The sequence below is a fragment of the Mya arenaria genome, chromosome 14 (genome assembly GCF_026914265.1).
Source record: "Mya arenaria isolate MELC-2E11 chromosome 14, ASM2691426v1".
Classification (NCBI taxonomy): domain Eukaryota; kingdom Metazoa; phylum Mollusca; class Bivalvia; order Myida; family Myidae; genus Mya; species Mya arenaria.
This window is the reverse complement of record NC_069135.1, coordinates 24,166,776-24,310,954: the sequence shown is the minus strand read 5'-3', so window position 1 is coordinate 24,310,954 and position 144,179 is coordinate 24,166,776. Positions and strand designations below refer to the sequence as shown.

General features: G+C 34.1%; 6 protein-coding genes, 1 long non-coding RNA gene and 1 pseudogene across 8 annotated transcripts; 4 read left to right on the top strand and 4 right to left on the bottom strand.

The window, feature by feature from the left end:
- The window catches only part of LOC128218295 (uncharacterized), a 4,882-nt pseudogene extending 701 nt beyond the window's left edge, over positions 1-4,181 (top strand).
- A 4,085-nt stretch (positions 4,182-8,266) lies between these two features.
- LOC128218294 (protein rolling stone-like) lies at positions 8,267-17,463 on the bottom strand. Its single transcript, XM_052925940.1, has 4 exons — positions 16,734-17,463; positions 11,717-11,930; positions 9,967-10,077; positions 8,267-9,784 (listed from the first exon to the last, which is right to left on the bottom strand). The coding sequence occupies exons 1-4, from the start codon at positions 16,827-16,829 to the stop codon at positions 9,372-9,374; spliced, it is 834 nt and encodes a 277-aa protein (XP_052781900.1). The 5' UTR covers positions 16,830-17,463; the 3' UTR covers positions 8,267-9,371.
- Positions 17,464-27,574: 10,111 nt separating this feature from the next.
- LOC128217525 (gelsolin-like protein 2) lies at positions 27,575-41,773 on the top strand. Its single transcript, XM_052924705.1, has 12 exons — positions 27,575-27,647; positions 29,464-29,506; positions 30,172-30,252; positions 31,209-31,282; positions 31,641-31,715; positions 34,696-34,767; positions 35,429-35,556; positions 35,947-36,166; positions 36,659-36,745; positions 38,067-38,231; positions 38,539-38,634; positions 39,241-41,773. The coding sequence occupies exons 1-12, from the start codon at positions 27,618-27,620 to the stop codon at positions 39,337-39,339; spliced, it is 1,170 nt and encodes a 389-aa protein (XP_052780665.1). The 5' UTR covers positions 27,575-27,617; the 3' UTR covers positions 39,340-41,773.
- A 6,387-nt stretch (positions 41,774-48,160) lies between these two features.
- On the bottom strand, positions 48,161-58,661 carry LOC128217579 (ADP-ribosylation factor-like protein 8B). The gene is made up of 6 exons (XM_052924807.1): positions 58,484-58,661; positions 57,637-57,717; positions 57,018-57,091; positions 54,403-54,564; positions 53,517-53,587; positions 48,161-51,917 (listed from the first exon to the last, which is right to left on the bottom strand). Exons 1-6 carry the CDS (start codon positions 58,604-58,606, stop codon positions 51,874-51,876), a joined length of 555 nt encoding a protein of 184 aa, XP_052780767.1. The 5' UTR covers positions 58,607-58,661; the 3' UTR covers positions 48,161-51,873.
- A 3,417-nt stretch (positions 58,662-62,078) lies between these two features.
- LOC128218105 (A disintegrin and metalloproteinase with thrombospondin motifs adt-1-like) lies at positions 62,079-85,906 on the top strand. Of its 2 annotated transcripts, XM_052925653.1 has the most exons (18): positions 62,084-62,218; positions 63,687-63,777; positions 67,531-67,627; positions 68,830-68,907; positions 69,078-69,232; positions 71,411-71,451; positions 72,199-72,301; positions 73,474-73,620; positions 75,920-76,064; positions 76,454-76,576; positions 77,127-77,178; positions 77,655-77,863; positions 78,161-78,292; positions 79,093-79,144; positions 79,697-79,861; positions 82,803-82,946; positions 85,206-85,349; positions 85,694-85,906. In XM_052925653.1, exons 1-18 carry the CDS (start codon positions 62,170-62,172, stop codon positions 85,813-85,815), a joined length of 2,049 nt encoding a protein of 682 aa, XP_052781613.1. In that variant the 5' UTR covers positions 62,084-62,169; the 3' UTR covers positions 85,816-85,906. The 2 variants fall into 2 exon arrangements, with proteins under 2 accessions (XP_052781614.1, XP_052781613.1); XM_052925654.1 differs by lacking the exon at positions 82,803-82,946 and having other exon boundaries at positions 62,079-62,218.
- A 9,539-nt stretch (positions 85,907-95,445) lies between these two features.
- On the bottom strand, positions 95,446-107,293 carry LOC128216627 (uncharacterized). Its single transcript, XM_052923243.1, has 4 exons — positions 106,986-107,293; positions 100,030-100,159; positions 98,081-98,233; positions 95,446-96,997 (listed from the first exon to the last, which is right to left on the bottom strand). The coding sequence occupies exons 2-4, from the start codon at positions 100,104-100,106 to the stop codon at positions 96,841-96,843; spliced, it is 387 nt and encodes a 128-aa protein (XP_052779203.1). The 5' UTR covers positions 100,107-100,159; positions 106,986-107,293; the 3' UTR covers positions 95,446-96,840.
- A 939-nt stretch (positions 107,294-108,232) lies between these two features.
- Positions 108,233-110,166, top strand: LOC128218342 (uncharacterized). Its single transcript, XR_008258357.1, has 3 exons — positions 108,233-108,581; positions 108,923-109,329; positions 109,573-110,166. It is a non-coding gene; the product is annotated as an uncharacterized LOC128218342 (long non-coding RNA).
- A 16,713-nt stretch (positions 110,167-126,879) lies between these two features.
- LOC128215935 (MAM and LDL-receptor class A domain-containing protein 1-like) lies at positions 126,880-140,901 on the bottom strand. The gene is made up of 10 exons (XM_052922535.1): positions 140,853-140,901; positions 140,458-140,628; positions 138,363-138,575; positions 131,023-131,184; positions 130,518-130,777; positions 129,958-130,156; positions 128,596-128,742; positions 127,701-127,847; positions 127,311-127,481; positions 126,880-127,109 (listed from the first exon to the last, which is right to left on the bottom strand). The coding sequence occupies exons 1-10, from the start codon at positions 140,899-140,901 to the stop codon at positions 126,964-126,966; spliced, it is 1,665 nt and encodes a 554-aa protein (XP_052778495.1). The 3' UTR covers positions 126,880-126,963.
- Between the last annotated feature and the right edge of the window lie 3,278 nt (positions 140,902-144,179).

Genomic DNA, 144,179 nt, shown 5'->3' with positions numbered 1-144,179 from the left:
CCTTGTTTCCCCAGGCCCCTGAGGTAGATTATGATACCTTGTTACCGCAGACCCCTAATGTAGATTTTGATGCCTTGTTACCCCAGGCCCCTAAGGTAGATTATGATGCCTTGTTACCCCAGGCCCATAATGTAGATTATGATGCCTTGTTTCCCCAGTTCCCTAATGTAGATTATGATGCCTTGTTACCCCAGGCCCCTACGATAGATTATGATGCCTTGTTACCCCAGACCCCTTATGTAGATTATGATGCCTTGTTTCCCCAGATCCCTAATGTAGATTATGATGCCTTGTTACCCCAGGCCCCTAATGTAGATTATGATGCCTTATTACCCCAGGCTCCTCAGATACATTATGATGCCTTATTACCCCAGGCTCCTCAGATACATTATGATGCCTTATTACCCCAGGCTCCTCAGGTACATTATGATGCCTTATTACCCCAGGCTCCTCAGGTACATTATGATGCCTTATTACCCCAGGCTCCTCAGATACATTATGATGCCTTATTACCCCAGGCTCCTCAGATACATTATGATGCCTTATTACCCCAGGCTCCTCAGGTACATTATAATGCCTTATTACCCCAGGCTCCTCAGATACATTATGATGCCTTATTACCCCAGGCCCCTAAGGTACATTATGATGCTTTATTACCCCAGGCTCCTCGGGTACATTATGATGCCTTATTACCCCAGGCTCCTCAGATACATTATGATGCCTTATTACCCCAGGCTCCTCAGGTACATTATGATGCCTTATTACCCCAGGCTCCTCAGGTACATTATGATGCCTTATTACCCCAGGCTCCTCAGGTACATTATGATGCCTTATTACCCCAGGCTCCTCAGGTACATTATGATGCCTTATTACCCCAGGCTCCTCAGGTACATTATGATGCCTTATTACCCCAGGCTCCTCAGATACATTATGATACATTGTTACTGCAGGTCCCTTAGGTACATTATAATGCCTTATTACCCCAGGTCCCCATGCCTTATTATCCCAGGCCCCTAATGTACATTATAATGCCTTATTACCCAAGGCCCCTAATGTGCATTATGATACATTGTTACTCCAGACCGTTAATGTACATTACACTGCCGAGTTACCCAATAAATGTTTGGTATAAAAATTAGATATGGTATTGCTTGCTGATAACGAAAATGCAACTAAGGATTGAAAATGCATTGCATTTTAAAGCGGCACTCTCACTAATGGAAAGTTTTTACGTGTTGTCTTTTTATATTTGTCTCAAGATAAGTTGATTTTTGTCATCAATGCCTCAATTGAGTCAATATGAAAATCTGTGATCTGATTTTTTGTCAGCAGTCTCATATCACTGGTTTCCAGAAATTTGCTCAGCAATTCGCTCATTCATAGATAAAAAATAAGAAAGTTTTCAATACGGTCAAAATGTGAGAGTGCAATGAGCTTTAAAGTAAAATTTCATTTTATATTAAAAAATCTTCAACTAAAATCCGAAATAGCCTATTTTTCAATCGTTCGAGGGCAAACAATCGTGTTTGTAATTATCTTTTCGGTATATTGTGAAGATATTATTTCTCTAAACATATACTCTTTCCAAGTAATAACACAAAATATGGCTGTCACCAGGCATCAAAATCCACATAATTGTTCATCCAATTTCTCGAAACATCTTAAGTCCCTCATAACAGGATCAAGCACAGCACGCTATTTTTGATTTGGTATAAATTGTGTTATATTACGATTTTAAAATTTGTTGACTCTTTAAAGTAGATAATATTTGAGATAAATAGGATAAACTTCGTGGTGTTTCATAAAATCATATTTATATGAGTAATATTGCTGAATGCAGTAAGATACTTAAGTTGTAAGTTACGGTTAAGAATTTTCGAGAAATTGTAGCTGGATACCTTAATAAACCGAAGATGTGAAACGTCATTTAATAAATAGTCAGCCGACGTTGTTTTTTTCAAAGGTATTGTAATTGTTTATAGCGCTTTGCTGTTAATATAGAAATTACCTGCGAAATGTGTATATACAAGACTCAATCATTGTTTTGTACCATTGGGATGTTGGGCGGGGCATATAGGGGATATCATAAGACAGTGGGTGGTTCGCGACAGGCGGGATATTAAAGACGGAAAACTGACGTGGCCGGTTGGTTTATCATCAAATGATTTTTGGAAGCCTTGGACCTTTGACACATCCCCCGGTGTAACAAAACAGAGCATACGGTTGAAAACGATGCAATGATATTGTATGAATATTTATTCTTAATGTCAGCTGTGCAAACGTAATTATAAATTGAAAGTCGAAAGGAAGAAAGATATAGCCATGTTTATAATAATAGTTCATAATTAGCAATACACATGTACATTGTTTATTGCAGGAAATGTTCCAAGGTGCAGCACATTCCAGATCTTGCAAAGGGAATCTACAAGGACGCCGACTTTAAAAGCCTGCCTGGCAAAGTTTCAGAACTTAGAAAACAACTTCATGACATGGAAGAAGCACGAAAGAAAAATACAGCATCATTAAAAAGCACAAGGGCAGCCATCCTAAATGAAATTAAGGCTATTCGGAAAAAGATAAATGAAATCATTGATAAAATAGAAAGGACATCCATTAAAGAATTGAACTGCTTGGTAGATAAGCTCGAAGATAGGATAAAAGAAGATGTAGTAAATTGTGCTCGAATGGACAACGAATTAAAGGATTTCGTGAACTTCATTGAGGCCTCAAATAGAAGAAATAATGCACCCTCATGATATATCAGATACAGGAAATGCAAAGCTAAAATAAGGGAAGTGAATAGGCTCATTCCACGTAGCTATGAAGTTGATACATACGCTGTATCATTTAGGGCTAATAGCGTACTGGAGGAAATGCTGTCGTCGGTTAGTATTTTTGTAGAAATTGAAGAATTAACCGTGGAGACCAAATTAGCACCAAGTCAATATCTCGACCCAAACCATGTCTTTAAGGAAACTGGATATAAAGTATACAACGTGGCGTTGAGTATTGACACTAAACACTGTTTTATCTGGGGTATATGTGAGCTACCAAGTGGAGAAATTGTCATTGCAGACTACAATAACCTTAAAGTGAAACTCCTGGATCAGGAGTACAAGGTGGTCAACCACTGGGATGTACCCAGTAATCCATTAGGCGTGTGCCACATTGGAGGGAATGAAGTTGTCGTTTGTATTGGCCGTGAGTTGCAGTTTATCAATATCACGAAAGGAAAGATATTGAAAACAAAAACGATAACTTGTACACACCCCTGTTTTGATGTAGCTTATCATGAGGACATGCTTTACGTCTGCTCGGCCAATACTCTGTACGTCTACATGAAATCTGGACAGATGATGCAAACGTTCTACGAGGACGAATCGGGTGGTTTGACCGTTGAGAGATGTTCGTTCAGAGGAGACGGCAACGTTGTGTACATCACCGATCGTGAGAACGCCCGAATCATTTGCATTGACCCTGACATGAGACAACCTAGCAGAATATATGTGACGCCTGCTGGACACGTGTTTGTCTGCAGCTGGACCTCTAATTTAATCATGCAAATCGAGAAGGACGGAAAGAGGAAGTTGGCCACATTGTACGGAAATAAAGGACATTTAAAAGCACCGATGGCTTTGTTTTTCAGCAATAGAACGTCCGGTATAATCGTGGGAGGACATATGAATTCTCTTATGCACATTTCTTTGCAGTAAAGTCAGTATTGAGTGAACAGTTTGGGGTACGACATTGTGTAGTGACTTACATAACACATATACGCAAAAAAGTGTTAGTTAATAAATTTACGCTAACTGTACATTGTAAACAATATGAATAAGAACTTATATGTTCGCTAGCGTCATTATACTGCGTTTTATATCTTTTAACATGAGTAAGAGATACTATGTCCACAGTTTTATCTTCATGTCTGGTTATCATTTTTTTTAATGGCGGCAATCATTTATCTATTACGTTACCGTGATTGTATGCTGTACAGACTATGTATTGTGGAGCACATGCCGGATTTATATCTCTCATACCGAGAACGAAATCATTTGTCTTTTTTCTTTTAATACGTGATTGCTTTCCATTTATCATAATAACTCTTACGTGTATACAAGTAATATGCAGTTAATATAAATTCATGTTTTCTTTATATATACAAAATACATTTCATTTCAAGATATTGACTTGCTGTGTTTTTCAAAATCTGCAGAAATGATTTATTATTGATCACTTCGAAGCGACAGCATACAGAATAGAGTACAACATGTGTTATATATAGACTTTGGCTTTCGGTCCAGCAAAACCCGGGTAAAACCCACGCCCTGCGGGGACGAACTGCTGGTACTTCAGAGGTTTCTATGTGCTAAATGCAAGCAACTCCGATTTGTCGGTCTTGATTGTACACACAACAGAAACGATTTTTAAAGTCGTTAATATGATAACAAAAAGAACATTACCCTAATAAGCTGATTTCTGACATAAATAATAAACAAGCATACACTACATAGCATTACGTTACAATGAATTGTTGATATTTAAATAAACGCAATGTTACGCATGGAAAACATAATAACAGAGGCCTTTACAAGTCTTGCAGACAATTTTTATTCAAAACAAATGGATTTAAGCGCTTTATACAATTAACACATCCACTAGCTTTCCCGCAAGAAAGCGCAAAATATCCGTTTTTCGTTTTTCATTCTTTAAGAAACATAAAGGTGATGTAAAGAGCCAAATATATATATAGGCAACGAAACAATTTCTACATGTGGTCTATTGTTTTTCATTCAGAGATGCATACGTCGGATATTTAAAAGAACTGGTTAATATGTTGTGTTGAATGTAATACTTCTGAACAAAAAAAAATCTGCTCGCCTAGAACAAACACAACTCGCTAAAGTTCGATATTGACAAAGTCCAAATAAAGAGTTATCGTTCTTTATATTTAAGCGTTTACCTTTACAATATGTTTTTGTAAATGACATCAGGAAGTCTCTTTACAAAATGTCGGTCCTTTTTTGTATATTTTGTGCCCTCGATCTTGTGAACGTTCAAATTGCATGGCCGTTTTGGTTCTCATTCTTTGTAACTTTGAAGCAAACGTAATGTGTCTGCGCTAATGTGTTTCCGTAACTACTCAAACGCGTATCAAAACTGCATATTCGGTGTAAACCCTTCCAATCAGCGGATGTCGATTTCCCTCTATTGCATATATATTCTGACGAGTAATGTACAAGTACAACAATAATAAAACGTTCAACATTCTAAAACCCTTTAAAAACAATGACGTATCATCATCTCAATTCACGATACAAGGTAATTCTTATCCGATGTGTTTTTATGGAAAATGGCCGAGATGTTCCGAATGCATTTCCTCAAGCAGATTTCAGTACGGTCTTTATCTTCACAACCATATGCAATCACATGTTAACTGTTTGTTTGAGAGTATTATGCGGTCTGGGGCGTTGGAGGTGGACGCTGTGTGGCAATATATAAGAACGAAATGAACAATCATATTTTAGAGTAGATTGGTAAAAAGCTAACCATATTCTCAAAACCAAAATATAAAAAAAAATCTCTGAAGACATTATTAAACTTTAAACCAAAAGACACTAATTTTTAACAATTTAATCAACATTTCCCGAGTTAGATTTGTAAAAATTACACACTTATTTTTATCAATTGTATATACGCGTCAGTTTACTCACACTCTAAGGATTTACCGTGGTAATAGTACGTAAAACATATACAAGTTATATATGCACAAAACAAAATCACGACGACAGAATTGAGAAGCAAGTTTAGCAGAATGTACAAAGAGCAATAACTCACAAAATACTGCGCCCAGAGTAATGGATCGTGTACACTGTGCTTCTCCCCAACGTGATAGATTTGTATATGAAGTTTAAAGTCAATACCTTAAAGACATGTCAAGGTATGCCCAGGACAAATAATATGTACGAAAATTTAAAAAGGGTTATAACTACAAAATACTGCACCCGGAGTCATGGTCCTTATGCACTGCACTTCTCCCTGATGACATCCATTTGTGTATGGTGTATGAAGACAATACCTCAAAGACTTTTTAAGTTATACTCCGGGCAAACAATGTATGAATATTAAAAAAGGGGGAAAAACTGCAGCCAGAGTTATGGATCATGTGCAATGCACTTCTCCTTAGTGAGATATTTGTCTTTAATTTTTGAAGTCAATACCTTGAAGACTTTTCCAGTAGTGTTCCGGGCAAAAATAAGTATGGGACATCACATTATTCTGATTTAGGATTTTCACATTACATTTGTTTCTATCTACATTCAAATTCTCTCCAACCTGGCAATTCACAAACTCCCCAGATAACACATAAGCTAGAGCCCCATGTTGTATTCTTTGCAGCCTGTCATCTGTCGACACGTTGGCTTTGGCTTGGTACTATTTTGGTCGCTATGGATGATTCCGTTAACATCCAAGTGTAGATCATTTCTTCCAGTGAACTATTATGCTGTATACATGTTATTAGTGTGATGCAGTAACAAATGAAATTGTTCTGCATAGTGCGTTCTTTTGTCCATATTTTGACACGGCTATGGTACAAACTTATAAATCTCTTAGGTGAAGAACTCTAGACGCTTGATTTTATTAAATCTGCACCATGAACTTATTGAGATGTTTAGAAGATTCACTGATCTCGAGTTTTGCGAGAAAAATAAATTGACAATGTATGCCATTGTAACCAGAACACAATGATAAACTAACTATAATACAAACAGACGATAAGCGCCTGTTCCTGTCAGAATGTCAGAGTTAATGTGGTGTCCATAACCTGGTGCTTTATATGTGTCCATAATGTTTGTGTGTTTATGTTGTTATTTTTCTATGTCTATACTTCGTATTGTATATATTTGCAAAGCTATACTTCTCTTCATTTATGGAGGATAAACAGAAAAAATCTAAACTAAACTATATGACTCCGACCAATGCAACCTTAGGTAGTACACGTGACGCCTGCTGAACACGTCTTTGGATGCTTGACAAGGGCGAAGGGAGAAATTTGCTATATTTGGAGGTAATTTACCCACTTTGTAATGACCGAATGCCTTCCTTTTCACCAGTCGGGCCCGTATTCACTGATTTAAGACTCGTACTTAGAGATGCAAAGTTTTTACTGTTAAAACAGTATTTGCTTTTCAAATAATAGAACTGGTTTTCTGTAACATTTACACCAATGGTATCATTGGTTTAGAATAATTTTTAAGCAAGTTAAGAGTTACGCGTCTGAAACTCAAACTGAAAACGTTGGTGAATACTAGACCCTGAACTTCCAAATTTGCCTGCCGTTTGAATCAGTGACATCTAACAGGACATTTCTTTGTATTGAAGAAAAAAAAATACTTTCCGGTACAAGGTCGGGTCATTGCGCTTTTAATGGGACATGGATTGGTATATGACGTGACTCAACAGTTATTGTTTGTAGAACACTACATACTTGTGAGACCCATGACGAATATATGTTAGGATGTTTATTAATACTTTTACCATGTTTGAGTGTGTTTTTTTATATTTTCGTTTATGCATTAACTCCAATATCAGAACGGTAACAAGGTAGGCGCAATATCGGAACGGTAACAAGGTAGGCGTAGCTTAACCGTGCTATAACTATCGTGTGGATAAATAACAACCCTATATACTTATGCCCCGGGCTGTTAATTGAACGTAGTCCTTGGCAATAGTATCCAAAACTGTTAGAACACTCACAACACTCGTGATAGGAAGTATATTACGCGCTCGTGAATAATTTTATTAACTTGGATTGTGGGTGCAGCAATATTATATTCTTTCATAATGAGTAAAACATATTTCTCTGAGTTCTTATTTCTTTGTTGCAAATAGAGTTACTGTCCAAAATAGTTTTTATAAGTATCTTTAACAGTCTGATTCGCATATTGCTTGATCCTATTATAGTTCCGGTTATCTCGGAGAAGCATTTCATGTACATGCGTTAATTAGTTTCTGGAATAAATTATTTATTACATTTTTAAGCTTGGCGCGTTGCCATTGCCGTGTTATAATAGTGGTGGTTGTACACAGACATGATAATATGGATGCAAGGGCCATATCAATATTTAAAGGGTAAGTTTTCATTCATTATAACGTCATAATATATAAAAAACATACATTTTATTTGACAGTGCGATATGTTCAACAGTAAACAAAGATGGTCCAGATAGAAATAAAATCTGAAAAGCATCAACACAAGTATGTAGGTTTTTATTTCAACTGATATAGAACGTGCAAGTATATACTTTACAATGTTTCAAAGCGAAAAGACTTGTTTCAAGATTTTCTGTAAATTTGTTACTTTTTCGTTTTCTGTACATAAAAGCCTCTCAAATGATACTATGGGATCGCCATTCATCCACTTTTATATAAGTTAATAGTATATGTACACTGTACAGGAACACTGGACACACTATGATATTAATATTACATTGCGTAACCTAACAAGCATCAGCATTCTACAAAATATAAAATGGTAAAAAGACATGCGTGTATTTAACGTCGGTTGTAGTACAAATGTTTTTAATGCAACAACTACATCTAGTAAACAAAAATCAGATTCAAAGGCAGAGTAAACCCGCCAAAATCGTAAGGTTCAAAAGTTAGGAAACTGTCATCAAATGCACAAATGGGACAAAACAAACATCACACATGTAATATAAGCTGTTTATCTAGCCTAACACATATTGACGTTCAAGTGGCATATGATGCATAGTGCTTCGCCGTGTATGATTGTTTTTCTATAAATGAATAAATAAATATATATAAAGGGGTTTTCGCACAAAAATAACGGTGAACTTATGAACTTATTTTTCTCTTCTGGCCCCAATTTCTCTAGCTATTCCAAAGTCCCTTAATAGGCCACCTTTGTTGTATTGATATAAGTTGTAAATAGTGCTGGGACTTTAACATGTTATAACTTTAAAGACAATAACAACACAATGCATTTTGATTGGGAAAGTCAAATATGAGCAAGCAGTTTGGCAAAATGAAATAAGGCACTTTCAAACCTGACCCCGATTGGTCAAAAGTACCTAAGCAATAACTCAATTACTTATACTTTACAACTAAGCATGGTTTGAAATGGTTGTGTAAGAGTCATATAATCTTATACTAATATATTATATTGATGTTGTAAACTGTTTTTTACATATTCAACAACCTTATAAAGGATAATTATATTTACCCATTTCCTTTCTGTTAACAATATTTTCAGGATTTATGCATAAGATTTCAACACATTTTTAGATAAGTACATTGGATTTCCGTTGTCAAATGGTATCTTGCGTGTGATAAAACAGAACAGTTTGTTTCTATTGATTGGTTGCAGCAATCTCCAGATTGACTTCACGTGACGTGACTTCCCTTCTGATGGCTTCTTCGTCCTTTTCAGCAGCAGTTACTTTGGAAAAGCAATTTATCTTCGTGCAAACGAAAAGTCTTAAAGTGTATAATGAAAATATCACCATATGCATTACCGGCACCCCTACTAACACTATCAACAGAGCAGTTATTGATGTAGATCCAGGTTTACTCCAGTCTAAAACTGGGTAAACTGGGTCATTTCCGGTCACGTGATATATGATTGAGAAGAGGACGTATATGACGCTGTAGATGATTGGTTGATACACGTGGAGTATGAACACAGGTTTGGCACAAAATAACAAGGTAAGTATTGTGTAGACAGAGTTCAGTAGATGTGTATAGATGCTCCCATAGCCGAATTCTACAAATGGCAAATAATATATTTTGAAAAACAAGAAATAAGAAAACTCATTGTTTGTTGACAATTAAAAAAAATACTCAAATATTTAAAACAATTATATTACCATATTATGTATATATTTAAAAACATGTTGAATTAAACACTTCATAAATTAAACTATTAAATATCAGAGACTACGTTACCTGGCTCTAGAAGTGCGTAGTAAGACACCGTAACGACGAGAGAACATGCGTTACTCACGTTGAACAAGAGCCACAATGTACGTACATACCACGGTGTTGTCTTTACGTCACCTGAAAATATACGTTACACTTCGTCAGAGAATCAGTATCATTATATAATGGCAATTTTTATCGTTTTCAAGAAAAAATTGTAATAAAATGAATAGAACATTTTAATAGTTTTCATTAATTCAGTATTTTATATCGGAAGGAGTTTGGGGGAAATGTTCTAGCATGTACAGCAAATATTTTGTCCCCCACCATGTGCATAACTAATATGTCACGTATGGTTACTTATATTTGAACATATCATTACTCCATTTCATTGATCATATGAAAATTAAACGTTCAATGTTGGCGATAAACAGGCCGAGGGAGATTTCTTTTATTTTGTAGATCGTCGAAATTGGTGTTTTAGTGCATTCTGACATTCAATCTACGTTAAATAAATGTACAGAACATTTGAAAAGTCCACGACTGTAACTGGCCCAGAAAATAATTGCAAACACCCAATGTGCGAGTTCTTTATTTCTGACACATATAAACCAGAATCCATCCTTAAATATGGCATGTAGTTACGGAAATAAGTGATGGTTGAGGAAGTGGCGGGCCAGGAATTCAAAACTAGAGGGCGGAGCAACCGTAAAACTCCGCGTATTAATTGTCAATATGTCAATTTAAGGTTAAAATTATGTGTTTTAGGGTTAATATACCGGTCAACTTGGAGATGGGCATGGACCCTTGTGCACCCCTCTGGGACCGCCACTGGGCTGAGGTAAGAGAACCGTTCAAATATCTACAACAATCTTTACCGCACCCATCGTATTGTAGATCACCCACATTGAACAGTACCATAATCTTGTTGTTTTGTATTTAGTACTTACGTTGTTTAAAAAATCAAATTATTAATGCATGTATTATCTACACAAAGGCCAAAATAAAATAAAAAGAAATGCTGAATTAAACATAACGAACTTATGTTATAACCGTTGTATATGTGAACTAATGGCACTGTCAAAGCACAAGTTTAATTATTCAAAAAGCAGACCACAGACTGAACGGCTCAAATAGCTGGTTCCAAATCGTGTTTAGGCTCCGTGAGAAGGGAACGTTTCGTAAATTGAATTCATTCAAAAGGTTTTATTGGATTTGGCCTTAATGCCGCGTCAATTTAGGAGTGACTTTTGACAAGCGGCGTATAAAACACTTTGAACAATGGTACTACTTTATAACCATTTAATGTTATATCATGTAATAGGGTATACACTCGTATTATTAGGTATAAGACTTAAGTTACAAATAGGATCAGAACGAGTAAGGAAATTCGGTGCAAAAGAACTAGCAGTCCTCGTTTTTCACTCAAGAAGATTTCACATATTAATTCAGTGCACACTAATATTTATTCAGTTTATTGACATAATACTTAATGCGTTCGCCAAGATGCCCACTTGTTATACATGGCTGTATTGATCTTTTATTTGAATAAAGGATTTTTTTGCTTTTTAAAAAAATCATGCATGCATCCCACGCAATTTTGATATGATAGGCCACAATTAATAAATATATGCTTGGCGTTTCCCGTCCGCCTGACAAAACTTCCCACAACGCGAAACTTGTTTTATCTCTCTAAGGTGATATTATTATAAAGATATTTATTTCTTTGTAAACGGAAACGCCAATCACGCGTTTGATTTATTGTGGTCTTACTTACCATCTAGTATATCCTTCCGTTTCCATTGGACGAAAATTGTGACGACACAATCCAAAAATACGACCATACTCTGAAGAAAGTAGGACCAATTTGTCAGGTATATGAAATACTCTGCACCAGCATCGCTGTTGTAGTACACCTGTAGTGCCTGTGTGCTGATGTAGTAGACGGCCCATAAAACTGTCCATAGGATGTATATTCGAGGACCTAAACACTGAAAAACAAAATCAATTTACATTATTTAATAGCAGAAAGTTATAATTAAAGCATCTCTTAACAAACTTGGCTTGGTAGTCTAGAGAGTTGTAAGTTATTGTGGCTTCCATTTCCATGTTGGTCGTATATCAACCCACTGTAAGATATTGGTATACAGTCACTATACACATACCCAAATTGTAAACTGTTGGTGCATGTATAATAAGAACATACAATGTAGGTGCCTGCACCGTCACTCAGTTAAATAATTACGCCTGCATTGCATCGACCTTCCCACACAATACATTTTCTTAACGTTTGCATCCCATGACTGTAAAATGTTTGTTTTTGCATCACCACACTGTAATATATCTGAGCATGCAAAGCCTAACAGTAAGATGTGAAAGCTTTAAGCGCCTCACTTTTCATTGTTGGCGCATGCATTGCTACAAGGTATATATGCTATTGACGCATGCAAGGTCTAACAGTAAAATGTTCACGCATGCATTACTTCACCGTAGATATTATGTTGGCGCATGCAAGGTCTAACAGTAAATTGTTCACGCATGCATTACTTCACCGTAGATATTATGTTGGCACATGCAAGGTCTAACAGTAAATTGTTCACTTATGCCATTCTACATCGTAGATATTATGTTGGTGCATGCAAAGTCTAGCAGTAAATTGTTTGCGCATGCATTGTCGCACTGTAAAATGTTGCATCTCCACACAGCATAATATTGACGCAAACTTTTAAAGTAAGGCGCAAGCATAGCCCCAATCCAAATGTCGACATAAGTATCAACATACTGTAGCATGTGACGCATACATCGCCAAACTATAATTTAATGACGCAAGAATCGTCACACTGTAAAATGTCGACGTACGATGCTATGCCACACTGTAAAGCGTTATACCCATGCATCGTCAAAATGTAGCATGTTGCATAATCACACAGTGAAATGTTGGATATGCATCACAATACTTTTAAATGTTGGCGCATACCTCGCCTCTCAATTTAAATATTAGTGTTGGTATCGCCACAAAGTAAAATTCTTGATGCAAGCATTGCTGCACTCTAAAATAAAATGAGGAAGCAAGAATCGACCCCCCCCCCCCCCCAACTGAATAATGTTGCATACTTTATAGCCACACTATAAAATGTTGACGCATGCATAGCTTCACTGTAAAGTGTACCTCATGCATAGACATACATGTAAGTATTGACGCATGCCATTGTTAAATGTAGAAGCATGCTTCTCAACACCGTGGAATTTTGACGCCTGTAAAATGTGGACGCATGCATCACAATACAGTAAAAGGTATATCTTAACTATTTAAAGATGCGCTCTCACAGATTAACCTTTTAGCGACTCTGTTTTTAATGTTTGTCTTAGAATAAGCCAATATTGGCGTAAATGTCTGGCAACCAGTGATATAAGACTGCTGACAAAAGATCAGATAGCAGATTTCATATCAACTTTAAAAAAATGATGTTTTATGCATAAACAAGCATTTGTAAGGCGTTAGTATTGCTTTTAGCCATACACATTGCTTTTAAAACGTAAATATGAAAACTGCGATCTAATCTGGCTGGTTGACACCTTTACCATGACCTTGATGTAGAGTGAGTTCTACTTGCTTGTTTGCTTGATAACAGGTAATATTTCTTATGAGTAAATTCGGTCGCACAAAAAAGAGTGATTTATTGTTGCATTTCATATTTGTTTGATAGCTTTGCTTTCTGATAACGCTTCGGTTTTACTGTTCGATGTGTTTTTACCGAAGGTTTAAGTAGTTCTACCTACATACAAACCTGTATTAAACGGCCAATTTTTGTTGGAGAACCGCGGCATTCTGTACCAAACCGACCTATATAAGGTTTTATCGCTATTGTATAAAATGGTAGTTATAAAATGGTCAAATTTAACATTTTTCACTCAAAAAACATTTTACGCCTTTTGTGTGGGCAGACAGAGAAGTATTACTAGTTGAATCCTGGAGGTGGTTGTGTGATTTCGATGAATGGTATCTTTACTCTGTTAACTATTACGTAGTTACCAGAAAAATTAAGCCCTTGGTTTCGACGATACCTGAAAGATTGTTGAGAGCCCGGATAATGAACGATGCATGCGTGGTCAGGTTTTCTCGCCACCTGTGCAGGCCTAATTTGGAACTATTATAAAATAAGTATGAGAAAAGGCGAAAATAAGCGATAAATCAAGGAGAAACTCGCAACCATAAATCACTTTAAGACAACCAAGAGCAAATGTTTTTTTCTTTGATTATCACAATCAACTGATTTTTTTTAAAGTAAATTTTAAGATTAAGTAAAACATTTGACAAACTGAAATAAACTTCTTCGACAAATTGGAGACTCAAACTCAGAAAAGCAAGATCTTGATTTTATTGTAAAAAAAAAATATTACAGGAGCAAAGATGATATATAATACAATTAAAATCATACATATTTTGTCAAAATTATTAACATTATAGATATTTTTAAACATTTAAGAACTCGCTTTTTCTGAATCTCAAAATCGGACTCAAGACGTTCAGTGAATATCGACCCTGGACATTGTTAATCTATGCGCAATACAATTAGACGATTAAAGCTCACATGGCTCCACTGTACTTGCTGCCATGTTGCTGTTTTCTCATAGCTCTCTTATTACATGATCAAAATGTTATCTAAACAAAAAAGAAACAAGTGCTTCAATATCTGATCAAAATTTTATTCAAATAGCTTATTAAAGCATAAAAAAACTTTAGCGATATGCCGTCTAAAAGAAGGAAATAGTTATAAATACTGTGTAACTAGACAATAGTTCATTCCAAGACGCATTGACAGCTTTCATGCCAAACAGCAAAAGTAACAGATTTGTATTTTATATAACGAATAAGGTAATAATTTGGTTCAATGCATGGCATTTGTTTAACTTTATGATATATACATTTCACTATATCCATTTTTATACAACATATATTAAACTCATGTGAATATTTAGTGGTATGTCTACACATAGTGTAGATTTCCATTGCGATTGTTTTGCAGAAGCATTTTATGATGGCATAATTCTGCCGTAAGAGAACTTAATAGCGTTCGCAAATTGTTTCGTGTTAACCACTTAATATTCCCGATAATTATCTAGCTATCTAGTTAATATTCGCGATATTTTTTGGTAAGGTAAATATCATAAGACTAAAAACAGGCTTGAAAGTGCCCAGAACTGCCATTGTTTACCCTTTTAGCTATACAACACTAACAGGTTAACTAGTTATGGTTTGAGAATTTCACTTTATAAGTAACAAAATAATTGGTTAACGTAATAAGATGCGTGTTACCACTTATCTATAAATGCACTTTTGGCTTCTAGCAGTAACTGGTTATTTAGTTATGGTTTGAGAATTCCACTTAATAATTAACATACTAACTGGTTAACGTAATAAGATTCGTGTTATATCCAGTTAACCAGTTAGTATGTTTCTGACTAAGTGCAATTTGCAAACCATAACTAGATAGCCTGACTTTCTTTGAGATTCATATACTATCAAAATGGAGTGCTTAAATGTAAAATACATTAAATAATAAAAGCTATCACACTCCTATTTCAGCTAATACTTTCAATCAAAAATCACCCGAGGTTAAAATTTGTACACGTGGCCTTAAAACGCAGCATATCGTTATGAATATATGATATAATGGGGAGAAAACGTGAATGCGTGCAGCTTAAATGGTTTCTGACAGGATAACATATATCTCTTAAGATTCTACAAAATAATATCGCTAAGTGAATAAGTTGTATCAAATATAGATATCGTTAACTTCGTGAAAATATTAGCTTCATCATTATGTCTAATGATCTTTTCAACACAACCTAGTGGCATTTTATTACAAAAGCAATGTTGTCAAATACCATATAAACAAGTCCAAAAATTACCCGAGGTGAAAATTTGCACACGTGGCCTTAAAACGCAACATATCGTAATAAATATATGATATAACTGTTTCATAATGTAATTTCATACTGACATACATGTACACAACACTTATTTTAATAACCCATTTCAAAATCATTGTCAAAATGATTTGAATGTCAAAATGACCAAATATGGCCAACAACGACAGAACTATTACTTATATCTTCGTTGTATTTGAAAAAGACATAATATAATTAAAATTACAAAACAGTTTTAATCATAGTTTAACTCTTTTCCCATATTAAAAGTCAAGTCAACCATACAATGGCCCTACTTTAGCACACCCAGTGGTAAACAAGCTACATATAAAAAAGATGTGAGTGAAAACTTAGGGTTCTTGAAATCGATAAAAAAAATATATTTTCAGGAAAATTATGGTTGCCAGGGTAACACAACACATCTTGTTAATAATAATAGGTCACATTCAACATTATATAAACATTTATATGGTAATGGCGGCCATCTTGAATTTTGGCAGCCATATTGGATTAATCCAGAGTGGGTCCTGAGCTTTTTTCAATCATAATTATATTTCCTGCAAGTGTACAAAGTCTCAAAATTTTAACCAGATACGTGGCCACGTATAGCTATTTATCAAGAGTCAAATGAGTCAAACATGACAATGCATTAAAATTTAAAAAAAAACATGGCATCGACTTTATTGTGCGCTTTTGATTGAATGATTTGTGACGTCAGAATAAAACAGATAAAGAAACAGCAAATTTTGAGAAAATTGTTAACTATCAGTTTGAAATGCTTCTGTGATATAGTTCTTGCCGACCCTTTACAATCTGAACATGTTCCTTAAACATATTTGACCTCAATTATTAAAATAACTGACCTGCGGTATGACAAAATCCCGAGGGTTCTCGTGATGAAGCCCAAGACGGGCGACACGAAATTCCTCCCGAAGCTCCTTGCATCCGCCTCCACGCATGGTGGTCCCGAATCGATCGTCTCACTTCCGGTAGCCGACCCTTAAGCCTGGTGTCTGTTTGCAGCTTCTTTCGTCTACCTTCCGGTTACCGCCACTCCCGTCGTTATTGTCGCCACACTTCTGATAAACGCTTCCGTCGTATACCTTCCGATGGCCGTTTCTTGTTTGCGCGTTTCTACCGCCTTACATCCGGTGATCGTTCTAGCAACCTCAATACCTATTTCATTGACTGCATCATCGATTTAACTTCACTGCAATCTCATTTCCGGTGGCAGACATCTACCGCAGCTTCAATTTTGAGTTTTCTAAAACTGCCGATGTTTTAAACTTTCGAGTGAAGATATTTCCTTGGTTCTCTTTGTTGAGCCTATCGTAACATCCTTAGCCTAAGCCTATATGATATATTTGGCTTCCTCGCTTTTTATTTATATTTTAAAGCGTCTTTATGTCATTAACTTCGACTGTCTTAATTTGTCCGTGTTTTTGTGTTTATATGATTTTGTGTTTACACTAAAACCTTTTGAAATTATGCATATCGCATTTTGTTCTTAGAGACAGACTGTAGTTTGCCTCAATGTATATGTAAACATTATTTGTTCTCAAGATGTTTTCGGTTTTAAACAAATATATGATATGCACCGTACGCGAAATTGATCAAATACAATTTACTGATTATTTCCACTGCAGTATGGACGTTAACTTTAAAAAACCCACACAAATTATTCAAACAATATATAGATATGTTTCACAAATGTAGAATTCAATGTGTTTATTCAACTTCTGTCAATGGAATGGTTTAAGCGTTTAAAGAACGTTTGTATATGGGTGTTATCAACAATGATATTTATAATCTTAAGCCATTAAATATTTAACAAAAACACTTGCTGACCTTTGAATTGACCTATTGTTATTTTCATTGCACTTGTACAATAATCCTATATAATATGCTTTTGTCCGCATTTATATAAGTGCCAAAGGGCTCGTTTCGAAATAAGTTACATAATGTTATTTTTAGCGTTAGGTCGTCCGGTTACCGCATTTGTTATCCCACTCGCTTCTCACCAAGGCGACACGGGTTCTATTCCCAGCCTGGGTGCATGCGAGTTTGGTTTGTGATTACCAAGCCGGACAAGTGGGTTTTCTCCGGTATTCCGGTTTCCCCGACAACACAAGGCCCTCTAGGCTTATTAATTGTTTTGGGTCACTTTTAGCACTTTTACCATTGTCATTAGGTGACAGAAAATCCCTAAAGGTGACCCAAAACAATTGATAAATTCACAGTTTGACAAACTGAGTAAGGGTATTATAATAACAAACTTTTATCAGTTTGGTAAAAAAACTTGCTAAATGGCTTAATTTTTCAGTGAGTGTGTTTTTAACAATCATATTAATTTTGGACTTGTGACAACCCAGGGTGGGTATTTTGAATACCCTGAAAATTCTACTGTGGGTATTTTGAATACCCTGAAAATTCTGCTGTGGGTATTTTGACTGCCATTTTTGAGGTGTGGGTATTTTGACCGTGGGTATTTTGACCGTGGGTATTTTGAGTGGTACCCGCTGAAACTAATGTTGTAATAACTTGTAGCCTAACCCATTTGTACTTTTTGTTTGATTGTAAGTGTACGTGTAAATTGTATGCAAAATAATTCTGTTTAAAAAAGAGCAATAAAATATGATTAAAAAACTCTAGCGCAACATCGTGCCAACGAGAGTGACTTAGAATAAGTTATCATGTCTTTCTTCACAATCGTTGTAAAATAAATACTGTTTAAACTAATATTGGTGTCAAATGCTACGGTAACCGAACGGTGGTTTAAAACAGACAATAGTATCGAAATCAGTAATATAATTACATTCTATGATACACATAGCCACCTTTATGTTGTATTCATTCCAAAAGCGTTATATTTTCATTTTACTTCGGACGCAAGACATACGACAGCGCCATCACTACTTGCAACACCATCACTAGAGCAATAGCGCCACCACTACTCGCAACGCCATCAATAGACCAACAGCGCCACCACTACTCGCAACGCCATCACTAAACCAACGGCGCCACCACTACTCGCAACGCCATCAATAGACCAAGAGCGCCACCACTACTCGCAACCTCATAAATAGACCAACAGCGCCACCACTACTCGCAACGCCATCACTAAACCAACGGCACCACCACTACTCGCAACGCCATCAATAGACCAACAGCGCCACCACTACTCGCAACGCCATCACTAGACCAACGGCGCTACCACTACTCGCAACGCCATCAATAGACCAACAGCGCCACCACTACTCGCAACGCCATCACTAAACCAACGGCGCCACCACTACTCCCAACATCATCACTAAACCCACAGCGCCACCACTACTCTCAACGCCATCACTAGACTAACAGAGCCCACACTGATCGCAACGCCATCACAGCGCCACCATCACTAGACCAACAGCGCCACCACTACTCGCAACGCCATCACTAGACCAACAGCGCCACCACTACTCGCAACGCCATCACTAGACCAACAGCGCCACCACTACTCGCAACGCAATCACTAGAGCAACAGCGCCACCACTACTCGCAACGCCATCTCTAGAGTAACGGCGCCACCACTTATCGCAACGCCATCACTAGAGCAACTACGCCCCCACCACTCGCAACGCCATCACTAGACCAACAGCGCCACCACTACTCGCAACGCCATCACTAAACTAACAGCGCCACCACTACTCGCAACGCCATCACTAGACCAACAGCGCCACCACTACTCGCAACGCCATCACTATTCACCAACTAGTCACAATGATTCAAAGCAAAAATATAATTATTTGTATTTTCGTTATAGTTGATAAAAGGGAAGTAAATGCTATTTACATACCAAAAATTAAATGCTCACGGTTCCGGCCCTTTACATTATTAAACTATAACTGGATTGTTGATTTCTTGAACTATTTCAATTTTGCCCGTTTAGCATCCAAATATTTGTGTATTTTTTGTGTATGTTGTTGTTTTTTGTTGTTGTTTTATGGGAGAGGGGTATTGGGGGAGGGGAAGATATACATAACAAGTATATAAACAACATTTTTATTTTATCGAAAAGTGTCTTTTTTCAGTTAATCTATTATGTCTGATTATATAGCTAGCAGCACAAGCACATTTTTCCACAACAGCAACAGTAATCTTGCGACCACCGTTGGCACGATGTTATGATATGAAACTGAGGCAAGTTAATATCAATCTGCTCACATTCTCATAAACTATTATTTAAATTAGGGAACATACAACCATTTTTTTACACACACAGAACATAAACGGTTTGGGAATTCGTTTCGTACTTTCATCCTGAAGAAGAAACCCCATACCTTTGTGGTTGTTAAAGCTGCATTTCAAATTGGGTGGGGGTTGGGAAGACGGGGGGTGGGGGCACATTATGAGAAGTAATATTCATGATATTAAAAAAAAATCATTAAGGGCGGGCGTCTTGGATTTTCGAAATGCAACACACCTACGTCATGAATTGAAATGCACGTAGTTCGAAAAAGTTTAATATTTAATATTTCATAATACTCTTTGGCAAATTTAAAAAACAATAGCAAAAACTCTCGTTTGGATTATTCATTTCTTCAATTTAAACAATGGCTGGTTTATTATATGATCTTACAATAAATACTTTCAGATTCGGTGCTAAATACATAACATAAGATAATACAATCAAATGGAAATTATAAAGTTGATGACTATTTGCAAATCGTTGGTAAACGGTTCCTTAAAGGGGCTGTCTCACGTATGATAAAATAGCGGGAAAAAAAGAAAATTGCCGAAAACTGACATAAACTTGGCATCGATGTGTACAATGCATTGACACTAACTTACTGAAGTACCACATAGTTTACAATTTATTTAAGTTTAGCAGTAATTTCGTATTTTTCCATTAAAAAAGATTACTGGGTATGTCTACCAGGTAGAATTCATTCCTGATACGTGATTGGCTAGTCGGTGTTATCACGTGATATTACCTAGGTAGGTGTATAGATTAATTATGTCACCCGATTAGAATGAGCTTTTGTAGCTCAATGAGTAAGACGCTATACTTCAATTTTGGCGACGCGGGTTCGAACCCGGTCTCCGACACATTTTTTTTTACATTTTGGTACTTTTTTTACAATTATGATATCAAAGCGTAATACATTCTATTAGATAATTGTCCTGAGATTCGTTACAGAAAAAAAACTTTTTTGGTGCCAATCTGTGACACAGTCCCTTTAAGTCTGTAAAGTGACAGAACTAACATCATATGTTTAATTTAACTAAAAAAGATATGGAGGTAATTTGTGTTTGAAATCAAAAGTAATTGTCTCAACTTTGAGAACGTTTTAAAGAAAGATTCCCATTGCGCTTAAAAATTGTTATCAAAGAATTTACATAAATTTTATTCTCGAATATTAGAATAATATGTTTTTGAAGCATATTGCGAATTATTCATAAGCTGTTTACCATCCATTTATTGTATTGCGTGTTTCTCCATCCCCAAAAAAGGCAATTACATAAATGATCACATTATGTAACAGACTTTCCAAAATGAGTTATCGATATTTTTAAGTTTGCTGCAGGTAAATTACTTAAAACAAAACAAATCAGCTCAAATTGTACCTCCCCCGTGCATGGTTGGTGCCACAGGAAGCGGTACAGCTGTGCCACCAGTGGGTCGTAGCTGAGCTGCCTTAAAACTACTGGCCGCGGGTCGGTGACGGAGAGAGAATATACCATTGTGATCAGAAGCGCATCAGGTCGCGGTATGGTGGAATTCAGCATTGTATTGTTACTGTTGAGTTTTTTTCAATACTTCTTTTAATTTAAACTTATTATAACGGTATTCCGAATCTGCAACGGTTTAAGTGAGGTTTTGGAGTCTGATATGCAAGATGCAGCAAAAACAATGAAAAAATAGGAATTGTGAAGGGGATAAATTAATTATGCAAAGTCAATCTCGTTGGCACGGTTTTGCACTAGAGTGTGGTCTTTAGTTGTAGGGGAAACCAACATCTTCGGCCCGGCGACCACCAACCATACTCGTGTGCTCACAGACTCCAAATACTTTTGTTGTTCCATGTGGTTATTGACAGTAGGTCAAAAGTTTTATTTTGTTGTTCACGTTAACTATTTTGTTTAAGAATTTGAAACCATGCAGGGGCGGTTACAGAATTTGGCGTGATAGGGGGCGTAACTTAGGGGCGTAAGCTTTTCAAGTGTTGTCAGGAGGGCGTGGGGGTATTCTCCGTATTCCCGTAGACAATTTTAACAATTTCTAAACCGAAATGACGTTAAGTTTTCGCATACATTTTTTCAAGTGTGTTCATAAAACCGTTGCTCGCAAATTCCGTTGCTTGCATATCATCAACATTGTCAATGTGTCCTTGTTATCGGTTGTAAATAAACAGTGTATAGTGGCTCTAACCACCCTCTCTTGTCCTGGGCCGGTATTTATAAAACATCTTAAGCCATTTTTCTTAAGTTTAGTATTAGCTTAACTCAATACAATTTGGAATACTGCATTATCATTGTTTTAATTGAAAAAAACATACCTTTACGCTAAAATCACGTATTCTTTACTTTTAATTCGATTATGAAAAACTTGCGGAAATTAACTTAGGCTATAAAATGGCTCAAGATGTTTTATGAAGATCGGCCCTGTTCTTTATTCCGTTAATACGCACGTACAAGAACCGGCAGTTTTATTCCGATGACGAAATGTTTGCAGCGGCGGCGGTCGAAGCCCGTATGGCATTTCAATTCGTGCTTTTAGGGGGCATAGTATAGTTTACACTTGATTGATTCAAACAAAATGCCATTTGTTAACTTATTTACTTTTAAGGATAAAACAGGCTTATGATTTACTTGGTTCTATCTGGTTCTTGCGTGAAAATGTTTGGCCCCTAAGGCCTGTCCTTCCCCTCGATGTTTAGTTTTGGGTTGTCTTCAGTCCGGTTTGGCAAGTTTTGTATAATGCACCAGTCAATTGTAACCACGCCCCCGCCCCCGGTCCGGGTGTGTACCGGGGATAGCCGGGGAAACGGGCCGTGTTTTTGACTTCGCGCCAAATATAGTGGGGAATGGGCCTTACCTAGAGCTGTTCGTCCCCGCAGGGCGGGGATTTTGCCCGGGTTTGGCTGGACCGAGAGTCAAAGTCCCCGCTATTCCCCGGACCCGGGGGGCCGTGGTTACAATTGACTGGTGCATCATCAGTATACATTTTCAAGAGTTAACCTCTTCGCTTGCCACAGCTTATCTAGTTTTGACATGAATATTATCACATATTTTTTATTTACAATATCTACTGGTAAAGCATTTCAATTGTGTATGACTCTATTGGCGAACGAGTATAGATGTGTGTTCTTATTAGCGTATGGTTTCTGCATCTTGTAATTATGTTCACGGTTCGATGTGTTGGTGGATAAGGTAAACAAAGTGGTAAAGTCTATGTCATCGATGTGATGTATCATTATGAATACTTGTACGACTTCACCTCTCAACCTTCTGTATTCTTGAGGTGGCAAGTTCACTTTAATCAAATGCTGCTTATATGGTAGATGAGACATTTCCGGAACTAATTTTCACAATGTTCAATAGTCTGTTTATGTTTCTCAAGGCAAGGGTTATATATCAGATCTCCATAGTCAATATATGAGGTCGAATGAGGGTTTTGTACATCATCAGAAAGTGTTTTTTGTCCATAATCACAAACTTTCTCTTAACAAGATCTATCCAGCTGTTTGCGTTGCTTACTGTTTTGTTTATGTGTGAGTCAAAACTGAAGCTATTTCAGAAATGTATACCGAAGCTCTTTTCAGAGACGTCTTCTTCGATTTCAGAATATATGATTTTAGAGTCAAACATGACGTAATCCGTGTTAAAATGAATTTAGCCAAAATGGATAACCTTACCATTTTAATATTGAATTTCAATACCCAAGTACGTATTGCTCCATTCTGGCATTCACACATGCGCTAGACATCATCTTGAAGAATATCTTCATCAGCGTTGTTTTTAATAACTCTATACAATTTGGTGACGTCTTTTTTAACCACACAAACCAAATTTTGTGTTTGTGTTTTGTGTTCATGAATGTCAAATGAGCTAAATATGATAACATTTTTTTACTAAATATGATAATGCATTTCAAGTGTAAACCTTGTTTTGGTTTGCATATCATCATAAACATAAAACAATATGATCTTTTTCTTTCTTTTTTATTTATTTCGACAAGTGCTGAGTCTGGCGCTCGTAGCCCAGGCTGATCGGGAGTCTTGCCCATGACCCCTCTGATCCGTCTTGTCCAGATCCCTCCAACCCGTCGTCCGAATCCTTCTGTACTGACATACTTACTGGTTATGTTGTGTTCCAGCGTAAATACTTTACATCATAGTTATATTTGCATGGGCCAGGATGTTCTTACGGTGCGTGTAAGCAATGGAGTGTACTTTAAATGCTAGCAGTTCTAAAAAATATGCACAAGTCCGATTCGGGAGAAAAGCTCCCTAAGCATCACAGCTCGCACAATATTGAAACGAAATCGTCACCAACCTTCAGTGCAAGTGTTCTTACACGATACCACATTCTCCGATTTTCGAAATGTGTCCGTTTGATAAAATTATCAAATACAATATAATTCACATTCACGTGTGTAGAAGTAAACACAAGGCACAGCTGCACCACGGAAGTGTCGACAGCGCATTTTCTTTGCACCACCGCTTAGTGATGGAGCTGCCGTCTATGTGGTTTCCTGTGCCCCGTATATCCCATATCTGGTCACATGCTAACCCCATAACGTATATATCACGTCGAAAACCTGCTTACATTGATCAATTTTTCGGAAATTTTCTTTCATTCATCGGAATATATATGTCATTTTGGTACCATATAAATTTGGTGACCCAATATGGAAAATATGGGGTCACTACGGGACCAGTCCTGGACCAATATGGCGTCGCGTCACTCATGTTGGATGCGTGAAACATGTATAAAGAAGTTTATCCACAAAACCATATGAGACCACTTAGTATGTTAAACATTTTCCTACAAAAATGTTTTGTTGGTAAGATGGTAATTAACCATTGTGGAGAGTTATTTGGTGCCAGGTGAATCGGTCAATCGGAGCACCTCGGCAAAACAGAAAACAACCTCGGGCCGATATCTCGAAACTACTTAAGTCGGTTATTACACAATCAAGCTACGCATAATATTTTTGTTCTTCTAAATTGTGAAATATTTACTTATTTTTAAGTTTCTTGACAGCTTTTTGAAGTCAATAATCTGATAATCACGAAATACTTAGTTTTATTTATCAGAATCAGGTTTATCAAGTAAAAACAAAATGGTGACCAAATAAGCTACTTAAGTTTTCTTCGAGAACTGGAGAACTCGATGTATATGGACGGTTCACAATGACAGAATTCTTTACAGGGAATAAACCTGCAAGAAGATCGCGTAGTTATTTCAATTTAGCAGCTAATATTAAGGACTTCAGTCTTTGGAATCTTCATGATTTATATAATAAGACACTTCACTGAGAATCAATTTGAACTTAGTTATTAATATGACTCTTTGACACCAGGAAGCGGCGGTGTGGGGTTTAGGGGGCTGTATGTTGCAGGTAATAAGTTGCACGAATTGTATTAGGGTAAAACATTGTTTATAAAACGATGTATGTATACACGTTTAAAACATGCAACCATTGAACATGATCGCAGAATATTGCAGCAGATGAAAAATCTTACAACGCCAATATATCATAGTTTAAGTATATGAATATTAAGAAAAAGATGTTACCAGCATCTTCGCATTTTTCTTGATGCTTCTACGCTTTTCTGATGTTTTTTCGTAGTGTCTTCGAGGCTTCTTTACGCCGCCGTTGATGCTTTTCCGAAATGTCTTTGATGCTTCTCCACATTGTCGTTGATGCCCATTCGCACTGGTTTTGATGCTCCTACGCATTGTCTTTGACGATTCTTCGCACTGTGTTTTGATGCTCCTACGCATTGTCTTTGACGATTCTTCGCACTGTGTTTTGATGCTCCTACGCATTGTCTTTGACGATTCTTCGCACTGTGTGTTGATGCTCCTACGCATTGTCTTTGACGATACTTCACACTGTATTTGATGCTCCTACGCATTGTCTTTGACGATTCTTCGCACTGTATTTGATGCTCCTACGCATTGTCTTTGACGATTCTTCGCACTGTGTTTCGATGCTCCTACGCATTGTCTTTGACGATTCTTCGCACTGTGTTTTGATGCTCCTACGCATTGTCTTTGACGATTCTTCGCACTGTGTTTCGATGCTCCTACGCATTGTCTTTGACGATTCTTCGCACTGTGTTTCGATGCTCCTACGCATTGTCTTTGACGATTCTTCGCACTGTGTTTCGATGCTCCTACGCATTGTCTTTGACGATTCTTCGCACTGTGTTTTGATGCTCCTACGCATTGTCTTTGATGCACCGCATTGCCTTTGACGCTCCTCCGCATTGTCTTTGACGCTCCTCCGCATTGTCTTTGACGCTCCTCCGCATTGTCTTTGACGCTTCTTCGCACTGTTTTTGATGCTCCTACGCATTGTCTTTGACGCTTCTTCGCACTGTTTTTGATGCTCCTAGGCATTGTCTTTGACGCGTCTTCGCACTGTTTTTGATGTTCCTAGGCATTGTCTTTGACGCGTCTTCGCACTGTTTTTGATGCTCCTAGGCATTGTCTTTGACGCTTCTTCGCACTGTTTTGATGCTCCTACGTATTGTCTGTGTCGCGAATGAAAATGGTTCGTCTCTCAGGGCGACTGCAATTATCCAAATACACTTTTATGAAGAAATAAAACAATAAAGTTTCAAAATTTATCAAACGATGTTTACGTCTCCATCAACAAAATATGAGTGCGCTGTGCACGAGGAAAATACCACCACCAGCTGCGCACGAGGCGAACTACTTTAGTAAATATAGAAAGTGAAAGCGAAAATGAAAGTGGAATTAGTATATGAATAAGTGGATGATAGGAATGACTGAAATGCCTGAAAGGAAAGACAGAATAGGAAAATGGATTATTACAAGAAAGATGACCTTGGAAGATATGTGTACTGGATACACATGCATGTAGACATATGACACAAACGCAAACATATAGAGCAGGGCAAATTGACCCCGCGACATCTGTGACGCTTCTGCGCATTGTCTTTGACGCTTCTTTCTTCGCACTGTTTTTGATGCTCATTCACATTGTCTTTGATGCTTCTCCGCATTGTCTTTGATGCTTCTCCGCATTGTCTTTGATGCTTCTCCGCATTGTCTTTGACGCTTCTTCGCATTGTCTTTGATGCTTCTTCGCACTGTCTTTGATGCTTCTCCGCATTGTCTTTTAATGGGCTTCTTCTCCTTATCTGTCTTTGGCGCTTCTTCGCCTTATCTGTCTTTGATGCTCATCACATTGTTTTTGATGCTTTCTCGAATGTCTGTAACTAAATTATATTCTTTTTGTTTTGATCATTAAAGTCCACGGTTGCATAGATGGAGGTAGCATATACGTGTATTTTTGTCTCATTGTCTGGTCACTCGTTTGATCACAAAGTTTATTTAAGCCATATCCCTAAATAATTTTATTTAGGACACCTTTTTAGTTATTAGAATATGCAAATTTCAATATACTGTCAGATGTCCCGACTGTTAGTCGAGTGAGATCTTATTTCTATCGGACTGGTACGGAATTGATACGGGTAATAGCTTCGCATATGGCAATGTAATATATGCGTGGGCGTGTCCACTCTGCAATACCGGTAAGCTCTGCATGCATTTCAATGTTTACAAATATTAGTGTTTGTCAGCACCAAGTTATTATTTCAGTTAATAGTCGGAACTTTCTTTTAATGGAAAATGATTGCATAGTATACTGGTAAATTCTTTAAAAATGGTATAAAAAAAGATTTAGATTAATTAGTTTGAAATCCTCAAATTAAATTACAATGCATTTATAAAGTCATAATATTGCATTCTTAACTTATAATATCAGTTCTAATATAAACCCTGGATATTCTTTAAACACTTCCATTACTTAACTCTAATGCGGCATGCCTTTTATAAGTCATTTTCAGAATAAGAAATTGAATCTGAGGACCTGAAATTTAATTTGGTTATAAAAATTCCATTTACCATTTACATTTCCAAACACATCATACAGGATTTTAATAATGTTGCAAATGAAAAAGAGTCAAATATCTGACACATGAGATGCAAGAAAAGGCCAGCCCATTATAATTCTGGCAATAATTTGTTTACTGCAAAACTAGCTTTGATCATGAGTACTGTGTAAAAAAAACCTCAGTGGTTACTGAGTCTGTACAAATAAGGGGGATCATATAAGCCCCCCCCCCCCTCCTCCTCTTCTAATCGTCCAATGTTACTTGTTATGTCAAAGAGAAAAAGTAACAAAATATGTTCAAAATGTAGCATTTCAGACTATAAATTGTTTAAAAAAAATCATTGGGGAGTACACCCAAACCCCCATACCAACATCGTAAACCATTTAGAGTTTAGTTCTGAGGGAGGGGCATAAGGTTGTGCCCCTAAGTTAAATCAATTCCCTTTAACATCAATTCCTGGATCCACCCCTGTACATGTTTAAGGCTGATGCCATTGATTTCACTGACTTCACTTGATTTTAATCTTTATACACCTGGCATGGTTTCGTTTGACCTCGTTCAATTTACTCAAGGGTTATATCCCATGTAGCCAGGTTTTGTTAACCAGCCCAGATAACACATATAACACATAACCCTTTCCCTGCTAATTTGAATTTTCGGACTCCACACACTTTGACCAGCCCAATTGCGTTCATACCCCGATAATGACATCAAGCCCGCAATTTATTCCTTAAATGAATGATTCAAACCTGTAAAGAGCTTTTAAAATCACAACAATTTAATGAAAGAGTACTATGCTTATGAATTATTATAAATATGACAAATAAAGTAACCAAGTGTTTGTTAAAAGAGTAATGGTAAAGAAATATTTAAAGTCATTCTTAATGTATTGCTCTTGAAGCTTATTATCACCCGGGGGCCGTTATTCATAAAACATCTTAAGTCATTTTCTTTGTATCTTATTCGTCATTTGATTTAATAACTTAATAATTTGATATCTCAATTTTTTTATTGAATATAAATATTCTTTTATATTTAGAACAACTTGTACCTTTGTTTAAATTCGAATAGGAAAACTTTAAGAAATCAACTAAAATAACTTGATATGCTTTTTGAATACCTGAGCCCAGTCTTATACTGATAATTAATAAAATTTGTAAAATTTAACCAATTTCAAAAAGTTGGTTCTCAAGACCAGTGACAAATTCGACTCGCTGAATTCTTGTTTTTCTGTCCAAAACCTGCCAGACATAGCTTTTTTAGGCGAGACCTAAATGAACAAGTCATAAATAAAATGTTTACATCCTTAAACCTTGCTTAAAGTATCTGAAAACAGCATAAAACTCCGATGTATTTATGTATTCAGTGGTAATGTAGTATTTATTGGCTAGTACAATCATTCAAGGCTGCATTCCATTCATGATTTAAGGTGGTTGTGGGTTTTCGTTTTCAGATATTATATCAGAAGTTAGAATCAAGGATAGAAAGAATGTCAGGTACATAGTTATTATTATTATTATTATTTTCATTATTATTGTTATTATTATTATTATTATTATTATTATTATTATTATTATTATTATTATTATTATTGTTATTATTATTTTTTTTTGTAACTCTTTTATTATTATTATCATTATTATTATTAATATTACAGTATAATTGTTGTAATTGATTATTATAATTAATATAAAAAATACATTTTATTTTAAAGTCATCTGACAAAATTGTCATCTGACACAACAGCTAGTTTTTTTCCTTTTACATGATGAATTATGTGAATGCGTGTGAATGAATGCATGATAGTATGGCTGTATACAAGAAAATTTTGAATCCTATGAATTAGAGTTACAGTTAAAATGTTTTAATGTTTTAGTTTATATTACACTAACAACTCACAGAAAGAAAAGACATCAAGAAATGACACCTATGATTTATTTTCAGTTACCTTAATGCAAACTTTATTCTAATAAAAAAAACATTAATACGGAACTTATAATTAGTAAAAAAAAATAATTCTATAATATGGAATAAAAATTATTTACTAATTATGAAACAAGTCACAACCTATTTTAGAATGTACCATTTTAATTTAATATGTTCATAATTTCATTAAAAATCTCAAAATAAATATTTATTTCTAAAATAATCTTATTTTTAGGTCTCCGTAAAGCTAAGAAGTATGATTGGAAGGACTCCAATCTTGCTTTGTTCGGTTCTGACACAGAGAAAAGTGTCAAAAGTAAGTTGAAAAAGTGATGATGCATAACTGTGTTAATGTGGTTTAAAAACAGCCTCTCACCTTAAAGGTCAAAAGTTTGAGGGTCAGCGATTTTTTTATATATAATGTATGTTCCCGATGCTGAAAGTTATGTTATTTTAACGAAAAAAATCCTAGTCAGGAAAAAAATATTCAAAAAATCAATTGAAGAAATTCTGTCTGAAAAACTTAATTTTAATGTTGTTTAAGTTATACAAGCCCACAAATAATTGGTTAAAATAAGTAAAGTCAACATAATAAATTTTAAAAAATCCCCCTGCGGCAAATTTTGTGAAAAAGCAACATAAAAGAGTAAAGTGTAAAGCTCTTTTCCCCAGAATACCAGAGCAGCACCTGCATGTCCAACCAGTGACACTTTGTTTTTGCCCACCAAATAGCCTCTCATCCAGGAGGCTATTAGCTCACGCCTCACTTGAGGCACTTAAATCATTCTTATGGCCACTTGAATTGGACACCAGAGTCCAGTGTACTTATTCATATACAGGAAAACAGACTTGAGAGTGATTCACATCTGAGGTAACAGCTGAGCTCTTTTAACAATAATCATTATTGTGCTAAAAATATTTTTAAGGTTATATTATTTGTTCAGTCTGCTGTCACAGTTGATCCATGTAAAAACATGAAAGGACAGTCATAAATAAGAGCTAGCAATTTTATCTTAGACTCAGATGAAATTTTCTACATAAATTATGTCTTAAAAAAACCTTGATTTTCTCATTAAGCCAGTTTCTTATAAAATTTAAGTTTACTATTTTTGCAAACTTCTTTTAATATTTTGAAAAAAAAATGTATCTATTTTTTAACCACTACTATTATCTATTAATATTAACAATAAGTTTCTTAAACCAACAACAATGTTTAAGTTCTGTTTTGTCGAAAATATCACATTTCACTTTAATTTGTTACCATGGTTACAGAGGAATCCGCCCAGACAGAACCAGCCTGGCAGAAGGCAGGAAAGTCCGTAGGAATTCAGATCTGGAGAGTAGTGGTAATTTATATATATATATATATTTATACATAGCCTTACTTTTTACTTTTTAATTAAATGTGCATACCCGGAAGCGTTAAGTATGGCTGTAATTGAATGTTACAGAAGATTATTGTTTGGCTACATTGTATTGTGCATAATTGCATAATTAGATCTTGTCTTTTTTTAGAACAACACTGTCTTCTTTTATTTGGTCATCTTTCATCATAGTTTACAAGTATGTTGGTTATTTTTTGTGCCTTGTGTAAAAGAAAGATATGTTGGTTAAAAAACAACAAGTGAACTTGCAGCATCTAGGGAGCTGTATTTGGTATCAAGCTCATTTTTAATAAAAATATTACTGGCTTTCTATTCTCAGAGCTTCAAGATCACTGATTGGCCAAAGGAAGACTATGGAAAATTCTACAATGGTGATTCATACATCATTCTCAATGTAAGTGATCTAACATGATTACAATACATTCTGTCTTAAAGAAATTTTACAACCAGATTTGCAGCTACTATTGGTAGAGTGTTGAGCAATGATAAGTCTACATGCCAATATAGGCGCAGCAGATGATAAATATTTCTGAGCTTATTTGGAAATGTGAGAAAATAGTTTAGAAAAATCTCAAAACATTCATTGACTTCACTGTAGTGTATGTCATTAATCCCTAGATTTGATCAGCTTCTCCTTTTTTGTGAGAAAAATGGTGAGGTTCTGTCATAGCCTTGCCATTGCATTATTGTTGTCATGACATTCAAATGAAACTTGATCCACATGTTACCAGAGACATGTTCAGTAAGGCTCATAATTCTGGCTTTAGTAATTGCAGAGTTGTGCCCCTTTTGACTGCAATAAACACATTTGTCATTGTTTGCAAGGGGTTTGCTCTGAAGTGATCTTGTTTTCATTTACTTTCCCTACAGAATTTAACTTCACAACATTTTCAAGTAAGGGGCCCTTTCTTCAAGAATCCTAGCCTTCTAGGGAATAACTTTTAAAACAGTCTACTTTTCATATGTAGGAAATCGCTCTAAATGATTCATACTGGGATCAGCCCTAGGGGTTCAATAATTGATAGCCATTGCTTAAAATTGTTGCATAAGATGTGATTTTAGCTAGAGTTGTTTATTATATAATAATTATATCAACCTATGTTTTTCATTTTGTCCAAAACTATGAGTCTTATTTTCTTCCTGATAATTATGCAGAAGCACAAATACTTCATGGCATTGTTCTTGTTACTTGCATACCTGAACTTTTGAATATGTTGAATGTAACTGAATAATTCATTACCTGCTTTCATTGTAGGGAGTAAAAAGGAGTTAGTTATTTTTCACAAAACAGGAAGATTTCATTTGTGAATTGTTAAGCCACTGAAGTGTTAAGACCTGCTTAAACATTTGTAAAAAAGTTTCCTCCTAACAACATGCTTCTGTTTGAAAGATTACGGAAGTGATCTCTTAACTCTTTTCAATCTTCAAACCAGTCATCTTTTTGATTCATTGTTCATCAAGGAAATGGTTCAGATCCTGTCTGTTTCATATTAATACTAATTATGACTTTAAAGCTGCACTCTCACAGATTGACAGTTTTGACTTCTTTTGTCTCAGATTTAGTTGATTTTGTTATCAATGCCTTCAATTCAGTCATATAAGATGACTCACAATAGAACAGATCTCAATTTCATAATTTTAAAGTGTAAGTAACGCTTTTAGCCATAAATATCAATTTTCGAAAGTAAATATAAAAACTTGCTAGATATATAATCTTTTGTCAGCAGTCTTGTTTCACTGGTTTTCAGACATTTACGCAAAAAATGGCTCATTCCAAGACAAAAAATAAAAAAGTTGTCAAAACAGTCAATCTGTGAGAGTGCAGCTTTAAGTATTTTTGTGTCAATGAACTTTATGCTCACTTATTTATACTTATTATAATAAGTGACTTTTCCTGTTTATATTATAGAACTGATTACAAAAGAATTTTATATTAAGTATTTTTGTGTCAATGAACATTACCTAGTTATACTAAATAAAATTACTATATTAAGTGTTTTTTCCTGGTTCTGTTATAAATGGAAAACAGAACTTTTTATAGTTGACATTTTTCTTCAACATTCAGCCGGCAGTGATGCTGTTTGGTAAAGATTAGATTCTATTGCTTACTATACAGAAAGCCCTAACAAGCACATGTATTTTATTCACCTGTTCAATACAAAGACAAGCCCAGTTGTTGAAAAATTAAATGTAAATGCTGTATAGAGGCTGAGGGCAAGGACATTTTAATTTAGTGGTATATATTTCACTTGCATTGTCTTTTCAATAAAATCAAAATTGTATCTTTTTATTTATTTTTGAATATTATTGCATTTTCATGTCATAGCAGTACACTGCAAAGCGAAATGCTGTTAAAGTATGGATTTTATATAACAGGCGTTGTTAAACATAATCAATCCTATATCATAATGGAAGAATTCAGGCATGTTCATCCAAAAGTGTAATTTCAATGCCTGTCAAACTGAAGCCTTCTTGTTTTTTCGATATTGTTGCATTTTAATGTCGTAGTCATATGACATAGTTTTTCTACTCAGGCTACATCTATAGTGAATGTACTTCAGGCATTAACCAGTCGTTGACCTTACAACTGTCTCCTTGCTAAAATACTTGTGTACTTAAAAAGATTGATGAATAGATACAGTGTTATAATACATTCATTGTTGTAAGACTTATGGTAACATTCTCCATGTTTGTATCATAGACTTTCTTAAAATATGAACAACACCCACCGTGTCAATAAGATATGTTACTCATAAATCTAATACCCTGCTTAAGCCTCAGTGCTCAGCTTCACCCATAATTTTAGTTACGGGCCGAATCTATGCAATTAATGTTCCTACGATATTTTTATTAAACCGCAGTTAATTGGCCAAATACAAGTTACGCCTCAAAACGTACAATCTTCAGCTTATTTAATCTTTATTGAATTATGGCCCAATATTTTTCTGCTGTCCAATTAAAATGCTCATAATAATTATGTTGTCCATAGGTTATCTTTTTCTGACAGTCTGTCAGGTTTTAAATTATTTGATTTGTTAATTAAAGTAACTATTAGATAGATATCAACCAATAAATAATACCGTAATCTTCAATAACAACGACCAACCAAATATTGAACCAATCAGTTGGCTACTGAATTTTTTCATATGATGATATTTTGTAGTATGTTCGTTACAATAGTAGGGCCCCAATCTACAAACATGTAGTATTGCTGTATTGAAGATTAACCTGCTCAAATTATGTCTCTTTTCCCCAAAACTAAAATGTTATGTAGATATCCAACCCTGCTTTTCTTTAATTCACCCCCTGTATTACCATTTGACAAAATATTACAATGTTTTTTTGAAGTAAAAAATGCAAACTATGTGTTTCAGACGTACAAGGAGGAAGGGGAAGATGAGCTCCAGTATGATGTTCATTTCTGGATTGGCGCAGAGAGCACGCAGGTACTAGAGGCTTTTAGTTTTATATTATTTTTTTACAATGAACCAGATAAAAGCAAATTAAAACATAATTATTAAAGAGGTTATTGAAATTTCAAGAACCATAGTAGTTTATCAAGTTTTGGAAGATAAGTGCACTTGGATATGGTGGGGGTATTTATTAAACTTAGTGATATTAAAGGGTTAAACTATCCCTTGCTTTTTGCACAGGATGAGTAGGGAACTGCAGTTTACAAGATGATTGAGCTCAACATATTTCTTGATGGAAAGCCCTTTGAACAATGGTATAAAACCACAATCATAAGGGATATTGATCACCTTCAGTGATATAACTGTGTTTTTTGGAGCATATTGTCAGGGATTCGTTACTTCACAGGAGAAAAATGGAGCTCAAGCATATAAGACTTTTGAGCTGGACACATTTCTTGATGATATGCCTGTCCAACATTTCAAAGTACCAGTTCACAGGTCATAAGGGGTATCAATCACCATCAGTGATATCACTTCTATTATTGCAGGATGAGTATGGCACTGCTGCATACAAGACAGTTGAGCTGGACACATTTCTTAATGATAAGCCTGTCCAATATTTCTAAGTACCAGTTCACAGGTCATAAGGGGTATCAATCACCATCAGTGATCAATATCACTTCTATTATTGCAGGATGAGTATGGCACTGCTGCATACAAGACAGTTGAGCTGGACACATTTCTTAATGATAAGCCTGTCCAACACCGTGAAGTTCAGGGCCATGAATCTCAGCTCTTCAAATCTTACTTCAAAACTATCACGTATGTGCTTATTTTGGTGTTTTATCATTTGGAACATTACGCCATAAAATGCTTGCATGAATATGTACATTCATTCTTAGTTAACTCATTACTTAATTGGTCAATTTAGGTTAGTGAACTCATATTCTAATTTGATAAATTTAAGATTAGCCTTAGTTAGAATTCCACGTCATTCGTTAGTCCATAATGAATTAAGTTTTTAAAAAGAGCTAAAAAAATTTTTTTAGTTTAGCACACAGTCGAAACCCCTTTGAGGCTTTTACTTAACTAACTTGCTTGTATTAAGTGAATTTGTGGAAATTATATTACAATATACTTAAAGCTTCATGTGTCTTAACCTGTTTCAATAATAACATCAAATGTTTTTAATAATTTTCTGTTTTCTTACAGTGTTATGAAGGGAGGTGCCCAGACTGGTTTCAGGCACGTGAAGCCCGAGGAATACACGCCCAGACTGCTTCACTTCTCTGGCACGCGTAAGCATGTCGAGGTTCGAGAGGTGGCAAGGAACGAGGCGAGTCTGAAATCTGGGGACGTGTTTATTCTCGATATGGGTAACACCATCTACCAGTGGAGCGGCAGCGGAAGCAATAAGGATGAAAGGATGAAGGTGAAATGAATAATTATTAAGCAATCTTCGGCCACTTGTTCAGAACTTTGTTAAAATTAACAACATTGATTACTTCATCGTTTTTAACTTTAAAATCGTTACTGCTCTGGAAGTTTAATGGATACACTTGTGATCTGCTGTATTTCTAACAAAAAATGAGACAACTGTTTTAGCTGTCAATGTTTATATTAAACAAATATGTCGGCGCATCTTCAGATATTTCATGTTAAAGAGTTAACAGCGATGTTGTTAATCTCTTTGTTAACTTTAACAAAATTCTGAACAAATGGCCCCTAAAGTGTTTTCCATCTCAAATATTTGTAATATGTATTGAAGGAAGTCAAACATATTGTTATTACTAGGTATTCTATTTTTCCAAGATAAAAGGTTAGTATGTCAAAGTGGTGGTGTTGATGATAATGTTGTTGTTGTTGGGAAATCATGAATAAACATCAACTGGGCTACTATTAACCACAATCTGTACTGTTCTAGGCCATGCTGTACCTACAGGGGTTGCGTAGTGAGAGGAATGGCCGACCCAAAACTGAAGTGCTGGAGGAAGCTGATACAGGGAAGTCTGTAAGTATAACTGTGTTAGACTATGATATCTGGAGCCCTATTCATAAAGCTTTTAAATGAAAAAAATCAACTATAAATTCATTTTTTTTTAAATATTTAACATAGAATATTTTAAATGTCATCTTTTTTTATCAGATTTATCTTTTGCCTTTGTTATAAAAAAGCCCTTCCATATTTCCATCCTTTTGTTGTAAACCTTTGTAAGTCTTTATTAAACTAAAGTTAGAAAAATACACATTTTTTACTTCAATAGTCGAAAATGTTCATTAAGATGCTTTATGAATACAGTCACTGGGGTCAGATTAAATTAAATGTTTTTGATTTTGTATGCATTCTAGTGTATTTTTGTTCCCAAGAAGGGGCTGACTTTGAATAATTATGGTGTGGCGTACTTCAGGATATGAAGGAAGCAAAATAATTATGTAATGCACATGTGGCTTAAATAATATGTGTATATATATATATTAAACATTAAAAAGGTTGAGGAACATTAAAGACATTGTTAAGAAACAGGAGGAATAGTAATAAAAGTTTTAACGTCAATGCTAGCTTATGAAAGAAGGAAGTTTGTCTCATTATTTAGAGTTTTACAATCTTGTGGGCGGGTTAAAATACTCTTTATAATTGAAACAAATTAATGCCTTCCTTAATATTTGTATACTTGTGATTGTCTTTGTGATTTGGTAGGCCAGGTAGTTATATGTTTATGACTTCATATTAGAAAGAGTAAACAACATGTTTCATAGAAAATACTTCCATGATCAAATATATTTGAGTTGGGATGGTTGGGCCACAATTAAACTGTTTAAAGCAATGGCTATAGGGACATTAACGGACCTTTATTATATGCTTTCCAGTGATTTATTTGCAAGTTTAACCTGCTCTCACTTTCAAATTGTCAGAGTGCACAGATCTGGAATGCAATAAGGAAAAACTAGCATGAGCTGTCATTAAGTTTTATGTTTAGGTGAAAACCCCAACCCTAAACCTTTTTATTGCCTCGAGAAATATTTCAATAATTTGTATGTTTATCTTAATGAAAATAATAAGAGTTTTCGACCCACCTATCAAACCCTTTTTTTTTTTTTTTGGGAGGGGGGGGGGGGTATGAAACTAGTAAATATATTATATCTGTTTATACCTTTATTGTTTCATTGTAAAAATTGCAATAAATTTCACCTAGTCAACACCAAATTAAATATTTCACTTGCTGCTGAATTGCCACTTGTGAACTAGGTTTTGGTGGTCACATGTTGAAATAAAATGCGATCTTACACTGACACAAACTATTTTACTCTATTAATTACTAAATTATTTTCAGCACGAGTTCTACAAGAGCATGACAGAGGAGGCTGAAGACGAAGATGAGCAGACGGAAGGTGGAGACGAGACGAAGGAACTCTACCGACTGTCAGATGCGAGTGGAAAACTCTCGTTCAGTAAGGAGAAAGAAGGAGACGTCTCAATGTCAGACTTGGATACTAAGGTGAGTTTTTTGGGTGACAGTAGGATTTTTTTTATTTTGATTATCAAACATGTTTGAATACAATCAGGGTTTATTACATGTTACTTGTTTTGTATATGAGATTCATAGAATTTTAGAAATTTTCATTAAATATATGAAGAATTATGTTTTCATTTATGCTTTTAAATGAGTTTGGGCCTCATCACATTATGGGATATTACTACTACTTACTAAATCTCAATATCTTAACTGACTTCACACTAGAGTATATTTTCATTTTTGCCAGTGATCATATTTCATTTGCATTATGGTACTTGACTCATTGCAGGATGTGTTTATCCTTGACACTAAGTCCGCACTGTTTGTCTGGGTCGGTAAGGAAACCAGTACCGCCGAGAGACGTAACGCTATGAGCTATGCACATGTAAGTGGATTATTAATATTGCCTTGTCTTTCTATGATAGGGTGATTCATAATTTGCATGAACTGCTTGAAAATTCTGTTTTTGCTTCAAGAATACATTGGGAGTCAAAGGGAGATAATTATGTTACCTATAACATCAGATATTAAAATTACTTACCTTGTTATATTTAAGCACCCTTTATTAATAATATTCTTACAAAAAATATGTGGATTGTGTTTGACTGGGATAATCAATATTATCTGATTCATATGAAATAAAGACAATGGACTAGTGCGAAAGCATTTCCCAAAATTAAATGCTTATTGATTTGGAATTCATCAGCCTGTCATTTTAGATGATTAAAGTGAAAATAATTTTCTTTTTTTAAGCTCACCTTAAAATGGTGTTTTGTATTGCACTGTTGAATATGATAAAAGGAAATTGATCAGCATTTAATTAAAGGATTTATCACAATTTTCCTGTGTAAATCCATGCAAAAGTAGGAATATCATGTTAATCTGTTACATGTATGTTTACTTGATTGAAAAAAAGTTGATAGTTTTTATGGATTTGTTTTTTGATATACATAATGTAAGCATGTTATAAATATTTAGTATCATATTTCAGACGTTTCTGAGCAAGACAAACCACCCTCTTATTCCCGTATCGTGTGTTGCCGAGGGACATCGCATGTCCAAGGACTTCCAGACGGCTATTGCTGCTTAAAAAAGCTCGAGATTAACACAGTTGTATATGACTTAACATAGAAAAATCTTGGCTTTGTTTGTTGCGTAGGAATCGTGGTGAAGGGTTTAATACTTTGCTTTAAAAAACTTTGGATTCACATACCTGATTTTCACAAGTCTTGGAACACTAAGAATAAACCCAATTGTTCATTAACTTTGCTTGGAAAACTAAGAATAAACCCAATTGTTAATGAACTTTGCTTAGATAACTAAGAAAAACACAATTGTAAATGAACTTTGCGGGGAAAACTAAGAATAAACCCAATTGTTAATGAACTTTGCTTAGATAACTAAGAAAAACACAATTGTAAATGAACTTTGCGGGGAAGACTTAGAATAAACACAATTGTAAATGAACTTTGCGGGGAAGACTTAGAATAAACACAATTGTAAATGAACTTTGCGGGGAAGACTTAGAATAAACACAATTGTAAATGAACTTTGCGGGGAAGACTTAGAATAAACACAATTGTAAATGAACTTTGCGGGGAAGACTTAGAATAAACACAATTGTAAATGAACTTTGCGGGGAAGACTTAGAATGAACACAATTGTTAATGATCTTTGCTTGTAAGACATATGTTAAACACAATTGTTAATAAACTTTGCTTGGAAGACATAGGTTAAACTCAATTGTAAAAGAATTTTCCCAGACAACATAGGCTGCAAACCATAGTTTATGACTTGAAAAATGTAACTTAAAAACTTTTGTTGTAGAGTCAGCATACATATGTTCATGTATTTTATCTTCATTTATTTCATTGCTGTCTAGTTGAACTTTAGTATTTCTTTTTATAATCATGACTTGGAAAGATTTATTAACTTGAGTAAACTGTGTTTAATTTTGTACTTTGATTTTATCATGATTTTAGGGTTCACGAAATATTATTATTAAAAATGGTGGTTATAATGTCCACTATTTGTGACTTGAAATAAAGGTTTAGTGTATTGAATTTATCAAATCATGATCAGAAGTGTCAACTATCAGAAAAGAAATATTATTATACCAAACTCTGCAGCAAACATACCTTAAGCAATTTTTTGTTTACTATTTTTTGAAAAATGCTAGGCAATATTTTACACCTGCTTGTAGATGCAATAATTAAAATGCAATATTGATTTATGTTAGTTTGTTTAGCTTTATGTGTTGTGTTGTTTATTAACTGACTAACTGTCTCCACTTGTGCCTCTGCCGTTGGGATCACCAGAAGGATTCACATTCAATCATTTGGAACTCCTCTGACAAAAATGGCTGTCAAATTGCCATCTATTAGTTTATTAGTTTTATTAAGTCAGTTATTTAGAAGCATGAACATACATGCTGGCTCGAATATAGCCATTTTGTGTTCATCATTACTGCAGATAGCATATATTATTGGTCTCCTAACCAATAAAGTCAACGGAGAGATAGCCTGGAGAGACGGCTGACTTAATTGTTAGGAAGACCAAAAAAAACACTTACTATTAATTTTTGGATTATTTATTTATACATAAAAAGGGACCACTGTATTGAACAAAATCATTCCTCTTATGTTTCTTTTTTCTTTTTTTTCAAACTGCTCTCTTTTAATGATGCCATGTTTGTCAATATGAAATTGTAGGTTTTTGAAAACAAGAAAAGGAAAATCAATCCGCCACACTCCTTAAAGTTCTCTCGATTAACCTCAATGTTAAATTTTGATGTCTGATGCTGTATTAATTTTGTATTACATTTTGGATTACATGAATTTAAAGGCATTTTCTTGCTAATTATAAAACAATGTTAAATAAGTAACCAAAATGAGATTATACATATTATGTTAGAAAATTCCAGAAACAGTTTTACATGTTTTATAAAATAATTTGGGGTCAACATGCATCCAAAATTCACATGTATGTGGGTCAGATTCTTTAAAAATATATTATTAATTATGCATCACATATTATCTACACTATCACAATGGACATCCAATTTATAGAGTGAAATGTACTATTTTAATATACATAGCACTACCTCTGGTATTGTCATATCCCTATTTTGCTCCACATGTAATATAATTACATTTTTTATTTAAAACATAACAATGTTTTACTTGTACTGCCCTTTGGTGTTTTTTTTTCAAATTTCATCTATTTCTGTTATGACTTTTGCTGCCAATTTACAGCATTTATTTGTATTTCATAAGGCGTTTTAATTGGTTACTAGTTTGTTGAGGTGTTGATGTACAGATTATGCAATATTTTTTTTAATGTTACAAGTTTTTATTACTTGTTAAAAAAAACCTGGCAATATTAGTGCTGTCAAATATGTTGTATTGTAATGACAATTATATACATGTAGTAATGCATTGTTATGTATACCTGACCATTTCTTTTTTCTGCATAGCATTTATTATTAATAACGTTTTTTTTCTGAATAAACAGTTAAAATGAAATTGACATTGTTTTCTTAAGACGTGGCTGATCTGTATGCGCAGTGTTTCAACAACTGTAAAACCCAGGGGTCGCAGGTTCGATTCCCTGCGCAGGTTCGATTCCCCGCCTCACCTCTAAAAATACTAACCGTCTTCCAGGAGGAACGTTCAACATTGATCCCGTGTGATAGTGCTATGCAGAGAAGTTCGAACTTATAGGTAGGTTACATAACGTCTGTTCATCCAAACCCAAAAATATACCAATTAGCATAAGGACAGTCTGGTGGCGTCTAAAAATAAATGGACACCCCTTCCCTCCACCGAACAGCTCATTCTTAAGATCAATAAACATACATTAACAATCACTGAATCAGTGCCACCATGACCTGATGATACCAAAGCATGCATTTTTGAAGGGTCTCTGCTGTGTTGAAGGGCAATAACTCTGTCTGATTAGATGGCTTTTGATTAATGTCACAACAGTTCGAGGAGTGAATACGAAAAGGTTCTAAGTGACATAATATAAAGAAGCAGATATAACCTCTTCGCTTTCATCCCTCGAGTTGCTACTTGTTTGTTTTGATTAGTATGATTCAAACAAAGTGCTACTCACATTCGGATTATAAAGTTTAATATTTCTTGAAAGCTATTTGTCAGTATAGTACTAGCGTGATATTTACTGAATCCAGCTTGTTTTGTGAAAATTAAAAGCGCCATGTACAACAAACATAGCTCTGAAAGCCTCAGAAGTCTTTTAACGGTTCAGGCATAACATATATAAATCGTTTACGGACAGCAATTTAAGGATAGCCAGAGTTATCAGTAAATTAAAACAGCGTCGTCACACGATAGGTACTGATTTTAGGGAGCGTCTTAGTACCCCAATACACCCCAGGAAAAGCCCACAATACATCCCAGGACATCACAAGATTCCCCTTGACACCCAACAGTACACCCCTGGACACCTACAATAAACCACTGGACACCACAACATCCCGTGGACAACCACATTACACCCCTGGACACCAACAAAACACCCCATGGACGCATACAATCTACTCCTAGACGCCCACAATAAACAACTGGAGACTACAACATGCCCCTGGACACCCACAATACGCCTCTGGTCATCATTAGATACCCCTTGACACTCCCATTCCAATACACTCCAGGGCACCTCAGGCTGACCCCCATTATTAACCCCTGATATATTTTATATTAACCCCTGATATATTTTATAGAAAAAATGTACACACAAAGACACCTGACGTCGTGAACTTCATTAAAAAATATTATGTTGGAAATCAACTAGAAAAATCCTAATAGGTTCGTTTCTCACTTTTCAGCACCATTACATGTATACGAAATATAGGTTAATGCCATTCAATTGAAATAAATCGTGAATTGTCTATATTGTACTGAGGGGAGCGTTTCGTTACATGAGTTCTAAAATTATACCATGATATTGCATAATTATTGCACAAATGCATCCAGGCCACACCGCGAGGATACGCTCCAAATCATGGCCCATGTTTATCTTATTTCATACACGTGTAAAGCAACGTTAATTTGCTTGAAATTTACCATAGAAAATGACGATTTTTATATAGGAGAACCAAAACGTGTCAATGTTTCTTTGATAAGTATAATGCAAATGTCCATATTTCTTAGATGGTCATTGTACAAAGATCCAAATTTCCCAATCTACATATTTCTTAAATAATCATTGTGCTAAGATTTTAACATTGTGCAAAGATCCATTAAAACACTGGTCTCAAATTCATCATCATTTTATTGAATCGGAGTAAAAATGTTTTCAATGATAAATCGTTTATACTCTTTATCAAATACGATGATTTACATAAAAACAACATATTATGATAAGCAATACATTCCTTGTCATTTGCTTCTAAAATTGTTAGTTTAATCGAAATACAGAACCAAAATATTTATTGTATAAGGCACTTCCGGTGTTATAAGACCAAAAAATATAAAGTCCTGTGAAATTTTCGGATTAATATCCAGTGCATCTTGTGCACTTTTGGATTATATTTCTGTGAATTTGTGGAGGATGTATCCTTCAATCGTTATCAATCAGCAGGCATAGATAGTTCGTGTTCTTCTTGGTAAAATATAAGACTTCTGAAAATGTTGCAGAGGAAGCGTTCCCCACCCACCAAGAATACATTAGAAAGCACGTGCGAAAAAAAGAATTCTTAAAACGGCAGTGTCTCATCAAGTATGGTGAAATGGAGGAAGATGACAAATCATCACCATGGAAAAGTTGCAAAAAGAACTTGACCAAAAAGAAAAGTGGAATTTGTTGTAACTTTTATTGAAACTGGTTCTTGCAATCTTGTGCTAATTTGACAAAAGCCTGTTTACCCGACATTACGTAATTCAACAGACGGTGTAAATTGGATTGCCGTCATTGCCTTACAGTTTTACCCAGGAGTTAAGAATGTCCTTGTGAAATTGGGTTCTATGGACGACAAAATTGACCAAATCGAGACGAAAATTGAAAAATTAGAGTACGCTCTAGCGTCATCGGTGAAAATGCAAAACAACCCCATCAAAGTGGAAATCCAAGAACAAAAAGACATGGAGAAAAGAAGACTCATGTTTGCTTTGGTCTGGTGGTAAGAGTTTAAGAGACGGTCCCTAAAAATAATAGAAGAGGACACAAAAAGGTTAAGACGTTGATTAACAATGTTATGAAATTGGAATACATGTTGTATTTAGAGATTACAATTACAAAACCTCTACGCCTTGGAAAGAAAACACATGGAAAAAAATAAAAAAGGCCACTTCGGATAGTCGTTAAATGTCATGATCACAAAAGGTAATCATGATCTGCATCTCCAAGCTCGTGGGGATAAAAAGACCATATTTATCACGCCAGATGTAACCTTTAAGCAAAGAGAAAATGGTCAACTCCGGGAAGAGCTACGTCACAGGAAACTTGACCTTAATGAGAAAACTTAAGAATCAGTAGGGGGCGCATTGTAAAGGTGCCATAAGGTACAAGTGTGACCCCTGGTAGAAATGCACGCATCATTTCCTATGTGGGCAATACAAATCACAAACTTTACCTGTAAATAGGTTAAATCGTTCAAACGTTCAACAGTTAATTGTTAAAAGTTCACAGTCAAATATCAATAGTGTACCAGTTTTACACTCTATGACTCGTTTTAATTCAAGTGTATCTTTAAAAGAATATGAAAGTGAAGAAGTGTCAGATACAACAGAAGGGAATTCATCAGACAGGAACTTGTCAATAGACGGCAGCATATTTACCAATTTTAGGAGGTGAGCATCCACCAGCAGAGGAGTCGAGTTTCGCTTCACATGGTAGTAAAACTGACTATGTGACCACCATACGGGGAGATATAAAAATGTTTTACAAAGGAACATATTTCTGTGCAAAGGTCCACATTTCTTAGATTATGATTGACCAGGCAATGGTCCATATTTCTCATATTATCACTTTTTAAAACTATAAACTAAATAACATCATCAATATATGTATTACTTAATCAAGACTTAAATACATATAAGGATAGGAACATTTGAAATGCATTCAGTCCAGTAAAGACGGAAAGATTCAATCTAATACTACAGTTATAATGTAATTCTCAACATTTTAGTAACCAGCTGTTGTAGAATTGAGAGATCTTTACAGTAAAGTTTAATGATTGGCGAATCCAAGTGTTATAGAATCTAAGAGTTGTTACAGTTGAGTGTAATGGGCGACAAATCCAGCTGCTATAGAATCTAAGAGTTGTTAGAGTTAAGTGAAATGGCCGACAAATCCAGCTGCTATAGAATCTGAGTGTTGTTACAGTTAAGTGAAAAGGGCGACGAATCCAACTGCTATAGAATCTAAGAGTTGTTAGAGTTAAGTGAAATGGCCGACAAATCCAGCTTCTATAGAATCTGAGTGTTGCTACAGTTAAGTGAAATGGCCGACGAATCCAGCTGCTATAGAATCTGAGTGTTGTTACAGTTAAGTGAAATTTCCGACAAATCCAGCTGCTATAGAATCTGAGTGTTGCTACAGTTAAGTGAAATGGCCGACAAATCCAGCTGCTATAGAATCTGAGTGTTGCTACAGTTAAGTGAAATGGCCGACGAATCCAACTGCTATAGAATCTAAGAGTTGTTAGAGTTAAGTGAAATGGCCGACAAATCCAGCTGCTATAGAATCTGAGTGTTGTTACAGTTAAGTGAAATGGGCGACACATCCAGCTGTTGTAGGATCAAAGTGTTGTTACTATTAAGTGTAATGGACGTCGAATCCAGCTGTTATAGAATCAATTGTTGTTACTGTTAAGTGAAATGGGCGACCACTCCCGCTGTTGTAGAATCAAAGTGGTGTTTCAGTTAAGTGTATAATGGGAGACGAATCCAATTGTTATATAATTTAAGTGTTGTTACAGTTATGCGTAATGAGTGACGAATGCAGCTGTTGTATAATCTAAGTGCTGTTTCAGTTAAGTTTAATGGACGATAAATCCAGATATTACAGAATCTAAATAGTGTTACATTAGTCCATATAAACAGCCGCTTCAGAGTACTGTACGATTTTTGAAAGGGAACAAAATAAATATCCAAAAATTAAAAAAGTTCCCTAAACGCGCATTATTGTGGCTAGTGTAAACGTTAATGGGCAACGATTCAAGCTGTTTTAGAATCTAAGTGATGTTACAGTTGCGTTTAAAGTGGAACGAATACAGCTGTCATATAACCTTTATGTTGCTATATTAATAAGTTATGTGTATTGAACACGAAGAATTGTATGTAAACAAAAACAGTTTTCCTAAATAGTACAATTTTTTATTATTATTATTATATTTCAAGTTGCATATGCATATATTTAATTGTTATTTGCAATGGTTTGTAAACTCGACAAATGCATATTTCAAACAAGGTATGAGATATTCAATATAAGCACAATTTCTTCTTCCTTAGTATTCAGATGATATTTCACTTGATACAGTGTGCGTTGTTCCGCCAGGCTTTTTGGTGACATAACACGTGCCTTGGTATTGATGGTGACACATATATATCTCTCCGCGGTCAATTCAATTACCATGATTTTATTGTAAATTGCTGGCTCAATTGGAGGCCATAAATTTGCCCTCGTTAAAATGTTCTGCATTCCTTAATACACTATTATTTGCCAAATGTTCATGACTTTCCTAAAGTAGATCTGAAAGTGTGATGGATACGCTTATGATATGCAGTATTCCTAACAAGATTTGAGACAACTGTTTTGGTGTGAAGTTTCTTGTGATACAGAATATTTCACCGATTTATATTTCTTTGTTATACATATATTTTTTATATTTAAATATATTTCGAAAGACTTGTCATGGTCCTAACAGTCAAGTCTGTGCAATTAATCAATTGATAAAGCACAATTCCTTTCAAAAGCCATTAATATGTTACCTAATTTCAATAACAGTGACCTTGCCTCCATCACCCAAAATACAATTCAAAGATAAAATCTTCACATGAACTTGCTACTTTTTATGTGGTATAGTAGTAATATGCCTAAGTTATTAATTAAAATCCCTTGCTCGATTGTTATAAAGTTTCCTTCACCTCAACCCCACTTAGTATGTTTTCACATGAGCCTCCTTTAAATGGATTCACCACATGTCATTCTAAACTGATATTACTGCGTTAAACTTGTTTTTATGTATAGAAAATGACTTGACCCGATCTGATTGTACATCTTTACATAAACCTGCCTTGTACCAAGTTTCAGTCATGTAACATATTGGAATGTAGCTTTTTGTTAACTACACCTCTATTGCTTTTGAGAGATAATCGTTTTCTATTTTTAATCATCGAGGCCTTGACCCTACTGACTTTAACAACTGATCTGATATGTCTCTTAAGTTTTAAAGCTACATGTTTTTATTAGTTCTAACTTTGATTATTGAGCAGAAACCAAATTTCTACTTTTATTAAAAAAAACCATGACCAAACCATCCCACAAAGTAATCATAAAATATGTCTTCATACAAGCATACCGCAGAAGAACTGTCATTTATAGTATATTATTATTTGAATATTCGAACAAAAAATATCATTCTGTTTTCTATTTATAGTAACAGCATCCTTGATCCCACTGACTCAAGTTCTTGAGTGGAAAACCATCCGCGGCATGCCTCTCCACCACCCAACTACAACCCCCGACGAATGATGTACAAATTTCCCAATCTTATAGCCAGGCTTTTCTTCGAAAAGGAAGTTTTCACCCCGGGGATCAAGTGAAGATATGCCTGTTTCCCGATATGCCTGTTTCCCAATCTTATAGCCAGGCTTTTTCTTCGAAAACCAAATTTTCACTCCGGGACCAAGTGCTGATATGCCTGTTATAAGAAACACCAAATGCAGTAAAATTTGTTCATTATTTATTTAAATATCACAAATTATACTTAGCTTGACATAAATAATAATTGTACAATAGAAATGAAATAAAATGTAACAATAATTCATAACTGAAACATTCACATGACAACAAAAATATTTGGTAGTTCTCACATACAATTCCTAGTTAATGGAATGCGAATTTTGGGAAATAGGAAAGAGGACAACTTAATAGAGTAAAGTATTGCACTGCAAAAGATGACAACAGTTACTATTTCTTCAGAAACGAAAGCTTACGTTTTATTTTCATTGAGTGACTTAACAATTCCAAAAAAAACATTTGAAAACAATTTTTGAAACACCCATTCACTGTCCGTTCAATTGCATTGATAGTTTAAATATTAGCCTTCAATGTTTACTCGTACGAACGAACAAACATTCTGGAAAGAACAATGAGTATTATGAACAGTTACATTAGCAGTTACTGTCAGAGGATTATATATTGTATATATGGCTGTTTGAATAGTCATATATTACTACCCTTGAAACACTCTGAATTCATTGAATTGTTAATTCAGGATCCATGAATTTAAACAAGTATTGTTTGCACTACCGTCTAATATAGATTGCACATACATGCAGGATGAGAACACTAGCATTGCTTTTATTACAACAAGATTTGAAATGCACCAAGACTGCTTCAAGACACCATCCATAATTCACACCATGTAAATGAGGACTTTCCTTATTTCCCTTCTATCTTAATAACATGTTAACTTGTACATCAATTTAGGTGTCATATTATCGGGCCATCGACCATCATATTATTTTTATGCCTGTTTAACCATTATAATTTGTCATCATATGGACGATAATTGATTGCCGAAATAAATGACCAAAAATACATTATCAATTAAGTTATGACAATTTGTATTTTTTGTTCTATATCGAACTGCAAGCAGATGTGAAATGGCCTATTTTGCAATTTGTCAACAAATCTTGTTTGTAATGATTGTTGTCAGTATAATTTTGACATCTCGCTGGATGCGTCCTATACATAGTCGTTTACGGCACTCATTCTCTACATGTCAAACCCTTTCAAAATAATATATGCACCAAAAATTAGCATAATTGTACACATGATACCTTACAGCCAATGAGGATACTCTTAAAATAAACACTGCTGTAGTTGTCATTTTTACACTTTCACACTTTAAAGATTGGGTTTAAATATACCTTAAAAAAGTAGGGTGAAGAACTATTTACATAGGTCAATATACAATTGCGAGAAATTGTAATAAAAAAGCAAATATATTAAGAAATAAGAATGAGTGCATCGTCTACTGTGTTTAAATATAATTTTATATAAGAAAAGATAAATTTACATGCAGATAAACTAATCTATCCAAGCATTATTTTTATACAGTAAAGCTATAGAACAGCCATCATTGTTTAGTTTGATTTGCCACTTTATAGAAAATTATTTGACAGGGTCAGTATTCATAAAACATCTTAAGTCATTTACTAACTGAAATCAAAATTAACTTGAGTCATTTTTAAGTTAAGTAGCTCACTGGTTATTTTCTAAAAAAAAACAAACATTTATTCTATTGAATTCAATAGCTTATGTTAAAAACAATTCTGTTTTCTTTTAATATGACTTCAAAATCCAACTTAATTAAAGAAATGACTTAAGAAGTTTTATGAATATGGCCCAAGAACTAGTTCAATTAACATTATATCCAGATACTTCAGAAAATAAAATAATTGAATCATTTCGTAAGTAGAACGATAAATTAAAATTAACTTCTAGAAAAAATGAGCAAATATAAAGGTCAGTAATGACTAGTAAATATTTTCATTTCATCATTGTTAATATGGCCATTATTTTCATACAATTTTTAAAAATTAATTAAACAGGCTGTCCAGCAGCACCCGACTATAAATTATGAAATTAGTAAATTAATCACAATTCTGAATTTATTTTCTGGCTAAAATAAGTGTTTTCAGAGTTCCTTTCCACAAAAAGAGAGCTCTTTTGCCCACCATGTCAAATTGATTTGGGATGTTTTGTCCACCTGGTCAAAATGATTTTTTTTACTTAGTCAGAAATGACATGGGATGTGTTGACAATGGGATGTTTTGTCCTACAACAAACAAAAAGGCGCCGATAAAGGATATTTTATAATAAGTGCATTTAATTTAGGAATGTAAACAAAGCTTCAAAATATAAGGATATTGTTAGGATTTTAGGGCCGCTGGAAAGCCTGCTTAAATATGAATGTTATTATTTTAATACACCTGGCTCACAAAAAAGTCTAAGAAAAAAACAAGGACAAAAAAACACAACATTGATATGGAATAGTTACACTCCAAATTATCAAGCTATCCATAGAATAGCCACCGCCTATCTTATACATACATGTACATGAATGTATAACCGGTATGTTATTTATATATTTTCATACAATTGTGTTTTCACCAAACGTTACTAAATATTCAATCATCAAATATTAAAATATGACGTTGTGCAACCCTATTTCACAAACATACATATAATGTCAATCATAGCTCTTCAAATGCCCATTTCATTGCTGATCATTTGAGAGGAACTCGTACACATCAATAAATAAAGAATAATGCTAATACTAATAATTCTTCTGTTTAAGGGGAAAAATGACAATAATAATCATTCAATTAAATGTTTCAAACTTATACTACTCCAAAAACACATACAGTATAAAGCGTTCTAACATGTACCTAAAAAGACAGACATTGAACACAATTTTGAATATAAATTAATGCGGAAAAAATATAACCCTGGATTAAAACTTATTGTTATTATTGAACAATTAAAATAACAACAAAATTTTAATATCTTTCAAGAGGTCAAATAATTGTTTTCATAAATTCCAATGAATCTTGGCAGCTTGATCTTTCACTTATTTTTTTAACAATTTCTTTGTTCTGTACAACCTTGCATATCCATAACAAATTGTCAATGCTTCCACTTTTGTTTCAACTTGATCAGGTGACAGTATCTTTGAAAATGAAAAAAATATTATAATTTCAAACTAAGCTAAGCTCAGACTGGTCAAAACTTGAAAAATCTCTCTCACTCAACATGACAAAAACGAAATGACAGAGTGTCTGAAGATTGCACCAAACAAACACTCATACATGGGTTTTCTTTAAGGGGCACCCTATCTATTTAGCAACTGACTACCATCCTTCTTTACATGTTCAATAGACAAAGACATTGTAAGAAATGCATTTCAGGGCTGTTTTTATAAGGTTGCCAGTACTTCTTTTGAAAAAACCCTCTTTAATTTGATCCTTTGGACTATAAAAAACATGCTTACAAAGTGACAGCCACAGTGATACCAAGTATCAAACAATATATCACTGCTTAATACATGATATAAATAAATTAACAATAATAAAACACAACAGGTGTCTTTAAAATTTAACACAAATGCATGAATTATGGAAAATTCTGTATCTGATTATCAGAAAATTTCAGTAATACAGTATGCCTGTACCAATAACTGCCAAAATAATTAACTATTTTTGAAATGTTGAGGAATTTCTTCTTATACTTTCATCTATTAACAAACTGACAAAGTGCCCCCTTGAAGCATCTATACACGGTGTCCATAGGTCAGTGAAAGTCGTATGAGGTGAAGAATGAGCCTATTGCTGACAAATGATGCAATGAAGCGTGACCCCGCTTTTGACCTCTAGTGACCCTTCGAATGCTGTATCAACCACTGTAATGTGATATCTGAAGTAAAGAACAAGAAACTTATTTTTATAAGAACAATAGAAACTTATTTCTATAAGAACAATAGAAACACAGGGATGTGACTGATCTGGCAGCTGAAGGGCCAAAACCATTTAAAAGGCCCCCAATGGGGGGGGGGGGAGGGGGTTCAAAGGGGGTGAAGAGCACCCTGCAGCATGAAGCAATACTGACTTTTTAGAAGCCCTTTTGAAGGCTCCCTTACTTCAAAATTGAAGCAAACTGGTGGGTCAACACTAACACCAAATACAGTAACAACCAAAGGCAACCAGATAACTTTATTTATATCACTTTTTGGTCCCTGGAGCCAAAAGATTTGCAGAAATCCGCGTACAAATACATCCCTTGACTAATGTCTTTTGTTAAGATTATAGAAACACAGTTTTATTAGAATAAAAACAACAACGATGCCACTAAAGCAGGACAATACTCTTAATTATTTGTATGAAAACAGATACTGGTTCCGTAGCATAAATTCCATTATGTTTTAACAATCTCAAGACATGATCAGAGTACATACATACATGTTAAGAAATATTTTATTTATAATGATCCACAAACTTTCAATTCTTGGATCAAAATGATTATCAATTCAGATATTAACCCAGAACCAGTTTATTGTTTACGGCATGATTAAATAAATCGTTATCTCGGCTCAAAAATGATTTATTTGGTCATTTATTAAAACTGATTATCATCTTACTAGGCCAATGCCAACCAACAGCAGCCAAATATCGGGCTACTGATGTGCTAATGTTTACTTTACTCTTTGTTCTTCAGGATTAATCAATACAAGATCCACCGGGAGTTCCATTGAATAATTGAATTAATGTCTGGTTACTTCAGCTGATGTCAATATTTGAATTGCGACAAAGGGGGTAAATATTCTTTAAGCCTTTTAATACTGAGATTTTCGTAAAATCCAACTATAGAAAATCCACATTATATTGGATTGTGAGAATGAAAATAATAGATTTTAACTTTTTATTTTTTTGTCTTGGAATGAGCCAAGTTTTGCGTAAATTTCTGGTAAAATAAGACTGCTGATAAAAGATAAGGTTGCAGTTCTTTTATATTTATGCTCTTACATTACACTTCAGCTAAAACGCTAAAGAGGTTGTTTTTTTAATTAAATTGTAGTACAATTGTTGTTACTTGAAAGTCTAATATTTAAATGTTTAAGCTGCACTCTCACAGATTGACAGATTTGACTGTTCTTTCTTTTTTTGTCGCAGAATAAGCTGATTTCGAATTCAGTGCCTTCCATTCAGTCATATTCGACAACACACAATAGAAAATGTCTCAAATGTATGAGATACTGCGGAAAAAAAAACTTTTCATTATAAAACATTAATTTTCTAACATAAATATTAAAAACTGTGATCTCATCTTTTGTCTTATATTACTGGTTTCTGGACATTTACGCACAAATTGGCTCATTCCAACACAAAAAATATTAAAGATGTTAAAACGTTCAATCAGTGAGAGTGCAGCTTAAACACTATGGCAGACAATCTAAGAAGTAGAAACATTAAATAGTTTACGCCCAGCTCAGAAATCCACTTAAGATCAATTTCTTACCTATATTTTCTTTTTCTTTACATGATATAGAATAACAACAAATCTCTCTATCTTGTATGGCAGACAAGTTCCTGTAAGAAAAAAAAGAAACAGATTTTAAAGATGTGAATTATCACAATGGACAATTACTGTAATATCTTTGTGTCTCATACATGTAGATATTTCAAAAACAATACATGTTCATTTACATTCAATGATTACACCTACATAAGTATGGCATATCATTGAATTTTTTTCACGACTCATTGGAGGTCAGTAAGCAATACGGTACATTCAGGGTTCTCAATTAGAATTGGACACTTCTTTTTGTAACGGTTCAGCCCAAAGTTATTGAAATAGTTCAAAACTGCAAGAGATTGAAGTAAAATGATGTTAAGTATAGAAACAGGTACAGATAGATTGCAGCTGGACTTATGAATAAATGCGTTAAGAAAAGATCATTCTTGTTCTAACATTTAAAATTGTTTAAAACCAGTATACAAAAAACCCTCATATCATGATACATTGGGCCAATTGTTCAGAACTATGTTAATGTTTTTACGTCATCATTGTCAAATTTCAAATCACTGCTCTGGAAGCTTATTGGAGACACTTGTGATCTGCTGTATTTCATAATAATAATGTATTAACACAAGATTTGAGACAAAACATTATTTAAAAGTTAACAACGATGTTGTTAATCATGTTGTTAACTTTATTAAAGTTCTTAACTAAATCTTGTATATTCTTACTGTGGGAATTAAAGTCCTGTACATAAGGTAATATATTATTTCAGCCCAATGCTGTATTTTGATAATTAGTATATGACTTGCATACATGTACTTTGTATGTTCTTTCAGAAATATAATTTGTCTAAACAAAAACAAAAGCTGATTATCACTCTTACATTTGGTCAATGAGCTGTTTTTCATCAAGCGCCCCAGGGAGGTCTCTCTTATTTCCCAACACCAGGACAGGAATGCCCTGTAACTGAGGCTTGTCTAGTAGGTTATGGAGCTCGTTGCGAGAAGCCTCTATCTTATCATTGTCAGCAGCATCCACCATGTAACTGAAAACAAGAATTGAAGTTCACTAATTTGCTTTGTATAAAGGTAAGCCATCCACCATTAGGATGCAAAGATGTTTTCGTGCCTTTTTGATATGAACATCTAGATTTTTTCTATGTCTAATTTTTGATGATTAACTATTATATTATTTTTGCTAGAATTACTAGATAACACCATAATGACGCTACTATTATGATAAATCATATATCATATGATACATAAAAATGAGGCAATGAATTGTACAGTATGACTTGAGTGTGATAAGCCACATACTGTCATGAAATGCCAGCATTATACTATTAATTCAACACAAATGCAAGTCATATATAGTCTTCCTGAAATGTGTGGGTCTGCGGTGCATGTCCGGCAAATTTTGTACAGGTCACACAGCTCTTTCGTAAATGACAGTCCGTATGGCTGACATATTTCGAAACGACTAAATAGCGAAAAGGTACATAAAAGCGAAATGTCTGTTAAACTGTTTATGACTGGTGATTTTTCGGCCATTTCCAATATGGAATCCAGGTGTTGATTACTGGAGATAAAGAAGTAAATAAAATGCATACATAAACGCATTTTATTACAACTATTTTGATTGGTTCTCGGTTTGCAACATGGCACAATAAAAATTGTCAGCACTTAATAAGCTTCTGCTTTTACAATTTCAGAAAAGACTATTAATAATTAACAAGAGCACCGCGAAATGGAGCATTATACGCCCGAAGAAAATTCGGCTTGAGGTCTTTAATAAACATTTAGGTTATGCTAGTATTCTGCTTACTAGGTGTGAAGTGTTTACAACAAAGGCTTAAACTTCCAATATTGAAACTTTAATGATACTTTGTTCAACAGTATTTTTTTACAACATAGAATAATTGTAAAACAACATACATACTGGTAAGTAGTGCAATGAAGGATGTACTAATATGGAATCAGATTTTATGAAATGAAATATTTTTATAAAAAAAAATAGAATATCTGAAACTTCCTTAGAAAATCTGAGAATACAAGTTTAAAAGTAGCAGGACTTGGAAAGTGCTCACAACACATCCTTTTAATGTAGCAATAATTTGTATAAAATTATCTAAAAATTGCTTTATTGGTTACAAAGTTGTGGCTAGGACACGTTTTCTAAAAATTCCTTATTAGTAGTAACACAAAGTTGTGGCCTGGACTCGGAATTGCTAACGCCCCCAGTGAAATTAGCCTTGGGCAGTGAAATTAGCCTTTGAGGTATGGACCTGGAAAGCATGCTTGACAAATCCTTTTAATGTAGAGATGATTTGTATAAGTTATTTGAAAATTGCTTTAGTAGTAACCTAGTTATGGCCTGGACATGGAATTGCTAACGTCCCCCCAATGGTGATTCTAGTGTTTGAGGTATGGACCTGGAAATTGCGCGCGACACATCCTTTTAATGTAATGATGCTTTGTATGAAGTTATTTGAAAATGACTTTATTAGTGACCAAGTTGTGGCCCGGACACGGATTTGCTAACGCACCCCCATGGTGATTCTAGTATTTGAGGTATGGACCTGGAAATTGCGCGCGACACATCCTTTTAATGTAGTGATGATTTGTATAAAGTTATTTGAAAATCGCTTTATTAGTTACCAAGTTATGGCCCGGACACGGAATTGCTAACGCTCCCCAGTGAAATTAGCCTTTGAGGTACGGACCTGGAAAGCATGCTTGACAAATCCTTTTAATGTAGAGATGATTTGTATAAAGTTATTTGAAAATTGCTTTAGTAGTAACCCAGTTATGGCCTGGACATGGAATTGCTAACGTCCCCCCCATGGTGATTCTAGTGTTTGAGGTATGGACCTGGAAATTGCGCGCGACACATCCTTTTAATGTAATGATGCTTTGTATAAAGTTATTTGAAAATGACTTTATTAGTGACCAAGTTGTGGCCCGGACACGGATTTGCTAACGCACCCCCATGGTGATTCTAGTATTTGAGGTATGGAAATTGCGCGCGACACATCCTTTTAATGTAGTGATGATTTGTATAAAGTTATTTGAAAATCGCTTTATTAGTTACCAAGTTATGGCTCGGACACGGAATTGCTAACGGACGGACAGACGATGGAGGCAATAACATAATACGACCCTTCTGGCGTATAAAAAGCGGTTCTTATACATCTTTAAATGACATCTTATGGAACTTCGAAGTCTGTTTCTTGTTGCTTGTAGCTGTATGCATAGTTTATCATGACCATTTTATATTTAATGCTGACATTTATCTGAGATATTCATTCATTGAAAAGATATGCATATTATATCTTTAACTGCTTTTTACACATAAAAAAATATACAAAAAATCATATTATCCTTTAGGTACAGTATTTCTCCATAAAAGGCTTTTCATGGCATTTTGTGGCTTTTTACACTTTAGTCATACCCATTGTTGTATATAAAGCATGTCCGCAGTATGCAATAAAATACTCACACTATAGCATTAACTCCTCGGCAATATCGCTCCCACATACTTCTGAATCTAGGCTGACCTCCAATATCCCATAACTGTAAAATATATAACATGATGCATGGAACGGCTAATATGCTTGGCCACACCAGCATCTATACGAATATAATTCGTCAAACTCCAATGCAGTGATCTCCCTTGACAAGCAAATAAGATCTTTGCCACTAAGTACATATTTTCTACAAGTATATCCTTTAAGAAGACAAGAATGGCAACTGATTATATTTAAAAAGATACAGTATATATTTTAAAATTTGTTAAAAAGATAATGAGTGTTAAATCACTTTTTTGTGATAATATATATTATACTGACTGTTCATGGTGAGGAACGTTACTACATGTAGCAATAGAAGGAGTTTAGAATGGTGTTTCTTGGTGTAAATACCCTGTTGTGATTGAAAAGACCACTGGGCCCCAAACCCTGCACTAATCAAATGTTTCCTAGCTTGCTCAAACTCTACACTTTACATAGCAGACCTACATGTAGTTAAATAGTTTGATTCCAAGCACTTAAGTGTCTTAGTCGCAGGTCTTGTTCGTCCAAGTCTAATTTTAATGACAGTTGGATGGAATGTTATTTTACCTTTATCGTGACGTTTCCTTTGCTGATTTTTCTCATATTGAAGCCAACAGTTGGGATCATGTCTTCACTAAACTGGCCGGACTGCAAAAAATGACAATTGCTTGATAAAACTGTATGTTTATTTAATATAAACTTACTTATAATGATTGGTATAAAAAAATATTAAGATAAATGATACTCTGCCAATTAACCATATTTTAGGCTTCTTAGGCAATCCGTCTTCTAGTTGATTGGAAATGAATTTAGCCCATGTACCTTGTGCCAAAAAAACAAAACTTCAGAAGTTTTGATTCAGTATTAAAGTCACTTCACAATACATGTTTACATATTCTAATACATCTTCCAGACTTGCCAGTCTTTTACAGACCAATTGCGGTATATTTAGTCGGTACATAATTGGTCTGGCCAGTCTTTTATACCTTACCATAATGAATTGTCAGTCTTTACTGTTTCTGTAGTTTGAGTACACAATGTGATAAATATGACTTTCAAATATTTCAACAGCTGTTACTGAATCTTTTAAGAAATTAGTAGGTCAGTTTGTAAGCTTTTAATTTGAAACAGTGTTTCATTTTTCGAGAAGAAAAAAATTCTTTCTTTTGCATACACCTGTTTTAAATCATTAAATGATCTTTACATAATGACTAATATTCATGACTAATGTTTCTTAGTAATGTTCATGTAAATGGTTCAATAAATAAATGGGACAATTGCTGACCAACTGCCAATGTGTTAACATACGGATCCGGACACGTATAATGTATTAAGACAGTTTGACAGATGGCAAAGTGGGTGGGGACCAAAAAGGAAAACAAAGACCGTCGAAATTTTGCGCCTGGATAATTACCGCTATAACATTAACAAATGTCGTTTTCCCTGAGTACTGCAACCCAACTAAGGTCAATTCCATCTCCTCCTTCCAGAATAGACTCTTGAACCAGTCAAGAATTCGTTGAAAGAACTGAAACATCTTGAATTCTGCTTTCACTTCCTTGCGAAAATGGAGGCGAAAACACACAAATCACATGACTGATAATCATAGGTCATGGTCACACCACGCCGTATAGGACAAAATTTAGTAAAATCGGCCCTGAATAAAACAAGTCCGATATTATATAATTTTAATACCAAAGCATCGTCGGATGCCCCCGATATACACTACGCCATGCTTCGTTGTGTATGAAGTATAACAGAAGAAAGTACCGTGGTTCCCGACGATGATACCAACGATGATTGTTGAAAACCTTTTATATATGAAGATAAACAAAACAAGTGGAAGATTCTTTACGCGATTTGTATCAATTAATCGATAAGTGTGTTTTCGTTTTTTTTGCGAAAAAACTCCCACACGTATACAAACTTTTCATACAAAAATTAAAGCATTAGTTTCAGAAGTACAACTAAGTATAAGGTTCCACGGACATATTAACCATAAAACGTCAAGATGTTAATAAATGATTATGTGGACTGTACTGTACCTTAATCTAGAAGAAGAAGAAGAAGAAGAAGAAGAAGAAGAAGAAGAAGAAGAAGAAGAAGAAGAAGAAGAAGAAGAAGAACGGAAGAAGAAGAACGGAAGAAGAAGAAGAAGAAGAGCGCTTCATCGATGAAATTCATAATTAAAATCTTGAATAAAGCTGTTCCTGTTTATTATAGGAATAATTGTGTTTTTTCTATCAACTTTTTGATGCGAGCACTAGGGTAGGTCACGTTACTTAAAGACTCATTTTATCGTCCATGGGTTCCTTCCACAGTATGACTTTACCTCTATTCTATACAGCTCACTGACCTCTTTAGATTCTAGTAAACCACACAATTGGGGTTCCATATGAAAGTGCTATACACTGGTGCTCTTAAATGAACCAGTCGTATCGGAGCATTTGCCGAATATTAATTTAGATAAACGCAAACACCACCACATTTGCATTAAGAAAGTAACGTGATATGCGAATTCGCAGTGAAGATGCTTGCGAGTTCAGACTATACTTTCGGCTATTGCGATAAATTCATTTTGAGGGTTAAAAATGGAAATTGGACATACATTCATTTCAATAATTTTACATTACTTTAAAAGATACGGTGACTGGGACTTTAAACAAAATTATATGATATTTGTCGTAAAATCTGGATGAATTAATAAATATTACTATTATTTCTATGCTAAAGCAGTTAAAACATCTTGAAATTCTAATATGATTTTGGAAATTGATCATTTTTTACTTCTTTATAATTAATTAATAATATTTAAAAAAATACTTTAGATGCTGTTTATAAGCATTATTGCTTCTGTAATACGGGCCCTTTTGTACTTTTAACATTCTCCTCAATGCAGTACAGTTTGTTTAGAGCATTGTATTCAAATGTTCAGAATCCAATGATATGAATTTTATTTTAAACACCGCTAATCTTTGATAATGATTTCATTAAACTAATTATTTTTACTTTTATTTAAGGACTAAATTGCGGGCATGATGACATTATCGGGATATGAACGCATTTGGGCTGGTCAGAGTGTGTGGTCAAAGCAATTCATTAATTATATTTACACCAATATTTCATTATTTCATTCAAGAATTGTTTATAAAAATTCTTCATTTCATTTAAGAAAACCAGTTATGCTTTCTTACCTATTCTGTAAATTGAACGACCCGACTGTAACCGGAAACATTTTATCAAATAACGTCACACTAACTCGGGGAAAGATCAACCACTTGAAGTCACTTTTAAGCGTAAAATTGAAACACTTATGGCAACAATACATTTAACATATCATAAATTTACACTTTCTAAAATGTTTATTTATATTTTACGGGACCTGCTGGCACAATACAAACACTAACAAGATCAACAATTTTCATGTACATGTATATTGTTATGCGATGAATTGCGATCCGAACATATCCGAAGATGTTGCGTTCATCGGATGATAACTGCATTTGCAGGCAGGCAGTTCCTTTAAGGAATGGAAGTTGAGGTGTAAATATTTTCGCATATATGCTCCTGTTTCTGTTATCATACCCCTTTTAAACTGGAAGCTAATAGACTTTCCCTTATTCACCCAAAGCTTATGTCACACTTAACGCATATATAAAAACATTGAACCTTAAGTCTATAATTGTTAGTATTACAGTACCAGTGATTTCTATGCACCAAAGGGTAGCATATAGTTATCTGATCGTCCGTCCGTCCGTCTATCCGTCCATCCCAACTGTTTCCGATCATTAAGAACGCTTAGGCCCTGGGTTCTTAAACTTTGTAGTCAGGTTGATCATGACCAGCAGATAAAGCCTTTTGATTTTGATGTAAGTGGCCAAAGATTACCATCAGCTGAATATATGTTTCCGATCAATATATGAAGAACGCTGAGGCTCAGGGACCTTAAACTTTCTTGGTTAGTTGGTCATGACCATGGCATAAACTCTATTGATTTTGAGGTCAGTGGGTCAAAGGTTTTAGGTGGTGGTGACCTTCAGTTGAACATCGGGTTACATTCAATATCTGCTGAACGCTTTGGCTCAGGGACCTCAAACTCGGTAGTATGATTGGTCATGACCAGCAGACCAGCCATACTAATTTTGAGGGCAGTTGATCAAATGGAAAATTTGGTGGTGACCTTAAGCTGTAAATCGGTTTCCGATCAAATCTGAAGAACGCTATGGCTCTGAGACTTCAAACTTTGTTGACAGGTTTGTCATGAACAGCAAATAAACCCCATTGCGTTTGTGGTCAGTGGGTCAAAGGTCAAGGTCGTTGTGACCGTAAGCTAAAAATACGTAGTTTCCTATCATGACTGAAAAATGCCTAGGCATAGAGAACTCGAACTTGGTAGAGGTCCATCAAACATGACCAACACCCTAATTTTGTTGACATCAGTTGATCAAAGGTCAAGGTCGTGGGGACCTTGACCTTAAAATCCGATTTCGATTAATAACTGAAGAATGTTTGTATCTAGGTACCTCAAACTTGGTATGCTGGTAAATTGCATCTCCTTCCTTTTAGTAATGGTTCAAAAACATTCGCGATGTCTTTGAAGCTTTGCATAAAAACAGGTCTTGTTTCCATCTGCAATGTTCCTACAGATTTCACATTTTTGTAGTGGAGACTAAAATCCTTTATTAAAACGGGCGCATGAAGTTTAAAGCAATAGGTACAGGCTAATTAAATAAGCCAACTTAATCTGTACAATGAAAATATAATAAACTCTCAGATACTGTTGAAACTGATGGTCGAATGGTTTTCACCTTTGTGTTCTTTTCTAAACTTAATCTTATTTAACCAAATAAGCTATAGCTTGCATTAGCAGTGTACTTATGTAAGCATGTTACATCATAACTCTGATCAACATTTGTTAACTTGAACGAATTTCAAGTTCATATGTACGGACTAATTGTAAATTTATTGTAGCACTTATTAATACATATACAAATGTAGACGAGAATGCTTGACCTCCGTTAAATTAAACACTCTTATCAAATAGCATACGAAGCATCAACCTGACTTATCAGACCAACACTCGCTTCCAACGGGGACACTATGGGACGTGGTCTAGTTGCCATCAGCTCATTGCTTTGCGCAATATGTGGTAGGAATGATACATGTTCATGACTGTGTGTCCGTTTGTGTTGTTTTGTGATATATCTTTATATATATTTGTGCCTTGAACGGTGTATTCGTTAAACTGGGCTTGTCCCAGCAGTTTTCATTGTAAGTGTCTATTTGATGGGTAAACGGCTGTGATGTCTATGTGTGGTGTTATGTCCTGTACATATTTATTTTTTGGTATGTGTCCTTACTTCTGGACATACAATTTTAGTCATATACCAGTCAAAACTAATCCGTGCTTTCTAAAATGAGTACATTGATTCGATTTTGAGTTAAAGGGATTTGCTCATGTTTTTGGACCAATTTTTGTCCCGGTTATGCATCTGAAAACACATATTTTATAATTATTTTACTATTTGCATTGCAGAAAAAATACAATTAAAGTAAAAAAAAATCTTGTTGAAGACGGGATCCTACACTGGTACGGTGAAGAAAAATATTAAACCGATAGCTTATCCACTAAGCTACAGGGACTCATATATATCATGCTGGTGGTGGTGTGTAAGCTTTTACATACTCACACTCGGGCCTTGCCCATTCGGCGAGTGCTCCGATAAGATTGTCAGCCATTTTATGTTTGATTGGAACAAAGTACACAGACAAAATGTTGCACTGGTTAGAGCTAGCCTAGTTCTATAACGTGTACACATCATGCTGGATATTTTAAGTTTGATTAAATACATTTAGAGCATCACGTGATAATGTCAATCACGCTACAGCCTTTTGCTGAACTGCGTTAGCAACGATTTGGAAATCGTTGACCTCAAAGCCAATATTTGAGCATAATATCAACATTTGTTGAAGGGTTTCAGCTGTAAGTACTTTTAGTTCCCATGATGATTTGACACAGTTTATTTCGTATAATTAAGTTTAATCCGTAAAAAGTGCATTTTACAAACCATGAGCTGGTCCACTTAAAAAAAGGCGTGTGTTTTTTATATTAGAAAAAAACACACCAATAGTTCAATGATTGGATCATATTATCATTCATTTACGATGAATGCTATAAGAATAAACTATTAAAAATATATTAATAAAGCTTATATTATTTAGTCTCATGCACTATTTACAGTGGCCATGTACATTCATTCATATGCCATGTTTAATTTGTCTTGTTTGTATGTATTATAGCTATCGTTCATATTTTGAATTGTACAGCATACATCACAAACGAACCTAGCGAAATGGACCTGTTTTCACGTTCGCAAATTCAGATTGATCATGTAAACCCCATAAAAATAATACTGATTACTAGTAATTGTATCCATATCAAGGAGCCTAGCCAGTTTATGACAAATAATTAGACTTTCAAACGCAAGCCAGTGATTTCAGTAGCGAACAAAGAAGGGGAAGCTGTACGCATACAATGTGGTTTAAAAAAATGAGACTCGAGTGGAATACCCTTTGTGTCTGGTACACTTAATAAAGCCATTTTCCGTATTTTGAAGTTTTTCAGGCGCTGCTGGCTGTACATGGCGCACACAAACAAACTTTTGTGGCCGAGTTCCTCATGATTGTTGATCACAGTACTTACACAAGGTGGATATCGCTATAGTCTCTCAATTTTGTGGATCTATTTTTTTTAAATATTAAAACATTGCTTCCATATAGTGGTTTTGATATATTAGCTCCACAAGGTTGAATTAGTTTTCTAAAAATATTTTAGTAACTACGTGGACGTTGATTTGTTACCTCTACAAGGTGGATTTCGCTTCTTAAAACTTCATTACCTCTATTAATTGGCGCCAGTTGGGATGCGCCACCTATCTTTACCTCTTTTAATGTTTTATGTCATTAAAAGAGTGAAATCCTTTCAAGAACGTTTTGGTCTTAAAGTTTTTTTTCCATTAAATACAATACATGTAAGCAATACAAGAACTTTTAAAACAACACTCATAGTCGCTAGTTGCTTCGCACGGTTTATTTAGGTGCTGAACAAGGGTAATGAAGGTGTTGAGAAATGTTAATATAGTTGCTAAACAAGGTTGATTTATTTGCTGAAGAAGTTTGATTCAGTTGTTGAACAAGGATGATATAGTTGCTGAAAATGGTTGATTCAATTGCTGAACCAGGTTTATAAGAATGCCGAACAAGGCTGATTTATTTGTTGCACCATATTGTGTCAGTTGCTTAACGAGTCTGATCTAGTTGCTGAACAAGGTTGATTCAGCTGCAGAACAAGCCGGAACAAGGCTGATTTAGTTGCTGCACAAGGCTGAATTAGTTGCTGCACAAGGCTGATTAAGTTGCGGAACAAGGCTGATTTAGTGGCTGAACAAGGCTGATTTAGTTGCTGAACAAGGCTGATTTAGTTGCTGAAAAAGGCTGATTTAGTTGCTGAACAAGGCTGATTCATTTGCTGAAGAAGTTTGATTCAGTTGCGGAACAAGGTTGATATAATTTCTGAAAATGGTTGATTTAGTTGCTGAAGAAGGGTGTATCAGTTGCTGAACCAGGTTAATATAAATAATGAACAAGGTTGATTAAGTTGTTGCACAAGATTGTGTCAGTTGCTTTACAAGGCTGATTTAGTTGCTTAACGAGGCTGATTTAGTTACTTAACAAGGCTGATTTAATTGCGGAAAAAGGCTTATTTACTTTCGGAACAAGGCTGATTTAGTTGCGGAACAAGGCTAATTTAGTTGCGGAACCAGGCGGCAACAAGGCTGATTTAGTTGTGGAACATGGCTGATTTAGTTGTGGAACAAGGCTGATTTAGTTGCGGAACAAGGCTAATCTAGTTACGGAATCAGGCCGCAATTAGGCTGATTTAGTTGTGGAACAAGGCTGATTTAGTTTCGGAACAAGGCTGATTTAGTTCCTGCACAGGGCTGATTTAGTTGCTGCACAAGGCTAATTTAGTTGCTGCACAAGGCTGATTTAGTTGCTGCACAAGGCTGAATTGGTTGCTGCACAAGGCTGATTAAGTTGCTGCACAAGGCTGATTTAGTTTCGGAACAATGCTGATTTAGTTGCGGAACAAGGCTGATTTAGTTGCTGAACAAGGCTGATTTAGTTTCGGAACAATGCTGATTTAGTTGCGGAACAATGCTGATTTAGTTGCGGAACAAGGCTGATTAAGTTGCTGCACAAGGCTGATTTAGTTTCGGAACGATGCTGATTTAGTTTCGGAACAATGCTGATTTAGTTGCGGAACAATGCTGATTTAGTTGCGGAACAAGGCTGATTTAGTTGCGGAACAAGGCTGATTTAGTTGCTGCACAAGATTGCATCAGTTGCTGCACAAGGATTTAATAGTTGGTGAATAATGTGGTTATAGTTGCTTAACAAGGCTGATTTAGCTCCTTAACAAGGCTGATATAATTGCGGAACAAGGCTTATATAGTTTTGGAACAAGGCTGATTTAGTTGTGGAATAAGGCCGATTTAGTTGCTGCACAAGATTGCATTAGTTGTTGCACAAGGATATAATAGTGGGTGAATAAAGTGGTTATAGTTGCTTAACAAGTTTGATTCATTTGTATGAAAATGTTTATTTTAGTTGCTGAAAAAGGATAATATAGTTGCTGAACAAAGTAGATTAGTTGTTGCACAAGCTGGATTAAGTTGCTTATCATTATGTTGATTAAGTCGTTAGACAAGGTTCATTTGGTTATTTAAGTTGCTATACAATGATGATTTAGTTAGGACATATTTTTTTTCACAATTTTCACAAGGTTGATTTAGTTGCTTCGAATTGGCGACTGAGATGCTATTCAAGGTGTATTCAAGGTGATTTAGTTGTTGCACACGATTGATTAAGTTGCTACACGTGGTCTTCTTAGTCTTTGCAATATATACATATTTTGTTTTACCTTCGGAAAAAATGATTGTATCAAAGGTGTAAAATTGTTAAATATCAGCTAGACTTAATGGACTGGGTCCTCTTGTCCGATTTCTACAAATTAATTAGGACAAAGATAAAGTCATGGGATGTGTGCCAGTGTAGTGAAGGCCATTTCCTAAATAAGACCATAATGTTGAAAACTGGTGCATTTTATAAAGAGAGCTTTTAATTCGTCGTTATAAAGCTAGCCCCACAGGGGGTTTTACAACATATTTTTCTTGTTTCTTAAAACAATAATCTTTATACCCCTGTACAACTTTCACGAAATTTTGCTACGAGTTTCGAAAAGGTTATAACTCATTTCTTGTTGAAAAATTGACGAAGTATTGATATAAAATCAAATTCTTATATTTCTATTGCCGAGAGGTGCCTTTCAAACAATAGTGGATTCATTATTTATATTTGGCGGCAATAAAGTCATGCTCGATTAAACATCGATATTTCAAAATAATTTATTTATCAGTGATAAGTTGTATACATGTTTTGAATAAGGTAGGTGATATGGGTAGTGGTCTGGCATCAAAGCATTTGCGTTTTTGTAATATAAAAACATCAAAGCCAAAATACAAATAATACCATGTGTGTGAAATTATTTGGAGATTGCATTTTACATGACATATATTTGATCTTTTAAATATTAAAACCGAACCGCCATTTCTGAAATACGACGTCAGTTATTTGTGTGTTTAATGCAACGTTTTTCTGTGGTTGTGCGATGCAAGAAACATAATAAGATTATTCAATCGAGCCCTGATAGCTCGGTTTAAAAATAAATTAAGTACACAGTTTTGTTTATAATGTTTTAAGAAGACAACTGCCGTTGAGAGCAAGCAGTCCTGCCCTTTTTATTGTATACAAAAAATCAGAGATTGTGAGATGGAGCCATAGCCACAGGCTCTTTTCATTCAGGATTCAAACAATTGACTGAACGTCAACTAATCTAGCGTCGACATCATTAATGTTCGGACGCATTTTGCACATGGTTACCAACCAACGAATATTGTCGTTAAATAACAGTTAATGAGCTGAACAACCGTATTTTTGTCAAGCTAGGTGTCTCAAAGTTCAAAGAAAAATGGACGTTGAGGGACGTTGACGTCAAATTCATATCTTATTATACACAACCTAAGTGAAGTCGTTCAAACCTGCAGAAACTAAAACCATATTGTACAGAAGCCCTATAATTATTCTCTCGAAATTTCGTTTTAATGTAGTAGAAGTAGTTTTATATTACTGACGAACAAATTCGTAACCATTCCGCATCTACATTCTTAAACTTAATCCAGAGATGTCATAAAACAACGGTACAGACAATTTGACCAAACTTTCCTCAAACAACTCGTGCCATCTGTTTCACTTTCTGCGAGTTTATCGCTGCATACCTGAAACAATATTGTGACAGTTTGACATGTGATTTGGTAGATAATTCTGTTCTTTTTTTATCAGGTTTTACGAAGATACTGATAGCAGTTGGCCAGCGAACAGACGGGAGAATGAAACGGAAACGTTTCTTCGGAAGTATGTGGCATCCATTATACATACGGTGAGCGTATTAATGCATTATGAAAAGTGTTCAAATTGCTAAAAAATCGAACTTAACTGTTGAAGTTCTTTGTAATTCATGTACCGATTTAACAATTTCTTAATTTAAAATAATATCAGTTTATAAAGACATATTGACGTCTATTTTGTACGTTCTCATCCAACATGCGTTTGTACATTTTAATATATGAGAACCAAACTTTAATTAATGAATAGGAGATTCTTGTATTTAAACTATTTTCATTGAAATTTGGCTTCAAACGTGATTAAAGGTTTTAAACAGGTGAAGCTATACCACTTGTAAACTCGTGTACTGTTTGAATATTAACTTTGTTAGCGTATAACAATCCTGCGTTTTTATATCACCAAGACGACACCATCAACTGAAAATTGAAAAAAGCAACATCAAATAATAGCGCGTTTTGCATTATATGAATATTTATGTGAACAACTACAGAAACAAGCTCAGTAGCCATACGTTTAAACATAAACCACGTTTAATGGCACAGGTTAAACGCCAAAGACATAGAACACAAAAACAAAATTTCACTAACAAGAAACATGTAACAACAGCACAAAACTCCACAAACAACTCAGTGTACAAATACTATATAAAAAAACAACAAGGTATGTGTATCAAGGATGGTTATGTACCGCCTTGGAACGGTCAGTAAAATGTAAATTTTCAGCGGGTTTAAACCAGTTTACGTGCACAAACATCACTCTTATCCCATAAAACATGCTGCTTTTAAAATATTGGAACTGTAAAACTTAGCAAGGGTGATATTGCTGGAACATATATTTAATTGAAGTGACTATATTAGAAAAAAAGACTGACAACAACAGTGTTCATTTTATTGCTCCGCCTTGCTCTATATGACCTTTTTTAAATATTACTTCACCAAGCAAAACCTATGTAACCTAGTAAACTAAAGCACTTTTGAGATATGAATACAGATAAATATGGTCTAAATTGAATGTTTCATGTACAAAGTGCACGTTTGTTTTGGTCGGCCTTCTTTCCTACTGGTAATGATAATGTTAATGATGGTGACCTTGCTGTTACTGCTGCTTCTTCTCCTGCTTCTGATAATGATATACAGATGGCATATAAACGACGCAAACGCATGAACAACATAATTGATATGTCATATAATTTATCAGTTGCACTTTCTAAACGATCAGATTACCATATATTTCCAGACGAACACAATATTCGAGACGTTAGAACCATACAATGTCTCTCTGCGGGTGAAGCTTGTCGACGTCGTTATAAAAAAGGCAAGCGAATTAAAATATAATCTCCGCTTGTGAGTTATTAGTATCGATTGATTTAATTGATAATTACCATTACAGTATCCAAAGCTACACTACCAGTGAGTACAAATACTTCCAGAACGAAATCATTAATAAATTAATTCGAATTTAAATTGATTTTTCTTGCTGCGTAGACTGTTCAAGAGTCAGCCTTTACGGAGGACCATAAAAACGGAACGGAAAACGGATCAGTGGTCATCAACAGAAGTGATGCCATTGCACATGTCGCGAACGTCTCCCAAGAATTACAGAGGAGCATTCCACATGACCACGCTATGGTCATGACAGAGTACGTAAACGTTACACACCACTGACTAAAATTGTATGGTTTGCTTACGGGTCATATTAACATCACACGTATTGTATTTTTTTCGAATCGATATTTTTTTAGTATGATGTGTGTTTAACACAAGTATTCTGGGTTTTAGTCAATATTTTTAGTATGATGTGTGTTTAACGTAGGCGCATGATAGAGCTCATCTGATTAACACAAGTATCCTAGGTTTTAGTCGATAATTTTAGTATGATGTGTGTTTAACATAGGCGCTTGATAGGGTTCATCTGATCAACACAAGTATCCTGGGTTTTAGTCAATATTTTTAGTATGATGTGTGTTTAACATAGGCGCATGATAGGGTTCATCTGATCAACACAAGTATCCTAGGATTTAGTCAATATTTTTAGTATGATGTGTGTTTAACATAGGCGCATGATAGGGTTCATCTGATCAACACAAGTATCCTAGGTTTAATTCAATATTTTTAGTATGATGTGTGTTTAACATAGGCGCATGATAGGGGTCATCTGATCAACACAAGTATCCTAGGTTTTAGTCAATATTTTTAGTATGATGTGTGTTTAACATAGGCGCATGATAGGGGTCATCTTATCAACACAAGTATCCTTATGTTTAGTCGATATTTTTAGTATGATGTGTGCTTAACATAGGCCCATAATAGGGGTCATCTGATCAACACAAGTATCCTAGGTTTTTAGTCGATATTTTTAGTATGATGTGTGTTTAACATAGGCGCATGATAGGGGTCATCTGATCAACACAAGTATCCTAGGTTTTAGTCGATATTTTTAGTATGATGTGTGTTTAACATAGGCGCATGATAGGGGTCATCTGATCAACACAAGTATCCTAGGTTTTAGTCAATATTTTGAGTCTGATGTGTGTTTAACATAGGCGCATGATAGGGTTCATCTGATCAACACAAGTATCCTAGGTTTTAGTCAATATTTTAAGTATGATGTGTGCTTAACATAGGCCCATAATAGGGGTCATCTGATCAACACAAGTATCCTAGTTTTTAGTCAATATTTTTAGTATGATGTGTGTTTAACATAGGCGCATGATATGGGTCAACTAAATAACACACGTATCCTAGTTTTTAGTCGATCATTTTAGTATAATGTGAGTTTAACATAGGCCTATGATATGGTGCATATTAATAACGCAAACTGTATCTTAGTTTCTTTGGTCGATATTTTTTAAGGAGTATTTCAAGTAAACCTATGGCAAACCAGTTTGTTAGATTAATGAACCGGCTGTAGAAATTTCATTTTGATATGAATTTTAAATGTAAGGTCAACATTGTCTAAAACAACAACATAAATAATGTAATAAAAAAATCTCCAAAAATGACTGATCAAGTGTTTCAAAACCATCAGGTAAGTGGAAGGACATTTATAATGACAAGTAGCAGTTGCTTTTGTACTGATACGGTTTTTTATTTGAGGGTCTGAGCTTGTCCTTGTAGTTTATATCTTTTAGTCCAAACATGTTGATTTGGTATTAACCTTTTGTTAATAAATATGAATTTCAAAATTATATAAACTATTCGTGTAGTGTCAGTTGCTGGATGAAATGATACATAGTTCTTGCAGATTTTATATTAAACTATTCTAAATAGAAATAAGAATACAATTGTTGACGTACTGGCATTGGGTATAAATACATGTCTTTCAGTCTGGGCATTTTTGACGGTAGTACCGGTATGTAATATAATCGATTTCTAATCTGATATATACTTAGAAGTTTGGCTTTTTTATGATACACTGTATTTGGTAATGCTATATTCTATGAAAAATACTTCTTTTTCATCTAGCTAGCTCACCTAACTGTAATTATCAGGCCTTTTCACTACATTTTACTTGCGATCTGTAATGCAGATGTATTTCACTATTTGTTTTAAAGATTTGGGACCTACTGGTCAAGGCCGAAGTCACTTTCGTTAGATTCTGGTTTTCTTCTCGCACAAACTTCTCTAAAACAAGGAATTTATAATCCTTGTCAGCTAACACATCTATTGAGCGTTTATTCCCTCTGTTTTCAGTTTACGTAGTAGTTTACGTAGTGAGTCTTCTAAATGTTTATTTATACATTGACGACATTTTCCAAATTAGGAGTGCGCATGCGCGGAATCTTTCTCTCTATCGCTTGTACCCACTATATTTGCAGGTACAGACTTTCTAGACACACAAACGGAACGCTTGTAGTGGGTATGTATTGTTGCATACTTGGTATGGGTTTTCCATGATTCAAGGTTGAATCTATAACTTGTTTTATTTGTTTATTGTTCTTTGTTTCAGTTATTAAGTAGTAAGTGACGTAGCTGCATATATGATTTGTAAGAAGCATTCCTTACAAACTGAACCTCTCTAAGGATTACATACGACGCTTCTAAATAATATTATATTTACTATTTGTAATCTAATAGAAGACGAATATCACTTTCTTCTAGAATACGCATTGTATAATGAGCTAAGAGTTAGATATATACATCTTAGTTTGTATAAATTAATTGTGTTGCTGAATGGAGAAAATGAAGTTCATTTAAAATACATCTTAGTGTGTTTAAAAAACAAGGCTTTCGAACTTTTAATATAACATTATATAAAAAAAAAAACACACAAAACAAACAAACTTGAATTTGAAGTGTTAAATCACTCTGTTAGCAGGGTTTGTGTACGTTAGAAGGCGATTGTCTTACTGTGGTGTGATATATATTAACATATAAACTCTCTTATAATGTCATTCATATGTAGTGTTATAATGTTAATTATTGAGTATTAAACGCATTCGGTGTTAATACAAATTAGGTGTAATTATACCGACACATCATACACTAATGAACATAGAAAAAAAGTTCAATTCTTAACACTAAATTAGATTATTTATTGAACATGCTTCTTTAAAAGAGTCAAATTAGGAAAATTTTAATAAAATTATTAAACTGTGTCTTTAAGGATATGCGTATGTTGGATATGCCTGCACCAGGAAAAGCGTCTCTTTGGTATCAAACGAAGGATTCGAATCAGCCACAACCATTGCTCACGAGTTTGGTCATAAGTAAGGATTCATACAATATCAGTATCCGCATGTTCTGTACGACCTTACTTATTTATTTCTGGTCATTCAGAAGTATTTAATGCATCTTAATGTATTTTAAAAATAGAGTACCCTTTAATCTGATGCTGGTGTGTGGGGTGTGTTGTTAATTCAATAAATCGTGTCAGCAATACCTCGACTGAGTTCTTAATACGTTGAATTAACCCCCTATCTCCCTTGATTAGCATAGAAGATCTCTACCACTACGAACGAACTAGCTTGATTACAGCTTTATAAGTTTATTGAAAACATTTCATCCTTATAAACCACCTTTGATAACGCTGTTTTTAAAGTTAAGAAAGTAATAATTTTAGTTTTAAAGGGGCTGTCTCACAGATGATAAAATAGCGAAAAAAATGACATAAACTTGGCATCGATGTGTACAATGCATTGAAACTAACTTACTGGAGTACCATACAATTTATTAAAGTTCAGCAGTTATTTCGTATTTTTCCATTAAAAAAAGTTACTGGGTATGTTTAGCAGGTAGAATTCATTCCTTATGCGTGATTGGCTAGTCGGTGTTATCACGTGATATTACCGAGGTAGGTTTATAGCTTAATTATGTCACCCTATCGGAGTAAGCCTTAATAGCTCAGTAGGTAAGACACTGGACTTCAATTTTGGCGACGCGGGTTCGAACCCGGTCTCCGACACAATTGTTTTACATTTTGGTACTTTTTTACAATTATGATATCAAAGCGTAACACATTCTATTAGATAATTTTCGTGAGATTCGTTAAAAAAAAATCTGTGACACAGTCCCTTTAATGATTGAAAACTATCTGATTTGAATGACATTACGTGATGTTGATAATCACCACGCGCGACGGCAGTGATTACTGTACAGCAAAGGGAAGTAACCGTTGTCAGGAGTTTGACATTGAATGTATTGTGTGACTCCAAAGGGTTCTATTTTGGAGCAGGTGAATATACGTGGAATGGAAATATAATTGACATGCAAATGAAATGAAAACTTTACATGTGACTAATTTTAATGTATATACTAATTATGCAAATTATAGATGAGAGCGAAACTGTTTTAAGTAACGTTGAATGAACAAGCGCTAAATGTTCTGTGTAACAATTCGTCGTTTTTAGAATGCTTTAATTATATTCATGTATACTTACAGTATTGGAATGGAACATGACAGTGACGGTAACAATTGCACAGGGGGTTATATTATGGACGCCGTGAATAGCAAAGATCCAATAAAAAAGTGGAAGTTTTCCCGGTGTTCGGCGGACTATGCCCGGAACTACTTTCAATCACTCATCGCGTGAGTAACTATGTACAAAAACGGGGCTTGTCCCAATAGTCTATGAAGTGATCTACTTTGATAAGATTATTCGGAAATAGCTGGATTTCTGCTATACAGTCGAACACCGTTGGCTTGAACTTTAAGGGACCGGCAAAAATACCTCCAGCCTCGAAATATTTGACCCAAGCGGGAAAAATCAGTCCTTTACATCCAGTTCGAGCAAACAAGGAAATAGAACCAACGAGGTTCGACTGTAGAAGTTTTAAATGTTGCACAAATTTATGAAATTATTTATTTAAGTTCCATTACATAACATCGTTTTTAAAGTTTAAAATTTAATGGTTGTTTCAAATGAAATATATTTTTTCTCTTTGGATGGCGTCACATGATGTCAGTCATCATCACGTGAAAGGCATGATGCTTTGATTTATGTACAGCAAAGGGAAGTAACCTCTGTTTGGAGTTTAAGAAGACGTGATTATCCGACAGTGTCACTGTATTGAAAGGCAATGATAACGAACTGACTGATCTAAAAGTGATTCCACAACACCCTTTTATAATTCTATTAATTATCATTTAATTAGTATTCAAATTACTATAACGTATGGTACGATATATTGGTAAAATAATTCTAAAAACCTACCTTAACTTAACTAATTAATGAGTTTATTATTTATTAAGTTTTAAGTATGATAGGACAGCTTGGTTTAATCATTCTAATAACTTACCTTAGTTTATACTGACGCTTTGTATCTCTTATTCATTCATGGTGCCTACATTTCTAGACTTGACTTGCTGAATTTGACATGCATCGTTTTAGTGACATTGCTCATACTTATAATAAAGCACTGTACAGTCTAAGGAAACATGTCTTTTCCCCTTGACTTCGTAAATCGTTTGCCAAAAGTTCAAAAAGTTTAACTTTCTTCGGCCATCTTGTCGGTTTAAAAAAAGCTTTTTATCGTAAAATCCACCAACATGTTAAATACAACTGTAATGACAAAGCGCACAAAGTGGTAAAAATATCAAAAATTATAATAGGGTAGTAATTTCAAATACATTTAAACGAGGCACATAATTTTTAAAACAGTCGGTAGCACGATCAACGAAATGGCAGCCCTTTAAAATAATTTCCAGCATATTTCTCATATAGACCAGGGCGAGTTTCGACAGTCAATGAACATGTTCCATTTCTGTTATCTTTTATTTGCGAGTTTGTAACCAAATAAAAAGGCGAAAAGTCATAATGGCCGACTTTGGTCGATACTGGGCGAATTTGGCATAATATCCTTATTTGTCTAGTATTAGTTTATCGTCTGTCCCTGTATCAGGGCAAATGCGTATAAGTTAATTAATTATTTAATAATATCAAGTTGTGAAACTACGAAGAGACTCATATTTTTCGGTAAAGTGATTTTCATCACGGACCAATGAAAGTGTTGTCATACGGTTTTAATATTTTGCCAAGAAGATCATTTTCGAGCTAGCATGATAAAATTGGACATACGTCAGTTATCAGTCAGAATATAGTCAAAAAACGATATCTGGCCAACATCAAATTGATTTAAACATATTTTATTCAACATATACAAACATAATACACAGAATTTGCACAAACAAGTCAAGTTTCCTTAATTTCACTCATTCCAATACAAACATGGATAAATTAGGTAATATCACAAGTTGTCTATAATATGAAATTGACGGTCGACAATGGCTTTTTCAGAAGTATCACTGTCTCGTTTGCAAATTTCCTATTGAATTGTCAAGAATGCATTTCTCTCGGTTATATTACAAAATTATGGACATTATTCGTGAAAAAAACATTGTCTTCAATTCAACATAAAACATCAAAGACATGTATCACCAGCATATGAGTCATATATCGTTGTTCATTTGTTCGACAAATAATAAAAACATAAAAGAACGTGAAACATGTCTATTTGATATTGTTAAGCATTTTTCAAAATCAAAGCAGGCTGATAACAAACCGATATTAAACCAATGTCTTGTCATTATTTATGGCGACATCACTTTGATGTAGAACCAATGTCGATAATGCATCTCAGTTCAATTTCATTTTCATAGTTTTCTTAGTGATGTTGTTAACCGAAGATGGACCGATGTCAGGCAAATGTTTAAACCGATGTCGGGCTGATATTTATGACAATATCAATTTGATGTCGAACCGGTCATCGTTTACACCAGTAACAACCGTCAAGGATATTCACTTGTTCATTTAATGGCATATAAATTGGAATTAGGACGACTGTAAATGGATACATCTGTTTCGCAATGTATTTTTGTTTGTATGCAGGCAGCACGAGAACTGCTTGAACAACATCGTCGATCAACATGTCGACCCAACCTTACTGACCTTAAACGAAAGGTGGTATGGTACCGTTTTTGACCACAATGAGCAGTGTAGGATCGCTTTTGGAAAAGAATCGAACGTTTGTAGGGTAATTACCACTTTTTTCATACTATTACGTAGTTGTTACATCTGTTGGGTATAAAAAGCAACGACATTTTCGTATGTATTTTAAGCAATGTGCTAAGTTTATGACTGATTTATCCACGATCTTTGTTGTCGAATTCATGAGCTTATTGGCATCAATTTGCTTCTTGAAAAGGGATGACCCTTGAATAATGTGCCGGGGACATGGGCAGTTTGGCATTTACCGCTGCTTTTAATGGATTGTCTCAATTATCCGTGACTGCGAAATTCGTACTTTGTATTTCGGTACATTTTGCCTCCGAATACTCATTCTTTCAAATGTTTAATTAAGTGTCAAGCTGTTATCGTAATAAAGCTATAAACCTACGAGTAACCATTAACACCTTATTCCAGGAGGTGTATTCTAAACCTGACGTCGACCCCTCAGATTGCGGATCATTGTACTGTACCCTACCAAACGACATTAATTGCTACGCAATCGAAGCCGGAGACGGAACTACCTGTGGAAAGAACAAGGTATATTTGCTTATAAGTATAAATTAGGATGAAGTTTTAATGTTTAATAATGTCAACAGACATGATTTATATACGGCATATACTTTTAATACGCTGGTGGGGTAAGTTTGGATGAGCCCTCGAAATATATTAAAACTCAATTCTTTCTAAACAGGGTAATACTATTAAGGAACGAACATTTGTGCGTCTTATATGACAAATATTCCTTGTCAACATAACTTTCAAATGTTGAAGCTACAAACTCTCATGTTTTCAGAAGCAACATATTTAGGATTTAATCTTGGTAATTTAATCACACATATTTTTTCAAAAATGGCGGAGTTACAATTTTTATAGTTACAATTTCTGAAGGTTCTACAGTTTTGCTGTGAGATGTCCAATCATTGCTCGACATTTTGATTACAGGATACTAAATCATTGTCTCATTGGGCTATTAACTCGGCATTTTGCAGTTAGATGCGATGATTTTAGTGATGAAAAAATCCAAAACAGTATAAATGCAACTTTGGCATTTTGAATTAAGGCTATCGATAAGCTTCTCGTTTTTCAGTGGTGTATGAAGGATGTCTGTACCGCCAGTCCTCATCCAATTAACGTGACGGGTTTGTGAAAATATTTTCCGATATGTAAAACTCTTCGTGGTCCTGGCTCCAACATTACAGTCCTATCATAAAGCAGAATATCTCCTCTCTATTTAGTTTTATAGATCTTTCCTGATCTTATCACCGAGTAGGGTTAGTAAACATATTTTTTCAAATTTGTAAACCTTCCTGGTCCAGCAGAATAACAAAAACACAAATTAAGCGAATTATTTCTTTACAATTCAACTGTATATATTATAGTATCTAGTATACCTCTGTTGCAATTTTGGCCAATGTTGAAATATAGATTTTCGATATCAATGGGGATTGAAAATAAGTAGTTGTATTAAAGAAAGCAAAATAAATAATTCGTGAAGTGTAAAGATATCACCGATCGAATGCATCTCCAATGCTTATGTGTTTATATCTGATTTTGTATATTCGTTTGCTTAGGTTCTACAACCTCCTATCTAAGACTGCCCCTGATGTTGTTTTAGATTTATGTTTTGCTGGCGAGGTAAACTATACTATCGACAATCTAACGTGCGAAGAGATAGGACGTGACCATCGAGCTATGTGCGAACGTAACAGTGTCAGAATGAGGTGTTGTTACGCATGCGCCGACTACGGAAAGCTGCTGACATCACCCACAGATATTGATGGCCAATGCCAGCAAAAGTTAACGTCTGCTTCAAGCTTTTGCAGGGCAAGTTAATTGGTATCCAAATATTTATTTTTGAAATGTATACATGAGGCTTTTACCACTCTTTTGGATACGCAGTATTCAGGAACTAAAGGAGTACTCGGGCCTAAAATGTGACACACAATTCGGCATTATTGGTACTCAAAAAAAAATGGTTGAGCATAAGTTTTGCTCCCAGGATTCAGGTTATTTAGGTTCCAAAGAAATATATATATACATGTTAAAATAACAAGTTCGGTTTAAATATTCAATAAATGACGCTAAGACACACAGCAAGTAGAGTATTTTCTTAAATTGCAGACGGCAAGCACCTACACGAACAACCCTTACCAAGACATCGTATGCAGCAAGATGTACTGTCGGATACCTGACGACCTGGACAATTGTGAATTGCATCGTGCAGACGACCATACTGCATGTGGCTTTAAAAAGGTTAAATTCAACTAAATTGAGTTATACTAAATTGAGTTATATACAAATATTTCGAGACAACCTCATGGTCCCAAATTTTTTACAATTCTTAAGCGTTGAAAGCTTAAAGTGGCACCGCTCTTATTCAAAATCAGTACAAACATAAATTTTAAGTGATAAACTTTTAACTACTTACAAAATAATGCACTTATGAAAAATATTAATAACTGATAATAAGATAGAAACTGTGTACTTAATAGCTGAAAACACAAACATATTAAATTATTGGTGAGTGCTAAAAGATATACTGTGATCTACTAGATATGCCGTGTTTTCTGCAACTGTCTATCAACTTAAACTTGAAATTATCCTTCATAAGAACAATTGTTGTCGACATTTATTTATTCGTTTTGGTACACAAAAACAATTTTTATTAATTTTGGGAGCTTTATTTGGGAGTAAGAGTGCACCTTTAGGGAGGGCAAACATTCTTACTTATTCTTGATTTCACAAAATACAAATTACTTTGTTGTCGTCGAGTTAATTTTCTTTTAAAGTTAAAAAATCTTAATCGAATATAAGTATTACACAAATTAAACCAAATATTCAAATAGTGAGCTTAACTTTATCCTATCATTCGAGAATTTGGACGTGTACTTTTAGTGTAAATTGTACAATTTAAAAGGTAGATTTAAATGTTGGTACTGTTTTTTCGTTTGAGTATCCATGTATGTATCGCATTTTATTGTTAGTCAATGATGTGTATGATTCGACATGTTGTACGATCATTTCATTCACCCTTTTCATTTGCATGTATACAGTGGTGCATCAATGGAACATGTATTCACAACGAGCATGCACCGGCTGTCCCAGGTATTTTGAAATGTGTTTTGTATCTCCCTGTTTATTTAAAAAAAACGAAAACATTGTCTACACACTGTTTTGAATGTGTAGTGGCTTTATTAAGGATTTTTTCTCATATAAAGTTAAAAAAAGAATATTTATCCTCTTTTAAATACCTACAGTTGATGAATTACTTAGTTCCACAACATTAGTAAGGGTTCTGAATATCAGGAAAAATCTAAATATTTTAAAGGAAGTACACGCTTTTGAATTACTAAAATGGCACAATTCAGGTAAAATGCCAACGTACATATTGATTACAGTTATTTGCTTAATATCAGGGAAAACAGATACAATGCTTTGCCGATCCATGCATAGACAAACCTTGATTGATAAACAGGAAATTGACATAGCCAAATTACTAAATACTCAAAGACAACAATGATATGGTTCGTTGACGCACAATTTTGGAATGTGTAATCGCCAATTCTACATCAATTTCAATACTAGTATTCTGTTTTATAACAATTCCATTGTGGGCGTTGAATGATCTTAACATAAGTAATATTCAATGTATTGCAGACGACTGCCCATGGGGTGACGACAACATTTCACCTTTTTCCGTAGACGGAAAACCGTACATGTGCAAGGACGTGACTTTACCCATCAACAACTACCTTTGCTATACTGACTTTGTAGCTAAGCGTTGTTGTGATACCTGCAATTCGCTTAAATCCAACAAGACAGGTAATGGTAGATTGAAAAAACACAATAATTTTTAGTTTACATAATCTTACTTAACAAGTTTCAATTTTACTAACATCCTGCTTATCTGCTATAAAGTTTCATGTGAAAAAATACTATAGTAAAGTTTATGAGCATTCTAGAATTAATCTCTTTTGGTCTATCAATAATACTTTAGATTAGATTAATGATTTTGAAAATAGACGGTATAAGGTTCACTGCTTAATACTTATGACTTTTCAATGCTCAATACATCTATTCCACAATCTTTAGTTGCAAACAAATTGACTACTCTTATCGAAAAAAACTTTTGCAAGGGGGAAAACTACTTACATGGCAGTTAATGTTAAAACATTTTTTTTTACTAATGATCGCTCAGATAAATATATCTATTGGACATGCACAGATGTCATTGAAGTTTTAAATTTTGTACTCAATAATTCTATTCTAAAATTCGGTAAATGTTTATATAAGCAAACGATTGGAATTCCAATGGGTGCCAAATATGCATCTTTACTTGCAGACCTCTTCTTATACTGCTATGAAAGTGAATATATGTTAAAATTATCTAAGTCTGGAGATCTAGCTCTTGTTGATAAATTCAATAGCACTTTTACATATATTGATGATATTCTAAGTTTAGATAATCCTGAGTTTACAGATAACATTCATTCGATATACCCTTCACAATTGCAACTTAATAAATCTAATACATCCGTTTTAAAAGCATCCTATAAATTTAGATCTGCAACTCGAAGTAAAGGTTGATATACTGAGTATCAATCTTTATGATAAACGTGATGATGTTAATTTTAAAATAATTAATTACCCTTCTTTAGATGTTGATGTCCCTAGTTCACCATCATATGGTGTTTTTATTGCACAGCTGATAAGATTTGCTAGAATGTGTACAGATGCAAACAAATCAGTTCTCGCAGTAAACTTATGACGCAAAAACTTCTAAAACAGGGTTTCAGATATTATAAATAAAGGAAAATGTTCTCAAAATTTGTTAATGGTCATTATAATCTCATTCCAAAGTACAAAAGTAGTCTTAAATCGCTGATTGCTCGTAGTATTGCTCATCCCAATTTTTATGGTGATGTTTTAAAGAAAATTCGTAAAATTAAAATGTTTCAAGCAAGTAGTTGGGCAGATAGACTTAATGAATTACTTGGATTTATTTAAACCGTGGATATAAAGGCAATATTTTGAAGAGCACTTGCCTTCTAGTTTCTGAAGATGAATACCTGAAACAAAATATAGGGTTGAATATAGCATCTTTTCATAACTAAGCTTTCAGTCCTTTGATTTTTTATGAAATTTTTGCCAATTAATGTTATCTTTCAAACCGTTTTTGGCGAACACGTTTTTGGCTGACTCGGAGTGTTTTGGCATGTGACTTCATTAAATATTTTACATGGAAGGAAAGATTAGCGAATACATGTCGCTTTTAATAATGTTTTCCGTATTTGTTCCCAGTTTAGTATAAAGATGCTCTTTATTATGAAACTCTATGATCACACAGTTTGAAACCTTTTATTTTATAAGGCAGACTGGTTGGGATGTTTATAGTTTCTAACAATGACTGCATCGTATTTTTGAAAAGTTTTTGCATTAGATGCTCTGAATTGTTTCCCTCCGTCTGCAGATAGAGTTGGGATCTCTAATCATAGAAGTACTTTGGGTTTACCTATACGTTTATTATTATTTGTTTTATTGATAAGTTTCCTCAAGTTAATGCATACTTTGATAAGTTTTACCTTTTGCCTTTGATTTTTAATAAGGATTGTTGGGATAAGAGTGAGGTTTGTCCACATAAATTTGTTAAACCCCCCAGTAAATTTACATTTTACTGACCGTTCCAAGGCGGTACCTAACAATTCTTGATTAACATACCTATTTTTTATATATGTATGTATTCACTGTGCTGTTTGTGGAGTTTTGTACTGTACTTCTATGTTTCTTGATTTTATGTTCTATGTCTTTGGCGTTTGCCCAGTGCCACTAAACCGGGTTTTTGTTGAAACATTTTGCTACTGAGCTTGTTTATGTAGATTTTTGCATAAATATCAACAAAAAACTTCATATATACATGTTGCGTTACCAAATATATATGTAAATATTTATTATATACCCATCATAAAACCACACGCAATACATATCGCACAATACGGTAGTCCGTAGTTCCACTCCAGTGCAGGCCAGTGCTGTCTCCGCACATAAGTGGTCCTAAAGGGAGCTGATTGTTGCAATATACACAAAAGATGAATCTACACGGACATTTATATAAAATGTAGACATTCATAAAATGGAAACATATGCATTGTCTCTGCAGTTAACTCGCCCGAGTGCGAGTATAAGGAAACTTCCCCCCCCCACCCCATAAAGGATATAGGTTTCATCTACTCTAAAAGCAGATATCCTTGTTCTATTAACATTATGCCCTCAATAAAATGACGCGAATGAGGTTTTACAAGTAATGCATCCATGTGGAATCATGCAACAATCTGCTGTTTAAAATTGTATGAAGAATCTCCCTTTCATGCACTATTGCCACAAAGTACCCAAGTTGACGTACGTAAATATTCCGCTACAAAACTACTGAAAGGAAAATGTATTTTTTTAGATTATTTTGAATATATTTTTTTGGAATAAAAGAATATATATATTTTGCTTTTACTTCAGCATAGTATAGAAATATAACAGGCATGAATGCATATGGATACATCGCACTCAAACTAGTGCGAAAACATGAATATTCTGCCACAAAACTACAAACATTTATTTAAATGTCGTTAAAATATATAGTTTTTTAAAACTTTAAATGTATTAAAGATATGCAAGTGAAAAGATGTATGGCACTCAATATTCGGTCTCGATATAGACTTTACGCTAACCTAATAAACGATAACATTCCCTATATGTTATATATTTCATTTAGGTTGTGAATATGGTGATTCGAGCGCGTCCTGTGCGGATTACTTCCCGACCAATGGCTCAAGCCCTCGGCCAACAATGTGCTACACTAATAAAAACGCCGATATATGCTGCGCCAGTTGTGCTAAATACCGGACAAATGCTTCGGGTAAATACAAATAAGCGTAGTTTAATAGTCGTTTATGCCTCCAAGCACGAACCTTAAAAAAGCGCAAACATATATGTTGACGAAATGTCTGTTGTGTTTAGTTTTGTAGTATATATATTTATGAGAACTCTCTTAAAAATATGAGTTGAGTTTATTCGTTTCGAGTAATTGACAAACTAGGATGGAATTGAAAAATGTCATTTATTCACATTTAATGACGTATATTTGTTAGACAACAAACGATAAACATGTCCGAAATAAAGTTGGAGGTAAATTAAACTGGATTGAAAAAAAATGGCATTTATTCACATTAAATGACGTATATCGTTAGAAAACAAACGATATACATGTCAGAAACAAAGTTGGAGGTAAATTAAACGCCCTCCAATAGAACATATCAAAGAATACAAAATGCATGTTGTAATTCAAAAAGTAAAAAAGGCATGTCTGATAGTGTGAAAATCAAAATATGTACAGCATGACTAAAAAGAATTAAAACAATAATATGAACACAAACAGGCATGGCTTAAAAGCGAAAAATGAAAGGACTATATTTGGTATGATGCTGTGAAATCAAACTGGCCTATTAAGTGGGTGAGGTAGGGTGGGATTAAAAAAGCTTGTGAAAATTCTGCGTAATCCGGGTATGCATACATTATCTGTGATATTATTACGTTGTGAGATCAGCGAGACGAGACGGTTAAATAATACAAATAGTAATCAAAATTGGAAACTCGGAACTTATAATATACTGAGTGATGAGTTATAACCCTTGAAAGTATCATAAATAAATTAATTTCTTAGGCAATAAATTGAATTTTATGAGTATTCTCCTAAAAGTATGAGTTGAGTTTATTTGTTTCGAGTAATTGACAAACTGACAAACTAGGATGGAATTGAAAAATGTCATTTATTCACATTAAAAAACATATATCGTTAGAAAACAAACAATATACATGTCCAAAACAAAGTTGGAGGTTAATGAATCTATAAACATCTTTCATCCAATGAAAGTCTTGTGTCTTTTGATTTTTTCATACTTCTCGGTGAAATAATGAGTTTTATCAGTATCAAAAGATTTGACATTTTAGTGCACGCTAAGAAGTGGAACTAACAGCTTTGCGAACAATCTCTAAAATCAATTGTAGTTATTTCCCTTTGATCAATACTGAGTACCTCACTTTTGAAAAGTAAGTTTAAATATAAGGACATTGTTATCCTATCTTTAATGCGTTTTCTTGAAGTTAATTGCTCCGACTTTTGCTTTCGTACATAAACGAAAAACAAATGCCCGAACATTAATTCGATATTGTATCATTCATAATCTAAAACACTTCAAATGTCTTTACTATTTAGCTGGAAAACAACTCGTCTACAAGCGAATCAGTCTGATCTCTGACAATGAATGTGATTGAACGAACTCGGAAACAGAGAAAAATGTTTTTAATCCACTGTTAATCCTAAATGTTTTGTTTACTATTTTGACCATTTAAATATTCTTTTTCAAACATTACAAAAACTTTGCTGTAACCCATTGTAACTAATATAACCGTATAACTCTGATCATATGTCGACCTGAAAACTCGATTTTTGATGAAAAGTTTCGATGTAACCGATGTAACCGGTTGTAACCAATGTAACCGCGTAACCCGCTATTTCAGATAGAAAAACACATTTTTACAAACTTTTCAAAAATTGTGCTCTAACTTATTGTAACCAATGTAACCGCATAACTCTGACCCTCTGACCCTATGTCGACCTGAAAACTCTATTTTTGATGAAAACTTTCGATGTAACCAGTTGTAACCAATGTAACCGCGTAACCCGATATTTGAGATATTCTTTGCTGTAACTCATTGTAACTAATGTAACCGCATAACCCTGATCATATGTCGACCTGAAAACTCGATTTTCGAATACCGATAAATCTAAGAACATAAAAGCATTTTTTCTATTTCAGTATTAAAATTTCAATCGTAATCATAGAAAAAACTATATTTTAGCCACTCCCAATCATATGTTTTTCTATGACATTCTTCAAATGAAATACGATCTTACACTGAAATGAACAATTATCACCTACATCATTGGTGAATTTTAATCCTTGAAAAGTTCGCATGTTTCTTTCGTTCAGGCTGAGAGTATGGGTACAAACTCTCACCAGTACAAATCGCAGATGGATCAAACTTTTTCCTTTTTTTGACAATGTGTCCTTTTAAATATTTCTTTATAACAGATACTATTATATATTTCATCTAGGTTGTGAATATGGTGACAAAGATTCGTCCTGTACAAATTACTTCCCGACCGATGGCTCTAGCCCTCGGCCATCAATGTGCTACACTGCTCAAAACGCCGACATTTGCTGTGCCAGTTGTGCTAAGTACCGGACAAATATTGTCGGTAAATGCAAACACGCATAGTTTAATAGTATATTTTTTGTTCCAAACGCTATTGTTTTAAAGCGTAACAAAACATAAACTTTCACGAAGGGTCGGTACTTTGTTAGATATTAAAATGACCAAACCAGCTTCCCGAGAATATTAGTAATTATTCAATATTAATGTTTATCATTTCAACATGTTTATAAGTAAGAGAGAGTAAACAGATTTTTGATCATGAACGCGCGTGTTTCTCCTATTATTGCCACTAATAAACCTTTTCAAGTCATGTATTTTGAATCCATGTTTATATTTTTTTAATATTTTCTCTTTCCGAAGCTTAACACCCCATAATTTATAATATAGGATGTGAATACGGGGACAAACTAACCGGATGTCAAAGGGCGCAATGTGATCGGTACAATGGCAACAACCTCAAAGGCTGTTGTGAAACCTGCAAAGACCACGCTGCCACGATCGTCGGATAAGGACAAATGACATTCCATCAACTAAATATAAACTAGAAGTTCAGAAGCAAAAAGTGTTTTGGTTGATGATTAAATGATTTTATTCTGTTTACTTGGTTTGTGTTTATTCCATGTATACAGTTTATACACAACTTCATTTAAGCAGCCATAAGTGCGCTTGCCGTTCGTCAAATAAGGGTATACATCTAAAATGGAATTTGGTTTACACAATATTTATTTCGATATAATATTTACAATAAGTTTAGTTTAACAAATTTGAGCATAATCAACGTTAACAAAGACCAAATATGTAATGCATTTAAACAAAGAACATGTTAATTCTGCACAAAACATATTGTAAACCTTAAGGCTTATACTATGTCTCGCTTCGGAGTGGAATCGCATGGAATTTATGGTAGGAAATGGAGGTTAAGACACAAATTTTGTGGAAAAGGGTGATGAAAAAAGATGGATGAACGAGATGTACGATATTAATTTTTGTGGCGACTGATTATTAAAAGCATTTTGTTCAGATTACTTTTATTGCAAGGTGATTGAATACAGTTTATGACGTTGTTTTTTTTAACTTTTAAGAATTATAACACACCATTGAGAGTTTTTATGCCACTATAAGGACCTGCCAGTCAGCCCCCGAAGGTGTATATGGACCGAGGCGAAAGCCAGAAGGGGTCACCTTCTGGTCAATTACAAACGACCACGGATGTTTCATTGTGAAACCGTTCTTGATTTATTGTGCGTTCACATATTTCATGAGACTGTTGACATACTGACCTCATAACAACACGGTTCCTCTGCTCGTAAACGGCAATATTCTACTTAAATTCTCCGTCCTAGGTCGAACCGTTCCGTAGCTTTTTTGCGGACAAACTTTCATAAACTGTTTGAACGTAACATTGACCTTTGCCCTACTAACGTAAAAACACATTAGTGCCATATACTCGTAAAAGGCAACTAACTATTTAAGCGAATGGTTCGTGTTACAACGGTTCTTATGAAGACAAGTATTTCATAAAAAAGGTGACAGTGGGAATGGGATAAGGTTTTTGAATTTCAATTTATACTCATAAAAAGTACAGATTGACGTAAACAGATCTGCACTTGGTCAAATGTTTTGTTCGAATGTTATGAGGCATCCTTCGATCAAAAGAGTAGTAGTTGAAGCGACAGATGACAAACGGCGTTATTTAGTGCACAGGTGAAGAAATAAATGTAGGTATCAACAAGTTCACAGCATAGACATTTAAGAATGCTGACAATATTTTTTGAGATCAGATGTTCATTGAAAATGCTACATTGAAAATGACAGCTCGCCCGATTGAGATTTCTGGTCGACTTCGTAGTAGAAACAGGGAACAAATGTTGTCTTCTTAAAAAAATGTATTTGAAAGAAGGCGACGAACGAATTAACATTTTGAGCTAATGGTGGCAGAAATGAGCTCGTCAGCAACTGTGATTTGCATGAAATGTTTCGTAGGTTAGATGCATTTAAAAGATTGTACGAAGTGGTATTGCCAACTCTTGATGGGATCAGTGAAGTTAGATAGGGATGTGTTGGAAAGTGAAACACTTTTTAGGAAAAAATATACGTTTCAGTTTTCATTTACTTTTTTATCTGCATCTAGAGCGAGCAAAAAAAAATGATAGATCGATACGAGCTGATTTACAGTGTAGTGCTTAGGAATGAAACCAGATCGAAAGGACGTTAGCAATTGAACGTGAACTTATGCAGAATGTTTTCAAGAACCTTACCTACAACACCGAGAGGGCGACAGAATGATAACTCGCAGCATCTTGGGGATCGGACTTCTCAAAAAATACCACAGACATGAGCTTGTTTCCATTTGCTTGGTATCTTACTGGAAGGAAGTGAATTATTAAATAAGGTCACGAAATGGGTCAGAAGTTTAAAATGCTTCTTCCCTCTGAACATAGATATGTACTAAGTCAGGTCCGGTGGTTTCAGGTTTTGAGAACCATTATTGAATCAATAACATATTGATATGAACTAATAAAGTAATGTTGGGTTGGAGTATCAGAGTCAATGGAATAAGGAAAAGACCTATCAGGTGCATTTCCTTACTGATTTAAGCCAGCCTTTAATAATGATTGTGCTTGACAGTCTTAACAAGATTGGTGTCTCGAATTTGAAATTTTATGCGTCTTAGATGTACTTCATTTTATTTCCATACCTCACGTGACGTTTCTATGTAAAATTCGCATAAACACGACATTAGCAAATGCGTACCGTTCCCGTTTTATGTAATTTTTTTATTGGGCGTTATGATTACGTTGCGCTTGCGTTTGTCTTAAATAAACATTTAGAATTTTCAATTCTTGCAGAAAAAAGCGGTTGGACCAACACCATATTTTCTTGTGAAGACTGACTGTGAACTTATCAACAATTTTTTTGATGTTTCATTAGCTAAAAAATGAATGAAGTAACTCATTATGTGTTTGTTAAATTGCTTATCAATTAAAAAAAAAATGAAATTAAAAACCGTGTAAGTAGACTACAAAGTCAAAGAATTGAAATGGTAATTAACCGGAGATTATCATATGACGCCGGATAAATTAAATCACTACATTGATATGATCTTGTTGACTCTTTGCATAAGTTCAGACAAACCGGGGCAGACAATAGTTGTTCGGTATAATGAAATATATATCAGATGCTATGGAGGGTGATAAACCTTGAAACGTTAATGTCATTAACGGACATGAACGTTCTCGGGTTAACTTTATATCCTATCACCCTCCATGGCGTCTAATATTGAAATCATGTCGCTTGGAATCTTCTGGCAACAACTTCATCATTAAAGAAAACATTTTATCAATATATTTCGAAATTAAATGTTTTGTATTTAGTTTCTACGTATTTTATGAATGACCCTCGTACAAATGAAAGCCTGTGTTTATTTGAAATTAATTCCTTTTTTTCTAACAAGAGTGAAAGTTGATTTTAAACCTACGATGCATTGAATCATATTTTATAGGCAGCCTCTCTACCAACTTAGCTATTTCGGCTTATGCAAAAAAATATAAAATATCTTTAAACTTGAAACTCCGAAACAATTTTTGAAAACAAAACAAAATATCAGCTACATTTAAACAACGATAACATCCCAATGGTATGTTTCACTTTGTTGACCAATATTCCTAGTTTATGAGCAAGATGCATTACAAAAATATATGACGTGACGGCACGTGACGTAACTAGAGGTGATATAAGACCACAACTTCTATGTAGCCCCTACTTGTATCTATCTTAAGGTACAATGACGTCGAAATAATTTGTTGTTTAAACAGTGACATTTTGGTATCACACCGACTTAGTAACAGCCTACTATATTCTACAAATTCATTTAAACTCGTTTGTGAAAGAATCAAGATGATCTCTTTCATTATTTAACACTATTATTAGCAAGGATTTATTAAGTTGGATATGGTATTTCTAACGAATTAAGCAGATTCAGATATCAATAATTATTCAGCTGATAAAGGGTACCTGTCGAATCGAAGCGGGGGAGGAGTGAGGAGGAGGAGTTTGACAAATTGTATGTCTAACTCGCACCACTGGACTAGTAAAATTGTTAAACTTGATTAGACCTAGAGCTGTTCCTTGCCTCAAAAAGACTTTGTAAAATCAATATCAGGCGAAGTCTTTGACGGTATTAACGAGCCTGTCCTGACTCATTATCATTCTAATTCAATGTTTCACAAGTACGTTAGTATAGGGACTGTGAAACAGGTGTATGAGGTTCCACACATTCAAACCTAATTTCAGAATGACCATCACTTTCTTCATAGGCTTGTAATTATATTTGCTGATGTTTTGTCTCTCCTTTACGATCAGTATAATGATTAGGTCATTACACATTTTAAGCATTGTATATCCTCGATTTATTTCGCAACATAACAGGTATTTCTTTGCCAACGGTATCTTTTTGTCATGCCGTCCATTTTGGTGCCAGCGTTGTTTCCATTACTTTTGATATGTGTTGATTAGGATTGGATTGTTACAAATAGACCAAAAGCAGAGCTCTTTCATGCACATGTATATATTAACTATACAGGGGAAGCACGAAATGTCAATATGATAATGTGCCACCTTTAGAGAATAACGCTTAATTAGTTAACGATTTTTTTCAACTTCCACAACATTTCAGAATGATTGCGAGAGTTATTTAAATGTACGAACGTGTATAAACGTTTTAACGTTTCATATTTCAATCACAATAATTTTGTCGCGATGTGCTCGATAGTTCATGCATTGCTATACAGGCTATCATTGCAAAAGATAAATATGAATTAGCCATACAAAAATTAATAGTAATCCATTTTGAGTAAACTATCACACTATACACTCGGATCGGAGCAAGTATGGTTTTCAAATATAAATCAAGCAAGTATGGTTTTAAAAAAAGGATAGAAGCAATTATGCTTTTCTTAAATATTGATCGAAGTAAGTATGGTTTTGAAATGTGAATCGATGAAAAATGTTTATAAAATATGGATCGAAGCAAGTATGGCTTTAGAATACGGATCAAAGTAGGTATGGTGTTAAAACATGGATTTAAGCAATACTTCAAAACATATCAAAGCATTTGATGTTTTTACAGCGCTGTAAAAATACACAATGACATTTGTTTTCAGACATTTTCAAAAATAAAGTAATCAAAATTAAACAACAAACAAAACATAAGATGACTAATATTATGATTCAAAATCCCCCCCGCCCCCCCCCCCCCCCCAAAAAAAAGGAGCACATAACTTCACATCGATATTGACACATATCACAGCCCATTTATTGTTCCATTGGTTGTGTAGAACTTTTCGACTATCCAGGCTATTACTTCCTATAAGTTTTTGGTATTGGAAATCATGCACTGATTTAATGGCTACTAGTATAAAATACACCTTGATGATCTCCTCAGGGCTTTATAGTATAACATCCATTTTAGTCGTGACACTTAACATAGCTGGTTAACATGAGACTACCGTACTTCGCAAAGTGTTTTATTCTTCTTAAAACTAATTATATTTCTTCAAAGGGGATATTTCACAGTCGTCCACATCGGAACAATCACTAGTTCGGCAATACAACACACGGAAGCTTAAACATTAAAACAAAAAATAATACATTTTTGTGACCAACTGCATACTTAAAAGACATGATGGTTTCAGTAATTTACGATGAATCGTTAAAACAATCTATCCAGTGTATATACACATTGGAAGTAGTGGTTGGTAGTTTGGGATTTTTACTAAATGCTGGAATTCTGCCGATTTTTTACGTCACAAAGAACGTGACGCACTTCTGACAATGACAATGAGTTTGTCCCTATCCGATATGCTTACAGGACTGTTTCACACCTTTGTGTTGATCGACCCGCATATCAATTTTCTAGCGTTCGGGGAAGCTAGTTTGTTCTACAGTGGATTATGGAAGATACGGCTTTTAATTTTGAAAATGGTAGTGCAAGTTGGAAAGAGGCAGCCATAATACAGACAACATCTGTAGGTTGAACGAAACCGAAAATATAATGGACGAAGTTCAAAAATTTATAAATGAAATGCTCCAACAAGGCTTGATGAAGAAAGTGGAAATGAATACGTCTCTTGTTTTACAAGAGAACAGAACTAAGGCAGCTGCATTGCCGAGAAATATCTTTGATTCGTGTATTATTTATTTAAAATGTCCATTCATTTTCTTTATATATTTCCTTACACAAGCTGCGCTCTAAACATGTTTGGACTAGCTGTGTCTCTTCTTATCATTGTGATTAAACCTCTCAAACAACGCATGATTCTTTCTAAAGGAAGGGTACGAGCATACATTTGTAGCCTTCGGGCTTTTCCCCTCTTTACCAGCATCGGTATTCTCACATACTTCTTTTGTTTCAAAGACGATTTTTAAAAAATATCTCAACTCTCCAGATGGCTGTTGTTTGTCACAACGATTACAAGTCTTATCAACTGTTTAGCATTGACTACTGTGTATGCAGTTATACTGTGTGCCATTAACTGTCGTAGTGATGATATTCGGAAACAGAATAATCGACACGTTCGATTCAAGAGTATCGTTACTGCTTTTGCCATAGTATGCAGCTATTTTGTCTGCTACCTACCAGTCGTATGGACATACATTTTCGTAAGCATTTTCGGTGCTAATGCCGATTACAAGTAAGAGATTTGGGTTCGTGTCCTGCCTCTACTCGCTGCTTCAAATACGATACTTGACGCACTATTATACGCCTACCGTTTACCAGTCGTTTTCAAACAGATTGCTTCAGCTTTCACATGCGTAATGAATATTTTAAAAAAGTAAACTGCCAATGAAAATATCCGGAGACGCCAGGATGGAAATGTTGATAAAGAGCGAAAGAAAGAAGTAGAACTTGAGCGAAGAAGAAGAAGACAATGATCTTAAACGACGAGGCTCAACTATAACAGCTTGTTACACTATTATAGCAGTGCCGAGTATTAAGATAACAAAACTGTTCCATGTGATTAAGAAATATACGTTTAAAATGTATATTTTGCTACGCTGGCAGTACCATGGCGATGAACCTCTGATATTTTAATGTATGTTATCTGTCTTCGTGGTGTTGTGCGTTTAGTGAATATTAAGAAATTGGATCTTGAACCTCTGAGGAACGTTCTGCTACTTGGCCTGTCCATGCATTATCATGGTATTATTGTTATATTTCAAGTTGTACCAAAAATTATCAGTAGCTATTTTAAATAAGATTATTAATATTAAGGTAATTCCGACCGGAGTCGCTGAAAAAAATCATGTTAATTTTGATCCAGAGTTTAACAACATTAGTTTGCGAAAGAAATAACAATTCCTTACCTCTTTGTGGTTATAAGACATGTTTTCGAGACTATTCGACTGGGAATAAAACTGTAATTTTATTTAGATTGAAATCATATTTCAGGGACTTGCTTTGTATTCAAATTCAAAATCATTATCTCATTAAATTTTATCGTACGTTTCCTTGGTTAGATGACCACAATGCGTGGAAAACAATTTGATGAAAACAATTATTCATTTGATTTTGATAATGACGAACAATGTATATTTGTAATTAGCTCTTTGTTTGGTGCCTCTAGTAGATAATGTCATATCCAATGTGTCCGTTGTCGGCTTCACACTTCGGTGAAACTTACCATCACATAAAACGGGCGTTTGTCATTGATGTTCCTCCTAACCTTTTGGTACCAAAACAAGACTGGTAGTTAAGCGCAGTGTGTGAAGCGGTGCGTCCTCTAAAATGACCCCGAAAACACGTTCTGCCACCAATTTAAGCATATGTTTACTAATTGAAAGTATCGTACCAGGATGCCCTCATTGTATTAAAGTTATACAACAAGACTAATTTTGATGCAAAGCATCAAAGACGTCGCGAATGTTGTTGAAATATGACTAAAAGGAAGCAGATGCAGGTTACTAGCACACCAAGTTTGAGGTTCTTTGATACAAGCATCCTTTTGTTATTGAGAGACGTCGAATTTTTAGCTCAAGGTCATTAACACCTAAATGTCAGCCGAATTGGCGTTAAAATAGTTGGTCTCTAGGCTTTCGCATTTCCCGCCTAGGACAAAATTGGTGTTCGTCCTAGGGAGCGAAACGGCTTTTTACGTCTGTAAGAGGACACTTTCGAAGAAAAAACGAGAACCTGTATCTGACTTATGCGACAATAAGTGTATTGCATATATAAGTGAGCAAATAAATGCATAAATAAATGCATAAATAAATACAGATTTATAAATAGATAAATAGAACTATTTTCCGAAAGATAAACATTAGCTTATTATCATGGCCTTACCAAATACAATGTATCGGCTAGTCGGCTTACTCGAAATTCTCGTGCACGGTCCGCTTACAACCGTAAGACGACACATTTTCAATAGCTGCGCTGGGATATAGTCGTATAATAAGATACTTTTATATTATACGGTATCCACTGTGACAAAAAAAACAAGTATCAACATAGTCCGGTACCATAAACTGTGATAACGGCTTTTCCCAATATCGGTAAAAGGTACCGGGTTTTAGCACAACCACAGGAAGTATCTTAACTGAAATTCCTGCGATTTGATTGGAGGACGTGTTTTCGTATGAGCCTATGTAATATTTGTGCTACGAGCAGTTCCTACACTTTATCATTGAAACTGTTATATGTAATGAATTGTCCTTGACTTTTCAAGTTTCCAATTTATTAACAATTAGATTATTTTAATTAAGCAAAATATCCCCCGAAACTTTTGTTCTGAATTTTGATGAATCGGGTCTTTAGGTTCGGAAACCATACTGTTATAAACCCGTAGCTTACGAGTTTGAGGGCGAGTTATCAAATACCCATTAAATGTGTCCAAAGGTTTTTAATAACGGAATAAGACATACGTCTTTTGTATCTTGATGTTTCCTTTTTCTTTAATCAGTTTATACGATTGTTTATTAGTAAAGGATGTTTTTTTATCAAGCACATTTTATAGTTTTGTTTTTCAATAATAATTTGGCTGGTCCATTTTGATCACGTGATCCTCAATTGAACAAAATTGAGATATATCCCAAAATGAGGTCGCGATTCAAAGAGACGATAATGAAAACATTTGTCTGTCCTTAATTGCAGTGGATATGTGTTAGATGCTATATTATCTGAAATACAATCAGCTATGTGTATTGTGTCGATTTTTTTTGTCTTTTGCAAGCTACAATTGTTAGTCACGGGATCAACAGAAACATGATCAACTTAGATTTTTAGGATTTTCCCAATGGCTAAGGTTGGACTTACCTTAACTAGTTGATATAGCAATGGCGCTGATAGTAGTAGGTACAAAGCAAAATACTACAATTATACCATCATGGAAACAGACAGATACGTAAAGGAAGACACAGAAACTACAGATAACATGTACTTTAAAACAGTTCAGGGACTCTCTGGATCGGCTAGCGAATACTGATATACTATTTGTTTAACACAATTGTGCACACTCAAGAGTATTTACTTGCATATACAAGACACAACCTTCGACTGTGAACATATAAGATGTGAAATGTTAAAAGGTATGCTTTATTTGTGAAAAATATGATAAAATACTGAATAAAGGTAGGATGAGTTTGTCACGTGGTCGAATAAGATTGGGCCGAAATGACTAAGATTCGTTTGTACCTAAGGATGATTTTTGAAGAATAACAATTTCGATCACTTCATATCTAATCGCCACAAAAATAAGGCGTTGTCGTCTTGTGAAAGCTTTAAAAGACCACAAATACGTCAACAGGAAGCGTACGAGACCTCATAAAAAGTTTCGGCGATCTCCTCTAAAACATATATATCCAAGAGATCACACAAACATAGCAACATTGCTAACTTATTAGTCTAGGTAATTTTAGCACAAAAATATTCATATTGTCAATAAACCGTTGAAAGCGAACGGATTTTTAACAAACTCACCATTTTTAAACATCATTTCAAAAATTGCTTAGCCCTTAACCACACTACGAGTATAAACTGTATTAAATAACACACCTTTTTATCCAACTTTCACAATGGTAACAGGCATTAACTTATCACAGTACTGCACGTTTCACTCCAACTCATATTGAATAACAACACATAATACAAGCACACTAACACTTTTAATCTTATAATGCTAATCAACAATCATACACCAATGTAACAATTAGTATGGTTACGAATGTTTAAGCTGAAAACACAGGGTTTTTACAAAAACATCACAGGACTTTTCACAGTTTTCGTCTTTATACAAGCTTTTAAAATTTTATGCTACATATTTATAATTGCAATATAAACTAAATGACACTATGTAAATCTAGTTTATCCGAGATAGAAGGACAAATGGTTAAAACTGGTTTTAAGAAAGTAGATTTCATTACCGATTTTAAACCAATTTAAAAACTTAAAAATTGGAAACATTAATTTAATGGTTCTCTGACTTTCACCAATGTATTTTTCAGTTTGCTACATGCATACCTGTTCAGACAGTTTTGTGGTTTCTTTTTCATTATTTTGAATACATCGTTACACATCGTTATTACTTGAATTAGTGGTCAACATATTATTTTCAGGAAAGAGAAGGCAGTTTCATAAAATCTGCTAATACATTTATTTCAGTTTATCAGAAATCAGCCGATTTGATTTTAATCAGCGGTAGATATAAACAGTGTCTGACCCAATGTGTTGGTAGTTTTCAAAATAGAATGAAGACCACTAAAATACTTAAACATTGTACGTATATACTTACACAATAATAATAAATGGTTATGCGACTACACATAATTCATATTTTACAACTACATACTAACAATATTTAATCCTTCTAAAAAAACATTTCTTTTTATTTTGCGTTAATTTACTGTTATTTTAAGAAAATCGCTTTTAACATTACGCTTTGCAATTTTAGTTATGAAAAAACATTGCACCTTTTACGGTTTATAGGCATTTGTTTTAATTAAGATTTAGAAAATGAAACACACAAAGTATAATTGCAAACATACAAACAGCAAACACTTTAAGGCACACACACACACACACGATTTAAGTCCCAGTAGACAATTATATATTGAAAATGTATTTTGTGTAATGGAAACAATTTTGAAGATGAATTTCATTTTTTTAGTTTGATCAATGTTAAATGATATAAGACAGAAATGATTTTTTCTGAATATTATGGCAGCAATGAAGAGGTGATGCAATTAATATCATTACTTATAATTCTGATATAAAACCTGTTAGTAAGATGAGCTATTTTCTGTATCCGGGCTATAAAGCTAGGATACTTGATCGTATTGAATAACCTTGTAAGATATACTCACATACATAGCAGCTGAAATTATCTTTAGTTTTCACGACATTGTTAACTATTTTTGAAGATAATAAATTGCAAACATGTTCATACACCCTTTCATGCAAGTAGTAGTTATTTCGTGTTTATAATTGTGAGCTATATATGCTTAAATTGAATAAACATTTTGTTCTGTCTATTCTGTTTTGTTCAAGGACGTCCGACATTTTTATCCCAAGTGTTTCGTGCAGCTGCTTGACAATGGTCTCCCTTCCAAAGGCTATACGGAGTTCCAGGATTGGCGTGCTTCACAAAATCATTTACAGTTTTGCCCCGAACGTCGCTGGAAGCAACAGTCTGCCAGTTCCTAACGAAATAAAAATCAATACGCCAATATCAGCATGTATGAGTATGTTTGTATGTATAGTTCATTGACGTTTGGGCCGTTGCCTGGTGCCCTTAAACAATGTTTAGTTTTGAACTTTCGACAACTGGGCTTGTCCCTGTAATATCATAATAATATTATTATTACAATGGATATGTTTAGTTTCGTGACTTTCTTTGCACATATTGGTGTATGTTATGATATTTAAAATCAAATGTGCAACCATGAGAATTGAAGTAATACTTACGTGTTCATAACAGTAAGCGTTTTGTTTTGTCAATGGTATAGCACCTTTATATCAATCACAACGATGATATATGTTGTCCCATAAGGGATTACAAATTTAGTAATAAAACAAAATCCTCTGGAGGCGTCCAATCAAATGAAAGTATCAGAAAGGCTACCGCGACCCTCGGGCAATTATCAATAAGCGTCCCGCGGACGCTTATATAATTATCAAAATACATATAAACTCACCTAACCACTGTTTTAACTTACGTCTAAACTTATTATTTTGACAGAGATTGTCCCGGAGTTCCCGGAGGAAACTCACTTGTCCGGCTTGGTGACCACAAACGAAACTCACATGCGCCCAGGCCGACCCCTGGTCACTTAGGTGAGAAGCGAAAGCACAAACCACTTCGCTAACCTGACAACTTTGAACTGTTTAAACATTGATTATAAAGAACTTCCTACTAGATGCTTATCAGCAGCACAGCATTTGTGCTTCCACTAAATAATGAATGAACTGTTCAGCCAGCCGTTGGCTTAGTGAAATCAACAATAAACCTAGTGCAAGCAGCATATATATAGTCGATAGAGACCAAGTCGTACAGATTTTGTCTGATATGTATATGCTGTAAGGGTAAAAACTTAAAAATATTTTTTAGCTATATAGCTGATTTAAAATCCCATCTACACATTATCGCCAGCTTGAGCTATATTTCAGCGGAAACTATTTCGTAGTACCTAGACCATATACTTAAGGATATGTCTTCAAAATAAAACTGGTAAAAACTATAAAATTTAAATCGGCGTTTTGATGCGTTACATAGAAATTCCTACCCAGGCTTCATGTTACTAGCTGGCGTGACCATGGTGTCAGAGCTTTTGCCAAAGTTCGGTCCTTTATGCACAAGGTACTGGTCCCCGCTCTTCAGGGTCACTTTGACACCCTCATGTAGCGGCTTTGAACCAGATGGCGTAGTGCCCAAAGGTCTACAGAAAATAAAAACTATATTATTACAATAGTTTAACTTGATTAATATGCAGTTCGTTGTTTTTATTAAATTTTAAACAACTAAAATATCCATTTAATTTTGATGAAATTTTATGAGTTTAATTTTGTGCATTCTTTGTTTAATGAAGACCAAGAAATCCAAGATGCCGCTCAAAATGGCCGTCATTAATTGAGTATTCAAAATCTCTTCATATGACACACATTAAATTGGATGTAAAGTGTAATGCTAATGCAAATTAGTTTGTATCCAATTCGGGATGACATAAATGTAAATTGAATATTCGTTTACATCAGCTTTTTATGGAATCATTAACATAAGTAAGTAATCTACTAGTGTTATATTCGGGTAAGGACCGTCTCATGATATATCCGATACATTAATCAAATCCAATGGTACATACGTGGCATTAAGTACTAGTCTTGATTATAGAGCTGCACAAGGGTTCCGTAGGCTTTGAAAAGGCTTTGTGGTTACCACAATGTGTAGTATTTTACACTCAAAAGGCCTAGTATGAAAAACATATGTGTTCATTTGGCTCTGAATGGGCTTAATGGTGTCAATTTAAACTGAGAAGGCTTAGTTAGAGCTGCACAATGGTTTGTTTGGCACTGAATGCGGTTTATGGTTTATCAAAATGACGTGCTCTTTAGTTTTTAAATGAGAGCTGGCAATAGCTGGATATGGTATGTTTGGCTCTGAATTAGCGTTATAGTTGCCGACATTGGTGTATTGAACACTAAATATGCTTTACTGTAGCTGAGTATTTGTTTGATTTGCTATCAATGGTATTTTATGTTTGCAAAGATGTGGTATATGTTTTACTATTAAGACTTTATTGCACATCGGTTTGTTGGGCTCTGAAATGAAATTATGGCTGGCATACTGTGTTATTTGGTTGAGCATCTAGATGGGGTTATTGGTCGCTTTGGCAATGAGCAGGCATAAAAAGAAATGCACATATTATTATGGATCTTAATTGGATTGATAGCTGCAAACCATAATATAGATATAAAAGGCTGCTTGGGACCTTTTGTATAAAAGGCTGCTGGAGACCTTTTGTGTCTACAACAGACTACTTGAGGGCCTTAACGAAGTTTGAAGCCTCAATGGATGCGTTTATATGGTTTGCAGCACTAAGTGGACATAAAAGAACACGTTTTGGCTATCTGAATACTGATTAGACCTGGGAAGAAACGTTTTGGAGTTGTTTGGTACTACACTATTAATTAGTGGGGTTGGAATACCCTGGATGAACATAAAGTACTTCTATATACAATGTATAGAGCTTATATATTTTATTGTATTTGTAAGATTAGCATTCAATAGCAATTTTTGTGTTTATATAACATGAATTAGTACCCACAGGATAATTTTATCCTTCCTCAAGACTTGGGTGAAAGAAATGAGAAACACTTTGTGAGCCTGAAATAAGTCATTTTTATGCATATTTGGTAACATGTAGGCATTCTATGAGCACAAAAATGTTTAAAACTTTACCTGACTTCTTAACAGAGATGTGAAAAAATAAAACATTTCCATTCTCAGTGGAACTTTTTTACAAAATTATGTTTCTAAAATCATTAACATCAATGAAGTTTTAGGTCATTTATCGTGCAAATAATTTATCTGCAAAGATAACCAATCAAAACTCTTTCCAATATTATATTACATTACAGGCATCAACAATAATGATTTTTGGATTACGGAACCATCAACATATTCATAAACGTATATAATGGCCGAATACCTAAAATGCTTGAACTATTGTCTTACCTTTTAACATGGTCAGCATGAGTCACTTGGGAGTTATAAAGTTTGTTCAATGAGGATTTATTTGGACTGTCTGCCATGGTAAATGTTGGAGTGTACAGTTCTCTGGTGTCAGGAACACTCAAAATGTTTCCTTTAAAAGATAAACACATGGAACATTATTTAACATAGGAAAACAAAAAAAACCTACAAGTATATTCATTTAAGTCATTCCCATGACACTCCTTTTCGTATAATGGATAAACAAAAGCAGAACAGAACATTTATTAATCAGAAGGTTGTTTGTCCATTTGCCATCTGCATATGAAATATATTTACATGTTTCATAAATGCTAATCCTCATGTCATTGATATAGCATAAAAAACATAAATGCCCCAAAAATACTACCCTGGGGTACACCACAAGGAATATTCATGAACATGGATGCGGTATTGTTGACATTGATACATTGTCGCCTTTCGTATAAGTAAAATTTAAACCACTCCACTAATTCCACACCCATAGCTTTCAATTTGTCACACAAAACGTCATTACTAAATGTTCGAATGTCTTTTGGAGGTCTAGCATGATCATGCCTGTATGCCTTTTGAGCTTTGTGTTTTGATATAATCACTCAACCGTATTAGGAAGGTATCAGTGGAGTAGTTTCCTCTAAATCCACTTTGAAATGTATACAAAATATAATTTAGAAAACGGAAATGACTCTAGTTGGTCATATACTGCTATTTAAAGTATCTTTGAAACAATATATAAAATGCTAACAGGTTAATAGTAAGATACATCTGATCGGTCATTTTACTTGAGCAAAGGTTTAATTTTAGCTTCCTTAAGATCTCTAGGTACATCATTACTTGTATTTGAACTGTTGATTAAGAATGTAATATAGATCTTTATAAAAGGTGCAGGATATTTATAAAAGGTGCAGCATCTTTTAAAAATATAGCTGGAATATTATCAATACCTGTGCTTTAGTTACATTTAAGGTTGCTGAGTAATATGAAAACAAAATCTTCTCTAACTGTGCGCAGTTTGAATTTGGCAGAATCAGAGTTTTTCTGCTTGTAAATATTCTTAAAAATGAAAATTCTTAAATGGTGAAGGTAGTTTATCAACGGGTACAGAGGCTACTCTGGTAAAAACAATATTGAAATGATCTACAATTTTGACATTATCAAAACAACTTTCATCGTCAATTTTTAAAACAACGTTAGGACTAGATTTGCTTTCATTGCTGTATCCAAGGTTTTTAATTTGAGAGCAAAGTTTCTAAGGGTTTAGTTTATTGCCTTTCATCTTATCTTCTAAAAATATCCGACTTGGCTTCTCTCTTTGGACTTAATTTTGGTAAAAATTATACATTTTGTAGCAGTTAATTTTATGAAGCTTTTTATAACTTAAATAGATAAAAAATCCCTTTTCTAAATAAGCTATAAAATGTGTGAGTCTAACCATGGGTCACTTCTCTGTTTAAGATAAACTTCTTTGGCAGGGTAGACTGAGTTTATAACTAATAGAAATATTTCTTTAAAATTTAACCATAAATACTGTACTGAGCTGGTAGTAAACATACTAGACCATCACTGTCTTGTTAGTTTCGTTGTATCAGGATTAATAAGAAACCTATAATAATTAAGAAATTAAAATAAATAAAAAGAAATCAACACCATGGCTTACCTATATAACACTCCCAAAACAAAGGCCCCTTTTATAATGAATATAAATTCCAATTATTTTTACGTTAACAATATCATATTTTTGTTGTTTGATTGGAAAAAGTTATAATCTTTTAACAATTGAGACATGAAAATTAAAAGTAAACATAAGACCTTACCTTTATAATACTTTCTCTCGATGCTTGCGTTATGAACATATTTAATCAAATTTCATTTTCGCTAACAATATCAGTTGGTGACATGCCATTTGATAACGTTATTTCATTGTCATTGTTTAATTGTTGACAAGCATATAATATGTTCGATCATACGTGGCTGTAAAGCGGTAAAATAAGTTTATCAAATTACCGTGTACCTACTAAGTAATTTTGTTAAACTTCTTCAGGGTTCAGTTACTTTCGCTTTGTTATTTAAGATTTACGGAAAGAAGAGTGTTTATCAAGTAAACAAGCCCATGTTACGCTAAAAGTCAGGTCAGGTTAAGTCAACATTTTATTGAGTAATTAAGGCCACCGGTTCAAAATACATAACATACAAGAAAGGCATGAGTTGTGTCAGGGTAATTAATCGATACAAGCAACGTGTATATAACAAATCGTGATGACTTCCTCCTAATCTTAACTATAAATGTTTAACATAAGATTGTAAACATAATAAGCTAGTTTTCGTCTTCAGATTGATTTTTGTTTAATAACCTATAAAAATCTTCTTATTTCGTACCATTAAAATACCAAAATATATAGTACTGCGTTTTGATCCGGCATGTCGTATTTGACTATTGTGAATTTATGCAGATTTTGATTTCACTCGGCTTGCGCTTCGTGAAATCCGAATCTGCAAAAATCCACTCGAGTCGAATACAAACTCAAAACGCAGTACTAATAACCCTATTATATTTTTGTAAACAATGGCTTTAGAGCCACAACACTACATTCGGTTTTATATTTAAGCACTGGATCTGTCTCTCATAGATCATACTATTCTAATTACTATTATTATTATTATTATTTAATTAAATCAATGTTAATTGGTGTCTTTGATGTTTTAATATGATGTTTCTTTATTTTGCTCAGCTCGGATGTTAAATAATCTAGAAAAGCCTCGTAAAATATGATTTTTATTTCTATTCTTTTTCAGTATTGAAGTATATATTTCATGTATATTCCATAAAAACCAACTTGCACAACGATGAAAAGTGCAGGGACAAAAGTCAAAAACATCAAATTTAAATCATGTTGATGTCACAAGGTTAGGCCTCAAACGAGTTATAATAGTTATCCACATGAGTCAATTTAAAATATTGAATAATTATTTACTAATCGTTTGTTTATTACAGCTGAACCTACATTTGGCTACGCAGTTGAAATTTCTACAAATACTGAATATTGGTACAAAAATAAACAGTGGTTTAATAAGTACTGTTATGATATCGACACAAACGTCATTGCAATAAAAATATAATAGATATAAGATAGGAAATAATAGAATTCATTTAATTTGTTCAAGGACTTTATTTAAGACAACTTAAATAAAGCATTACCACAGACAGGGATCAGAATAAATAACCTAGCCTCTACAACCCCAAGATATTTTATTAATCAATTACTAGTGAGAAAACATCTCGCAAAACAGAATTCCATTTGGATTCTTTAACAGTGTATGATTTATATTATCAATTCAAAGATTTGTCTGGCATATTTGCAACAAAATCAATATCAATGAGGAACGAACAATACAAACCAAAGCGATAATCCAATTAATGACGGTTTACTTGCCATATAATAAGTGAAACAGGCATAAGAAATGCGTTATTGTCTCAAAATTGCAAGTATAGCCCAGCCATTAAACAGTTAGAATTGGAATGTTTAAAATTATCAATATATTACAATTTCATTACATAAAACACTTGATCGTATTTTTCTTGATCATGATTGTCCTCAATCTTGGAGGACAGGCATAAATGCACGAAATTTTAACGGGGCACAAAACAGTTTGATGCAAATGTTTTTTTTTATTTTTTTTATTTATTGTATTATAATGTCTAACTCATTTGACTTACATGATCGAAAGACAAAACACAACAACAAATGAATTATAAATAAATAAAAAATATTAGTCTTTATTTTTAATTAATAGCTCCACGAATTCACCAGCAACAAAAGCGCCAAAATATCGCAAAGAATATTTTATATCAATCTTTATTGTGTCCCTTTAAGAAGTGTTATGTAAACGGCACTTAACATTATAGGAGAGTTGCATAAACCAAATCCAAGTCACAATATACTTACATATTCTTCTTAATAGATTTCAAAATTGATATTTTGAAAATGAGAAGCTCAAACAAAATCAATTCGGTTTTCAAAATTGGAAATCAATATCTCATTCAATGTTTATTTTACAATAAACTACTTCGCAAGTTGTTACCGAAAGTAGCAAACCATACATTTTAAACATGTTTTGACCTAATTAACCATTAGCATTAATGGTTCAAATAATTAAATGAAAATGTAAGAATTCAGTTTGGAAATGCTTTTAAGAGATGTTTAACTGAAAAAAGACGTGCATAAGATATCGATCCTAGTTATATCCCTTTTCGACAATTCTTGTGATAAACAGGGTTATCCTAGTATTCTTCTGGCAATGTTCTTCATCATGGACATGCTATATATATATATTCTAATACAGGGGTCTGGTATCTCTCGATGATAAACGCAGCACGGGAAGTTACGAAAAAAATATGAATACTTGATAAATGCTGTCAAATCTGTGCAGATATCAATAATTCATATAGATTAAGAACACATGTTTTTAAGCATTCTTCTAACAAAGAGAATTGATAGCTATCTATGAACTTAAATGTCGATTTGCTCTTGCACGATTCAAAGCTTTCCCCTTAAAGACTAGCAATTGCGACATCAATAAATGTCTAATAAATCAGGTTAAGTCCGAAATACACTTGTTTGTCTGAACAGGTAATTAAGCTGAACTTTTTTTAAAATATTGTTTTTAATATTTCTACCGCAAACATCGAATTAGTTTGAACACCATCGCTTTAATTTTGAACAAGACACTATCGAATTTAGCAAATATATCTACTTTGCTTACCCGATAAGAGAGGCCGAGGTGTACTTATAAAAAAGTTTCACTTATTATACATGTTCTTACATATTCATTATTGTTATAACACTCTAACAACTATAAGATGTTATAAAAAATAATCACCTATGTACTTTTGCTCCAGAAAGTGTGTGTGTGTGTGTGTGTGTGTGTGTGTGTGTGTGTGTGTGTGTGTGTGTGCTTTTCCTTTTACTATATGTTTTATGTTTACATTGTATAATGTTTAAAGCTATAAACGTATCGTATCGTTTAATGCAATCTATGTTTGCCGTTTTACTTTATGTTGTGGAAACTAATCTAAGGCCAAACACTTACTAATTATCTGAATGATTTAATTACACTGATTCTATGCGATAATTGTCACATGATAAATTTAATATATGACAATCAAATACGAAGCGCGAATGCTTTTTTTTACTTGTAGATGGTTTAAATTCTTTGTTTCGATTAAATATTCATTAAACATTGATAAGCACCTCTCATGTTGATCAGGCCAAATAAAAAGGAATGGTATGGCCAAGAATGGAGGCGAAAATATATTGATAATAAAAAATAAATAAAAAGGAACGATGCAAGAAATGAATGACATGCGAAAAAGAGACATAGCGAATGTTGGAAGGCATTCAACAGTAAGACAAGTGGCACATTCGGGGACAATATATCAAATAGAGAGTGTAAGGACAACTTCAATAACCTTATGTCAAATATAGATGTTCAAGCCGATCAGGAAGCAGGAAATATATGTGGAATTTCTCGATAAAAGTAATTGAATCGGCAATACGTTAAACTTTGAGGGTTTAGACAAGCCTATAAGTGACCAGGAAATTATAAATGATTTTAAAATATGTGGCTGCAATAACACTAGGATTATTTTTCAATTGTGTAATACATACAAAACCATTTCCAAGATTATTAACACCAGGGTCCATAATTCCTATCCATGAAAAGGGAGATACATGTACATTTTTGTTAGATTATTTACAGTTATACTTTATAACCAGCTTAAAATGTGGGCTAAAAAGCAACATATTCTCATTATGGTTTTAATGGTTATTACAATATGGTTGATCTTGTATTTGTTCTCAACTTAATCATGATTCGAAGGCAAATTGAATTAAGAATGAAGAAAGAATGTGTTGCTGTTTTGTATACTATCGCAAGGCATATGATTGCACAGATAGGGTGCGCCTCTGGTGTAATTTAATCAAACTTGGTATTGAGGGGAAGTTTTATTCATGTTGAGGTCAATGTTTAGAGAGGTGGAAATGTGAATAAACCACTTTTGTTTGTTGTCAGAGGTTTTTGCCAGTATCATATGCTTGTTTCAAGGGGAAATAACCTCAGTCCCCGGGTTAGCTTTTCTATTTTACGCAATGATATTGATCTTCATTTACGTCAAGGTCTAAATGCATATCCGAATATTGATCAAATCTCAGTATTGTTTTATTCATTTCAGCTGTTTGCAGACTATTCAGTTATTTGGCAGAGAATTGGGAGGGCTTACAATAATTATTAAACGATTTAATAGCTTCTCGTAGTTTTTTTTTTTAATTTAGCGGTCAATGAGGAAGAGACTAAGATAATGATATATGATGTTAAGAAAAGGTGGGCGTTTAGATAGATAAGTATATAGTGGACCTATAGTGATCAACCAGTTGACATTGTAACATCGTCCTGTAACTATCTCAGTGTCATATTGCCCAGTGGCTGATCGTTCATGTAGGCAGCTAGCACAATAGCGGCAAAGCATTGCGCTCTTGATCAAGTGTAACCAGGTTCCCATTATTTATGTTTAACCTTTTTTGATGCATTCATGTTATTATCCTCGTTAAATTCATACGGAGTGTGCATATATAAAATTCCGTAAGCGCAGCTCTACAAATTCCTTGTCATAAAAATGAGTTTTTTTGCCATATAAAAGAGGTATCATACTATATTAATATATCACATACTTTCATATGCCATAAATTTCATTATATTATTAAAATATACGCTGTAGTAAAATTTTCTAATACTACATAATTGTTTTCATGTTTTTTCTAAGCAATCTAATTATGATAATTAGATATGTACATTATTAACGTGCTATACTTATAGTCATTATAAAAAGTGTACATGTTTTTAAAAAGATAACTTATTAATAACAAGAACTAAACAAGAACACTTACTGAAATTGAAGTTGAATTCATAGCCAGTCTAGCCAAATCGAAACTAGATAGCAATATGCGCAGCGATTGATAAGGACAAACCAGGAAGGAAACACAATTTATAAATTTAACACGTTTAAGAGTTTTAACACGCCTTTTAACGATACACTTACAGGTCAATGAGTTTTTAATTAATGAAAAAATAATTCAATACATATTCTAAGCAAAAGCCATTTTCATTCTACTCAGTCCTTATGAATACAATGGAAAGTACAAGGACATTCCCGGAGTCCTAATATATCCTGTTTAAAGGTTACGTCATTAGAGGGCCAAACAAATACAAACGATCCGCGAAAACGAAATCGGTAGTAGTTTGGCGAAATTCATTTCTATTTTGTAAATTACTTTTATTGTTTGAAAATAAGTAAATACATACTGATTAAAATTAGTAAAACATATTTAGCAAAGGATACATAATAGTTACGTAACTACTTAAGGGACTCGCTCAAACATTTACTGGAACCGATTTAATTGTCAACTTAGGTCTGACTAAATTCAAACTTACTCTATACTTTACAATAATGTTAAATATATGATATATGAGCATTTTCGAAATATTCATTATGTTAAGAAACATACTATACCTTGTTCCCGCTTTATTATACCATCACGTTTATTTCACACATGTGAAGTATGACATTGCTCGATTTATAATTGTCGGGAAACATATCAAACAGCAGTTTGTAAACAAAATAATTTGAACAAATAATTGCTTAATTGCTAATATTCCTGCAAGTAATGCTTATTTTTCATTTAGTTTTTGTGATATTTTTATGAAGTAGTTTATTTCCCATTTTATTCATAGGTCAACATTATATTTATTCTTGATTTTTCATATTTTTTTAAAACATTCTAAACTTACTATATTTAAACAGGGAATGACGTTATAAATGTAATTTAAATCTAACCTAAAGCTTGCTTACTTACACACTTCCTAAACTCGTTAAAAATTGCGTATTAAATGGTGAGTAACTGGTGACAGATTTTGTATACAATATTTATATGCGGCATTTCTAAATTTCTTGGCATAGGTTGGACATCAGAAAGATAAAACAGGAAATTATTATTATTATTATTATTATTTTTTTTGTATTTTGTTTTTTTTATTCAAACATATACAAAAAGCACTTCATACAGCTATACGTAGAAAACATTTGACATGTATATAAAAAGTATCTTTCATATGAAGAACCAATTGACCTTACGACAGCGGCTTCTAAGCCACGCCCCCTGATATCAAGGGAGCGAACTCTGTCTATGTCCGTCAAACAAACGAGGAAGTAATGGCGTCTCGCGTCGTTTCGCTTTCCGATATTCCTGACAAATTATCATAAATGTGACATTACAATGCGAAAAAAATAGAAGTCAAAGGAATTTGTAACTGGCTGCTACATCGGAAGGCTCGATATATCTTTAGAAAATGACGATATCTAACATTTACGGGGTGAAATCTATCCAAGTCAGAGAAAATCGGATCTATAGCCGCCATGTTGTCAATATTGACATCGATACAAAGGAAAAGCGTGTGTGTGACGCATACTGTAAATGCAAACAAGGGTAAGTTTAACTTTTAATAACACCGGTCCTTCTTACAGTATTGTTGAAACAAAGATTAAATCATCGCACAATATGAGTAAATCATAAATTGCCCGAATGGGGAACCCGGAAGTGACATTAAATAACAGTTACATGCCAGCTATACAGTTTAACCTTGTATTCTATAGTATGAGCAGAAATGGTTTATTGGGGTTATGCATAAAAGTTTCAGTTCTAAGCGATTGAACACTCTCCCTTATGAATAATAATGTAATAGTTGACAAGTGACAATCGTGGGTGATACCAATCTGTAACTTTTGCATTGCTCAAACATTCACATGCTTTGATTTTTGTTCTTACAGAAATTGTGGAACATGTTCACACACTCTGGCTGTAAAAGTAGACCTGGGAGGAAAAGTGCCCCCGGTGTGGGGCTCGAACTCACAACCACCAGAACACTAGCCCGGCACTCTAACCAACTAAGCTGACCGGGCAGCTGGTTCTAACCCACACACACTACCCTCCCCCCCATTTACCGGTTAAGGCTGGTGGAGGGTCTCCTGCTATTTACCGTTGACACCATTAAAGTATTCTGATTGATGGAGATAAGGAAGTCCCCTTATTATTGTCTTCAACAAGCCTACCGCCACAGGGGACCTAGCATAAGACTGAAAACCGCCCCCCCCCCACACACACACATGATATTTGCCAGTCCAAGCAATGTCAACCGCAAGAGAAAACCAGTGATGACAAGTTTTACAAATAATCGGTAGGACCTATTTTAAAGCTTTTTATAACATTTAGTTTTACTTTGCTGTACAAAAGTAATGGACTATTTGTCCAGAGAAAAACAACAACCACAAAACATTAGCTATTATCTTGTCAATATTTCATTATGATATACATGTAGAAAGCAAACATCAAAGGCAGTTGCATTTACAGCTAGTATTAAAATATTTAACAATACATGTAACTGATTTATTTTAATATTGGCATCTTTTATTTATTTCAGGAAAGTGTGGTCTTTTGAAGAGAGTTCTTGAAGTTGTTCAGCATGTTGTTTTGATGGATTCTTAAAAGGATGTACCTCTATGATGTTAGCTTCAGTTCTGGAGTATAACACCAGTTGTTGCATATTTAATATCAGATTTATTAAATACATTGTTGTTTTGCAAACATTACTTAAACTTTGATATTTCTTTGGTGTTTATGTATGATATTGTAGGTGAATATCTCTTTATTGCAATGGCAAATATATTTTAAAATATATAGCATTAGCAGAAGTTATTTTTTACTGTTAAAGCTGCACTTTCACAGATTGATCACTTTGACAACTTACACAGGATTCGATTGCATTTATCATATTTTGGCTCGGAGAAGTTTGCTTTGTGATTTATATATTAGGTCTTAATTTAAAGAATGCCAAAATAAGCCGATTCTGAGACAAAAAGTGTCAAACTAGAATTCTGTGAGAGTACAACTTTAAGAACACTGTTAATCGAGTGTGCATGTGATCCGGACTCTGAACATTGGATGAACTATCATTAAATATTGTAGATTTACGTAAATGGCCCAAAATATAAGAATAACAATGAAAATATGTAAATGTTTGACTTGTTCTTTATTCTTTACAGCACATGTTTGGCAGAATCAAGTTCTAATGAACATAATGATTGATTTAAATGTACAGTGAAATAAATTGTTTTATACAGAAAATAATACCTTAACGATTCAGACCGATCTGTTCTCGTTTTGTTTTGGTGGCTCAAATATTTATCTGAGTTTTGGAGGAGGCCTAGCTGGTGTGAGCTGGTCAAATACAGTAGCTGCTTGACGGTCAGGGTTTTCTTGGTTGGATTTCCCGTCGACAAAGTGCTGATATGAAAATAAGAAATCTATGAAATGTGTCGGAATGACAGCTACAAAAGCCATTGTTTACATAGGAACCATACGAGTAGATGAGATTCGGAAGCATGCGATGGTTCGGACAAAAATTTAGTTGTACGATATTTCCTGATTTACTTTGAGAGCAAAGCAGTTTATAAAAAACTACATAACGGTATCAACAAAAATACCTTTATCTTGAATGAAATCAATCGTGTCCATGTTGAACCTGATATTAAATGGCCATTAATGCCGATTTGACAACACAAGCCAAAGCATAAATGTACGATGTTTATAGTTTAAAAATAGTAACACTTATTTAGGTCATGCACGGACAATTTCAGTATTAAATAAATTTTGAGAGGATTGAAATAAGTAGTTTTGTTCAAAAAATACTTTTGTACAGACGTATAGATGTTTCGCCTTTGAACGATCTTTCAAAAATTCCAAGTTCAGCTGTTGATGAGGTCTTCCACAGAGTCTGATACAGCACTTGAATTTTTCTAAATAACTCGCTGGTTTCGAATACGGAACGAATTGGAAGCCATCTTTAGTCGGCCTGGCTACCTTGTATCCGAATTACAAGTGCCATGACAACACCTTTTTACCATAATACTTAAAAAGGCGAGAAATTGCCAGCGCATGTATATGACGGACTCTGGTCAGTTTGACGGACAAAATGGCGGATAACAACACGGCTTATCAGCCCTACATTCTGATTGGCTGATAGGACCTGTCAATCAAATCCTGTCGTAAGGTCAATTGTTTTGCGATTTTCTGATATAGATAAAAAGGAGGGAGATTGGGAGAAAAAAAATGAAAGAAAAAAAATACCCATATTTTTTAAATAACAAGAAAAGGAGAAGAGACAATCTGGATTTCTAAAATGAATTATATATCTGATGATTATAAAAGAAAAGCCCCTTTTTGCAAATGGACATTTAATTTATCTTTCATAATAGCTATTTCACGTTCAATATTGATTCGAATATTTAAGTATTTTTCAAAATTTCGGAAGTTAGGAATGGTGTCTCTGTTTTTTTAACAAAAAATGTAGAATTTTAGAAGTATAACTATGAAGTTAATGCAGTATGGCGTGACAAACGTTGCAATATTGTTTCAAAAATATTCGTTAAAAAAACCCACAAAATAATTGTTGTTAAAAAAATAATGATTCAATCCTTGAATCATTATTTTTTAATAACAATTATTTTTTTATAACAATTATTTTTTGACCACAGTTATTTTTCAACAACAATTATTTTTTTACAACAATTATTTTTTACAACAATTATTTTTTTACCACAATTATTTTTTAAGAACAATTATTTTTCAATCTGCAAAAAATAATAATTCAACAATTTGAATCATGGGATACATAAAGCCCGTTTGTAAACGCGGATTTCATTGGCCGAGACGGAAAACAACTAGTACACATAATACTGGAAAAATGAACTAAATAGTCAAACATATGGCTTTACTGTCATAATCTGTTTTATTCAGCCATATTAAATAGAATACAATGCTAACTGAAGACAAATGATTGCTAAGTATAAGTCGTAAGAATGCAGAAACCTCAAAATGGAGCTTTATGCTTTTGTTTAACCAGCTGCAGCATGAAAAAGATGTCCGTCTTATTTTCAATGGTTGTCCTATACAGCTTCTTCAGTATCGTTTTTCGGTTCTGCTATAAGCGAGAGAAAACTAAAACATTTTCATGCAATTCGTGCTGAGCGGTCTTAAGTGTGATAATCACCTGCTCACACTTGGCCGCATTAGTGAATGTCTTTAACTGTGCTTATGACTAGTGCAAAGAAACACTTATGCACAGTTGCCCAATAATTATACACATATTTTGAGATTGCTTTGTTTTACACTAGTGTGTGCTTTATAAATATGTAGCAATGTGTATAAGTACTTATGATTAAGCGCCCTGAACCAGACATGTACCGCTGCCCCTTAAACGCAAACACTGTGCACATTTAAGGTTTTAGACCCATAAATAGACTTCGACAAACATCGACGTGCATCGACATTACTCGGTATTTTCCAGAACGTATCCAAAAGGATATTATGGCTACTAAATCATTGCCGAAAATATCCAGATGCTAGTCGAAATAACATCATGGCTGTCCGAACATTGCCGATGTTCGAACAGCCATGTTGTTATTTCGGCTTACTTCCAGAAAATACGGGAAAATGCCGAAGGGTTCCGATGTTTGTCGATGTTCGAAAAAGTTTATTATGGGTCTAAAACCTTTATTATATACTCAACCTTTGAGATAAATTCAATATATGCAGATGTATTTCAAAAGACATTTATATCAATACTTTGCATCAACATAATTATGTAAAATTTCAAAGGTACTGTGAGAATAATAGAATTTTTCCTTTCTAATCTATAGCTAGAACATATAAAACAAGAGGGCTATGATAACCCTTTAATGCTCACCTTGTAATCATGGTCCGCATCATTCAAGTCTGAACAGTGAACTCTGAGAAGAGGATTGTTAAAGTATCTTACAAAGCATATATTAGGAAAACTAGCCCCACCCCCTGGCAGTTATGCTTTTTGAGATATCATCATCATCTTTGTAGAAGGTCACCTATAGACTATTTAGCAGCACTATCCCAAAAGCTCACCTTGGCACTTTGTGCCAGGTGAGCTAAAAATATACTACAGTTTCATTCGAGTATTATTGTCAACCCTGCATAACCCTTGAAATGTTCTGATGTCTAGTGCATAGAAATGAGTATGTATCGTTGCCCAATATTTATACAAATACTTTGAAGTTGAATTGTTTTCCAACAGTGTGTGTTTTAAAAGAAAACATTGTCACCCCATATCCCATTCAGTGCCAATAATTAGTAATATTTATGAAATTATTTTGAGGTGTAATTGTTTTACACCAGTGTGTGTTTTCAAAGACTACTGTATTGAATCCCATTTCAAACAGAGAAGAACAGACCTAGCATGATACATGTATCCCAAGTTATTTTTTTTAAATACATGTACCGGTAATACAATATACAGCACAAACTTTGAAATATGGACAATTTTAAAGATGAACTATGATGCTCAAAATGCTATATTTATCACAATGGTTTTAAAACTACATGTGACAGAACTTTTTTTTACCTTATATCTAGTTTACTCTCCTTTTCAGTATATGAGGGGCATATGAAAAGTTCTGCAAATCGGTGTATATTTGAAACACTTCAACGCATACTTACATGTAATAGAAATTAGCATGAGCCTTCTATAAATGTTCAACATTAGTTTCAGAAATGTATCATACCAGCTTTCGGTAATATGACATCATGTTACTAAAACTAGACTTTTTAACTGTTTCATACATTTAAATTAATGCCTCGTAATAATGGTAAGGCAGTTAAATCATGTGTCTAATTTCAACAGAGTGTCAATCCATTCTTTTTACGCTTCAGAGTTTTAAAGTATTATAATATGCCCATCTTTCTCTGTTTTCATTTCATTTATGATTTAAGTGAACACATCCAATTTTTGTCTTTTTCAAGGATTGAATCATTATTTTTTTAACAACAATTATTTTGTGTTTTTTTGAACGAATAGTTTTTATACAATATTGCAACGTTTGTCACGCCATAATGCAGCTATAATTTCTTTCAACGGTTATTCCTAATAAAACATTTTTTAGATTTAGTTCAATTCTTATATATTTTGAGTGGAGAAAGCGTTTCAAATCATTCCACAGGTCTTGTATGATATGACGTTTCCAGAACATGTGGTTTATGGTTTCCTCAAAGTTGGAACACAAGTTGCATAAACTAGAATTGGATAATTTGCATTTAAATAGATATTTATTTGTTTGTATAATTCTGTTGATTATCTTAAACTGAAAGGCTCGCATACATGTGTCAATTGTTGCTATATATGGCAGGGAATATACTTCCTTCCAATTAAGTGTTTCGTTTAAAGAGTTTTCCCATATATGTTTATGTTTTATTTCAAAAGTGTTATTTTGAATACGTTTATTATACAGAAACTGCGTTATCTTTTTTTGGGTCTAAATTTTTCCAACATCAATTTTTTTTCAACCCAAACCGTAATAGCTGATATTTTTAGTTCATTTTTCATATATTGCGGTATATTATTGATAAGTTGTAGATACTTTAGGAAGTCACGATTTGGGATTTCGTATAGAAGTTGCATGTTATCCAATGAATAGAACTTTTTAAATCTAAAGTCGAAGATGTGTTCGAGATAGAGTATCCCCTTATCGTGCCATTCTTTATAATATGTTGTTTCATTATTACATTTTAATTCGGAGTTGTTCCAAATTATGACTTTTCTTATGTGTGTGTTGGCTTGCTTCTTTTTAAACATGTTCCAAGATGTAAGGATGTTTTGAAAAAAAAATGTTTTGACCACATAAAATTTTGATATCGTTTTCATACAGATTACAGTCAAATATGATATTTCCACCCTTTTTGTTAAGTATTTTATTACAAAATATTTCCCATTTCCCATGATTACTATCATCAGTTCATCTTTTAATCCAGCTTGATTTTATAGCTTGTATAAATATTTTTAAAATTCGGGAGCCCTAATCCCCCATTTTCACGGGAGAGGTATAACTGTTCTCTTTTAATTTTGTCAGATTTATTATCCCATATTCTATTTGCTATTGTCTTTGTTGCAATTTTGTAATCTATATTTAAAAGACTAATCGGGCGCCAATTTGAAAGTTGTTCGAGATCTTTACCTTGCTTTGGTATAAGTGAAATTAAACCTTGTTTTTGCAGTTCAGTAAGTGATTGAATTTCAAATGAATAGTTAATAGATTTTACGAAATGAAACTTTAAAATATCCCAGAATACTTTATAAAATTCAACAGATAATCCATCCGAACCAGGGCTTTTATTTACACTCATTTCGTTTAAAGCATTTGTACACTCATGTTCACATATTAAGCCCTCACAACTTGATTTTTCCTCGTTGCTTAATTTTCTCGAGGGACTTTCAAAGAAATTTATATCACTATTGTGTTGTTTTTGTTTCTGGTACAGATTTTTATAAAATTTTCTTTGCTCTCTTAAAATATCATTTATGTCCGTTAATACAGTAAGATTTGATTTAAGCTTAGTTATTGTTTTCTGTTCGTAATGACGTTTACGTTTTTCGAGATTAGCAAAATATCGACTGTTTTTCTCGTTGTATTCTACGTGTAAAGCTTTTTAACGTAATACCATTCCGTTTATTTTTGCTGTCGTAGAACTATCCAATTCTTGTTTTAATGTGGCTATTTCCTCTGCAAAATCTTCATTGCTATTAGATTGTATTTGATTTTGAATTTTATTTAGATAATCGATTATTTCTTTTTCTTTCTTTTCTTTCTCTCTTTTTGTATAAGTTGTATATTTAATTGAAACGTTTCTTATAGAACCTTTAATAAGTTCCCAAAGAGTGTTTGGATTACAGTTGTTATTTATTTTAACAGTTTCTCTTATAGCAGTCTTAATTTGATTTTGATATGCTATGTCATTTATATATAATGCTGTTATTTATTTTAAAGTAACCAGGCCCTCGTTTTTGGTCAAGTGTGTTAAGGGAAAGTACTACAGGAGAGTGGTCTGTTTTAAATCCTGGTTTAATGTTACATTTAGGGATAGTGTAACGTAAATATTCAGAAATAAGAAAATAGTCCAAACGGGAATAAATGATTGGTTTTGTATTGGAATGCCAGGTGTGCAAATTTGGGTTATTTTCGCGCCAAATATCGACCATGTTGAAATTAGACATAAGTTTCTTAAGTACAATTTGACATTTTTTATTCGTATCTGATCTACCATTTCGTTTGTCAGTTAAAGGATTGAGCACAGTGTTGAAGTCACCGCCTATTATTATATTTTTTCATTATTGCTAGCTACAAACTTTTCAATGGTGTCAAATACAAAAGTATTGTTATCATTTGGACCATAAACATTAACAAGAGTCACTTCTTTGTTATTTACTTTTATATCGAGTGTTATTAAACGACCTACTATTAACTCATTAAAATTTTAACACTCAATGTTTGATTGTTTGTTTACAAGAAAGGCAACGCCTTCTTTATTTGATTTGTGTCCACTAAAGAATGAGTGACCTGTCCAGTCTTGTTTCCAGGGAAGGCTTGTTAATATATCGGAGTGAGATTCTTGTAAAAATGTAATGTCATAAGATTTATCTTCTAGATATTTAAATACCTGTAAGCGTTTAAGTTTATTTCCAAGTCCTTTAGTGTTTAAGGTGCATATTGTGATACTCATTGTTTACATATGTTAACAAGTAAATCATTTCGAAAGACCAGTTGTCTCGCAAAATATAAAGTTTTCCATAAATTCCATACTTTTCAGACATAATTCAAGAAAAAAAAATGAAATCAATGTAGAAAATGAAAATAGAAAAATAAATGGTTTTGTAAAGCTACAGTTCAAGTTATAAACGATGACACGTATCACTAGGATACCCATATAAACACTCATACATACACATTTACACAGTCATACATAATCTCTTAATACAGATTCAATTTAGGAATAACATAGCAAACATGCTAAATTCATGTTTGTATGTAGAAAAACTACATATCAATTTTATAAACGACATGCATGGAGCGATCATTAAAACAGATTTGCATATATAATACAAAGATCAAAAACATATAGGTCATTATCTGATTTTTAATCGTGCTCTAATATACATATTTTCTCATAATAATGTTACAAAGGCGAAAGTATTGCCTTATCCCTGCTGTTGGTTAAATTATATGTTGTGTATCATTATATAACCAGTGATGTATTTCGCATGAATGCGGAGTATTATGCAGATTAGTTTGCATTAGATACGCAAGCATAAGTTGTGATTAAAAGGGTAAATGATTTTATTTTTTGACTTAAACCTTTTTGTTCCCTTAGTAAGTGTAGATTAAAAGTATATTAAGAAAGCATAAAAACTTGCATTATAACAAGTTTTATTTATAAGGGAAAAAAAAAACGAAAACAAAAAACAATCCAACTTCTATTAAGGTTTTCCGATACGAAAACGAAATGAAAACCGAAAACGTTGGACGGATTAAGGCAGCATTAATTATAAGTGTATTATGCTTTGAGTATATACATTATCTGTTATTATGCTAAAAAATCAATATTTATGTTTTTAATTACCGTTTAAATATCCATAAAAAATATCTAAAATATTGGATGAAAAACATTTGTAGCAAAGCTGTTTCAGTGCTTCTTTAAATTAGAAAACGAACAATATACATGTTTCATTTTGTGCTGTATGAACTGTTTAGATATGACATTATGTGCTTAATAAATGTTATATAATCATAAGTTAGTTTTGATTCCTATACATGAAACAAAATACTTTTGAATATTTTTTACAATGAAACTATATGCATGTTTGGTGAAAAAACTAGTACATATAAAAAAATAAAAAATAAAACTTTACTAAACAGCATACTAGTAGTATTTCAGTTAAGCTACAAGATGTGGAAAAAGGTTACACATTATTTCTATTGAGATATGATATTAAATGCTTAAATCAACATGTTATACAACACTGGTATTAGTGAGCTGCACGACATGAGAAGAGCCTTATAACAAAAATGTTCCATTGCCATTATATGATTTAAATGGTGCAAAGCTTACGATTCAACTTCGATCAATTGAGCAGCAAATTCAGAAAAAAGTAACAAAAGAGTTATCATATGCACGAGAGAAACGAGCAAGTAGTGTTGAACGATAAAGTTATAAATGCATAATTTGGAGTAAACGTTTTGACGAATGACATTTTATGCCTTTATAATATGAAATACAACACATGCATTAAAAACTTGTTTATGGCCCCTTTACCATGACGAGTTATTCAAATAGTAAAAAGTCGCAATATGATCTGTTTGGTCTAATGGTCTTTGTTTTTATAGTGCTGACATCGATGCCGCTATACTGTTTCATAAAAAGTTAGTATGCTAGGTGATTCTGCTGAGGCCAAGGTAATTCTAGCCAGTGTTCATAGTCCTCAAATTCAACGTGCGTAATGGTTTCGTCGTGGCGTCTGAATAATATGCGGCCATTCCTGGTCAACACTGACTTTATCTCGTCTTGCATTTTAAGACGTATTGAAAGTAAACACTTGCTGGTTAAGGCGAGTGAGGTCATCATTGACAAATATTTCCTTTGTCCGAGTGTCTTTTTGTGTCGCATCACACTATCTTTGGTCAATCTCGACATAAACCTGATGATAATAGGTCTGGGCTTGTGAATATGATATTTCCCAAGGCGATGCCCTGTATCAATATCTGACTCATTAATGTCGAGCTGCAAGTTCTTAATTTCTTTTTTTGCTATTGTGTTTGGTGGAGATTCGTGCTCGTTCAAGTCTGGTATACCGTATACACGTATGTTGTTAATTCGTGTGTACTGTTCAAGATCGTTCATTCTTTTTTTGTCTGAGTTGTCTCGTGTTTTGACATTCTGTTTGTATCAATTGTTTCTTCTTGTTTTTCAATTATTGTTTTGTTTAAGTTATCTATTTGTTTTTTTAGTTTGTCATTTTCTTCAGATTTTTCAAAAAGCTGCAGTTCAAGTACTTCAACGCGTTTTTCAAAACGTGCCTTTATTTTGTTTATATTTACCTCCACTAATTTGTCAACAATTTCCTGAATGGCGTCCTCATCTTTTGCAGTTATTTTTTGCACATTTATTTTTTTTCAACAACTTTTTCCACTACATCATTGATGTATCTGTCATCTTTCGTGATCACGTTGGATAGTTTTTTGTTAATAGAGTCCAGCTGTTTCATGATTTATTTGATTGCACTTGTGTTGTCCGTTAACTCAAATGGTTCTTCATTAGTTTCTGACTGTTCTTGTGTTTTTTGCTTTTCTTTTTCTTTGGTTTAATTTGTTTTGTTGTTTCATTTTGGTTTGATATACTTAGTTCATGTTCACTTATGCTGCTCAATTCCTCTAATGTTCGTTTTCGAGGGTCGCTTTCAGTTGTATCTTCTACATCTCGATTTGCACACCCGTTTGCTTGGCCTTTTTTATTAATTATCAGCTTTTTAATGTGTAATGCTTTCTTTCTTTTTGTTAAGTATACTTCGAGTTTTGGTCAGTACCCGTTCACAGATGGTTGAGAAATGGTCACGCATGAGATTTCATGTTCATGTTTATGATCCAATGTACATTGTAATATACATGTATCGTATCGTAGAATATCTAGATAACATGTTATTAAGTATATTTTTACTACTAATAGTTTGATTTTTTTGTCAGAAACCAATGGAGAATTGTTATTATAACTTACTCAGCTTCACAAAACCATAAATATGTCCTTTATTCCATTTAAAAAATCACTTTCACTGAGAGAGGGAAAAAAAACACGTCTACGCGATAAGGGAGGTAACAAAAAACTCTAACTGGGAATTATTACCCACGTGAAAAAGGTGGTTGGCGTGAGAAAGGCACAGGAACATGAACTCTTCATTTCTGTGGTAAATGTTTGACATAAAAAGAGTTACTTGGGATTTTGTTGGCAACTTACAGAGCTAGCCATACCTTTTGTTTCCATGGTTGACCAATTAAGAACAGAATTTTGGGGAGTAATTGTCATAATAAAAAGCTAATGTTTTGATTACTGGGTATACAATTTACCTTAAGCGTGTTACTATTACTCCGGGCGCAAACGTAACATTGTCAAAAAAATTGTAATTAAACAGGGTAGCCACAGAGAAAACTTTAGAAATATCATTGACTGGAGTACCTGAAAAAATGTAGTGAAAAACCATTGTAACGTTTTGGGGTTTTGGTAAAAGTAGGAATAACTTCTTCATTTTTTTTCTGACACATTGATGAACTACGGTAAGCAAATTTGTTAGATTCCCATTTGCTAGGTTATAAGAGGTCCTGAACACAACAATTCTGTGTCGTTCGATGATATGCGAGAACTATTCCGGATTTCGGAGCTTCACAAAGCTGTGATATGTACTGTTAAGCAGATAGACCTTAAAGACAGGATTTGTTAATCACAATTAATAACACATGTGTGACATAAAATACATGTTTGGAAATAAAAGTGCATTTTAGGCTTTGTTGTATGAAAAATGTACATGTTTGACAAATTGTTTGACATATATGACGCAACACCTTAACCGCGTTTTTTCCCCTGTTTAACTGACATTGCAACAAAAGAGTCTGCCTGCCGTTTACGCCCTGCTCATTTGATAAGTATATTTTTTTATAGTTATTGTTTCAAACAAAATAATACGCTGTTTTTTAAACAGTTATTGTTTCAAACTAAATAATACTCTTTTACGTAAAACTATGATAGTTTATGTCTCTTTGTACTTTGATAAGTATTATAGTTGTTCTGGAAGTCAAAAACATGTATTCAAATTTTCTTTTAAGTACATTTTTCTCAAAACATAAGGATAACATGTTGGACCTTCAAAGTAGGAGTAAAGCATTAAAAATATGCAGATTCATGCCAAATATGTGCACGTAATAATTCATGGCAACAACATAGTCAAATTTGATACTTTATCCTTTTTTACATTATTACGTAATGCTTCTTTACCCAAAGCTGGAGAGAATTTTGAAAACAAATATAGCAATAACTTTTGTTAAATTATGTTGGATAGGTTTTGAAAGGTGGACATTGAAGCCGAGCATGCCAGAAAGCATGTAGCATTATTCAAATTACATGCATTTAATGGCTGCCATGACAACAGGATATACGAATGTGATTGTAAATCTTGTTTGGCATACTGGTAAAAAAGGTTAAAGGAGCAGGATGGAGCTTAAAAAAGAAACATTGACATCCAGTACCAGTCAATATTGACATAAGCAAAACGTTTCGAATAGGTCTCACAACACTTGTGCCATGTTGTATGTGTTTTCTTTTCTTCTTATTTTCGGAAGATTTCTTGTGACGATAAGAATCCCTTTTAACACATAACCTGTTTTTATCGGCTATTGAATTAAACGCCAAGAACTACTGAAAAAGAGCATATAAGATTTTTGTTCCAGTACCAAACACACGTGGTCAAATGAAACTGTATCGATTTTTTATTGAACAACACATCGTTACCTTTGTCTATACAAGTAAAATATTGTTTTAGCAAAACATTCACCATGTAACTATCAAGATTGAACTCAAAACCAAATTAAACAATAACATTCGGATAAAGACAAAAACAAATAATAAAACAACACACAAAATTATCATTTAAAAGCAAATGTAGTATAACGTTCAGGCATTTTTGCTGTTACCCTTGGCATTACTCTCATTATCTTATGTTTCATGTCCTTTTACAATATCCGAATTAGTATCAATTAGGCGCAACAAAATGCGTTTTGTTTCCCGACCAACCCTATTTTCTTAGCCCCGATCTGAAAAACGTGAGATAAAACTCATCACATAAGTAAACACAAAAGTAGAAAGATAAAACTAATCCCAAAAAACACAAACACAGGGTACAGACTTAGTACAGAATACACTTTTTATCTTGACATTAAAACAATTTATAATATTTGTCGAGACACTCTCCATCAATTATATTCTACCTTTTAACATTTTTCGTTCATTTTCATCTTACTATCTTTGTCTTGGAACATTCAAATGTTAGTTGCTCATCTTGGTAAAATGCTCGGTAAACCTCGTTTTCGTTAAATATTCAACACTCGGGTTTGGATCCGACCTCAGGAAAGTAGATCCAAAAAAATTACCATGGTAGAAATTCTTATCTTGCCCACGGGCAAAGATAAAACAAATACTCGTATGTGACTCCTTTTTAATGGTCATCACATTGTAATTACCTCCCTTGTTGAAGACTGTCGTCTGTAGCATCATAGAAACCTTTACTTGTTGCAATATTTAGAATGCTTATTTATTATTTCTCGATTCAAATGTCACCATAAAAAAGTTTTCACGCACCTTTCAAGAAATAATGCTTCACTCTTCTCAGAACTTTTTAAAGACCGATTTGACTATTAAAACTATCTGAATCACTGCGCGCATATCCGTGACAACCACGAATTATCACATATCCATACGCATTTATTTTCACTACGCACAAAAGAGTTCCAGCAAAAAATACATTTTTACTTAATTTTGTTTAACTTGAGTGAGAGAAAAAAGCATCTATTATAGCCGCTCGTGTAAGAAAGGTTCATCCCAACTACATATATTAATATCCATAACAGTATTTTCAAGTGTTATCAATTTATTCCGTAGTTATTTCTGCAGAAATTGATAGAAGTCTGAAAATATAACAAATATAGTATTGATACACACGCCGGAAGTTTAACAACACATTTTAATAAGCGCTTTCCACTTTAGACTTTGGAAACTATAACTGTATATTTTAGACGCGCGTGTTAAGAGACAGTATCATGTTTACTGGTCATAACCGTACTGTCAGTATGTGGCAGTTTGAAATTGCCCATGATGTGTTTATTAGAATTTAACACCAAATGTCACATGTGAATTATTATCAAAAATAACTACAATATAAACTGAAACAACCAAGTGGTGCGATTGCTTTCATTTTGTACATGATATGTCGTTTACTTCGTATTATTCATATTTAGCTTTTGAAAACAGAAACAACTTGTTCATTTTATTTGTACCTTTACAATACTTCAATTATTACAGTTTCTTCACTCTAGATATTTCACGACCATATTCCTACCGATTTAGAACATACTTAGGGAGGCTATTGGTGTTTATATTTGGATATCTTAAATGAATCGATTAAAATCGTACTTCAATATGTGAAACAGATAAACCAAACACACTTTAACACAGCCTAATCATATTCGTAAATCTATAACTCAGTAATCTCTAAATAAACACAATGTCATAATCTGTCGGATGTCATAATCAATCACATTGGTTGCTTTATTCATAACTGATAAGCACTCGATCGTGTAGTAAATTTTTATTCAAGATATCTATGACCACGAAGCCGCCATGTATAAAATTCTAGTGAAGGTTATACACGCGTGTAATATAAAAATAATGGATTTATTATTTTTTGTGCGCATTCAAACACTGAAACAAATTAAATGACAGTTGTGGAGTTGTAATTATTCGATGACATTGACAGTCAGTTTATAGCCGAAGCAGCAACACTCGGATTTCGCTGTATTTTTAAGCCTGTGTTTTAAAGCATATTTTAACCTATTAGAGTTTGCTGTGTTTTTAAGCGTATGTTTAAATGCATATTTTAATATATTATTTGTTAATATTGAAAATAATACACTTGACATTGATTTGTTGATGACTGTCGAGTGACTCACTGTCAGAGTAAAAAATACTTTAACCCTTTATATATTATTAAACCTACCTATGTATATTGGCTTTACCACATATTTACAGTGCCATATGCTTGCCATGACAATTTGGGCTGCACTGACTCATCAATGTCTCCTGCAACACCTTTGCACACAGATGACCTTTATGTATTAAAGAAGAAAGTTTTTGACCCCTCCTCTAACGTGACTGCCGAAATATCAGTTATATTAACATTTAACTCGATGGTCATGTGTGACTTATAAAGTTTGCGGAAATAGTTAAACCAGACTTGCAGTTTATGTAATATTACATAGTAGATCCAAATAAACGTGTTTTACCTGGACAACAAGAGTCTGAGCGTTCTGTTTCGTCAATAACAATTCTGACGCAAACCTTTTCTCCAAATTGGGAGGATGATTTTAACATGACCGAGTTCGTGCAGTTGGTAGAGGTGGCATCATAGGCTACTACTACCATATAAGGATGTGGATTTGTCCAGGTTTGATCTTTTGGGTTCGATTTCAACAGGTATGGGAGCATAATGAATACTCACTACCATCAGAGAAACAACCGTCGACCCAAAATATTTATTTACGATCAGCTTTACATTTGACCAACTTTACAGTCAGCAGAAATGTGCGTAACTTCCAAGTGCATTAGAATATTACTAGACTGGAAAATGATTTGACTTGAATCCTTGTTATTGTAATAATGGTGTTCTTATACATTTTGCTTTTCCGGAAAAGATGACAAACAGGTACAAGTGCAGGACGTATCTAACTACATGCTCGTACTAAGACAACGCTCGTAGTAATGCTTATTTGAAAAGTCATGTCAAAGTATTAGTTAATTACTTTCAGAACTTCAGATGCATTTGAAAGCGTTATAGTAAATATATTTCCGAGATCTATCCCAAATCACCGCCTTGAAACAGGATGTTTTAAATAAATGCTAATATAAAATCGAAGATGTGTTATGATATTATTAAAGAATTTTACTCTTTAAGTCACAATGTCAATGCACTCAGGTACAATTCTGTTTGACTTTCAAAAAATTACAATGCTCTACATCATAGTTTAGTGATATTTTGTACCAATAACTCTAATACTGTGGTAATATCTCACTCACAAGTCCAATAAAGACCATCGTCAAGGGTACGTAACTGTGTGACGAGAAGGTTGTATCTAATGGCAAATATGCTAGGAACTACTTCATATCATGCTGATACTGTGTGGCAGGTGTAGGAATAAACACATGCACATTTTGGACTAATTCGTTACATGAACTTCAATAAAGCCCAAAGTGAAAGTTTATGTTAAAGGGCACCTAACTTTTAGCCGAGTTGTCAGAATTTAAGTAAGAAACGCCCAATCTCTACTATTCGCCAGGACGATAAACTGCAATCTAGCCAAGACTGTCATAATCATATTCAAGGGTATTACATAATGCAAGACGAAATGGATACATATGCCTATCAGTACTTACTATCATAAAGGTAATGCACCCCAAGGAGTAGAGTGTTAGCATTTAATTTGTGGGAGCAGTTGTGAATGTTGTACTGTACGGAATTGTATATGATTTAACCTGCGTTATGCAAATTTTATACACAAAAATCTTGATGAAAGGTAGACATTTAAAGAACACATCGATTTTAAATGATTTACATATTCAGCCAAAATTTCAACAAGCGAAAACAATTATTTCATAAAAGCATTAAAACATAGCCAATATTGCTCTCACGAAGCCTACTGTACAATTGTTCAAATCACGAGTGTAAACATTCAATAAAGCAAGATGGAAAAGTTTATTATCATATTTTATATCGCTCGCTTTCCTTGTTCGACTCAATCATGTGTGTGCACTACTAGAAGGTTACTTGACAATCCATACACATAAACATATAGTACCAAATTCTTTGTCACTTCTTTTGTGCATTCGCATCTACACAAGCACATTTCAAAATATAACTTGCAATGTGAAGCAACTAGCCCCAAAATGTTATGAACCATTTTTAATCCGTTAAAGAAAGATCAAGCTAAGCTTACTGTGTTAGTTTTGGCATGAGCCTTTTCTTTAATTAAATCAAGATAAACTAGGTTTGAAGGAAATAATTAACCTTAATGACATATTATACTAAAACCTATTACGTTTAAGTTATTACGAATATTTTGGACCTGACGATGAAATTTATTATCCCACGAGGCAGTATTCAATTTACTAGCAAAATTGAGAAAATTGCACAGACTGTACGTTCTTGCCTTTTTTGTGATCCTTTTCGTTCATATCTATAATATTTCCCATTCATTTGTAAAAAATAATATTGTTAAACATAAACTTTTTTTTCTAGAAACTTCCCCCAGCGCTTATCCGCTAACAAGAGGGCCACTTGAGTTATGGGCCGTACTGTACAAGTACGTATTGTCTTTGTAAATATGCGTACTCAATTCCAGTTAAATATCTTGAATGAGTTTAGTCTGATCAATCTTAAGTTATTTATTCGCCGACATACTCATCAATGCCAAACTTTCAACACAGCTCAACTAAGATTTTTTTAGTCTTATATATGTCGGAAAACATTTCTACGTGCATTCTATACCAAACAACACATTATGAGAATGCTGCTTCCGAACAAATCTAGCAAAACGGGTCTGCATTGACCCATAGATTCTATAAGTCGACTTAAGTGATCACTTATGTTATCTGTCTGATTGCCAATATATAGAACCACATAAACCACCACACAATGTGCATATGTAACTATCAGATCCGCTTCTTTCTGTAACATCAACATGACTGCTAGACGAAGTAGTTGGTGGCAAGGCGATATGTATGGCCACAGTACTCTATCTGTGACATCAACATGATTGCTAGTCGAAATAGCTGATGGCCAAACGATAATCCACTCATTCATTTTTTTGGCAAATATGGAGCTGGAGTGAAATGTCTTGCTCGGGTATTTTGATGTCGGTGTTGCAAGGAAAATATAATTGATAAATACATTTACTTTAAAAAAGGTTAAGAAACATTGTTTTTCCTAATTATAATATCTATAATTTGTTAGTTCATTAGACCACTTCTTTCTTTATGGGGTATAAAACACACACACAACCTATTAAAATGCATATTTGGGAGTTTAATTCTAGATTTAGATGTACCAATACCAATTATACATGCAAACAAAAAATGTAATCAGGTTTCAGCAGCCCGGCTTTGTGCAGGAATACGAGTCAAAGGGACTACCTAAACAGTCCTCATCGTGACCAGAGGAGCAAAACCTTAGTCGAGACATTGTTCCGACACCGCACGTAACAGAGCAGTCCCCATCAAACCATGCCGACCATGCTACAAATGAAACAATTGGTTTAAAGAAGAGCTGGTTTTTATGTTTTCTTTACGATTCCATCAAATTTGAAATAAGCTGAATGCTTATATTTTATATTTAATAAAAACAAAATGACTTAACTAATGTTGTACCGTTTACTTGAATCGAACCGTTTGATTATCTTTTCTTTTTTTAAAGCTTGTATTTAAAGTGACAAGTACATGGACATGTAGGCAATGAACATTGAAGCATCTCGAAGCTGTTTCCTCCGCAGGCGTCTCCTCCATATGCAGGTGCAGGGTTAGTACATGTGCGCATGCGCTGGACGTGGCCGTTCTCACATGTAACATCGCACTGCGACCAAGCTGACCAATTACTCCATCCGCCATGAACTATATGAAATACATTACATTGAACACAATTATTTGTGACGAACCCTCTATAATTGAACATATCCTTTTACTTTACGTATATATTACAGTTTAAGAACAAAGGCTGTCATGACTAAGATTAAATATGTCAAAGAATAAATTATCTTGACATCTTAACAATACCTGATCCATTTTCAAAGTGTACCTTCATGTTGCATCTTTTACAACTATTCGACGTACCTATACACGGAGTCATGTTGCATGTGACATTGTCCGTGTTTTTGCCGGAACAGTCATCCACGTGTCCGCTGCTGCAGTGGCGTAATCGGGTTCGAGTTCCATTGCCGCACGTTGTTGAGCATGGCAAGTTAAACCAGCTCGACCACGCTGAATAAGAACTATATTACTAAAGATTGACATAAGTTCCACATCTTGGCAATAAATTAAAGTCAAATATTGTTACAAGTATGAATGTAATAACTTATCTATGCCATTGCAAGTGATGTTTAATGATTGGTTTTGCCGGATTAAAAGGCATGCCTCTATATCAAAAGTCAAAAGATGTTTTACACCGTAGAGATGATTTTTACTATTAAATCAAAATGTTTTGTTTTTCAAAGATAGTTAAGGTTTGATTATTTGTAAGACAAAAGACTACTGGAAATTCTCAAGGTGATATGTTTTACCAAATAATCATTAATCTTGGTCAGAATGACTTCGATGAACATTAGATTAAAATCCATTATGAGTAATGCTGCTAATCATAATAGTGACAATTTTCTTCCAGCAACTAATCGTTAGTTTTATTTTTATCGCAATAATCATTAAATTATTCTTGTGATTATATATCAAAATGTTCAAACCTTCTGGAATCAAGAATGGTAAGAGCCTTAACAAAACAATCAATATATTTGTGTAAATCATGTTCACCAAATATCGTTCTAATCTAATGTATATATGTAGTGCTTACTCGGACATGCTTTAAGTGTACATGTTTCAAGTTCTTTCCAAAAAACATTCTATTATTACACCATGGATCATTTAAAGCTGGCACATACTTCTGAACAGTACCAGGAAAGTGACATCGCTCTCGACTCTTTACTTACTCCAGATTGAATAATAACTTAAATACCACCTGGACAAGGCTTCATTTGACAGGCGATTGTTTCCGTTTTATTGCCCGGGCAATCCACCACGTGTCCCGTGTTACAATGACGTAGTCTGGTTTGGATCCCTGTACCGCAGGTTACCGAACATGGACCGTGGAACCAAGCAGACCATCCTGTTAACAATGAAGATAGATACATTCTACGTGATAGTACACACATTTTTACATACTTCATTGAAATGCAAAAATTCAAATGATACTGCCGTTTTTAGAATTGTCAACTGCTGTAGTGTTTATATGCACAGAGGGCAGCAGTGATGTTTTAAATGTTTTCCTTGCCTATATATATTTGGCTCTTTACACAACCTTTATGTTTTTTAGAGAATAAAAAAAGAAAAACGAATATTTTTCGCTGTCTTGCGGGAAAGCTAGTTGATGTGATCATTGTATAAAGCGCTTAAATCCATTTGTTTAAAATAAAAGTTGTTTGCAAGATTAGTAACGGCCTTTGTTATTATATTTTCCATGTGTAACATTGCTTTTATTTAAATATCAACAATACATTGTTACGTAACGCTATGTAGTGTATGCTGGGTTTGTTATTTATGTCAGAAATAAGCTTATGGAGGTAATGTTCTTTTTGGTATCATATACACGACTTTGAAAACAAGATTCGTGTATAATATACCGTGTTTCATATGTATCTTGTTAGCTAAAATGATGACGCGCAGTAAATGCAAAACACTTTTCTAATTGGTGTACAATTCAGACCGACGAATCAGGGAGTTGCTTGCATTATGCCCATAGAAAACTCTAAAGTAGCAAATATAGCGTTAAGTGTGTTTTTATAACGCAAAAGGATAGAAATAGTTCAGAGATTTTGTGGCTGAAGTATTTTGAAACATTTAGCAGATGGGAATGTCGATGCCGATTTTGAAACCTTGTAGTGAATCTATACAAAGTAGCATATTAGCATGTATGAGTTGATGGGCGACGATGTTACATCAATAGGCCGATTTTTTTGAAGTGATACGATTTGAGTTCTCGGACATATGCGCTTGTTTGGAATCTTTTAAATTACTTTGTCGTATAGATGAACACACCCCTCTGCCTGATTGTGTAGTATTGAAGGGGTTTTTCGTTCACATCTGTTGTTGTTTTTTTGTGTGTTTTTTAATTAAAGGTGGTGTTAATAGCCGCTGTTTCCCAAACAAATGTGTATTTTATATATATGTAGGCTAGGAAAACATAAAAGGTACTTTGCTTGTGCCTCTTTGTTAACGTGATAGAAATTTAATGGTAAATATATATAAAATGATAGAAATATCGATCGAATGAGACTTGAAAAATTAGCTAGTCGTATCAGAAAATACTGGTAATTGAAAGTACCGGATAAATGCGTTACGGGTGTTGTAGATGAGTATGTCTGTTGTTGTGAAGTATGTGGTACTGTCGTGTGTGACATTGTCGTATAAACCGATGGTTTTGCTGACTCTGGTAGCATGTTACATTGACGGTCATCTAATGATATGTCGTCAATTGCTACATCACCAAGGTAGCCGTTGCCAACGGTAGCCTCAATAATTACCTTAAAATCACACAATGCTATATAAAAGCTTCAAACTGGAAAAAAAAAACTGCTGAGTATCGGTATAAGGCTTGTAGCAGAGCAGACGACATTGGTTTATTTTTTTTACTTTAATGATATGGTTTAAGCCAGGCGGACTGTTCGAAAAAATGATTGATCTATAGGATGTATTATACAGCCGCAACGAAACTAAAACCAAGGAGTTATTTACAGGCTTTAACAAGATACTGTATCTCTAGTATTGTGTAAAAACATATCAAACACGTCAAGGCTGACAAGCTCTTACTACTCGTACTTTTATTATTTGAATATTCAAATTCCGTTTTTTTAGATGAATCATAATTTTAAAACATATACGAACTGAGAAGATGACGTTCGATGTTAATGGAACATTAGCTTGCTGCCACTTATTTCCTTGGTTTCCATCTAAAGACCACGCTATTTTTCCGGGACGTTGAGACCCATCGTACTCGTAAATGTTAAGTTGACCAATACTAGATCCGTACATAGAAAACCAGAACGATAAACAAAGAGGGTGCCTTGCAGCAATCAACTGGCTCTCTAACCAGGCTTTCTCATTGGTTTGACGGGGTGAACTGGATTCAATATAGATATATGTTCCTGAAAAACAAGAGCAATTGTCAACAAACTCAAAGTAAGAAAACATCAGAGTATGTCTATGCATGTAAACAAATGACATATTAATTGAACATGTAACTGGCTTGACAAATAATTAGATCAAAACTAAACACAACACTTATAAGTAATAGGTAACCGGTATATTACCACATGTTCAATATTCCAAATGTTAGCTTTAAAGTTATGGAACATATCTTTGGCTGCCCATATGAACATTTAAAACTCACCAGAGCTGTTGCCAAATGTATGATCGTTTTGTGGCCCTGTTCCGTCGGTTGCCGTTTGTTGTTCATGAAGGGTCCAATCAAAATCGTCCGCGCCCTGGGCGTTATGCCAGGACGTACACAACGTGTTGTCTTCAAAATCGCAGTCAACTAAAGGCTGAAACCCTACAAGTGTAAAACTCAGTCATTATGCAGATGAAATACCGATATGCTCAATACCGTTTCATTAAATCTCCCACGTCCGTGTCCGCATTGATAACGTCAAAACATGCAAAATGGGATACCAATAGAAGGGTAGTACGTCATACGCATATCATGGTGCGGTGAACACTAATATGGACTTCCACTGTACAAGCTTACGTAAAAAAACTTTATTTCTTAGGTCTTCACTAAACTCCCTTATTATTTTTTGTTAAGGTTTTGGATTTGCTACCAGCCTCAAATCTGGTAGCCTGAAATAGATATTTAGTTATGCAGTTTTTATGGTTTATCTGATTTAAATTCTCAATATGTTTTTCAAATTTAGTAAACTGTATCTTTTATTACAAATTCATATGTTTTATCTTTAAAAAAACACCTTTATTTTCCAAACATTTTAAGGTATAGCTCTGGTTACTTAAACCGTAACTGAAATCTGTTGAACGCAAATAAGTGTACCTTGGTACAAATGTTGCCAAAGACAATTACACACATGTAAAGCAATGGCCCGAAACTAAGGTTATACTATTCAGAATTTATTTCAAAACCAGGTAATTTTGCTCACGATGTTGTCTAAATTAAGGAATGAATTGCGGTATTGATGTCATTATCCGGGATATGAACGCAATTGGGCTGGTCAAAGTGTGTGGACTCCACGCCTACTTTGACCAGCCCAATTATGTTCATATCCACGATAATGACATCAATCCCGCAATTTATTACTTATGTTTACATCAATAGTTCATTATTTCATTCAAGAATTGTTAAACTTACTTCATTTCATTTAAGAAAACTTTCAGTAATCTTTTCTCATCCATTCTGTAAAAAGAACGACACGACTGTAACCGGAAATATTTTATCAAATCACAATAACGCGGAAAAAGATCAATCACTTGAAATCACGTTTAAACGTAAAATTGAAACATTTATGGCCAAAACATTTAACATATCAAAAATCAACACTTTTTGATATGTTAATTTATATTTTACGGGACTTGCTGACACAATACAAATCAAAACAAGATCAACAATTTTCATGTTTATTGTTATGCGATGAGTTGCGAGCCAAACATATCCGAATATGTTGCGTTCATCTGATGATAATCGCAATTGCCAAAGGCAGTTCAATTAAGGAATTGAAGTTGAGGTGTAAATTTTGTAGCATATACAATCACTGCTACAAACTTATTGTAAAAAGGATAAAGATGAACTTTTTATGATTTTGTACAAATGAAAAGTTATTTAAAGGTATTTTCTTAAATATCAATAACAACAACAACAACAACAACAACAACAACAACAACAACAACAACAACAACGACAACAATTACCTTTATTTGCCATGGTAACATGGCTACAACAGACTACAAAGTTCGATGAAGCATCGGTAAACAAGATAGTAATGAATATTTCGTAACGATACATTTGCTTAGATATTTCTATGCTATCAAAGTGAAATTATTACGCAATATAATAATGTTAGCTTTTGCAACTGAAATAGAGCTTTATGAACGTACGAGTATTTATTTTAACAAATCATTTTCCTTTTAAACATCCACCCACCATATTTCCCAGATTTAGCACCGTTTGTTTTGATTCGCTGACAGATCTCCGTACGGCGACATCACACATTATCAAACAATATGACTGAGTGGTATAGGGATGTATTCCGACACCAATGGATTCATCGCCACCTACGGTGCTTTCACTGTGACGGCAATTATTTTGAAAAATACTAGGTTGACGTCGTTTACGTTGTTAACGTCATTCTAATGCATCCGGCGTGCGCCGGATCTGCGTTAGTGACCCTGTTCAGGACCCTGCAACTTCTACACCATGCATACTAATTTCAAGATATTGTCAGTGTTTGAAGCGGATACTATCCGCATCTTGTTAATGTATATTTTGATGTAGAAATATTAAACCATATTTGTTATATGATAACAATCCTGTTTATTTTGGATCATCCCTCTTATTGGCGGGTTCAGTGACATTGGTACAATTAGTTAAACAATTCATTTGACACTTTGAAGTAAAATGTATATTTCTTTATTTTCATTTTGTTTTGGGGAAAAGGAAACGTAAAATAGTATTTTCTGCAAATAAAAAAAATGATATCAATAACAGTATGAATATTGTTAAACCCATACACAATACGTACCAGCGTTAATTCACGACTTTAAAATTGGCAATCTTATTTATAATTAAGGACAACTGCCCCTCTAAAACATATCCAGGTTATATAATTATACTGAATTATGCGAGAAATTAAGGACAAGCTTTGTAGTATGATAAACGCGAGATCTATAAAAATGTTTAAAAATGATTTGCAATAATATTCATCGTAATCTATTGACATTATGCTTTATTTATATCATGCTTATTATCTTAGGTTCAAGTGAACGTCTACTTATTTATATGGGACATTTTCAAATGTCCTGATTTTTGTTTATACGCTTGAAGCAGATTTTGTGGAAATGTAATATATTTCGTAAAGGTATCGTTTGATTGTTCCTTTAGTTATAACTAACATAAAATGCTCTATCGACAGGATTCGAGTTTGCGATATGCAGTCCTTCAATCCACTACAATGATTAAAAAAACACCAACGAACTCCAACAATAACAAAATCCAAATTTGGCGTTATAATTTAATATATCACGCTGGACTGTGTATTCATTCCTTAATTTTATATATATTTAAGTTATTTTGGCAATCATGCAATACATTAAGAAGCTACTCGTTTTAGTATGGTGTCAGTTTTGTTAAAAAATCGTGTCAAAGTTGCAGTCAGCATGCAGTTTTCAATGAGATTCCTTTTATGTGTAATGTTAACAGTAGTACATTCACATGAAATAAAAATCAGTTTTCCGACCTAATATCAAAACATAAATATATTAACATGGCCATGAACTATGATCGTTAAAATCTAAATTGTATAGAAATACAAACGAGCTTATCTTTACGCTTATTGTCATTAATAGTTAAACAAGGTAATTCAATTTGACTTTAAAAATACTTTTTCACATCTATTAAGTTTCATTTTATGCGTGTGGGCAACGCTTGTAATGACACTCACTGCAACAATCATGTCAAAGAATATATTCATATTTATAAAAAGCTATTTAAAATGTCTGAAAAAAGACTCACAACAGTATCTGATTTTCATAATTGTTTAAGATAATTTAGGCAGTGTGCCCCCCGCCCACTTCCTATTAACTGAATGAAAATGCAAAATGAGTATTCCAAATGGTGCGCCGATAACGTCGGGTTTTATACGAATTTATGTCAGCCTTGCTGATCTGTATTCTGATTTTCTAAGCCTTAGTACTAGGAACGGTATAATAAGTATTTTAATTTGATAAGAATGAGAATTTTAGAAGTATCTGTCGTTTTACCCCCTTCCCCCTTACCTCAAATCCTGGACACGCTCCTGTTGCTAATTCATTACGCCGCATTGATAGAGGATGTTCCGTTATGAATATAAAATCAAAAATGCCTGATGATTATATCAAGAAAAGTCAACGCAAAACTTAAACACAGTTTGACTTTCTAAAATAAGCAACGTACTTATACGTTTTGCGATACTGTGTACCTCGTATTAGAGTGATAAGTCTTAAACTGTGGTAGTATATCACTGCACAGGTCTTATATTGATGATCGTAAAGGGCAGGTAACTGAGTGACGTGGAGCTTGAAGCTCACGACAAATATGTCAGTAAGGTATTCCTATGATTGAGTTAATGTATGACAGGTTTAATAGTACGAGTGAGGGCCTTCCAATCCCATAACAGACTTCTCCGTTATAAAAGCAATATTTAACATCGCAGTTATCTCGCGGTGAGTATACCTTTGATTCCGAATAGGAGCCTACACAGTCGGCACCGTTGTACTGGGCTGGAGGGTTGTCACAGGTGCGGTTGCGAGATTTGTACTGTGATGAATAGCTCTTAACGCCTAAGGGCGTGCCTATCCCATTACATAAACTTAATATTTACTATTGCAGTAATCCCGCGGTAAGCACACATCAGAGTCCGTAAAGGAGCCTACACAGTCAGCACCGTTGTACTGGGCTGGAGGGTTGTCACAGGTGCGGTTGCGAGATTTGGTACCATTCAGACACGTCACGGAACATTCAGACCAAACACCCCATCCGCTCCATTTTCCATCAACTTAAATACGCTAACTAGTAAACACAGATTGTTATATTTAGACGATACTTCAAAAGAAATTACTAAAAGTTTCAGAGTTTAAATAGTACAGGTTTACCACAATTTTACTTACAGACTGAAATAGATAAGTTGATGGAGTGGATTACACAAAGTACAAATGAATTTGTGCGTCGTCTTATTTTCGCTGTATTTTGAGGTAAACATTACCCCGGTTCCCGTTCGCGCGTAAAGTTAAAAAGCGCATGCCGGGTCAGGCCGATGTGCATGGTCAAAATTACTGGCGAAGATTTGTGAGTCGGTAAAAAAAACAGTGTTCTTGGCAGAGTTGTCAAAGAAAATTGCGAAAACGCTACTATTTTGTGCTTGTTGAGCGATTGCACCTTGGAGATAACTTCCTTCTGAACATGCATGCGACGTATACAGTTGTTTTATCGAAAACATCTTGTAGATTTGAGCTCGTTTTCACACATATGTCTCAACCCGAAATCTGCTAACCTTTTTTTTCTTTTTGAGACATCAATGAAGTCCCTTTTATTTTCCCCGAAACATATGTGCTACCAGGGATCGGGGCACCCCTGACAAACACTTACAATTATACATAACAGAAATAACCAATCAGTGTTTCGACAAAGAAAATGTTTTAAAGAAATATATCAGATATTTTATCAGCAATACATCAATGCAGTGGTGCAATAAATATGGTGTAGTGTAGCCCCATTCACGGGTTACCTTCCTTATCTTGAACATTTCTATTTCCGTTAAATTTACATGTGCTTCGAATTTATACATTGTTCTTTTTGTCAAGTTCTAGATGTTATTTTCGTTTGTCATGCAAAGATTCAATTGGAATACGCAGGAATAATACTTGATCCACTTTATCCAATAAAATCTACTGAATATCTTTGTGAGTAATGACTTTAATTCTGATACGAAATGTATCAACATTTAACAGTTTAACATAGTCATAGAGAATGTGCATTGTATTATTAAGACATTGATATTTTTCAAGCTATAATAAAATATTTACAGAATATCAAAAATATGTAAGCTCAAGATCAGATTTTGTGGCTTTGCATCATTTTAAGTTTAAAATTTTATTTAAATTCCTTTTTTTCTCTACTTCAGGTGAGTCACAGGGATGTTTATCTTTGATTCTTTTCGCCATTGTTTTTAGTTATCAAAAACAAAAGTAATGGTGAAATTATCAAATTACTTCATGGAGTATTGACATTTGTCGCTGCCTGTATGGAACGAAAACAAAAAAAAATGAAGGCGTTGATGTATGACTCTTAACCTTAATTAAATTGTGAGTATTTAAATAAATATTTCATTAAAGAATTTTTACACTCATCTTTTAAGAATTTATTTTCTAGCTTATACTCTTATCTTTTTTATCAGTGTACATAAATGAGTTCTTTGATATTTCGTACGACTTATTATGCATGTACAATATTCAAATATTCCACCTTATTTTTTTAATACAGCTTCTTCTGATAGTCCTGTTGCCCCATTAAATTTACATTCATTTCTCTGTTTCCATATTTGCCATTTTGTTTCAAAAATAATTGTATTTATGATGTCTTTTATTTTAGATTTTTCAACCCCTAGAACAATACAGTCATAATTCAATTGAATACTGTTTTCATTGTTATATTTGAGTATCTGATTCACTAAGTTGTTAATTTTGTTCCAAATAAGTTTAACAACTGAACAATCCCAAAAGAGATGAAATAATGTCACTCTATTCTTGAGACATATATTACATAATCCATATCTTGATACTTCCATAAGAGCAAGGCGATGCTCTGTGAAGATTATATTTAATATGTACTTCCATTGAAATTGCCGAGCACCTAAAGATGCATTTGAGCTATAAATATGGTTCCAAATTTTTTTCCAATTTAGGTTTGCATTGTTTAAACTCGCTTCCCATTTTATTTCGCTTGGGATTTTCTTACTTTGCCTTTGGAGGTTAAATTGTTTAATGATAGTTTTAACTCTAAGTTCACTACCTTTAAATCTGCTAACCTTCATTACTTGTGAATGATAAAGAATATATGAAATTTCAAAATATTTAATGTATAAAAATAAACGACCAAAAGTTGATTTTGTTATGATTCTCAGTCCAAGAGATCACCCTAGGGACCAATCGCTCGACTGGCCAAAAAATGCAGTCCAAATACCAAGTAACTGTGGTTTGTTATGGATCTCCAATGCAGAATATTTTCAAGGTAAGATTTTAGACTTATATGTTTCGCAGAACTATCGTTTTTATCTCATGCTATGCCTTGTTGTCGATATTTTCTGTATTGTATATGTGAAATATAACAATTTGACTCCGCATTATCAGCGGCAGGTTAATGTGAATAATTTAATTGAAAACAATGATGGCTTAATTGGTAATATTCCAGCAAGTCATGCGCTCTTCTCTAATCCTGTTTAAATCTTAAAATATTCATTTGAATAAAGCAGCTCATTTTTCATTTAAATCATCGGAGGAAAACATTGATATGTTCTCTTGATTTCATAATAAAATATTCCCAGAACGTAAGTCAATTACTGTTTTTTTTTTACAGGAAATTACGTCATAAGTATAAAACAATGTGACAGACATAAACAGACTGTCATTGTCAAAACAAGAATTAAAATTTCTGAAGAATACGAACTCATTCTTGCATTAGTTTAAACATTATATATTTTACAACGATTGTGAAGAAAGCTATGACAGCATATACTAAGTCACTCTTGTTGGCATGATGTTGCGCGATAATGTGGTTTTGTGTTGTGGGGGAAACCAGAGTACCCGGAGAAAACCCACTTGTCCAGCTTGGTGACCACAATCCAAACTCACACGCGCCCCGGAATCGAACCCGGGTCGCCTTGGCGAGAAGCGAGTGCGCTTACCACTGCGCTAACCGGACAACCTTTGCGTTCTTGCATTAATTTACAATTCAGGAAAGTACATGAAAGTAACCTGCAGGCGTTGTTGTTGCTACGGTTGTCGTAGATGTCTTTGTTGTCGCTGCCACTATTGTCGTATCAGTCAAACCGCCAGTGGCAGATGATACCGCTGTTGAAGCTATGGTCGAAGCAGCAGAGTCAGTACCAGACGAGGGTGAGGGCAAGGAAGAAGTGGGTGCACCTGATGCAGATGTTGTTGCTGTAGAGCCAGGTCCAGCCGAAGTAACTGTGTCAGTAGTAATAGGTGCATTTGTAGTTGTTGGTGCTATGATCAATAACATTCAATGAGCGGACACGAATCAATAGGCCGGAAGTACTTTAAAGTTTGATGAATAATGAAGGTTCTTGGATCATTTACCTATAAATAATCACTTGGACGGAGACATATCCTATAATTGCCATGTTTAAACAAGTACTATATTTTAACGCTAGTTGGCGTAGTATGTCAAACATAAACAAATTTCAACGTGTGCTTTAGCTAGAATACCGCGTTATCCGCTACTAGGGACATTGAAGGTGTTGCAAGTTCCATAACTCAAACTGAAACGGCTATTTTTGAAATATGGATGTGGTTTGTGATGGATATCCAATGCAGAATATTTTCAAGGTAAGATTGTAGACGTATATGTTTCGCAGAACTATCGTTTTTTTCTCATGCTTTACCTTGTTGTCGATATTTTCTCTATTGTATATGTGTAATATAATAATTTGACTCCGCATTATCAGCGGCAGGTTAATATGAACAATTAAATTGATAACAAGATGGCTTGATTAGTAATATTCCAGCAAGTCATGCGCTCTTCTCTAATCCTGTTTAAATCTTAAAATATTTATTTGAATAAAGCAGCTAATTTTTCATTTAAATCATCGGAGGAAAACATTGATATATTCTCTTGATTTCATAATAAAATATTCCCAGAACGTTAGTCAATTACTGTATTTTGACCGGAAATTACGTCATAAGCATATAACAATGTGACATCAAAAATTATAAGAAAGAAAATTGTGTTTAAAGTATACTATTTATTTTGTTATTCTTACTGGATATCATCTCAAAATTCATTTTACTTATAAACGGAATTAAATCGTTAAAATCGATCTATTTATTGTTTTAAATTATTCCGGATGCTACATTTCTACAACGCATGTATCGCGGGAAGTTTCATTACTTTGTCAGTGTGTGGTATTCGGCCCATCATAAGCGCGAAGCAGGAAGATATTTTTTATTATTTCTGTTGTACCGAAAACAGCATGTGATCATACGACTTTGCCACTATTCATCATATAATATACAATTTTATTCAATTCACCCGGGAAATATGTTAGTAAGCTCGCCAAAGACTTACTTACTTAGAATTTTCCTGAAATAATTGAATTCAATTGTTAATAATATGACGACTCGTGACAAATCATACATGTATACTACATAAATGGATATTTAGTATATGATATGATATCGGACCATTCAACGTTTTTTGCACTTATCACACATGGATGGCCTTAAGGTTATAAAGAAGAAATTTATTCAACCCCTCCCCTCCACTCCGTCTTATTCACGGAACACGTCTTACTGGAGTGGGCTAAATAAAAATCTTTACTTACTTGTCGAGCATCCAATAGGAAGACAAATGTCGTCAGTTTGTCTGTATTTGCCATCACATTGATTGCCTCCACAAGATGGAAGTGGATTGTTGCAGTTCCGAAATCTGGACCGAGTTCCCTTAGAGCAGTCGCCTTGGCATGGCGACCACGGATACCATAATGCCCAGTTTCCGTCCACTATTGAAATTATTTTACTACAGTAACACAGTTACACGTAAAATGCAACAACATGCTTAGGGCTGTTATAATCCATTATGAAGCTTATACTCTAGATAGTCCTTTTCCTTTGGAAAACTTACACAATTGGAAAAACAATAATTAAAGAAATATAATTGTTTAAAGTTTGTAAACTCCATACTCGGCCATATAAACCGTAACTGCCGAAATGTCAATAAAATAAACATTTTATTCATTGTATGACATATAGATTTATCGAAAAAGTTAAACCGATCTTGCAGTTGACATGTAATTGCGTACAATGCCGAATACTTATATCTGTTTGTTACCTGGACAACACGTGTCTGGGCATTCTGTTACGTCAGTTGCATTTCCGACGCAGTCCTCTCCTCCAAATTCGGGCTGAGGATTGTCACATGATCGACTTCTTGTCATTGTTCCGTTTCCACAGGTGACGTCACACGCGCCCCATGCAGCCCAATCCGACCAGTAACCATTGACTAAAAGGATAAAGGCAGGTATATGGTTAGATTTAGGTAAATTAAAAGACTGAAGCATTGCTCATTCTCATTCCATCCCTGTTTTTGGGTATTTATTCCATTTATACTTTATATAAAGTATCATTAATTCGTCTTTGATAAAAACATAAGGAATGGCGCAGCTATATTATAAATTCATGTTTACTCGGTCCTATTGGACAATCACTCAATCCTTTCATACATACTTGGACAGTTAACAACTAAGCATAGCTGGTCCTCGTTATTATCTTCCATGCAGTAAGCACCACCATACAAGGGTGTGGGATTCGTACAGGTCCGATTTCGTGTCTGGGTTCCAGTTCCACAGGAATGGGAGCAAGTTGACCATTCACTCCAATCGGACATACCACCGTCAACTAAAATATACAAATTTGACCAACTTCACATTGTTTATAGTATACGTAATGTTGAAGAGGATCTGATTATTATCAGACTGGAAAAAATACTTTACTTGTTTCTTTATGGTTTGAAAGATAGATCCTTGTTATTTACGGTATTTGTTCTCATACATTTTGTTTTTATTGGAATAGATTAATGACAGGTACAAGTACAGAAAGTATCTAACTACATGCGCGTACTAAGACAACGCTTATAGTAATGCTAATTTGAAAAGTCATGACAAAGGCTTTGTTCATAATTTTAAGATCGCTCTGGCATTAACAATCGCGTAGAGTTCGAAATGTGGGCATTCTTGCTATTAACACTAATTCACAAATTAAGCCATCAATTACAATCAAATCAATCTGCGAGGAGCTTGAAGGCTTAGCAATAGGACGAACCTGGACACTCCCTTTCAAAACATGTAATGTTGTCATTGAATGAACCGGGGCATGGTTTCCCACCGAAAGCATTTGCTGGTTTGTCGCATACCCGTGAACGGATTCTAAACCCCGTTTGGCAAGTGGTTGAGCATGCGCCCCATTCCATCCAAGAATTCCAAGCGCCGTCCACTTTATATTTGCAAACACGTGTTTTTAGTTAAAGTATAAAGCAATAAATATACATGTAGTCTTTAAATCAAAGTTATAAAAAAGGCTATATCATATTATATTTCATTTTAGTACACTAAACTAACAAAGCGTTTGCATGTTTATTAGTTTCGCAAAGAAAACCAATCTTCATTTAAACTAATATTCTCAATCAATATCACGTAGATTGGCAAATAGAGCCCATTAATGTTTAAGAAACAAAAGTCCTTAACTATTCAAGATATACATATTCCAATATACAGTAATTAACCTGGACATGGTTTCCCAAAACAAGACGTTGATTTGGAGAAGTTTCCTTGACAATATAATCCGTTGTTTTCTGGTCTTGGATTATCACAAGCACGGAAGGTCGTTTTCGTGCCAGATCCACAGGTCGCGTCACACTGTGTGTAACTCCCCCATTCCGACCACCCACCATTAACTGAAAAATATACACTGTGAGAGAAGAATCACAAAAAGTATGAAACGGGACTTACAAAAGTAATTGATTTTTATATACTTCTAGCTACATTAGACAGTGTCACAGTCAAATATAAGAATCAACAGTTAAAAAAACTAGAACTATAACAGAAGGGATATGTTCTCTCGCAATCTGCCATAACATATAAAAATGACAAATATTGAGATAAATTCATATATATTTCATAATGTTATCGAGGACTCAAGTTTGTAATTTTGCCACAAGGTCAATGCAGTCGGGAAGTGTTTGACTAACGAAAACACTGGGAGTTTTTGTCCCTAACTCCTAATGCGTTAGAATTATGTTCAAGAGTAAACAACTCTAATACGAAGTGACCAGGGATCAGGTAAGAAACTCTCAATCACCACAACTTATCAAGTTATTACCTGGAATAAGTATCAGACTTACATCAGTAGCTGGCTACACAACCACCATATTAACCGACAGTGTTTAAATCGTTCAGCGACACTCAATAATACAACGAACCTCAAGACGAAACAGCCGTAGGTCACGACAAATATGACAGGCATTACTACCCATCATGGTGCTAATGTGCGCCAACTCCAACAATGCTTTTAAGTAACAAAACGAGATACAAGATCCATGCTTTTATTAAATATAGCACACATACAACGTTATATCACAATTCAGGGTGTATCTGACCCCTCACAGTCTACCGCAATTTCAGGGCCGAAGGGTGGTTACAAATGTGATCGAGAGATTTGATACAGTTAGGTCGCGTGTAACGAATTTTCCCTACTAACGTACCAATCCAATATTCATAAAGGTGTTTCTAAACCCACAACTAGTTGAATAACTAGTGTTTGCAGCCAAGACCAGTAATGCTTCATTAACATGTTTTACTACCGTGAAAACAATGACCTAATTTAATCAATCCCATTTAACCGAAAACATAAACAAGCGTTCGCAAAATTGGCGGTAAATATGGTCTGCAAGGTATAACGTTAAGTTTTGGATTGTTATTGCAATGTAGGAAACGCAATCAGAAATTGGTGAGCAACATTCTTGGATTTGGGCAAAAAAGGGCTGCATGCCAGCACAAAAATAGGCAAGACAGATAACAATGAAGTATAGGATGAAAAAGGTAGAACGGGCCTGACTCTTAATAAACTGAGACTGAGGAGGAGTCAATGGCATGTGGTTGAGTGAAATGGGCAAGAGAGGCATGGAACTGCGTATCAATGTGAATCTTAAAGACTTTGTTACTGATCTTGTCAAAATAAGAACAAAAAAGTACCGTTTATGGCAGACCCGGTAGGTGGTGTTATTATGCTTTCATGAACAGAAATTCGCACAGTATTAGTCAAATTTCGGGTACCCCATTAGAATTGGGTCACAAAGGTAACTATATATAATTGGTTTAGTTGATATAGGGAAATCCTTACAAATAAGGGGTTAATAGAGAAGCCCAGCCGAATATGGAATGCAGTTGAAAGTCACTTTCACAGAGCAATAAAAATAAATTTATTGGTTCAGCTCGTCGTGCTGTTAACCGAGCAAAAGAAAGACATGCACAATATAACTACTTATGGCAAAACCTACTTAAAGCATGCCATTTGACATGGAAAGAGACTGTGGGTTCAGTGTGTCAACTGTAGTAAGTGGATGCAAGTGGAATCCTTGCCATAAGCATTTGAAGAGAAGGCGGACTTCTTCTGCCGAGACCGCAAATTGCATTTAGTCATGGATATGCAATGATGACTTTTTTAAAATTGCTATAATTTTTTGCAGGAAGAATATAAACTCTCAATTATTTTGATTATAATAACAAATTGGACAACATTAGTAACAACGGTCAGAAATATATAATGTTGTAGTCATAAAGCCATTTGTCACCAACGCATCGGCAACTATGTATAATCTGAATCTAGCTTATAGTCAGATGACCCATTTTAACAATATGCTTTTACCCGTAGCACAGAAAGCCATGAATTTGAACTGGAAACATCTACAAAGACTTGCATGACCGTTATGGACTGCATTATCAAAAGCTCTCATGTATATAACATTAAACCTCCGTATACCGCGCTACAAACTTATTT

Excerpts from the sequence above, each read along its gene's own strand:
- LOC128218294 (XM_052925940.1), bottom strand. The coding sequence starts at position 16,829 with ATGCGTGGAGGCGGATGCAAGGAGCTTCGGGAGGAATTTCGTGTCGCC. Across the intron at positions 11,931-16,733 it reads GGGATTTTGTCATACCGCAG|TGTTTAGGTCCTCGAATATA; the intron begins GTCAGTTATTTT and ends TTTGTTTTTCAG. Across the intron at positions 9,785-9,966 it reads CTACGCACTTCTAGAGCCAG|AATTCGGCTATGGGAGCATC; the intron begins GTAACGTAGTCT and ends TGCCATTTGTAG.
- LOC128217525 (XM_052924705.1), top strand. The coding sequence starts at position 27,618 with ATGCGTGGGCGTGTCCACTCTGCAATACCG. Across the intron at positions 27,648-29,463 it reads GTGTCCACTCTGCAATACCG|ATATTATATCAGAAGTTAGA; the intron begins GTAAGCTCTGCA and ends TTTCGTTTTCAG. Across the intron at positions 35,557-35,946 it reads TCTTACTTCAAAACTATCAC|TGTTATGAAGGGAGGTGCCC; the intron begins GTATGTGCTTAT and ends GTTTTCTTACAG.
- LOC128217579 (XM_052924807.1), bottom strand. The coding sequence starts at position 58,606 with ATGTTTCAGTTCTTTCAACGAATTCTTGACTGGTTCAAGAGTCTATTC. Across the intron at positions 57,718-58,483 it reads CATTTGTTAATGTTATAGCG|TCCGGCCAGTTTAGTGAAGA; the intron begins GTAATTATCCAG and ends CATTTTTTGCAG. Across the intron at positions 51,918-53,516 it reads TAAAGAAAAAGAAAATATAG|ATATCACATTACAGTGGTTG; the intron begins GTAAGAAATTGA and ends TCTTTACTTCAG.
- LOC128218105 (XM_052925653.1), top strand. The coding sequence starts at position 62,170 with ATGGGACGTGGTCTAGTTGCCATCAGCTCATTGCTTTGCGCAATATGT. Across the intron at positions 71,452-72,198 it reads AAACGGAACGCTTGTAGTGG|GATATGCGTATGTTGGATAT; the intron begins GTATGTATTGTT and ends TGTGTCTTTAAG. Across the intron at positions 77,864-78,160 it reads CTGCTTCAAGCTTTTGCAGG|ACGGCAAGCACCTACACGAA; the intron begins GCAAGTTAATTG and ends CTTAAATTGCAG.
- LOC128216627 (XM_052923243.1), bottom strand. The coding sequence starts at position 100,106 with ATGGCAGACAGTCCAAATAAATCCTCATTGAACAAACTTTATAACTCC. Across the intron at positions 98,234-100,029 it reads CATGCTGACCATGTTAAAAG|ACCTTTGGGCACTACGCCAT; the intron begins GTAAGACAATAG and ends TATTTTCTGTAG. Across the intron at positions 96,998-98,080 it reads GCTAGTAACATGAAGCCTGG|GAACTGGCAGACTGTTGCTT; the intron begins GTAGGAATTTCT and ends TTATTTCGTTAG.
- LOC128215935 (XM_052922535.1), bottom strand. The coding sequence starts at position 140,901 with ATGGAAGATAATAACGAGGACCAGCTATGCTTAGTTGTTAACTGTCCA. Across the intron at positions 131,185-138,362 it reads AGCAACAACAACGCCTGCAG|GGTTTCAGCCTTTAGTTGAC; the intron begins GTTACTTTCATG and ends TTACACTTGTAG. Across the intron at positions 130,157-130,517 it reads CATCGAACGTCATCTTCTCA|GTAATTATTGAGGCTACCGT; the intron begins GTTCGTATATGT and ends TGTGATTTTAAG.